The 144,179-nt window shown below is 43.9% G+C and overlaps 2 protein-coding genes, 1 non-coding gene and 1 pseudogene across 7 annotated transcripts in view; 2 read left to right on the forward strand and 2 right to left on the reverse strand.

Annotated features, from left to right (window-relative positions):
• Positions 1 to 10,737: 10,737 nt before the first annotated feature.
• APLP2 (amyloid beta precursor like protein 2) lies at positions 10,738 to 83,015 on the reverse strand. Of its 4 annotated transcripts, none has more exons than XM_029207399.1 (18): positions 82,815 to 83,015; positions 46,612 to 46,785; positions 45,654 to 45,777; positions 33,883 to 33,995; positions 32,649 to 32,860; positions 32,081 to 32,271; positions 30,798 to 30,965; positions 27,374 to 27,504; positions 26,445 to 26,519; positions 24,948 to 25,106; positions 24,124 to 24,252; positions 20,842 to 20,941; positions 19,188 to 19,340; positions 14,468 to 14,553; positions 13,658 to 13,732; positions 13,191 to 13,346; positions 12,084 to 12,189; positions 10,738 to 11,500 (listed from the first exon to the last, which is right to left on the reverse strand). In XM_029207399.1, exons 1-17 carry the CDS (start codon positions 82,917 to 82,919, stop codon positions 12,088 to 12,090), a joined length of 2,253 nt encoding a protein of 750 aa, XP_029063232.1. In that variant the 5' UTR covers positions 82,920 to 83,015; the 3' UTR covers positions 10,738 to 11,500; positions 12,084 to 12,087. The 4 variants fall into 4 exon arrangements, with proteins under 4 accessions (XP_029063232.1, XP_029063234.1, XP_029063231.1 ...); XM_029207401.1 differs by adding an exon at positions 17,305 to 17,340 and having other exon boundaries at positions 10,738 to 12,189; XM_029207398.1 differs by having other exon boundaries at positions 10,738 to 12,189.
• On the forward strand, positions 66,554 to 67,370 carry LOC114886643 (annotated as a pseudogene).
• LOC114887861 lies at positions 71,672 to 71,778 on the reverse strand. The gene has a single exon (XR_003791622.1). It is a non-coding gene; the product is annotated as a U6 spliceosomal RNA (small nuclear RNA).
• A 46,181-nt stretch (positions 83,016 to 129,196) lies between the features above and the next one.
• PRDM10 (PR/SET domain 10) overlaps positions 129,197 to 144,179 on the forward strand; it is an 86,335-nt gene continuing 71,352 nt past the window's right edge. For both annotated transcript variants that reach the window (XM_029208999.1, XM_029208998.1), the window contains exon 1: positions 129,197 to 129,300. The gene's annotated coding sequence lies outside the window, so the exon portion shown is untranslated. The remainder of the gene's footprint in view (positions 129,301 to 144,179) is intronic.

Genomic DNA, 144,179 nt, shown 5'->3' on the forward strand with positions numbered 1-144,179 from the left:
CCCTCGAGTGCAAGCTCTGATGGAGGAGAGTACCAGATTCTGGAAGAACTGAGGAAGGAGAGATTAACTATGCCTGTGAAAGCTCCACAGAAGTGGCATTTCAGCTGAATTTGGATTTCACCGAGAGAAGGAGAAAAGGGGTGTGTGGGGGGGTGTGAGACGTGGGAAAGATTCCAGGCAGATGCAGTATTGCTCTCAAGGCCAGGGACGTGGGTGGGCGTCATGCAGGGGGAAGGCAGAATTTCCTTGTGACCACTAAACAGCTGGTATTTAGAAAGTGCATGTTTACCTTCCACTGGGGAGTAGGTGTCAGGTATACAAATCTTGTTCTAGAAGATTAAGCTACATTCACGGATGACGGCTCCCTCACTGGTTCACCCTGCTCTCCGCCCATTCCAAACCTCTCCCACACCACTTGTCTGCGGACGGGTCCTCTCGGGAGTGGGATTTGCCTGCAGGCCTGGAGTGATCTGCTTCGCCTGGGTTTGCTCCGCTTCTCACCAACTTGAGCAGCAGCAGAGCTGCTGGGTCTGCCTGACGCGGCCACAATCCCTCCCATGTCGTCACCAGTCGAAGCCAGTGTCTTTCAGCCTGTGGTCAGTCCACTAAGTGGCTCTGGCCCCAAGGACATTGGGGCAGTCGGAGTGGCCTTCTGAGGGGCCCCCAGGGGACAGAGTCCTGGGGTCAAGAAGAGAAGGACTTACCCGGGGGATGGTAGCTTGGGAGTGGGAGTGTTTGTGGGGGAAGAGAAAGATGGTGATGGAGGCCCTGTGAGTTGGTCACTGCAGCAAACTACATGGGCCTCAGGCTGACATCGGAGTTTGAGTCTAGATTTACCCCCTAGGAGTGTGAGAACCTGGCTATATCCTTTAGGCTGTCTGCTCTTGGGTTTCTTCACTTACAATTTAGGGATAAAAGCGCTGACCTCACATGTCATGGGTTTAATGTCAGGACATGTGGTTACACTTCTTCCTCTGTCACACGCATGGTGTGCACTCAGTAAGCTGACGTGACACAATGTCAGGGTGAGGGTCTTGGCCTGCATCACCTCCTCCTAGCCTGCAATCGCAGTAAATGCAGGGCATGCGCTTTGCATTCAAATGACAGCACTGAGTGCCTTCTACGTGCAAGGCGTTCACAGCTCCATGAGCTAAAAGAGGATGCTCCAGGAACCTGGGAGATGATATGAGACACTCCTTTTGCAGCAGGGCAGCAAGTTTTAGTGCCATGAGTGCCTCTTCTTTATGTTACTTCGGATCTGGCCATCTTAGTAATAATACCTTCAACGTCCATTTACTGAAACAACTCTAAAGGCATCACCGACTTTCTTTATACCACCCACCCACAAACAACAAATCTGTCAGTTCTACCCCCAAAATATATTTGGAATCTGTCTACCCCTTGTTTTCCTACTGCATCTCACTATTGCAAGCCACCATCTAGTCCTCCCCGGACTACACGTCACCTCCTGAAGCCCTGCCTTCTTCCACTCAGCTCCACCCCAGTCGGCTGTGTTTACAGATACACGGCACTGCATCACTCGTCTTTCAAAACACAAAGTTCCTGAAAGCAAGGATCAGTATCTGCTGGTTCCCAAGCTCACACTCAAGAAATGCTTGTTAAATTATTTTAAAACGAAATGAGTAAGTGAAAATGTTTTCTGGTTTTCCATTATCACTCAAAATTTTTATTGTTAAATGCAACGCAAATATAGAAAACAGCATAAAGTACATACACAGCTTATTGGATTATTCTAAAGCAACACCTTATAATCACCACTGGAACTTTGTCAACACAGCCCAACCCTGACCCCTCCATGTGCCTGTCCCCAGACAACCCCAGTTCCCCGACCAGGGATCGAACCCGGGCCCTGGGGAGGGGATTACTTGCTCATTTTTCTTACATGGTTTTGATCATCCAGGCCTGAATCTCTGCACATCATTGTTTAGCTTTGACCTGCTTTTTGTTTTTCTGTTTTGTTTCCAACATGTCTTTTAGGTCTCTTTTAATCTAGAGGTTCCCTTTTTTCTTCCTTTACAGTTGTCCTTTACAATTTATTTACTGAAGAAATCAGACCATTTGTCCTGTAGACTTCCCACAGTGAGGATTTTGTGGACTGTACCTTCAAACTGTTGCCTCTTCAGTGAGTTCCCTTGTGCTCTGTATTCCCTACAAATTGTTGTATTTAGAGGCTTAATGAGATGAACGTTTGATTGTTTTTTGGAGGGAAGATTCTTCATTGGTGGTGGTGTGTTTTTCAACGTGAGGCCTATGTCTGGCTGTCTCGTTTTGTTTTCCTAGTTCCATGCTTAGATTCTAAATTCAGGAAATGTGAACGGTAACATTTCAATTTATCATCCCTTGTTTATTTACATGCTGGAATACTTCTATAGAGAGTAATTTCTCATCTATGTGGTTACCCGGTAGTAATGTTTGTACAGGAAGGCAAGAGTAAAGGCCTGAGTCTCTCCCTCTGTTGAGTAGTTTTCAAAATAGTCAGCTTTCTAGCATCTTCCAAAGGGAACAATTGGTGTTTGTTTGCTTGTTTTTGTATTATTATGAATTCTTGGATTTAAATGTATTGATATGTTTTGGTTCATTGCCATTTGTAGGCTATTGATGTTCAAACTCTCCCCTCTGTGACCAGCAGGGATGTCTTCAAGTTGGTTCTGACTCTTTTTTTAAAAATATTTATTTATTTATTTATTTTGGCTGCACTGGGTCTTAGTTGCAGCGTGCCGGATCTTTTTAATTGTGGCATGTGGACTCTTAGTTGTGGCATGTGGACTTCTTAGTTGTGACATGTGGACTCTTAGTTGTGGCATGTGGGATCTTGTTCCCTGACAGAGGGCCCCCAGCACTGGGAGCGCAGAGTCTCTTACCCACTGGACCAGCAGGGAAGTCCTGGTTCTGACTCTTTTTTGACCCAATCCTACTCATCTTTGATCATTCTTTGCTTTCTGGTCAGATGTTTCAGGTTCACCTTGTACGTTCCCTGCCCACACATGCAATCAGCCATTTCTTCAACAAGTCCCATTGTCTTTTAGTGAGAAACAGCATTTCAAGACAATCACCTGGCACAAGAAATGTTTATTACTACTGCGTTGGTCATTTTTTCTGGGGCTTTTTTCTTTTTTGGCTGTGCCATGCAGCTTGTGGGATCTCAGTTCCCCGGCCAGGGCCATGGCAGTGAAAGCCTAGAATCCTAATCACTAGGCCACAAGGGAACTCCCGTTTCTGGGGCTTTTGAAGGACAAAGCTAGGAATTTTTTTAAAAGAGATAAAATACCCAACAAATTCACACTGATATTTCTGATTCAAATATAGGACCCCAGGGTAGTACTGACTGTAACATCTTGTATCTGTATTTTCCTTTTCCCACACTGAGAGTCCTTCTCATGTCACTGGGTTTTTTAGTCCCATCTCCTTTATTGAGTGAGGGCAACAGGCACAATTTTCTCATTAGAGTTCAGCGAATCTGCCCTTAATGGAGTTTTTGTCAACTTGCCAGCTCAGAAACAACAGAATGCTCTAGCTGATTTGAGCAAAAAAAAAAAGAGGAAATTATTAAAAGATCCTCAGGAAGCTCACAGAATCTCTGGGAGGGCCAGAGAGGCAAGAAGGGAAGAGACAGAGCCAGGAACAAGGCCAGCCATACCACAGGGCTGCCTGGGAAGCCTCACTGCTCCTGTCTCAGGGAGACGCCACTACAGCTCAGCCCAGTGAGACCGACCCTGGACGCGTCATGCTACCCTACTGCCCGGAAGCTGCATGTTCTGTTGTCGCTATAACCAGAGAGTGGCCTGTGGGGTCTCTTTGTTCCCTCTTTTTTTTTTTTTTTTAGAAGATGTTGGGGGTAGGAGTTTATTAATTTATTTATTTTTGCTGTGGTGGGTCTTCGTTTCTGTGTGAGGGCTTTCTCTAGTTGCGGCGAGTGGGGGCCGCTCTTCATCGCGGTGCGCGGGCCTCTCACTGTCGCGGCCTCTCTTGTTGTGGAGCACAGGCTCCAGACGCGCAGGCTCAGCAGTTGTGGCTCATGGGCCCAGTTGCTCCTCGGCATGTGGGATCTTCCCAGACCAGGGCTCGCACCTGTGTCCCCTGCATTAGCAGGCAGACTCTCAACCACTGTGCCACCAGGGAAGCCCTCTTTGTTCCCTCCTGAGTGAGTCTCTTGTGAGTCATCTCACTGGTGACTCTAAGTGACGCCTGTGCCCTCCCCACAAGCCAGCTGAGAAGTCCAATTCTGTTCCTGCCTTGGGTAGACAGGACACATAATACGGAAATCCTGCCAACATAACAGGGCTGCCCCCAAAACACCCTGGTGTCCACGGACGGTGCAAATGCAGATGCTCTGAGCTGGTAGTCTCGGAGCCTGTCTGGATATGTATTTTATTACCTGGGCCTACTTACCTGCTTCTCTGCTGAGCATCTTTGAGAATTTCTGCCTGTCCACATCATCACACATCCAAGCTCATCCTTTCTTTCATCTGATATTTGTAGCCACCCCCTGACCCATGGTGCTGCATGGGGCCTATTTATTATTTCTTTTATTTATTTAAATTAATTTATTTATTATTTATTTTTTAAATTAATTTTTATTGGAGTATAGTTGCTTTACAATGTTGTGTTTGCTTCTACTACACAGCAAAATGAATCAGCCATACATGTACATATATCCCCTTCCCTTTTGGACTTCCCTCCCATTTAGGCCACCACAGTGCATTAAGTAGGGATCCCTTGCTATACAGTACATTCCCATCAGTTTTATACACAGTATCAATAGTGTATGTGTCATATTTTATTTTATACAGAGTATCAATAGTGTGTATGTGTCAATCCCAATCTCCCAATTCCTCCCACCCCACCCCTTTCCCCCTTGGTATCCATACATTTGTTCTCTACGTCTGTGTCTCTATTTCTGCTTTGCAACATGGGCTTTTGAAAAATCGAAGTACCTGATACATTTGCTTACATTCTGAGTCCAGTGTTCATTCACCAAGTGAAAGGAAGTTTTAATCAAATAATGTAAATAAATATGTGGTTTACAAGATTCTTGCAGCGTATGCTCTTCACTCCACAGAACAAGAAAATGACAAGATGGACGTTTCTACTCCTAGTACAAACTCTTCAATGGCCACATTATCGGATAAAAAATATTATCTTCTGATATGAAGTTGGTAAAAAAGTTTCATTTTTATTTGGCCGTGTGGCTTGCAGGATCCTAGTTCCCCCACCGGGGATTGAACTCAGGCCCTCGGCAGTGAAAGTGAGGAGTCCCAACCACCGAACCACTAGGGAACTCCCCAAGACCATGGACTTACATCACACACTAATAATGTCCATTTACAACGTACATTAATAATGACGTTCCTCACTCGTGTATGCTGGGTCTGGCAGCGCTGACAAATATTATGAGGCCAACATGTTTAATGACACTTAAAAACTAAATGACCAGCACGTGAAGACAAGCCACTACAATTTTTTCAGCACTTGAAATCATGCAATACTCAATTTTGTAATTTACAGAATTTCATTTAGGAATGATAAACATACAGCTTGAGGTTCTTAATGCCAAAGACAAAAAGCCATAAACCATCGTAGAATCACCTTGTCCTGCCACAGTAAAAAGGGCTGAAATAATACACAAAAGCAACAAGGAAGCAGTATAATCCATGCTTCTGTCAGCAAGTGCTGTCCGAAGATGACAGCTTTGAAGAAACAAGCAAAAAGCCACATCAGGCTATGGAAGGTGTGGATGAAAGTACAGCTCAGTTTATGGTATAATATTTACCAATTGCTTTAATCACAAAGTACACAAAAACTGTTGTTTTATTGAGCCCTGTGTACTGGGAGAAGATGTTTTCAACAAATAATACTAGCTCACATTCATTGAGCACTTGTCTACACTGGGCACTGGTGTAGCTTTAGCATCTTTCCCTGTGGCCACTCACTCCTAACCCAACAACCTAAGTGCTATCACCACCCCCATTTCTTCAGATGGAGAAACTAAGGCACAGAGCAGTTAGACAACCGCCTCAAGGTCACCCAGCCAGTAAGTAGGTGGCCAAATCAGGAAAAGAATCAGGTAGTTTGCCTTCAGAATTCCCACTTGTAACATGATAGCTGCCTTTTCAATTTTATTTGTATTTTATGGGAAAGAATGTAGTATGAAAAATCTCGGAAAATGTAATGCTGATGGATTGGCTGCTTTGGTTGGAATAATGAAATATTTCCAAATAAAGTTTGATGCTGGAAATGATAAGTGCACGAAATGCTACCAAATGTCTCCAACCAATGCAGTTATTCTGATTAGAATAAGAATATGAATCTTCTCAGTATTTTTAAATAAGATTGGAAGTGACCAACGAAACATTTTGTACCTCACAGAGAGATTCATCTTGCGACAAAGTAACCAGTTGTTGAACTTAATGATGTTATGCTGTTCCCTGTTTGTTTTTTAAGTTAAAAACACCTTTTCAACTTGCTTTCTCTAAAGAAACCTATGCTATGGAGAAATTTGAAAACCAGCGTCTGGAAAGGTTTTCATTAGTAGTTAATTCTGCTGTCAAAAGTGATGCCTCATCTGAAAGACCTATCTGTATACTTAGGCTCAGAAATAGAACTGGTAGATAGAATTGGAAATTTAGTATCGTGCTGTTAACAGGCACAGTCAAGGATGACTTATCCCATTCCAGCCTGTTTTTGCAATTTCTCTTCCGGCTTAAAAGAAAAAAAAAACTTTATTGAGGTATAATTGACATACAATAAACTGCACATATTAGAAAGGTACAATCTGATAAGTTTGTCAGACGTCAGACTTACACACCCCTGAAACCATCACCACAGTCAAGAACTCTTTCAGCTTTGATAGCCATGAAATACAAGGAGACCTTAGAACCTGACTTTCTAATTGCTGTGTTGCAAAGTGTTAGAACACAATTTAAAAATAAGAAGGTGTTGGGGCTTCCCTGGTGGCACAGTGGTTGAGAGTCCGCCTGCCGATGCACGGGACACGGGTTCATGCCCTGGTCCGGGAAGATCCCACACGCCGCGGAGCGGCTGGGCCCGTGAGCCACGGCCGCTGAGACTGCGCGTCCGGAGCCTGTGCTCCTCAACGGGAGAGGCCACAGCAGTGAGAGCCCCGTGTACCACAAAAAATAAATAAATAAGAAGGTGTGAGGGTACATAACTCTCCACTCCTTAAGCACACAGCAATGCCCTGCCAGCGAGGGGAGAGGAGAAAAAACTTCACAGGGGAGAAACTGACAAACACACCACAGGCAGGTTATCAAGGACGACATGGATAGTGCCAATCATGGGGACAGCTCGTCCCCTTGATATGCTGTGATGAGCACGGCACTTGGCTGTGGTCTTCCTCCCCAGTAACACACAATCCCAGGGTCTTATCATGAGAAGAACACCCCACCAATCCTGGTAGAGGAGCATATCCTACAATATGCCTGACCAGTATGCCTCAAAACTTTCAAAGTCATCAAAAACAGGGAAAGTCTGAGGAAGCTCCAGTCGGGAGGAGTTTAAAGAGACACACGTAAGTATGTGATATCCTGGGACAGAAAAAGGACACTGGGTAAAAACTAAGGAAATCTGAAAGAACTATGGACTTTAGTTAGAGAGAGAATGAAAGCAATCACTTTGCTTGCACTAAAACTTCTAATATTTCACTGGACCCAACAGGCTTTGTACCTTTAGTGAATAAAATTTGGAAAAAAAATTTCATCTTTCTTATGCTTCCCAAATTTCCGTTTATGATAGTACATGCATACAGTTTTTAAATGACTCTCTATAGAGGGCGCAAATTTAAAAGGTTTTACTCTTGGAGGTCGCTGCTCTAATCAGAAAGAGCCACCGACTCCAGCATTTTAAGTTCAATCAGACATGGGTTAAGTTGGCCTGAGAACTCCTCGAGATTCCTCAAGAAGTCATGCCGCATCCATTTCAAGGACTCTAGAAAAACGTTTTTTATTTGGGTAGGTCCTGTCCCCTTCCCTGGAGACCTGGGCCACTCCCTGAGGAAAAGCACAGCAGCCTGCGATTGTGAAGGCCTGCTAGACCCAGTGCCCACAGAGGGCAGGACAGACACCCTTTCCCCTTATTCATTCTACGTAACAAGGCAAGGCACCGACTCTGTTTTACAAGGACCACTTCACCCTTTGTCCCAGAAAAGTACTGCATGTCCCAGACTTTGGCTCTGTGCTGAGGAACATGTGAGCTGGTGGCTGTTTCAGCTGTGAAATGGGGGGGCAGGGGGCAGGTGCCATAGGGCCTTCTGGTTCCTTCCATCAATCTCGCCCGTGTCCACTTCTAACAAGTCACGTCAGACCGTGCGTTCCTTTGGAGGGGACCCTGGGGCCTGTCCAAATTAACTTAGAGACTCATCACGTCCCAGTGTGTCTCCTAAATCAGAGAATCAGCGTCATGGCAACTGAAACCAGAGATTACTAGGACACCTGGGCTGGCTCAGACCTCGACTGCCAGGTTCCGATTTGTAACTGAGAGCAGACGAGGAGGTCGGATGACCTCACGCCAAAGTCCGCGGGGAGCTGCCGGCACCGCAGCCTGCCAGCAAGGTGGGCAGGGCCACATTCCCCAGAGGGCAAGGCTGAGTCACCAGCAGAAACTAGGGGATGAGCAAGTTTCTCTCAGGACCCTGTGCGGGGAAGGTGCCGCCAGGGAGCAGAGTGGAGCTGGTCTAGGTGAGGTCTGCCCTGCAGTCCCTGCCTTACATACATTTCCTTTCAAAATTAAAAAACTAACATCTGCCTATAGCATCTATAGATCTACAGATACAGAGATAGAGCTCTCCATCAATCCAGGGTGAGGGCGACAGGTGAACCTCAGCGCCAGGATGTTCGGATCTACCCTCAGCTCCCTTTGTACTGACCCCATTGGGGTAAAGGAACCCACTGCTATTTCACCAGTCCCGGGCATTTCCGAGGCCCACCACTGACAGCGGTGTGGGTGATGGACACCAGTCCTAAGAGTTGGCCAGTTGGATGAGTCCTGGTTGACAGGCGCCACTTAGGAGGTGACTCCTGGGCCCACTGTCTCCCAGGGCCGACACACACGGAGCAAGGGGATGGACAGTGACAGCTGGGCTTGGGTCTCTGCTTCATCCCTCACCAGGCGGAGGACCTCAGCTTTCTGTAAGATAACAGCCATGCTCTGAAGTTCAGACAATGAAATGAGGTGCTGTATACAAAGCAGCTAGCAGATGGCAGGCACTAACATACAGAAAGCTGGTCTGTTAGGTTTGGAACTGAATCATAATGAATGTAGACCCACATTTTCCAGCTGGTATTGCAGAGGGTCAAGTGAAAACACTCTTTAGAACACTGGCGGGAACTGGCTTCAAAAAAATGAAATTTCGTCTTTTTCGCGACCTTTCTGGCAACAAGTTGTGAGGCCAGTGCAGGAGGGAGGGGCAGACGGGGATGTGCTGATCGCTACAGACAACCAGCCTGTTCAACTGGTTTGTCCCAAGGTGCTTCCTCGCCAGAGGCTCATAAAATGCACACTCCCTGTATGTACACACATGTGCACTTATACACAGGTACGCATGTATATGCAAGGGACTCTTAACTGCATCATATACTGTAAATCAGCATCAGAGTAAACTAGAGTGAGGACTCTTGAGATCAGCCCCTGCATTTACTCGTACAAGTAGCCGGATGTTAGATGACCAGCGAAAACCACCCCCAGGCACAAAGTGCTGAAAGCAGGCGTGGGGTAAACAAGCCTCCTTCAATGAGAAAAACAGTGCCTACCAGTGGCAGGTTATTTAAGAAACTCAGAAATGGAGGCTGCAAACCTTTCTCTAAAAATTCAGCCACAAGCTCCACTCACTGTTTCCAGAATCAGGAAGAAAAGTCTCATATTAATAAACATTAATTCTATTTTGCTGCACCAAATTCTTAACTTTCGGACTGGTTTTATTTCTTTTAGCTAATCATGTAATTCATTCTCAAATTTGATCAAATGAATGATCACTACATGTTTATAGGAATTTATAGGATGTCGATAGCTCAAAAGGAAACAGTTAATTTAGAGAAGAAAACTTTAAAAATTCCTGATGTACAAACTCAGATGGATTTGTCATCATAAAAAGAAGAAATGTTATATGAAATATTAAGGTAAAGCAAGCAGGGACTTCCCCGGTGGTCCAGTGGTTAGGACTCCACACTTCCACTGCAGGGGGGGAACAGGTTCGACCCCTGGTCAGGGAACTAAGATCCCGCGTGCCATTCGGTGGAGCCACAAAAAAAAAAAAAAGAAGAAGAAGAGAAAGATAAAGCAAGCAGCTCTTATGGAATTTAAAAATATAATTACAAAATTCACTAGAAAGGCTGAAGGTAAACAGAGCAATCACCTAGATTATAGACTAAAACTAAAGAAAAAGGAGCAATCAGGGAGGTCCGAGGTTTAGCCAATTACAATTTTAGAAAACAGAAAACACAGTGGAGGAAATCATTAAAGAAATAATGAAAGACCAGTTCTCTGAGATCAATAAAAACCACCAGCTTTGAGGCTGAAGCACTTTCCCTCTTATTTTTTAAATGAAAAATGGAATTCAAGCCCAAGAGTCCAGCTTCCTGTACCAATTCCTGCCTCTGCCATGCAGTGAGAGACCCTCCAGGGAAAGAAGCACCACTGTCCAGGGCAGAAGGGTTAAAGCCATCACCGCGAGTAATGCCAGGCCAATAAATCAAGGAGTCCTGGTGGAAGTTAAAGTATTTATTGATGTGTTTAAACTCTGTACATTCTCCACAGAGCAGATTAAGGAGTTTGTAGGTGAAGTTTATCTGTGCATAGTGGGAAGAGACACGGATGGGGTAAAGGGGAGGAAGAAGAAAAAAAAACAGTCACAGGGAAATAGAAAAAAAATACACCACAGGTTACCAGAACCTTTAGAATTAAAAAAAAAAAAAAAAAAAAGGAAAAGAAGCAGCTGTGAGCGTCAACATCAACTATACAAGCATCACAAAGACTCATGTGAAGGAAACAAAATCTTCAAAGCTTTCCATGGGGTCTACAGATCATTCTGTGTACAGCCTGGAGCATCCACCTTCCAGACAAAAGCAAACCTCCCGCATCCTCCCCAGGATGCCGGCCACCTCCTCCTGCTGTCTTCTCTCAGTGAACGGTGGGGACGGTGGAGACCAGTGCCTTCGGAGGGGGTGGGAAATGGCCAAAAAGGAAAACAGCACATCTGGACATTATTCGGGAGAGAAGTGAGCGGTCAAAAGCTACGGTGACCCAGCGGCGGACAGTGGAAGAACGTCAGGTACAAACTACAGGCTACTTTCTGTGGAAGAACTGGATTCAGAAGGAACGCAGTAGTGGCCCTAATCTGTACACACGAGGCTCGCTGAAAGAAGCTGGAACTCAAATGCTTGCTTTGAGCGCCTCCTTGGTGACAGGACTTGTGTGGAGACACCCAGGTACCCAGTGGTGGGCGCACCAGACTTCCAAGAAACTGGTCCTTCAAAGGAATTTTGAGAGGGGGATCATGATGTATTTTAAGGATCAGTTACGGCTCCTTATTTCAGTTAGTTTCTCAGCAACTTTCTGAAAGCTCATTTAAAGCTTTAAATGAGGAATACTGCCTCCTCTTCTTTTAAAATAAAACCCAGGACAGTGAGCCGTAAAGAGCTGATTGACACAATGCGGCCGGAACAAACGGCCTGCATGTAGCACGTACAGTCTATCATTGAAAATCAACATCTTCCATTTCTACAGAGAGCATGTGTGAGACAATACGATAGAAGCGGGACTCCTGATTAATTTAAAAAAGAAAACTACATCAGTCAAATATCTGTAATAGATAATTTTTTCACTTCGTTTAAGGTTTATATATCATATATTGTTATATTAACATTTTTTCACCCATTTAAAAAGAATGGAAATTGTGATTCTACAGTAGTACTTTACAGTCTTAATGATCCAGGAGGTCCGAGTGTAAGATGAAATCCTCTGGAAGTAGCTGTCGGTCAGTCGTAGGTCCAAACCTCTGGACATCTGCTGCCCGCCTCACCCCCCCACTCCAGCCGGGTGTCGTGCTTCACCTGCTTAAATCTGCATCTGCTCCAGGTATTTGTAGGTTGGGTTTTCGTAACCATGATTCTGCATTTTGTTCAGGTGACGCTCTTCTGGGGTGAGCATTGGGTCGACCTGCAGGAAGAAAGACGGGGGTTATCGCGTGAGCCCAAGAGAACTTCCCAGGGCATCAGCAGACCTGAGCTGTACGATCCCTGGGGACCACGGGGTGGACCAAACAAGAGCAGGCGGTGAGGACCCAGGAGGAGGAAAGAGAAAAGAAGAGGGTCAGAGAGGGTGGGCTGCTGAAAGCTGGAGTCCACGCTGGAGAAAACAGTGAGCTGAATCTCCCAGCACCACAGTGACAAGTCTCAGCTCTGCCGCTTCTCTGTGGGGCAGCCTCGGCGAGGGCCAAGGAGAAGGACCAGATGACTTCGGGTCCCCTCCAGCCCTGGAACCCCACAACTAGGCCAGTGTGCAGCAGGAGGTGAAGCCGGATAACTAAGACACACGCATGTGCATTCATTTCCCCCAACAGATTCTATTCTTTATTGTATTCATTTTCTAGAATAAAGACACTGTGGACATTCCCACCACTCACCAAAAACAAGTGGTAAGTAAGCAGTTCTAATCACAAATGAGCAGAAGATGGAAGAGAAACAGCCTTGTCTGGCTCTTTCCGAACTTCCTGTTGCTTTTCTCCCCATTGAAAAAGAAGAGTCCTATTCCTATTTCATATTTTTAAGAATCAATTCACACACATTGCCATTGTTGCCTGAACTGCCATATACCTGGTTTTCTCCTTATAAAACACGTCAAAAAAAAGCAAACTAATAACAAAGAAAGAAAGAAACAGTATCAGCAGTCCTTCATTCTCAAACATCTGTAACGCACCTGAAAACAATCTGAGAAAACAGTTTTCACCCTGTGCAGCATAAAATGCTCCTGTGCTTTCCTCGCATTCACGGTCGAAGCCCAAATTAATGTTAAGAGTTGGCAACAGCTCTTGTGACGGGATCAACTTGACTCAGCCGAGGCTGACTTCCGAGACGTGACCTAATAATCCAGGGAGTCGTCTAACTGACGCGCAGCCCCTGACAAGACGCTCGAATTCCGCAAGCCCCCCGACGGCTCACCTCCACGATCCCATGGCTGATGGTGCCGTACTGCCTCTTCCTCAGCATCACCAGGCTGATGACGATGACCGTGGCGATGGCCACCGCAATGACCAGCAGACCGATGAGGGCGCTGCTGCTCAGACTGAAGTCCTCCCGCAGGGGCCCCACGGATTCCTAACGTAACGAAGCAGACGTGCGACAAGGTGTGAGAGACGACAAGCAGCGGGGGAGGCGGTGAGCCTCCGGTCGCGCCTCCAAAAACCCAAGGGGGGCACCCGGACCCTGCCGTCCAGGTGGGGGGAGTCCCCACCTTTTGCAATCTCCATGGAGATTCGAACTTGAGCTTTCTTATCCGAAAGCACAGGGGAAATGGGGGACGAGGGACCTTTGATAGCTTAAGATAGCGCAAGGTGCTCCCAGGAGGGAGAGAAAACGGCCGAGGCTGGTGTGGGACCTGCCATCAGGTTTTGGAGCGGGACACATACCGGCCCCTCCTCGAGGCCTCCGACTCTCTCGGCGTTGAGAATCATTTCCTTCACATCCAGGGTCTCGTCAATGACCTGAAACGGGGGCAGGGGGGTCGGGGGAGAATGTCACCAACTGGGAGGGAGGGCAAATTTAGTGTGTTAAGTGTAACTGCTTCTCGTGCCCTCCATTTACCATTTGGTGGAGGGAAGCAGACGCCTGATGGACACCCACTCACCCATAAGCTCTGCGCCATTCACCTAAGTCCGCTCACCAAACCCCTGAACAAAGGAGCAGGTGTGGGTGCAAAACTACTGTACAGCAGTTGGTCTTTTAAGGGTTGTCACCTGCGTTTTCCTTTAGGTAACCCTTGTGGAGATATTTCAGCACAGATTACCAAGCAGCCACGTTTAAATATCCAATTCAGTTAAAGATAATCCAGAAATGTAAGTGATAAAAATGCTAGATGAATAATTAATAGGTGGTATAAACCTCAGGCAGTGTAAGAACCAAATTCAACTCTATTCCATTTTCAAGTTATTAAATCTCTACTCATTTGAAATGGCCTCTCATATTTTATTCATACCTTTAGTTGCAAATATATTTTCCACTGTATAGCAAGAGATGAGCTACTGCTGAAAAATAATTCTTTATTCACACCTGGACTCTAAACAATACAGCGCATCTGTGGGAGCAGTCAGAGCCTGCCCATCTGCTAGCCTATGGAAACGGACACGTGGAGGTCCATCTGGGAAGCATCTAAAACAATGCGACTCACTCTAATTATTCTCAAAGTTAACACGGGCACAGAGCAGGGAGAAACGGCTCACCATGTTTTCATCCACTTTCTTCTTACTGTTAATCACTTTCTCCTCGGCCCCGATCAGTCCTCCTTCCTGCTCTCCCAGTGCAGATCCTGCATGGAGAGAGCACACCTGAGTTTCCTGGGATAGGCTGACCTCACGCCAACCTCAAAGCAGCAGCAAACTCCCTCCTGAGGGCCAGGGAGCCCTCACCAAATGCCCCCTCCCCTTTCTCGATATGCTACTTGTTCCCACTTGGGAGGATGCGCTGCGCTCCACAGGGGTGAGTGACGCAAGACCAATGGGTGTCATGGAGGAGGAGAGAGTGCTGTGCTCACTTTGCAAGCCTTCAGGAGAGAATACTTTTTGTACTATAAACAGAAGCTGGATCCAAAGGCATTCCAGCATCAAAAAACCCGTGACCCACCCTGTGATATCACCAAGCACCCACTACCCCTCAACTCACTCCTTTGACACTTCCTCTGAGTGGAAGAACTGTCACAGCAGCAGCGAACCTGCATGCCTGCCTCAAGCACCATCTTTTACGCCACAGGCAATTCTTTCTGCCTGAAATACCCTCCCTGACCTTATATCCTTCCTATTTGTTCTTCAAGCTGCTGCTCTTTTTGAGAGACATTCCCAGGTTATAGTACTTAGAGTCACTGTTTGTAATTATTGATTTTCTTCTGTGTCTCTCACTAGGATGTTACCCTCCCGGGGCTTATCAGACCAGAATGAACAGGAAGGAAGCATTCCCTACATGGGGGGAACGCTAACACGGGGGTGGATGGTACCTTTCCATAAACAGGGCAAGAATTGCAACAGTCTCTTGTCAAGGTCAGACATTGCCTGGGCCGGCATCACCTGTGCGCGGCACTCCTGATGACAGCGCTCAAAGGTGCAGCACAAACCCAGGGAGAGGAAAAGTGAGGCGCAATCTTCTCTATTTTTAGCCCCAAAGCATGTGACTTCTAGCTCTCCTACCAGTGTCTCGTTAATAATATTATATACAGTGCTACCTAGACGTCTGTGATTTGAACCTTTTATAAATAGATCAACCTGGCGGATACTCGGCATTCTAAGGTGACCACCCGTAAGTAAGATGCCGACACGAGTATTTGCAAAGCACTGCTGTCCCAGGCTGCCAGAGGCCCAGCCGCAACAAGGCTCTCCGGCTCACGGCCAGACTCCTTCTGGACCCAGAGCCGCTAGTAACCGCACTGCAGCTGCTGCACCCCCAGGCCAGCTAACACTTAACTCATCAGAATGCAGCCAGAAACGAGGCAGCCTTTTTTCCAGAGCTTTCATTTTAAAGAAGAGCTTCACAACCTGATTCTAGGGTGAGTTAAGCCAGGGCCGGTTTTTGTAGTTTCAAAATGCCAATGAAACAGCAACACTGCATTTCCGCTATTTGAGGAAGGGACTCTCTCTCGGCAGGATGCTCACGACCAAGCCGAATAAATTCTAACTCTGCACTCTTTCCATCTCTCTCTCTCCTCCACCTCAGAATTTCAAAGGTCATAGGGCAGGATCCTATTTCAAAAATAATGTGGCACTGAGCCAACGAATTTAAAGTCCTACTACCCGTGCTCAGACTCTCCTAACACTGTTTTTGGTGGTGCAACCCTCATGCTTCTTTAACGCCGACCAAAAGCACTTTGGTTTTATAGAATGAATAAACAAGGGAATTTAACAGACCAAAAGTTAATGTTTAAACTATTCCAACGAATAACAGTTGAAGCATAAGGACAAGTTGAACTTTTAGAAAATTCAACTTCACCTAAACATATCCAAGATGTGCCGCCCAGAGGAACGTTCACACAGCGATGAAGAGGCATATCCAAGTAGAATAAAACAAAGCACGTGCACACGAGTGACTTGTGCGGGCAGCTCACAACCCTGTGTTCTGAGAAGCAGCATACACACCACTGCCAAACCCTCAGCCGGGCACGGCACGAGGCAGCCCGGTCAGTCCGAGAACGTGTGCCCTTGTTCACGATGACCCTGGAGGCTGGACTGGCCCCCGCGCCCCCGCTCCCCCGCCCCCGGAAATGCGGCAGCTATACCACGGTCTGTGAAACAGGAACACCACGGGCTCTGAAGACGGAGGAAGCTGAGTTCAGATTCTGGTTCCTCCACTTCCTAAGCTCATGACTGAACTTTGAGGCTGCTCCAACTGCCTTATCTAGCAAAGAGAGCTAATAACCCTACCTCCAGTGTGTTCAGTGGGTTAAACGAGATCAAGCGTGCAAGCCTTCAGCCTGTGCTCACACGCAGCTAACTTCATCTGAAAAGTGGAGACTCGTTACAGCAAGAGTTCACTTGTCTCAACCTGTTTCATCCATCAGCTTCTACTATGTTCTGAGGGACGCTACATCTCGGGGGACATGAGACAGCTGGAAACAGACACTCGGGCATGGACAAAAGGCAGAGGACAGCTAAGAAGAAAAGGAAAAGATGTATGTGGGAGCAGCAGAGAAAAAGAAGTAAAATAAAATGGCTCTCCACCCGACCATAAGCATGTTTTTATTTGTCCTAGGAATTTGCAACCAACCTGTTTAAGCTGGGTATACTTTTAAGGTCTCCCCAGCTTAAAAGGATTTATGAAGGCTCTACTTTGGTTACTCTGTATGCCTCTGTACTCTCTGGACATCCAGAAGGGCAGCTCAGGACGGCCACCGGGTAAGCAAACCCACGGACACCGGGTTCTGGGTGCCGGAAGTCAGGCTCCTCTGGTCCTCCCACAGCCATGTCTGAAGGCATGAGGCGGAAAGCATCAGGTGGTGGAATGGAACGGAGCGTGAAACTTCCGGGCAAGTGAAAGGAATGAAGGTCTTAGGGGGTACATCTTTGACAAAACCAACCTGTTTTCATTGGGTGATACACTTCCGGCTGAGTGTCTAGCAGAAAGGAAAGCAACAAAAACAAAACAGCACAAGAGGAGATTAAGAAAAAAAATCCCTTCTTTCAAAATTCCTACCTTTGACTTGACTTTCTCTATAACGTGAACAAAAGCGTACTCTTCCTTACAAACTGGGCCTGAGCTGCCCCACAAGCAAACGGCAGTAAGAGCTACAGCACATGACTGCAAGGAAGGGAGAGGAGGCAGGCGGTCTTGGGTCTTTTGGGGGAACTTCTGTGAGATTCCCAAATTATTTAGCTTAGCCCCAAGTTATTTTTCTTAGAAAACAACAAAAACACAAGTCAGCACTGGTTGTGGTTTTCTGAGAAGGAGACAAGGTCCCAGTTCACAAATGTCCAAGCGAGACGCGCCCCCATCCCAACAAGCTGAGGAAGTAGGGCCACCCTGCGGCCCCGTGGGTGGGGTCTGAAAGAGCAGGCTTAGGGAGTGCGCTGGCACCTCGTTATGTATCTGGCTCCTTCCTCGGATTCTCTTTTACTATCAGAGGGTCAACTATACTGAGTCGGTACCTCTGAGAGAGCTGGTTTGGAAGGAAGGCACTTGTGTTAGGGTCTGGAGGCCGAGCCGGACGCCCCCTTCCTCGGGCCTCCGTAGCAGCACCACCGGGATCTGCCTAGGACTCAGGACTGCATCAACTCAGGCTCAAATCCTTACTCTCTACCTACAAGCTACGTGACCTGGGCAGACACTTAACCTCTTTAAACCTTGGATCCCCAAATGGGGAACACACCCAGTCCCTACCTCAGAGGGTTATTGTGAGGATAACAATATAAACGAGAGCATCCACGCACAGTGCTTAGTCGAGGCTGGCGTATTCTACAGCAGTGGCCGCTACTTTTATCAACACCACCATCAGCCACAACAGCAGCCCGCAAATAAATAGAAACTGATTGCACACCCTGATCTCAGGGCCTGGGCTCGGCAGCTTGTCTATTTCTCGTGCAGACTCACAACTTTTTTTAAAATTTATTTTTGGCTGCGTTGGGTCTTTGTTGCTGCGCGCGGGATTTCTCTAGTTGCGGCGAGCGGGGGCTACACTTCTTTGCGGTGCGCGGGCTTCTCATTGCAGTGGCTTCTCTTGTTGCAGAGCACGGGCTCTGGGTGCGCGGGCTTCAGTAGTTGCAGGGCATGGGCTCAGTAGTTGTGGCTCGCGGGCTCTAGAGCGCAGGCTCAGTAGTTGTGGCGCACGGGCTTAGTTGCTCCGCGGCATGTGGGATCTTCCCGGACCAGGGCTCAAACCTGTGTCCCCTGCACTGGCAGGCAGATTCTTAACCACTGTGCCACCAGGGAAGTCCCCAGACCCACAGCTCTGAGAGATCCCTACAGACGTCGAGAACCGGCAGGGAATGGAAGAAAGCACGCCTGCGCAGGAGGAGGCAGAGGGACAGCTTCTCAGCCCGCCTTGCACTCGAGTGGGTCAGGTCACCTCTGCAGCCCCCCGTCACCTACCTCCCAAGACTGTTAGGGAAAGATAATGACAGCCTAGAACACGAAAGCGCTATTTAAGCTGCAAAGGGGCCTCCACGCAGAAGGCCTCACACCCTGCAGGCAGCTGATGGGACCAGGACAAACAGTGGGCTTGAGGCAAGCTGTCCATAAAATGGGAGAAACATCACAAACCTCCCGACGTTACTGAAGGCTGCCCACTCGGTGCCTGCACGCGGCAGGTGCTCGGTGAATCCCGGCCCCTCCCCTGCTCGACCTGCACCAGGAACACAGTCTCCCCAGCACGAGCCCGTCCCAGATCTGACTTCAATTTTCTAACTGCATTCTTCCCCGCCCCCTGGCCCCCGCTGCCAAGCTGGGCTGTTACCGCACACGCACCTTCGTTCTCAGGCAGGGACGGGAAGGGATGGAGGGGGTGGAACGGCAGGACCTCGTCGCTCTCCTCCGAGCTCACCCGCACGTCCACGGGGGTCTCTGAGATGGAGGCGGTGAACTGGTCCATGTCTGCTCGCTGTTCTTGAAGCAGCTCATCTGACAAAGACAGACACGCAGGAGCCAGCTTTTCAGAAGGATCTGGTTTCTAGGCACAGGATAGCCTGCATGGGGCTAATTCGTGTCATTAAGGGTGGGATGTGAGCTCTGCCTAAAGGGGCGTCTCACCAGCTCGCAACACAGGCCACGCACGACCCCCTCCTCTCTCCTGAGGGTGTGCTCCCTGACCCTGCTGACTGCAGAACCTCGGCGCTGGGAACCCCACGGCTGCATCCTGGGCCCCCCTCTCTCCTCGATCAACTCCCTCTGGGTAAGTGGTTTCCTCCTACGGCACAGTTTTAAATACCATCCACGGATCGTGACTCCCAAACCTGTATCTTGCACCTGCATCCCCGACCTCTGGCTCATCCACCTGGTAGCCTACTGCACACCTCTACTTAATGTCTGAGGGCAATTTCTATTTTAACAGGTAAAGAGAATGCAGCACCTGAGCAAAATGTAGCCTCACCACCCACTCAGCTGCTCACAGGGAAAAAGCGCAGAGCCAATGCTTTTCTTTCTCTCAACCCCCTGCCCTGTCCAGCCCATCAGCGCATCCTGCTCACCCTTCCTCTGAAACATATCCTCAGGACCACTCATACCTCCATCTCCTCCATTCCCATCTCTGTGCACTCAGCCATCCCCTCTCTCCTGGATTTTTACAATTGCTTCCTGGGTGGTTTCCAATTTTCATCAACTCTCAACATAGCAGTCTAGTAATTGTTTTTTAAAGTTCACATTTTTAAAAAACATATTCCAGATCTAGTCACCTGCTGGTTTAAAACCCTCGAAGGGCTTTCAATTATCCTAGAATAAAATCCAAACTCCTTGATTTTGCTAAAATCTCTCTATTCAAACGTCAGGCTCTGCAGTGGTCGCTTCCTGTGCTCAGTGCTCCCCCCCCCCCCGGGGTTGCTGTGTGGAGGGTGCCTCCTTATCATTCGGATCTCAGGTTTCCCCCAAGGGAGCCTGACCACCAGGCACCCTCCCCGTCCCACCCCAGTTTCACCTCTGGCACAGCACCCATCCCCACGGACACTCGTTTTCCTGACCGTTCCCTCCTCCTAAAATGTGGGCTCCAGGAGGTCTGTCTACTGGTGCACATTTTACCCTGTGCCACACAGTAGACACAACGAACGTTTGTTGGATAAATGAAGAAGAGAAAGACCAGAAGGGGGAGAAGAAGTAAGAACGTGAATAAGTAGATGCCTTAAAATACGCCAGCAGTTAAGGGGCAAAGGGTAACGGGAGACTCGCTCAGTGCCTTGCAAATTCACACCCTAGATTTTTCTTCCGGTAACAGAGTGAAGGTCAATGAAACTCAAGGCTCTGTGGCTCCCAGCCAGGGCTTGACCCTGCCACGTGAGCCCCAGACTTCTGAGCCCGTGGCACGCTAATGCCCAGCTTTGTGGCCTCGCTTGTCCTGTTTCTCTCATCTGGCACCGCCATCACTCCTGAGCACAAGCCCCGCCTGACCTTGATGCAAACAGTCAGCACCCACCAATTTCCTCTTGGATTTCTTGGGCCACGTAAGGTACTTTGTAGAGCAGAGAAAGGCTCTGGTTCCTTCTTTCTTCGATCACGTGGAGATGTGTCATCACCTGCAAGCACAGGATGGGGGGAGAGGCCTTGTCACCAGAACAGCCGGGCCAGCCTGACACCCACACGCTTCTGCAAAGACCTATGTTCTCTACAGAGTCCAGCAAAGCAGCTGGTCAGGGGGGCAGTATGAATCCTCCCCGTGTTTACTGGCCACCGTAGTGCAAGAATGCGTGTATCACCTCTCGGTGATCTAAGGATTTATCCAGAGAGTGCTCCAAGTTAAGGGAAAATTTTTAAAAATTCCCTTGGCCAAGTATTGATTTGGTTTGCACAGGAGGCACTTGCTAACTGTACTATAAAAAAAGAACCCGAATTTGTACAATGCCAGACACTCAGTAAGGGCCTTCTGAGTGAAAGAGGAAATGAGTTGGTCAATTTTTACCACTGGTCAGACAAGAAGAGGTAACAAGGGAATGAAATCACTGGTTAAAAAGTAGATTTGAGGGGTGAGACCATTCATGGATTTTGCTTCGTGAAGCAGTTGCCTGAAATGATTATCACAGTGAGCATCAGAACTAGTTTATTCCTACTTAACTAAATTAGCTATTCCTTCAAAACTGCACACTGGGGCTTCCCTGGTGGCGCAGTGGTTGAGAGTCCGCCTGCCGATGCAGCGGACGCGGGTTCGTGCCCCGGTGCGGGAGGATGCCACATGCCACGGAGCGGCTGGGCCCGTGAGCCGTGGCCGCTGAGCCTCCGTGTCCGGGGCCTGTGCTCTGCAACGGGAGAGGCCACAGCAGGGAGAGGCCCGCGTACCGCAAAAAAAACACAAAAAAACAAAAAAACTGCACATTGAAGTATAAATAAACCTGATTTTTATGGGGTGATAAGGAAGGCATATCTACCATCTGTCTTACATAGCTCACTGCCTTTTCTGAATGCAGAAGTTCCAAGGTTGTTCATCCAAAAAAAGAAAAAGAAAAAAAGTCATTAAAGTGGTCACTGAATTTAATTAAAAAAAATTTTTTTTGTCACTGAATTTGAGAGGCTTTCAGGGTGGAAATGGAAGGAGATTTGGACTACATCCACCCCAGTGACACTGTGAAACACGTGGCTGTACATCACACAAGCTCCTCAGGAAGGCTAATCCCACTGGGCTACACCTGCAGCCACCGAGCTCTTCCTAAAGAGGGCGCTCTGAGCCAATGGATTAATTATGTGGGCTTGAAGCCATTAACATGAAGGGTCAAAATGAAAAAAAGTTAAATGGAAAGATGCTTTTATTGTAGATTGATGTCTCTCTGACCTATAAAAGCAAAGATGAAAGCAATTTAATTTTATACTTGCCGTTCTTTCAATCAAGTAAATTGATGGGAAAGCACCAGAGTGAGTGCTTTGGAGAAAAAATGCAAGTAGAAACGGAAGGGTGAGCTCCCCAGTCTCAGCAGTGGTGACACTGCCATATGTTAGAGGAATTAAGGAGCCTGGCAGAGGACGGTTCCTACACCCACGAGGACAAGACCACAGGGTGGGATGCTGGGCGCCAGGGTCTTTGGAGGGCCGCCTGGAGCTGCAGTGTGGGGCGGGAGGCAGCAGCACATCACTCACACCTCAAATCGAGTGCACACGTTCTAAGAGGCTCAACATATTTGGGGTTTTCAAGAGTTTACATAACAGGACAGGGAACAGGCCAAAGGCTAGTGTAATCCAGCGGCCGAGCTGCCCCAGAATTAAGGGCTCCGAGCAGACAGTAAACATCACACAGTAAAGATGCTCCGCCTCCCAGGGCACTCAGGTGGTACCCTGATCCTGGCTCACAGGTTAATTGAACACACTGATCAAGGTCTCACCTTTCCTTCTATTCTCACCATACAAGACAGGCTGTTTTTCTATAAAGTACTACATAATAGTCTAGATTTTCTACAAAAAAAAAAAAAAAATTGAAAAAAGACTACATTTTTAAATTTTAACTTTATTAATTTTTTTTTTGGCCATGCCATGCGGCCTGTGGGATCTCAGTTCCTCGACCGGGATTGAACCTGTGCCTCCTGCACTGGAAGCGTGGAGTCTTAATCACTGGACCTCCAGGGAAGACCTACGTTTAAAAAAAAAAAAAAAATCGGGTAGACCTGAAAAATTCTAACCCCTGTCAGGATGTAAGCTTTTCCTACCTGAGCTTCCCGGAAGCTACCCGAGGTCTGCTGGCCTTTCCTCCTTCTCTTCTACTCCATCCAGCTTCAAACAGAGCCTTAGCTCCAGGCCCCCAGCAGAGGCCCCGGGGGTCCCCAGACCCATGCCCTTCCCACTCTTTAGGACACTGAGTTCTTTCATTCCCTGAACACCCAGCTGCTAATGTGGGCTCCGTATGTTTAAGGACAATTCTTCTCCATCTTCACAGTTAACATAATTAATTTCACACAACTGTGAGCTGCTCAAGGGCACACAGGATTCAACTATGTGTGGTGAGATGCTGGAGCAGAACTGGGCAGCAGATGGGGCCGTAGGGGAGCCCCCCAGGGCTTCTGGGAAGTTCCCCTACAATCACACCACAGGAGCAACAGGAGGCAGGAGGGGACAGGTTCCCAGCCTGTGCACGCTGCGTCCCCACAAAGCAGCACAGGGCTGGGTTTAAAATACAGGAGGAAATAGAGTAAGATCAGTTATGGCATCACAAGGCCCTCTAGGAAAACTAACAGGCAGACTGTTTTAAAGGAAGCTAGCGGTCTTGGAGGCAAGTTCATTTCTATGAATACAAGACAGTAAAACTCAAGTTAATACATGGTCAAAACAAAAATTAGAAATGTAGGTCCAGAAACAAACCTCTATAGATGACTGCAAAGACCAGTAGGACGCAGCAGGGGACAAAACCCAGGGATGTAAAGTGTCTAAACGCAAAAACTATACTGTACAAAAGAGACCAATTTTTAAGATGTGCTTGCCTAGAAAGAGATTTCAAATATTAATTCTGGTGGGACCCTCAGCTAGAAATAAACTGATATAAAAATGATCTCTTCAATATAATCATGCATTCCTAAACCTTCAAGAACAGTTTAAGTAGGGCATACTTAATATGAAAAAGTATGGAAAAGATATTTTTTAAATAGTACCTTTGCAAAAACCAACTCTTGTACCTACTGTCTTTGGAAATCCAAAATCATTTCCTGAGGACTAAAAACAATAAGCACGACCATCCGTGCTGCCCGACCACCGGTCAGAGCGGTCTCTCCTCTGTCTGGTGTACCTGGGACTTCATCTGGGCCGCCTTTTCGGGGTCAACAGCCAGCACGTGCTGGTAATGACGGATGGTGTGGAGGCGATCTTTGTTCTCAGCCCGGACGTAGCGTCGCAAGGCTTGGAGAATGCGATGGGGCTACAAGAGAGAACAGTGGTTTTCACGTCCAGAGACTAGGGAACTGAAAACAGGCAGGAAAATGAAGCTTTAAAAACTCACTAAGAAAGTCAGCCTCAGTGAGGCCCAGGAATGAAAGCTGTACCTTTAAGAGCTTTAAGTTGCCAAGTAACAAGAAGCTACCCTTCTAAGTAGCAAAAGCTAAGTTCCACAGTTATAGTGGCTCCTCAACAGACAGCATTTTCCAAAATCGCTAGCCCACCGTCTTCCTCCAATCTGTCTGTCCCCTTTCCTGAGCTCGGCGCCTGCCACCATAATTACAAGCACAGGGTGACCTGTGTCACCCAGAAGACTTTACTTGCTTAAGGAGACTACAAATACCCTCCTTTTCGATCCTCTCCATCCCCCAGAGCAAGGCAAGTTAGAGCTAAGGGATAAAGTTTGACACCACTGGCAGATAAGAGCTGCGATATAAATTAACTTATCATCTTATTTAGAATAGAACTGGTTCAAAAGCCTTTGTCCATGGAAGACGTGTTTTTATTCTTTGAAAGTAAGGCTACTATAAAAATGCAATAACTGGGGAACTACCAACCAACACCCTGAGGTTCTGCTTTTCCAGCGGAAGCCGTGTCCACACCACAGGCGGCCCACGGGCCCTCAAGCGCGATGTGAGCTCACACCGGTTCTACACACGCTACTTCAGCGATTCTCACCCGCGGAGGGTCGGACTGCAGAGCCGCCAGGTAGTTCTCCAGCGCCACCCGGCGGCGGTCGTTGAGCATGGCCTCCACCCGTGCCAGGTGCGTCTCCACCAGCTGCTGCTTCTCGCTGGCCGCTTCCTTCTCCAGGGCCTTCACCATGGCTTGGAAGTGCTAAACCATAAAGCAGGAACCACATCGAGTCAACGCACCTGCGGGCATCTACACTCACGGTGTCAGACCCCACTCTGTGCCTCTCCGCGCCCAGCGCCCCAGCACAGAGTCGTGTGGAGCGGGGTGAGGTCGTAGAACACCTCCTCTGACTTCCATCTGGACACTTACAGGTGACCCTTGAACATCGCAGGGGATAAGGGCACCGATCCTCCCCGTGGTCCAAGATCCCAGTGTAACTTACAGTCGGGCCTCTGTACATGCGGTTCCGCATCCACGGATTCAGCCAACCGCCCATGTGCGGTGCTGTGGCCTTTACCGTTGAAAACAATCTGCGTGTAGGGGGACCCACGCAATTCAAACCCCTGTGGTTCAAGGGCCGACTGTACTTCCCCATCTAACGACAGCATGTATGTCTGGGCATGGGACGGGCTCCTCAGCACCTCCCTAACTGAAATCCCTAGCATGCAAGCCCAGGCCTGGCCTCTCCGTGTGCACCGCGAGGAAAGGCCGTCCTTCCCACACTGCAGCAAGGCACCCCCAGACCACAGTCCTGTCCTGTGGCAGGTGAGGCCGAGCCATTCACACCAAGTCCTGAAGGGCGAGCTCCCTGCGGGGTGCCTGGCCAGGTCTGCAGGCACGTTGAAGGCTGCCGAGCTAAAGCTCCCTGCATGGGGTGCACTGGCTGTGTGGAAATTAACATTCGCAGATTTTCTAGGTTACTGATAAAAAAGCAAAGGTGAGCCGATAAAATATCAACATCATGAGAAGAGAGGTTTCAGCTAAACATAAGCTGACGTAAGATGTAACTAGTTTTAGGAATCCCAAAGCAGTCCTGTAAATTCCTGTCAACAACCTCCTCTAGGCAAAGGGAGGCAGCTGCTCTGAGTCTGATTACATTCTTAAATCCAAAGTTAAGATAAACTGATAGGGAGATTTATTTTCTGCCTTTTGACTTTTCAATAAGTCTGCAAAAAAAAAAAACAAAAAACAAAACAGCATTTGGTACTGCAGTACTGCCAGAAAACAAGGCACAGCCTACGAAGGAAGATGCCCGAGGACTTTTGCCGGGAAAGCAGAGTAAACACAGCCAAGCTAAGGTCACTTCCAGGCATGAGTGAGGTGTGCTCTGCTCCGAGCTTCGGTTTCCCTCCACCGTAGGTGAGCAATTCTAGAGAACGCCAGTTGGTAGGTGAAAAACAAAGCCGGCCAGTGAAAATTTCCTCGTAACATAAGCGCTCAACCAAAAGGGGGTGTCAAACTCTAACTTGTGGGGACTCTGGCTCCGACCATACTCCAAAGGGTCAGCCTGGGAGCCCCTCTCTGGAGGACACGTCTCACCTGAATGAGAGTCTGCCTCTCTGCTTTGGGGAGGTTCTTGGCTTGAAGTTCAGCCTCTTCCCATTCCTTCTTCACCTGGAACAAAGGTCAAAGCCACTATAACCAGAATAATCTCTGAAACAATTCCCCCATTTTCTAAAAATACTGCCAAGCCCTGAATGTAATGTGGAAAAGTGCACAAGGAAATCACATCCCACAAACTCATGAGCTCAGGGTTTGTCCCAGAACTGCCTCAGAAGATGCAGGGCGTCAGCTCTCGTACCGACTTCTCAGAACTGATGTGGTTAAAACAGAGTAACAAGCATTTCCCAGCATACAAGCCCACCACAGGGGATGTGTGGGATTTTAGGTGGTACCCAGACCTAGCAAGAAATTCCCTTTTCAATTTTTTTTTTCAACCTTTCCAAGTAAGTCTAGGAGAAAATTGCACTCTGGTGCTCTGTTGCTCTGGCACTTATAACTCCGTGAAGGAAAAGAAGCATCCCTGAAACTATGCAGGCCACAGTATCTAGCTGGAATGTTTTAACACTGTTTGCTTTGATCCAATATCTTTTTCTAGTTACCTTGTTCTAATGGTAAATGATACTAGCTTTCTACTTACAGTATTGATATAAAGTTTCCTTCAAAATAAAAAAATTTAAAAAGCTAGTTCATGGCAAAGAAAAAGCAGCAGAACATAATGTTTACAGGAAGCGCTCCTCGGCAGAGTCTGGAACAGAGAAGCACTCAGAGGATAATTCCATTATCATGGACAGAGGGAGGGGACTAGCTCCACCCCAAAGGCAGGCCGGCCTACACTCTCACACCTCACCTGTCCTAACTCGGTTATTAGCGCAACAACCTGGGGAGGTGGCGTCCCTCTGCTTCAGCCACGAACCCCAAGTCAGCTGATGCCTGACAGCACGAAGATAAGGGAGCCCGAGGTTTACCCTGTCCATCCGGTTTCGGTGCCGGATTTCCAGCTGCTCCTTGGCCTTCTGGAAGCGCGCGTGCTCGTTGTCATCTGCTGAGGTCTCGAAATACACGTCGACATCATTGGTCGGCAGTGGAGTTGGGGGAACTGAAACAAAGGGACCAGAGGGTTCTCTCCAGGGGCCAGCCCCACGCTGAAGTCGCACGATGCTCAGGGAGCAAAGCCTGGCTGGGCCTGCAGACGGGACCGGCGTGTCCAGCCAGCACCGCGCTCAACGGCAGGGTGCGCCCGTCTGCTGGGACTCCACTCCATCTTCCTTACCCAGTATCCAGCCACCAGGCCTGTCCGCACTCCCCCCGTCCTGCAGGACCAGTGAGGCATCTATTGAGGACTTCAGGGGCAGAAAAGGAAACCACTTCTATACCTTCCCGCAGCTCTTGAAACCTTAAAACCTAAACAAGAACTACCCTATTGAGAGCATCTGACCAGAGACAGGGCTGAAGTCAGACGTGCAAAGGCACTGCAGGGCTCAGGTCTCCTCTTTTTCTCTGGCTATTTTTAGGTCACAACTCACTTTGGGCAACTGATTCAACTGAATGTTCTTTGCACACAGACTGGGCAGAGAAAGTCCAAATGCTTCAGCTCCAGCTGCTTAGTTTTCAGTTCCACTGGAGGTCTTTCAGCCCCAGCCCCACAGCAGGGGCAATGTACTGGACAAGGGCTTACCACGAGTGTGAAGATGCTTTGGGCTTTTCTATCCATGGCACTCACTGGCCCCACCAGGCCACCACCCAGGAACAAACCCGTTAGAACAAACACTCCACACTAGTCTTAGTTCCTGAGTTCCTACCAGCCCCAGGCAGACGTGCATCTGCACAAAGGAGCTTATCCTAACCCAGGAAGGGTTGAGGTGACAGGTCTACCTCTTAAGAAATACCTGCGGAAATTCTCATTACCCCAACGCACTGGGGATTTCCCAGGCCAAGGAGGAATGTCAGGCAACCTGCTTACACAACTTGCTCCATCAGGACACACTTGAGAGCCACTTGGAGAGCAAAGGCCAAGTTCAACGAATTTTAATTCAAAAACAAATTCTCCCAGTTTCCAGAACTGCGTGATTTTAACACAACATGAGACCAGCTGTGTAAACGATGAGTGTGACCACAAGTAAGTCAGCCACTCCGCAGTCCTTAAATCGGGGTGTCTTCATTCACCCTCTTTTACTGAGTTTTAACCCTAGAAGCTATGGCTTAAGTCTTGTCAAGAACATCTGCCTCCTACATTAATTTAAATAGGATCTCAACAGCCAATTTCCAGACTATAACTAAATCAGAATATATACAGCTAGCTTCAGAAACCACATTCCCCACGATACTCAAAAGCTCAGCCAGGAGAATTTCGAAGCACTGAATTCCACTGGTGCCAACAAACACGTCGCCATTGGCGGCGCATGTCCGCAGCTTAGAGGCTTATGTGTTGGAGACAGAGCCTTTGGTTCATATCCCCGGGCCGGGCCGGATGAAGGTAATACAAGCAAGCGCAAGCTGCCTCCGCCCCACCCCACCCCCGCCCCACGCCGGAAAGAGAGGGCAAAGGGGCAGCGGGTCTGGAGGTTTGGTTCTGAAGACACGATGGGATGGGCTCAAACCTAGAACCACATCCCTCTGTCTGTGTGCAAGCGACCAGCTCAGGAAGCCGGAAATGTGCAGGCCTCAGTCCCCTTCAAGGAGGGAAGCAAACTTGCCCACAGGAGCAGTGATGCTTCTAGGCTCCAAAGCCCTCCAGCCGGGCCCCAAGCACATGGCCTGTCGGGAAGCACGACCTTGCAGGCTTCGCAACTGTTCACGCTCCAGCAATCTGCCAGTCCCCAGTGTCTTACGACACCATCCACCTGATCCTCTGGGTAAAGACTGCACCTCCACATTCAGCGAGACCTTTAACGACCCAGATTCCTCAGGCTTTGACCCCAAACAGCATTTTGTTGCCCCTTAGTTTAAGAAGTTTTACAAAGCAGGAAGTATCACAATAATTTCTGTCTCCATCTTTCCTAAATAAAAAAGTTTCTGCCACCAACGTTCCCTAAGGGCTCATTTGTTTTCTCATCTTTTCAACCATTTCAAATAAAAAGTTCACCAAGCAGCAGCTGGAGTGGAAACACTAAAAGTAAACCATATCACATTAAGATTTAAATAATCTTTTGGTTGGGGAAGGAAAGAGGGAACAAGATGGCATATGAACGAAAAACTGTCAGAAGCTACAGCCACAAATCTTTAGGGCAAATACCAGGAATGGCAGCACAGCTCATTATTCTAGAATCAGAATGAAGAAGGGTCTGCCTAGCCAGAGGGTTTTCCTACACACGGGTCAGAAGTGCTCCAGACGAGAAAGAGGGTCTTAAACAGGAAAAGGGGGAACTATGAAGAAAGGCAACCTGCCGACAGCGAAGTAAACCTGACTCAACTGAACGCTGAATTTCTTTGTGACCAAAGAACACATAAACTAAAACTCCTAAAGCTAGGCCTGATCCAGCGCTGCCAGAATACTGGGGAAACGGAGTCACCACCACTTGGCTGCAGAGCACGCTCCCTGGAGTGCGTATAGCAAGATGTTCCAATGTTCTCGGCTCCCTGAAGTGTCCTTATTGTCACTTCTTTGGAGAGCGGGTGACCCCCTTAGCTAGTGTGCATCATGGGGGGTCGGCACAGGGCCGCTCAACACAAGAGTGAGAGAGAAAAGCCTGGACACAAGATGTGCAGAACTCACGACCTGTCCGCTTGTCCTTCGTGCATTTCAGCCTCAGACAGAGGAGGGCAGGGCCGCCTTCCCAACCCAACCAACACGGAGGCTCCGGATGAGAAAGGGCAGGCCCCTGGCTCCCCGCTGTGGCAGGGAGGGAGCGTCATCTCCTCCGCCATCACTGCTCCCATTATCACCGCTGTCACCACCTCCATCACCACCATCACCTCCACCATCACCATCATCACCTCCACTACCATCACCTCCTCCACCACCTCCACCATCACCACCATCACCTCCTCCACCACCATCACCTCCACCTCCACCATCACCATCACCTCCTCCACCACCTCCACCATCACCATCACCTCCACCACCTCCACCATCACCATCACCTCCTCCACCATCATCACCTCCACCACCACCACCACCATCACCTCCACCACCTCCACCATCACCTCCTCCACCACCACCACCACCACCTCCACCTCCACGGGCCCACGGCGAGCACAGGACACGGAAAACTGAGCTGACAACTGCCGACAGGAAAGCAAAGCTAGATCTAGAAAGCACAGAGAGAAGAGCAGACGACCAACAGCGAACACCGAGTGGGCAGGGAGCACCACACAGACGCGGTCACGAGGACACCGGGGGACAGAACGCTGGACGGGATGGAGCTGCACAGCCAGGGCGGCGGGACTTACTCATCACTTTACACACAGCCATACAAAACTCCTCAGACTCAAAATTGTTCCTGTTGCCGCCGCAGCCGCCATATATAAAGCGCACGCACTTCCCCTTGGAGAGGTCGAAGTACCACCGGGGCATCACGGCCCGGCAGGGCCCCGTCAGCGCCTCCTGGGAGCAGACAGCTGTGTGGAAACGGTCAGAATGTCAGCAGGGGCCGGGCAGCAGCTCCAGGGGTTCACAGAGCTACAGACCAGCAAGGGGAGAAGGACCAGGCGACGCTTAACATCAGCGAAGGCCAAGATGGGGCAGCACCGGGCGCCCAGGCCAACGAAGTTGCCAACTCCTGCCAGCCAACACTGAGGATGTGGTCGTTTTCCTTCCTGATGCAAGAGAGACCCTTAGGTCCTGAGAATATGGACTGGTGCTTTCTGCACTGTCTAGAGTCTAGAGCGGGGCAGGGCTGACATGGAGGAGCCTCACGTTTCTGATCTGTGAGGTGGGGACAACTGCCTGGTTTGGCCGTCTCGGGGGTGTCAAGGGCAGAAGGAGACAGTGCAGGTGCAGAGACTGTTTCACTGGCGGTAACCATCGTAAACGCTACTTAGGCCCCTGGAAAGGACGAGTGTACGTTTTATGTTCTCCAGGGTGAATCACAAACTTCTGGACTCATTAAGTCATCTGCTCCTGGTTGAATCCTGAATAATTCTTCAGATCTTAATTGGTTTCGAATATACTATCAGCAAGAGGCTGCACATAAAATGGTCTAGAACTGTCACAACTTTTTTTTTTTTTTTTTTTTTAATGGTGAAATGAAAACACTGCTGGCCCTGATCCCTTACCCGGTAGGTCATCAAATTCCACCCTCCCAGCTGCAAACCTCTTTCTGATGGACAAACAGGGCAGCCTACAGATGGGAACACACTCAGGAAAGGAACCAAGGAAGTGACTTCCACTCCAACAGGTTGGGGCTTCAGCAGTTACTGAGGAAGGGGAGCCCGCTCAGGAGAGAACATTTCCGGCTGGATGTGGAAGAATCCTGCCCGACGGCAGACCACGTGGTCTCTCTGACTCTCTAGTTAAGTCCTTACAATGCGAAGCTTAGTTTCCTGATTAAAATCTGTCAACCGCCAGACCCTGCAGTGCCCAGAGCTGACCTCAAGCCTTCGGGGCATGAAGCCACCCTCCTGACTTACCTGTGAGGAAAGCAGTCTCTAGGCAAATTAGAGAATATTAACAAATTCTAAGTAAATGACCGCCAGGTGGATTTTACAGCCGCGGCGGCTCTCCGTGGGGTTACCTCTGACGCCGTGAGAGATCTCCTTCTCTGCAGCGGTCCCATGGCGGCTGGGCTGGGTCGGGCTCTCCTTGTGGCGGCCGTCTCCCTTGAAGGCATCGTAGTAGTAATCGCGATCTTCCACCACTTCCTCCTCACCCTCATCCACAGCTGCTTCTGTGAAGTCTTCCAAATCTGCTTCGGTAGGAAATTCACTAAAGGTCACAATAAAAAAGGAAGGTTAATACCAGTTGCTATGCACAGAGCGCAACAATGAGTCCCTTCCCTGTTCTGAAACACAAAGACAGAGGCAGGAAATAAGCTCAGCCCATGGTGAGCCGTGCCGCTAAAGCCCTCAGCCCGGCCGCCTCAGCGGAAGGGGACCACCAGGCAGCAGGGGCTGGGCTAACCTGCAGAAAGGCACGTGGCCGGGGTGACACGCAGCTGAAGGCCACTGGCGTGCCTGGGCCCAGCCACGGCCCAAGTGAGATGTGCCAGCCCAGCTCTGGCAGGAACGGGCAATGCCCGCTTTGCCCGGAAGCCAGGGACCAGCAGCCACGGCCACATCCGCAGGCTCCGGGCAGGAGGTTACCTTTTATAAATATCGTAGTCTTCCTCTTCATCGTCCTCTTCATCGTCCTCCTCATCGTCCTCTTCATCGTCCTCCTCCTCTTCTTTTGACACAGCAGATTCAACAACCTTTGTCTGAGGGCAGCACACGTACTCGGTGCCGTGGAACTGGTCCACCCCACAGGGGAGCAGCATGCCATAGCTGTACAAGGTCATTCCCTGAGTCAGGCAGGCCTGAGGGAAACCCACACACCAACATCAGAGCACAGCAAGTGTGGCCAAAGACCCCCGATCCCCAGCTTTACCCAAAAGAAACCCTTACGAAATCACAACGTGAGCCTTTCTCATGGACACATACATTTTTGGCCAAAAAGTTGCGACCGTACTATTTTAAGACTTACAAATCTTGCTTAATTTGCAAGGGGGAAACATCATCTGGGCTAAAACCAATGAAAGCCCAAAGTTGGAATAAAATTAAGGGAAGGAGGTTTCTTTTAGTAATTATCGACGCGGGTGAATGGTGGTCAATGGTAACATACATTCCTAATTGGTGAGGAATTCAGAATTACTTCAGAACTAGACAAAAGAAAGGCAACTGGCTGGAAAACCAACTTAACTCAGAGGACAAGCTAAGAAAGGGTCATTCTCCCCACGGGAAGAATGAAATGATATCTAAACCTGACAGCATGCATGTCCAGACACAGATGTCCTATAATTGGCTATTTCCACACACGCCTTAGGGTTTGGGTGGCCTTGCTGGGGGCCCTGCCGACAGAATCCTTAACGATCTTTTTCATGTCCCTGACTTCAGGGGCTGAACTGTTAATACTGTACTTCCTTACAAAAATATCTTGTTCTTCTCCCAAATAGTTTTAATTTAAAAGATACAAGTAACTGTAAACTTTGATGAGACAAAGGGAAAGAAAATTAATTTAAAATTATGGTAAGGGGCTTCCCTGGTGGCGCAGTGATTGGGAGTCCGCCTGCCGATGCAGGGGACACGGGTTCGTGCCCCGGTCCGGGAAGATCCCACATGCCGCGGAGCGTCTGGGCCCGTGAGCCATGGCTGCCGAGCCTGCGCGTCCGGAGCCTGTGCTCCGCAGCGGGAGAGGCCACAACAGTGAGAGGCCCGCGTACCGCAAAAAAAATAATAAATAAATAAAATAAAATAATAAAATAAAATTATGGTAAGGTGTCGAGAAAAAATACTACTTTCCTAGAAAACAATGCTCGGCTTTTCCCACGCACCCCTTTACCTCTTTGACCACAGTGTGCCAGTGCTGATGATTCTCGCACACCTCCATCCGCTCCTTGTGGAAAAACTGGCACTTTTCTGGAACTAGCAGAACGTCACTTACAAACTCGCCCACTGGAAAAGAGAAGCTTTGTCAGAAGCAAATCTGATCATGATTCAAGGTGAAAACAACCCTGACTGCAGGTTACCGTGACGGTCACACAGTCACGGGCAGACAGGAGCAGTCTCTAATGCATATAAGCTGATGTGCACCTCATCTTCCAAAGCCAACTGGACGTTTCAGCTCCAGGCCAGCAGCCACAAGAGCTCAACACTCTGTTACAACCGCAAAGCCCAGGACTTCCTCACTCCTTCCTGACCTCAATCCCTTAACTTCTGGAGCAGGGCTACGGCACCCTACGGGGGAAACAGGAAGAGAACTCCCGTGCATGACCTCAAACACACACAGCTACTCCCCACCACCTCTGGCTTCACATGGACAACATTCCTAGCCTCTTACTTCTATTTCTGCCCATATCAGTTCTAATAACAAAACGCCCAGGAAACTAAGACTGGGTGTTCTCCTAAAGAACAGGTGAATCTTACTTTAGCCCTTTGTGGACCTACAGACACCTAGCTCTAAGACAAACCACCACTGCGATAACTGATGCAGGTACAAATCATCAGTGGAGTGTTAATTAGGAAGGGGAACGCGTGTCTTTGCAGTGGGAAGGGCTGACAGACACTACTTTAACTGGACAAGCTGACTTAAGTGATGTTCTAAGAACAGATCACCTACACAGTCTTTCTGCCAAAATATGTCATTTGACTCTAATCATACAAAACAATATGACAAATTCAAATTCAGAGATAGTGCTAAACAAGTGACCTAGACTCTTAAAAGATATTATTGTCATAAAATATTCAGGGACCTCCCTGTGGTCCAGTGGTTAAGACTGCACTTCCAGTGCAGGGGGCACGGGTTCAATCCCTAGTCAGGGACCTAAGATCCCGCATGCCGCCAAAAAAATAAAGTAATATAAAATAAATAAAAGATTCAAAAGAAGAAGCTGAGGAAATGCCTAGATTAAATATAATGTATGATCCTTTTTAAAAGGAAGCTGTAAAGGACATTATTTGAACATTTAGGACAATTGTCCCATGTGTGATCGCTGTATCACAGTCATACAGGAGAATGCCCTCGCTTTTAAGAAAAGCAAGCTGAAAACTACTTGGAGGTGAACTATCTTAGCGTCCCAACTCACTTTCAGATGGCCTAACAATGAAAAGTAAGTAAGACACACACAATGCACACAGTGAGATGGATAAGGCAAAACTGGGAAACACAGGTAACAGGTATAGAGTACTGTATAGTACTACTGCATTTTTTATAGGTCTGAAACCTTTCAAAAATAAAAAGCTGGGGGAAAAATACACATAGCTGCTTAGAAAATAGAGTCCTTATCTCTTAGAAATACATGCTGAAGTATTTACAGGAAAATAAAAACGGTATCTGTGACTTATTTCCGAATAACGAGGGGTAGGTCGGATTGGCTACAGACAGGGTGAGTGGTTCATGAACCGTTACACAGCACATGAGGGTTAATGCGATAATCTTCTCTGTGTTTGGATATGTTTGTAACTTCCATAATAAAAAGCTAAAAACGTAATCACTGGCTCATCACCCAGAGAACCTGGTTCAATAGGTCTAATTTGGGACTCAGTGATCTGCACTGAACAAGCATCCCAGGCGCTTCTGATGCATCCCCAACATGCTCTACTGAGGGTCCGAGTGCAAGAAAACCAAGGTGGTACTTAGCTCAGGAGAGACGCAATAGGTAGGGGAGGGAAAAGGAAACAGGCAGGCTAACCTCTGAGGTTTAAAAAAAAAAAAAAAAAAAAAGGAAAAGGAAAGTCTAATAAGAAAGTAATCTGGCCTAAGAAAGGTCTTAGGGGGAATTCCCTGGCAGTCCAGCGGTTAGGACTCGGCGCTCTCACTGCTGGGGCCTGGGTTCAATCCCTGGTCGGGGAACTAAGATCCCCCAAGCCAAGCGGGTAAAAAAAAAAAAAAAAAAAAAAAAAGGTCTTAAGACTTGAACTAGCAGGAAGTCTATATGCAGACCCGCTCCCCACCCTCATTGCAGCTCAGGCCTCGGTCTCTGGGCCTGAGAAGTCTGTCCTTCCACTGCCCATGCGGAGGCAAAGGGCAGCCCCTGATCTGCTGTGAGGGGGAGATGTGCTCCCGCCATCACAGGCAGCCACCGCACATCAAAACAGCTTCCGCGGGGCAGTGAGGTTTCACTCTGCCATTAGCACAGGGACTTCGGGGACCAGATAGCTCAATTTGACACTAATGCAGGAGCACAATGGTTAGTTAGACACGGTGCTGCCCTCGAGGGCCCCAAAGGGAGATAGAAACAAGCTTTACCCATCAACCAGGCTTAAAATCGAAGCTTAAAAAGCAAAGCCCAGGGGTAAACTAGGATTCGCCTCCATCAGGAGAAGCACCCCGATACTCAGTCTAAGTACAAATCACCGAAATTCTGGCATCCAACCACCAGCTCACACTGTGGATGGTGACTGTATGGACTAAGCAATCTTTATATATATATATATTTTTTCTTTTTGTTTTGTCCGCACCTCCTGGCTTAAGGGATCTCAGTTCCCCAACCAGGGATTGAACCCGGGCCTCAGCAGTGAAAGCCCATAATCCTAACCACTAGGCCACCAGGGAACTCCCTATGTTTGTTAATTTATGACAAAAAAGCAACAAAAAGTACACTTAAGAGGCAGTGTGTACAGGGCTAAATGCCAGTGTTTAATCTCAGCACCACTGCTACTAGCACAGAGGTCTTGGGCGAGTTACTCAAACTTTCTGTGCCTCAGTTTCTTTATCTTGCTGCTGTGAGGCCAGATGTAATATGTACAACACGGGAAAAGCTTAGAGCAGAATCTGGTACACAGTAAGCACTAAGAATTATTTAAGTATTAGCTCTAATTACTGATGTTAATGCTGTTAGTTTCAAGTCCCAAGTAACTAGTTTTATACAAATCAAACTATACAACCACAGTTATCAAGAACTCTATAGTTAGGCAACAGTTCATATCCTTTAATTTGTAAAACCTCAATTTTATATGTATAACTGCAACATCAGAGAAAAAGTTTAGACAGCAATTTCACTACTATATATATTCTATAGAAACAATAACCAGACTGGGTTTTAAAAATATAGTGGAGTACGACATACCGTTTCATCTTAGTTAAAAATGCATTAACTAAATCTGCTTATATTACACCTTAGATAAACCCCAAAATGATATAAAGTAAAAAAGCAAGTTATAAAAGGTCAAGTGCAGTATGACACCATTAATGTCAGCTTTAAAACACAAAAACAAATTGTTTATAGACACATTCTTATGTAGCAAAAGTATAAAAACAGGCATGGGAATGATCCACCCTGACAGTGGAGTAGCAGTGACCTCCAAGGGTAGGGAGGGAGGGAGGGAAGGGATGTAAGGATGGGACTCTGGGACATTTGATCCCTTAATTAAAAAATAAGATGGAGATTAAGCAAATATGGCAAGCCCGCACGCAGCAGCAACAAAGACCCAAAGCAGCACCCCCCCCCAAAAAAAAAAAGCAAATATGGCATAACAGGGAAGAACTTAAATCAGGACAGCGAGTACATGACTATCATATTATGTTTTATTTTTTCAGTATGCTTGAAATATCTCAAAATGAAATTAAGTTTAAAATTTTTTAAATTTTAATGCAAGAAATTTAATAATTAACTCCATGCTAAACTGTAAGATTAAACGCCATCAATCTTCTGCTATGGAATCATGATTAAATTGATCTGTCTGACCTCTGAAAACCAGAAAAGAACTAATGCCACTGATTTAAAACAGAATAGCACTCCTTGATTCAACAATTCCAATTCTAAAACCGTACTCTTAGGAAGTAATTAAGAAAGTGAACAAAGATATTCATTACATAATTGTTAATATCAAAAAACCGGAACCAGGGCTTCCCTGGTGGTGCAGTGGTTAAGAATCCGTCTGCCAATGCAGGGGACATGGATTCAAGCCCTGGTCCGGGAAGATCCCACATGCCGCGGAGCAACTAAGCCCGTGCGCTACAACTACTGAGTCTGCGCTCTAGAGCCCGTGAACCACAACTACTGAAGCCTGTGCGTCTAGCGCCCATGCTCTGCAACAAGAGAAGCCACCACAATGAGAAGCCCGCTCGCCACAACTACAGAAAGGATGCTTGCAGCAACGAAGACTCAACACAGCCAAAAATAAAATAAATAAATTTATTAAAAAAAAAAAAAAAAAAAGGAACCAACCTAAATGTTCCTCAATAGGGAATTAGTTAAATAATGGTACTTAATGGAATACCATGGGGTTATAAGAAACATGGTTAAATATCTGTATATAACATGGAAACATTTCCATTTCCACGACGGTTTAACAATTTTAACAATCATTAAACAAATAAGCAAAGGAATAAACACACCCGATATCCCTAACCTCTCCTTAAGCCTGGTTAACTCCTTAAGGCTAAATCTGTTTAAAAAGACAGACTCAAAAGATGTATGCATCCCTAAGAGTGGTACATAATAGATGTTCAATAAATGTCAATTTTTAAAAAAAGCACTAAACAGGAAAGCATATTTAGCATGATTCAACTTAGGGGAAAAAAAAAAAAGCATTTAAAAGCACACACATTTCCATGTGTATCCAAAGAAAAAAAGTCTTGTCTATACACCAAAATGTTAATATGGTTAATGGAGCATAGAAACTGGAAAGGATTGTTTTTGCTTTCCTTTTTCCCAATTTCTTTTATTTAAAACGAAACCAAAACCTTTTTAAACATGTAAATTAAGAGAGGAACACATTTCAATCCCAGCATCAGCTCTGTCATTTCACTGCTACTTTTTGCCTTTGATACAAATAATTATCAGAAACTTCTAGGAAAAAGACTGACCTAAGCAAATCAGTATTACTCTATTTTACAGAAAAACAATGAAGATGGTTTGGTCTCACTTTAAAAGTTTATCTAAGGTTGTAACAATTCTCAATTTAACCCGGTGGAGTACAATAGACAGTGCCCACAATTCCCTAAGTCACTGGAAACCTATATTGTTTTTGCTATTCAAGGCAATAAGTTGGTCAATGAACACGGCAATTTAGCAAAATCTAAACCATAGGCTTTCATTTAAGCTGCATTTATGATTTATCTTCAGTCTCCACTCATTCCCCGTGATACTGTTTTTCTTTCATACCACCTCCCACCAGCAGGGCCATGGCAGCCATCAGGTCTTAGAGCTTTTTCAGAGTTCATAGCATTCCTTTCAAAGTTAACAATGGCTGCTCACCCACTTGGGGAAGCCCCTCGATACCAACACTCATATGTATAAATAAACCTACTGCAAAAGTACCCTGCGGTTGGGACTTCCCTGGCGGTCCAGTGGTTAGGACTCTGTGCTCTCACTGCCGAGGGCCCAGTTTCCATCCATGGTCGGGGAAATAAAATCCCACAAGCTGCACAGTGCAGCCAAAAAAAAAGTACTCTCTGGTTGCAAACAGGAAGACCATGTCATTTACGGGGCCCTTGGAAGCTGTAAGCAGTGGGGCGAAAGCCTGCTGTAATGAGAGAAAACCAAGAAAATTAACCTGACCACCCAACATGAGTTTTTGAGAGGTCTGGTAGCCACCCTTAGCAGATGTCTTGGAGGTAAATAGGGCTCTGAGAAGTTAAAGAGCCTGAACAATCGTCATGAACAGAAACATACACCTTGCACAAGGGCCCACAGTGGGAACAGGGTGAACTGCTGATGGGCTGTCAGGAATTCAAAGGCAGAAGACGACTTGCGGACAGACACCTGCAGTGGACAAGTAAGCTCCAAGCTCACTCCGGGCCCCACCTCAAAGCTTCTGAGAGCAAGACCATTCCTGGCAGTCTTCACCACAGTAATATTCCCATCCAAATCTCCTTCCAGAAATTAGCAACAACAGAAACAGTTATGGGCTCACAAAGCTCTCTTCTTTTGATGCAGGAGCCAGTCTATATACAAATGTCAGAGATGACTAACTCCTTCCCCCCAAATACCAGCAGCTTTGCTTCTTCACAGTTCACCAACTCTATCCCACTCAGATCATCCTAATTATTTAGATAAAATCTTATGGATAAACAGGCAATTCGTAATAACGTAAGATATAAGATTCAGTTTGAGAGGCAAGGTTGAAGTATGACTTCTCACCAAATATACTGAATATCAGTGAAAAGAGTCACACTGGTGGGTGGTCAAGCATGCTCTCAAAATAGGGCAGAACTGAGTGACAGGTGCACAGATGTCTACAGACAGCGAGACACCAGGCCTGATGCCAACACTACCCGTTACCTAAATTCATTCTCAAATAGCCTTCAAGAGTGCTAATCAAGACACGTCCTTCCCCTAAAGCTAGCAAAACAATGGCAAACAAAAACAGTGTCTGAGAACATCCATAACGCCCCTGAACAACCAAATCAATTAATACGGGTACCCAACCAATTAGATAGAGCCTGTTTTCCCATCTCCTTGCCCTTTGGCCTGCCTGTGCTTTGGGTTTGCTGGGCAGTAATATCTTAAAGGGGGTTTCAGGGCTGAAGCTAATCACACTATGGCCATCTCTTTACTGCAACACGTGGTATTCACCTTACCATGTATAAAAGGACTCACTGTGGTTATTTCTGGTGAATAAAATATATAGGATGCTTGCTTTTTACTGGATTAATTTTTAGTAGTTTGTATGTTAAAAGAATTGTGTATGGTTGTGTAACTCAGTGAATATACTATAAACCATTCAACAGTACACTTTAAAATGGATGAATTATATAGTATGTGAAATATATCTCAATAAATCTGTTTTTAAGAAGCAGAGAGACTGATTATTTACAGGGAATACTGAGCTAATAAATAAATATACTGAGGATAATGGGATTGGAGGTATCGATATGAGCTCACTGCTTTTAATATCCACATGTATAGAAATATAGATTTATATGTGCATGAATATGTGTATATAAATGTATTTCACAGGTCTGTCTGCTGAGTGGGCCTAGAAGCAATAACATAATAGCAGTAAACACACCTAATACCTAAATACCATTCCCCACTAAATAAAACCATTTCTTCTTGGAGAAATGGCTGACTCCAAGGGTGGGGCAGGGAACACAGGATGAGCCTGGAGCATCTTTTTGTACCAGAAAGTAAGGAAGCTTTCAGAGAATAATAGGGACATAGCAAAAAGACACTGGAGTCAGCATGAAGGCGGACCCACTGGACAAATCTGGACAGTGAGTCCATAATGAAATGAATAAATGAATGCAGACACCATCTTAGCCAGGTGATAAAAGTTATCACCGGTCATGAAACAAAGTGACATCATGCAATTCCTAAGAGGATTCAGAGAGAAGAACACTTCTATGACAGTGCCCTCAAAAACACACAAATCAAAATGATCCTAAGACAGACCCAAATTGCATTCTACAAAGTCACTGGCCTGTACTCTAAACACCAAAGTTAAGAAAGACAAGGAGGGGGCTTCCCTGGTGGCGCAGTGGTTGAGAGTCCGCCTGCCGATGCAGGGGAGGCGGGTTCGTGCCCCGGTCTGGGAAGATCCCACATGCCGCAGAGCGGCTAGGCCCGTGAGCCATGGCCGCTGAGCCTGCGCGTCCAGAGCCTGTGCTCCGCAACGGGAGAGGCCACAGCAGTGAGAGGCCCGCGTACCACAAAAAAAAAAAAAAAAAAAAAAAAAAATCAAAAAACAAAAAAAGAAAGACAAGGAAAGGCTACAGAGAGAACTAAATGCAACACTGAAACAATGAATTAGATCCTGGTGTTGTTGGAACAACAGGTGAAACTTGAACAGGGTCTGTAGATTAGATAGTATATCAATGATAATTTCCTGATTTTGACGGCTGTACTATAGTTACATAGCAGAATGTCCTTGTTTATAAAAAATATACATGGAAGTATTAAGGGATAAAAGGATACCATGCCTACAACTTAAATGATTTAAAACAAAAACAAAACCTGCGGGGAGATACAAGTGGTAAGATTAATTTTACCGTATTAATCAAATGTTAACAGTTGGAAAATCTGAGGAAAGGATTTAATGGAAGCTCTTTGTACTATTTTTGCAACCATTCTGTAAACTTGAAATTATTTTAAAACTGTTATTATTTTTAATTTTTTTTTTTCCTATTTTTGGCCATGCCGCATGGCATGCGGGATCTTCGTTTCCTGACCAGGGATCGAACCCATGCCCCCTGCAATGGAAGCGCGGCACCTTAGCCACCAGACCGCCAGGGAAGTCCCGTATTATTTTTAAGTTAAAAAGGCAAAAGTAACCCTGAAAGACTAGAACCAAAAGGCTTTCTAAGGAGCCTATGGTAAAAAGAAAGTGATGCTGATAATTAACCAGTGCCTGGGGACTCTAAAGGGGTGGGGACAGGGACGGAGAGACATTACAATCTTCTGCTTCTCAAATGATTACAAGGAATTGGCAGTACTTTCTTCCTAACCTCCCTTAAACTCCAGTCACCTGGTCCCCTACTAGCTTAGGCTCAGGCAACTGTTTTATTTATTTAAAAATACCAACAGGTAGCTCTACTTCCTGGTTAAGAAGTTGTCCAAATGGATGCTGCTGTAAACACAGTAACTGTCTGAATTGTGTAAACACAATAACTTCAGTAACACTGAAGACTGTATTATGCATTATTCAGTGACCACAATGCAAAGAAGGTATTGAATGGTTTATGGTCAAATTGTTTTATGCATCTAGTTAATGACAATATCATGCATCGTCTGGTTCTCTGGCACTGAAAAACTCAAACTAACATTTAGAAAAGAACATTTTCGCTGTGCACCAGCTATGGTAGTGGTCTTGTAATCAACAGACAGCATCCTAGTTCCAGGCACCGTCTTGACTGCGGGGACAGAGAAGACTAAAGCCGTGGCCCTCCTCCCAAGGTGCTCAGAGTGTAGCTGGAGAAAGACACATCAACAGACCGGCATCGTGCAGGGTGATGGGGCACGGGCGGCAACAAAGAGGAGCTGAGAAACCTGGACGTCAAGACAGAAATTAGAGCAGCAGGAAAGGCTTCCTTTAAAGGAGGTGTCCCTGAGATGAGTGTGAAAAGGAGAACTCGCCAAGCAAAGTGAGTACATAAAGTCACTCCAGTGGGAGCTAGACTGCACGTAGCAGGAGCCACGAGGTGGACGTGCTGTGGTGGGAGTATGGAGCAGGGGTGGGGAGGATGAAGCAGGGGTTGGGGGCACGGAGCAGAGCTAAGCAAGGGCCACACCATGCAGTTTCCAAACTGTGCTAAGGGCGCTTACACCTGGTCTTTTAGGTGAAGAAGAGCTAGAGCTACTGAAGGGTTTTATGTGCAGGAGAGACAGTTCAGTCTTCATTTTGGATCAGGGAGGGCAATGGACTGAACAGAACTGAGAAACGCGCAGAAGCGGTTCTCACAGTCCAGGCAGGAAATGATAAAAGACTGAGCTAGAGCAGGGGACTCGGATGGACCAGCTGGAGGTTCCCAAAGTTTCCCCAGTCACGGTACTCTGGGTGACCCAGGAATTTTTTCACAGCACCGCCCAGGCCAAAAGGGTGCCGAAAAGTTAAGTAGTCAGGGCGACAACTTAGTAAAAAGCACCTGTGTCTGACACCTTGTGCCTGCTGGGCACTGCACAGCTTCTCTTGCACGGCAGTAAACTCAGCACCATCACCCCCATTCCTTCAGCAATTCTGGTGCAATGCTGGCTTTTCCTCACAGAAACCACTAAGAAGCAGCCCCACAAAGACATGAGGTCATCGAAAGGAACGGGATGAGCTGATGCTGAAACCGTGAACGCCTCCAGCTAGCTCACAATGTCTGACATGCTTTCCCTGAAAATCAAAAATATCCCTAGTGCCCTGGGGTGCCTTTGTGCACCGTTTGGGAACCATGGTTACAAGCCATTCTTAAGAGGTAAAAATCAGGCTGCCTTGAGAACTGGCTGGGTGTGGGGAGATACAGGTCTCCCAGATCTCCAGCTCAGAGTCCTGGGTGGGTAGTGGAGCCAACAAGTGACAAAGAACATGCAGGATTGGGAAGACCAGGCCACAAAACCTCTGGTAATGACAGTGCAAAAGGAAGAAAATGATTGCTAGGTACTATCTATCGTGTATGAATATTCAAGGGTACTCTCTTAAGTTTGAGAATTTTACACAGAACGAATGAAACCTCATACTCAGAGATTTCTGACAGCCAAAGGGAATGAAAGAACATCTTTAAACCACACCACACAAAACCATTCACAAGCCTCACACTACTGCATGGGGCTCAGTTTTAAGTAAATGGTGTTAAGCACACACCTGTCCTCTTTTCCCCCGTACTCAATACTTTTAAAACAAAGTAACTGCTACGGTAAATACTGTTATTCAGCTGCTGCCTCTTCCTGTTACTTTGTGACCTGTGAGAATGAGAAAGCAATGAGTTCCATGTTAGGAAAGGTTTTTTTTGTTGTTGTTTTTAAATAAATTTATTTATTTTTGGCTGCACTGGGTCTTCGTTGCTGCGCACGGCCTTTCTCTAGTTGTGGTGAGCGGGGGCTACTCTTCGTTGTGGTGCACAGGCTTCTCATTGCAGTGGCTTCTCTTGTTGCAGAGCACGGGCTCTAGGCCCACGGGCTTCAGTAGTTGTGGCTCGCGGGCTCTAGAGCGCAGGCTCAGCAGTTGTGGTGCATGGGCTTAGTTGCTCCGCGGCATGTGGGATCTTCCCAGACCAGGGCTCGAACCCGCGTCCCCTGCATTGGCAGGCGGATTCTTAACCGCTGCACCACCAGGGAAGTCCCAGAAAGATTTTAATGAAGGAGGGAGGGGAACAGGTTAAGTTAGTGGTTAAAATTAAATACATCCGCAGAGCTAGCCAGGTTATGTTAGTGCTCTATCTATGTCAGTCCTATCGCGGATCATCTAAAATTGATCGTTTCGCCCTTTTAAGTTGCTACGACGAAATCTGTTCCTGAGTCAGTCAGGCAACAGACGCATGAAAGTAACTCAGATGTGTCAATGCTCAGTGGTCAGGATGAGCACATTCACTAAAAGGGCATTTGGAGCGGCGACTCTACTTCTGGGTAATAAAATGTTATGGCTGCACTTGAGTTAGGCCTGACTGCTAACAGAAACACACAGAGTCATAAACACCCTTATCAGCTGAGGCTTCAGTCAGGCAGGTGGCACAGGGCCTGGCCGACGCATCCCTGACTGTCTACAGGCAGCTACGACTCACTTCCTCGGCTTCTGAAAACTGCCACAGGTCTGGTCTGGCTAACAATACAGGATTTCGGTGCTTGCAAAATGTGTGTAGGGCAAAGAAAGGGGAACGAAAGACCACCCCTCGGCTGCTTCGGTACTACTGATCCCAGGACTATCAACAGTAATTTCAAACTCTCGGTGTGAACGAAGCTGGACCACTCTGAGCGCAGCACGCTCACTCAAGGGTGTGGAAGAGGTTCATCCTGAAAAAACAGAGGACGCCCACGACGGGAGAGGTGGAGTTAGTGACCATCAAAGACAAGTCACTTATCGACACCAGAAAGCCGTGAGTATTCAAAAGACAGCCCCCCAATACGTTCCTGCAGCCCTTGGCTTCTTGACAGATGGCGACATCTCACTGTGAGCCAGGAAAAGATGAAATGTAAAACCGGGGACCCCGCGTTCCTGAGAAGTAACCCAGAGGTGCTCCAAGACGCTCACCAAGACACTTGAAGGGGATCACGATGTGAGTCTTGCACTGCTTCTCGTCCCTCCGGCACCAGTTGTCCACGCTGACTGGCTGGTTTGCCTCCATCACATTTGTGATCTGTAGTTCTGGATACATCTGCAAGGGAAGAGGAAACACACACAGTAGACTGACTTTGTCCGTAAAAGATGAACGCTCGCTGGTGAGCCAGGACGAGTGTCTGCGTGCTCAGCTTCCCCGTCGTCCTATGTAAAGCTGAAGTCCCCTCTGCTGCCTGGTTCCAACGGAACTAATCAAGCAAAGAGATACTGTAACTGTTAGCTTTCTTTTGACAGGTAGATTTTGGACCACTTCTAACACATTCTCTTTGAAAAAAGACCTACACAAGCAGCAAGCGTTCAGCCCCAAACAAGTCTATTAGGTATCAAGTCCACTTGTAGGGTGTGTGTAAATAGCTGAGTTCAAAAACTAAAACATTTAAGAGGCAAGTCTATGGAAGTGTGTGTTAATGAAATTATAGAATAATATTCCAACCCTGACCCCAAAGGCTAGTTTTGGTAAGAAATTAAAACATCTCATACGCTTTTCTACGTCAAGCGTTGACCCAAAAAGTCTGTTGAATCAGACATGAGATAATCCCTTATGATACTCGTGGCTTCTACCAGCAAGTGCAAAACACAAGCACACACGTGACACTGGGCTTGTTTCACAACTTCCCATAACATGTGGGAAGCCAAGGGAACCAGGCTGCACTTCTAAGGCCCTGCCAAGCTTCTGCAGTATTCCGTCCAAAAAGGACAGAGAGCTCCCAGCACACCCAGGCCAAGCGCACACTCAGAACAGAAGCCTGCTGCCCCCATCACCACCAGCCTGGTCTTAGGTCAAAACAGCAGAATGACAGAGCACCTATTTCTAAAGCAAACAGGTTCAAACATGACCCAGAAACGTTTAAGTTTCTGGCAGCACGCTTACCTCCTGACAGTACTGGAGAACTTCCTCCTTTGTTCCGAAGCAGCTCCGAGTGCCTGTCGGGTCAGGTTCCCATTCCCCAGTCTGAACATTCACGTGCATATTTAGCTTTCCACAGAACATTGCAATCTGAGGCTCAGCAACAGCAAACCCTGTTCCAGCGTTGGCTGCGAGGGCCTGTCGAAGGGAAAAGAAATTCCAGGTTCACTCCCAAGAGGTGGCATGGAGGGAGAGTCACTTAGCGGTTTGTGACAGTAGAATGGACCTTTTAAAAAATCTTCATTACTTACTATTTTTTCTTCATAAACAAATCCTTTTCCCAGGAACTAAGCCAGAATAAAAAATGACCTTTGGACATATATAATCAGAGAGAAATGTGCGTGGGAACTGTAACCACCACTCCCCATCTAGATACTTCTGACTTGGGAACCCATAATCCACCTGCAGTCCCCTCTAATACAAGCAAACCCATTTTCCATTCCTTAGTACACCAAAACACAAAAGTATAGAACGGTGAGAGTTCCAGCAATTTTACTCAATTCACTTACATGACAACATTTTACCGAGCAACTACTATTTTTGCACAGCAACCTGCTAAATGCTCAGGACACAAGGCTGAGCAAAAGGTTACGGCCCCTGCCCTCTTGGGGTTTATGGTCTAGTTCAAGAGTCAATTCTCACACAGAAAGATTCCCAGATGTCTTATGAAGGAAAAGAACATAGAGCTGAAGAAGCATACAAAACAAAAAGGGAATGTGACTTAGGCTTGGGTAGGAGGTGATGGGGAAGCTTCCTGAACTGTGACACTGGAGTGGCTTTGGCCATCCCCATTGGGGGAGAATGTAGACTGTGAGTCTGTGGAGGGTCCAAGGGCTGTGACACTGGAGTGGCTTTGGCCATCCCCATTGGGGGAGAATGTAGACTGTGAGTCTGTGGAGGGTCCAAGGGAAGGGTGGGTGGCACACATGGTCAAGACTGGATGGTCTGTCGACCAAGAAAGGATGGAGTGCTGAGGGTTCTAAGTACAGAGTTAATATTTTTCAAATGCAGCTCTGATGTTCTCTGTAGGCAGGGGGATGGCTCAGGGAGCTGGAGAGATGACAGTACTTGGGTAAGGCAGCACCGGCAGACAGCAATGCAGGCAAGACTGGGTGACGATGGCCGGGGGGTGACCAAGAGGCAGCATGGCTTGCATAACTCAGTGAGCAATGGCGTCGTGCATGGAAAGAGAACACTAAAAGGGATTTCATGAACAATTTTATCTCGTGTTAGGAAAAAAATCAACTATCCGTAGCCATCAATAGCTCACAAATTACAGGTGGGAAAAAACATTTACGTACGATGACAGTGAGGCTCTTACAAAGTCTCGTGCACCAGAAAAAACACAGGCATCCCTGCATCTAAAGATATACCAATATTGATGGTTACATTCACAATAAAGTTCTGTGGTCTCTCCTAATGGGTAAGTTCTTTCAAAACAAAAATTAAACATCTTTTTAAAATGTTAAAACTTGAGGGGTCGGGTTAGACTATCTGGCCTATTATGATCTTTTCAAAAAGAGCAAAGAGCATTGGTAATAAATGGTTTTCCTATTAACAAGAAAAAGTAGATGTGACTTTTTTTTTTTTTTTGCCGTACCCTGCAGCTTGTGGGATCTTAGTTCCCCGACCGGGGATCAAATCCATGCCTTTGGCAGTGAAAGCACAGAGTCCTAACCACTGGACCGCCAGGGAATTCCCTGACTTATAAAATATATGGAAAACTGTGTGCTTTCCAGGCAAGTCTCCTGCATTTGTGCTGATAGACTGGTTACACAGACATGAATGGTCCTTCCAATTAGGAGCCTACGTTTGATTCTGAAATACATCCCGATCTTCTAGGACAAATTTACCACCTACACGTTTTGCTTAGCAGCTTATTAAAATTAGCCTGCTTTCCAGTAGCGCGAGACAAGGAAGCACGAACACTTGCTGGATGCTGGGAGAAAGCTAATCTGGATCTAAAATGTCGCCAAGATCAATCAGGGTTGAAAAACACCTCAGTTAAATACAACGAGGAGAACAGTCAGCAACTTTATTAAGTAGAATAGACTGTCACCCCACTGTGATGAATAATCGTCTATTAAAGTAGAAGACACAGATGCTGTGCGTTCACAATAACTGCACGTGAAGCTATAGACTGGTGTGAAGTCCTGTCTCCCCCAAAGAAAGAAAAAACATTTAAAGGTATCTGTGGAAAGAAGGTATAGGTAGTACCTTAATGGCGTTTAATTCAAACAGATCATTAAAAGGTATAGAGATGCACACGACAAAGGCACTTAATTCTCACACTGAGCTGGAAATGTGCACAAAAATGCCTCTTCTACTGGCCATTCTTCTTCTGGGAGGCATATCTAAGGATTAAGGCTAGAAACTTGGGTTATGATACGGAGGGAAATGGGCACACAGTACATTAAGTGGTACATACAGAAACAAAGGCAAGCAAACCCCAGGGATGCTCTGTGCACCGAAACCAGTGTTCCAGCAAATTCATTCCTTCCTACTCTTCAAAAGCTCAGACAGAAACGAGCAAAGAAAATCCAGGAAGACATGATAAATATGTAAGCAAGAAAGCCAAATCTACAAGTTAGAAGGAAAGTATTTCCTAAACCTGCTATAAATGAACTACCACAGTTAAACGTGAAAGACGCTGAGCAATCCTTTCTAAATTCTCTCTACGGACCGGTATATTTTAACATTAAATAGGATGTCAGGGTGGTATCTAATCTTTCAGAAGTACAGAGGCGGGGGAGGGAGGCATTTGCCTCTTTAGTTCCAAAAATGAATACAGGTAAGAAACAGCATCAGTCAATTACATGAGCTCACCCAGGCCACAGTCAAAACTGTGCAAGCAGTCGCTCATCCCATTGAAGAAGACAGGGCTTCCCTGGTGGCGCAGTGGTTGAGAGTCCGCCTGCCGATGCAGGGGACACGGGTTCGTGCCCCGGTCCGGGAAGATCCCACATGCCGCAGAGCGGCCGGGCCCGTGAGCCATGGCCGCTGAGCCTGCGCGTCCGGAGCCTGTGCTCCGCAACGGGAGAGGCCACAGCAGGGAGAGGCCCGCGTACCGCAAAAAAAAAAAAAACAACATTGAAGAAGACAGTCCACGTGTGGCTCGCTATGGCTGTTGCCTGAAAGGCCACAAGAGTTCCGACTGTACGAATGGTCAGTTTACGGGCCAGCCACTGAGGTCAATACATCGGTGGTAAGTGCATTTGATCTTTCTGCAGAGACGGTCAACAGTGCCTTCCCTAAAGATACCACAGGTTAAAGCAGCAGGAAGAGGCAGCTTGGCAGCCACAGCTCCTCACATCAGTTCCCACCAAGGAAAAGGAGGGTAACTGGAATCAGTCCAGACAGCTCATATGCTGCCGTGATTCATTTCTGAGTTCAGAAAGATTAATCCTTGTGGCCATCAGAGACTCTCAAGAAGGTATCATCTGGAATATAAAAAGCCTCTGCGGACCACGTCTAGGGATCAACTAACCAAACATACCCCAACCTTACCCAGCGTATAACAGGATCGCTTTTTCCTGTAATGTTTGTGCTTCTTTCCTTTGAAAATGCTCTTATTTAATGTGCTCTCCATTTTCGGAGGCACACACTGTGCTTTGACCCATTACATCAACGTATAAATCAATCTGTTTCCTAACCTAACATGTTACAAATGGGATTTCGTTGCCAAGTCAGCACTTCCGATATCCTGTGAACCTGAAATCCTCTAGGAAAGAAAATTAACGCCCCACGCTTGGGCACCGCGGAGAGCCCTTGATCTATGAACACTGCAGCATTTTTAAGGCTTTGAGAACAAATTGCATCAACTGCTTTCCTAGTTCAGCACTTCCATTTAACTTAATAATCCATTCTTATTAAGAAATTCCATTTTATTAGTTTGACTCAGCTACTCAAGGATGGAAATTCAACTTGGTAAAAAGTGCTTCTAGTAACTTGGTTGAAAACCTGAAATGGCTTTAACGCAATAAATAAATAGCAACAAACATAAATCTGAATGTAACTTCAAACAGGGCCTTTAATCACCACCTCAAGAGAAGCAACCCCTGGGCCCACCTCAGCCCCACCTCCCTTCACAAAGCCTCCCAATCCAAAGCAAACAGGTCCCATTACTTCCTTCCTCACTAAAGCTACTGCCCCAGATTCCAATTTGGCTCCAGGCTCTGTGAAAGTGCCTGCCATGGAGGGAGCGTCCTCCAAAGAGGAGGGCTTTATTCTATTCCTGAGGGAGTCTGTTTCCTGCGACAGGAAGTGCTCCTGTGGTCCATGTACCCCCGAGAAGCAGGGCAGCACAGCTCCAGCTCCCATTAGAGCACTGTTCGTGTAGCACCTACTCACCACTGGCACAGGAGTGACATCAAGACAGACTCTTCTCAAAGACCCTCTTTTTATTTATTTATTTATGCATGCATGCATGCATGCATGCGGTACGCAGGCCTCTCACTGCTGTGGCCTCTCCCGTTGCGGAGCATAGGCTCCAGACCCGTAGGCTCAGCGGCCATGGCTCACGGGCCCAGCCGCTCCGCAGCATGCGAGATCTTCCCGGACCGGGGCACGAACCCGTGTTCCCTGCATCGGCAGGCGGACTCTCAACCACTGCACCACCAGGGAAGCCCTGACCCTCCTTTTTTAAATGAATATGTCAGTGAAATGACAACCTATTCATGGATGTGAAGATCCTGTATTCATTTGTTTAAGTTCTGAATGGTACTTCATGATTCCTAAATTAAAATGACTTAGGTCTGTGTCCACAAACCTGCACCCAAGATTTACTTAATCAAGCAAAGTTTAAAAAATCCACAGTTTCCAGGTTATCGCCCCAATATATTAACTACAAAAGGGAAGCCAAACTACTTCACAGTGGAGACACTGCCGTCAACCTCACCAGCCATAATTCGTGTAAGAGGACAGATGAGCAAAGACACACCGAGGGACTGTCTCAGACTGGAGGCTATGGAGAAAAAAGATGCAACGTGGGAGCCCAGACACGATCCTGGAACAGGAAAAGGACACTGGTGGGAAAACTGGAGCAGTATCTGAATAAGGCTGTTGTACCAATGTCAACCTCCCAGTTTTGATAAATGCACAAGGGTTATGTCAGATGTTAATACTAAGAGAAGCACAGTCTAAGGATACAGGGGAACTCCCTCTACTATTTTTGCAACTTTTTAAAAACTCTAAAATTAGTTCAAAATAAAACAGTTTTGATTTTTTAAAATCCTATTCATCGCTTGCCTGAATTTCAACTGTGACTCCATGGTTTCAATCTGCAAGGAGAAGACACGCTCTTTGGTAGGGCAACGAGCAAGTATGATCAGAGCAGGCCCAATACCTGAAAAACGTAACTATTTATTCTGAACGTACCCTAATGTAGTAAAACCCCATGCGTATATATATTACATTTGATTTATCTCCAATGGGAGGACTATTACAATTCTGCCCAGAACCTCACGTATGAGAAACTCCACTTCTGTTACTGTCCAAAGGGTGACTGTAGTTTGAGGTCCCTAGTGCATCTTCCTCAGCAGTACAGCGTGAAGCTTTCAATTTAAAAAAGCTCCAAGGACTTCCCTGGTGGCTCAGTGGTTAAGAATCCACCCGCCGATGCAGGGGACATGGGTTTGAGCCCTGGTCCAGGAAGATCCCACATGCCGCGAAGCAACTAAGCCCACGCACCACAACTCCTGAGCCTGCGCTCTAGAGCCCATGAGCCACAACTATTGAGTCCATGCACCGCAACTACTGAAGCTTGCGTGCTCTAGGGGGCCCGTGAGCTGCAACTACTGAGCCCGCGTGCTGCATCTACTGAAGCCCGCGCGCCTAGAGACCATGCTCCGTAACAAAAGAAGCCACCACAATGAGAAGCCCGCGCACTGCCACGAAGAGTAGCCCCCGCTCACCGCAACTAGAGGAATCCCGTGCGCAGCAACGAAGACCCACTGCAGCCAAAAAAAAAAAACAAAAAACCCTCCAAACTTCAAACATTTCAACACACTATTTAATAAAATATCAGGATTCTTGTTAAGCATTTTCCAGCCTGAACAGCAAACGGAGAAACCTGTTCTTAAAAGCGACAGTTTAGGGCTTCCCTGGTGGCGCAGTGGTTGAGAGTCTGCCTGCCAATGCAGGGGACACGGGTTCGAGCCCTGGTCTGGGATGATCCCACATGCCGCGGAGCAACTAAGCCCCGTGAGCCATAATTACTGAGCCTGTGCGTCCGGAGCCTGTGCTCCGCAACAAGAGAGCCCGCGATAGTGAGAGGCCCGTGCACCGCGATGAAGAGTGGCCCCCGCTTGCCACAACTAGAGAAAGCCCTCGCACAGAAACGAAGACCCAACACAGCCATAAATAAATAAAAAAAAAAAAAAAAAAAAGTGACAGTTTACGTTACGCCAACTGAAAATCCTTGGCTTTTTGTTGTTAACATTTGAACTTAATTCTAATTAGAAGCTTGTGAATTAGGGTTAGGGGGAAAACTCTGAATGTAAAAGGTCATTATTCTTCCACTGATGTATGCCAGCTGTTAGGTATCATTTTCAAAGGCAGTAATTTATACAAATAATCCCTGCTTTTATTAGCGCTGTAAATATTAAAGTATAAATGATGTATCATTTCCAAGACTGGAAATAGTTTAGACTGTCTCCAAGGCTTTTTATAGGAACGTGGTAATCTGTCCATCTGGATTACACTGGTAAGGATCCAAGCACCAAGATTTAAGAGAGGTCCGTCTTTCTGTACGTGTCTCTAAGATGAGAGCTAAGAGCCTTTTATAAAGGAAGTTACTCAAATACATAAACACTTTCAAGTAAAAAAAAAAAAAAAAAAGGCAGAACAGTGTTTATGGATCTAAAATTCTCAAGTGAACAAGTTCTTTACAGGCTCCTGTGTTTCTTTCCAATTGCCTGTAATGGGAATTCCACGAAACTGACCTCCTCGGGAACAGAGGTCCTAGGGACATGGCTCGGCCAGCCATCACCTTCTGCTCTCTCCACTCCTGACCCTGGAGGAAGTACGTGATGTGATGGTGAAGAGCACGGGCTGTACGAGATGGACAAACCGTGACTGTGTTCCAGCCCCACCACTGACAGGCTGTGCCACGTCCGGCAGGTTCCCTAACCTCTCTGGACCTCAGTCTCCTGTCTATAAAATAAGGACAATAGTAACTACACACCATAGTGCTGTTTTGAGGTTTAAGTGAGTTTAACACATGAAAAGTGCTTGAAACAGTGCTTGTTACATAGGAGTTCTTCAAGTGTTGATGGCTATTAGTATCAGGCTTTAAATTTCTTTATCTGTAAAACAGGGCTACTGACATACTATTCCTCTCGGGCCTGTTGTGGGAATAAATTAAGAGAATGCACGTAAGCACTAAGCACAACACCCGACTTGAACGTTAGCATCGTTAGCATCGGCTGGCTCCTGAAGATGTCATTTTCTCTGGCTACAAGAACCAGGGCTTAAGCCATGGGCACACCACGTGACCAGCCATCCTCCCCAAACCCGTGAAATGGGGTGAAGGCTGCACATCCCTCCTCTACCTCTGAAATCTGGACACACCTGAAGAGGGCTGCATTCACACTCCACATTTTATTTTGAGGGAATTCAGTCACCAAATGTTTATATGACAATTTAATACTGCCTTACCATTTAAAAGAAAATCACTGGGGGGTTGCAGGCTTCCTAGCTCTGGTCCAGCTTCCAGCCAAATGCAAGTGAGGTCAAAATGAACCTGTGTTTTCTATAGAGACACTGCTGTGATCAAAAAAGCACTACGTGGGCATCCCCGGTGGCGCAGTGGTTGAGAATCCGCCTGCCAATGCAGGGGACACGGGTTCGATCCCTGGTCCGGGAAGATCCCACATGCCGCGGAGCAACTAAGCTCGTGTGCCACAACTACTGAGCCTGTGCTCTAGAGCCCGTAAGCCACAACTACTGAGCCCGCGCGCCTAGAGCCCGTGCTCTACAATGAGAGAAGCCACTGCAATGAGAAGCCCGCGCATCGCAACAAAGAGTAGACCCTGCTCGCTGCGACTAGAGAAAGCCTGCGCGCAGCAACGAAGACCCAACACAGCCAAAAATAAATAAATAAAAAAATAAATTAAAAAAAAAAAAAAAGCACGACGTTATTTCTCTAAATCTGTTTTCTTGAGGGATATTCCCTTGACTTACAAGCTAAGTAGCCTCATGGAGGTTATTTAGTTTCTCTCCTGACCCCAGTTTTCACTTTTGGGCAACATAAATATGGCGTTACCCAAATGTTAGGTATTACAATAAATGACCCCCACAATATTAGCTTTGGCTCACACTACGGCAGACAGAAGTCTACTTTCCTAAAGCTCCTGATATATAAGAAACGTGGTTTGCAAACAAAGACAGCTTCCTCACTGAATAAAAATCTGCATGATTCCAAACAAAAGCAGTAATATGTCATGCTTTGAAGGCTGCTACCTGCAAAGGTCAGAAAGCCAGGAGGATGGAGTATGAATATTAACATCAGAGGATCTCTATGGTGTGAACCTGGTCTTCCCCTCCGCACTCATTGGCCAGTATTACTCAGGCAGCAACCAAGAGCCTGCCAAACAAACAGCCTAGACAGGGCTGGCGGGGTGTGTGTAGGCATGTTTCCTAAACCTTAAAAGGCTGAAATGATTTCAAGTAACAAGCACCCAGAAGTACAAATGATTAAATATTAGTCATTAAATATGTTCATTCTAAGTCATTCTTATTGATTCACAGATAACAGAAATACTACAAATGACGGGGAGTTTTCTGTTGAATATCCAAGCACAAACCTGGCAATATTCTCAGAAGTTATAAGCTTACTTCTGGCTGATTTGATGCTCTATAATATTTTGTTTATTTTAAAGGCATTAAGTCAGTCATTAAAAATTAGGTAATTTGGGGGCATATTTCATGCACTTGAAACAACAAATCACACCTCCTTTAAAAAAATTCTATTCTTCAGATAGAAATATTTCACTAAAATAAACACTCAACTTAGTGATTTTTACCAAGGTTAAGTTGGGAAACTATCTAACATGTCAGCTTTGGCTGAAATGCTCTGACTTCAAGATGTTACAACCGCAAACATCAACAGCCAATGTCAGACATGTGAACTGATTTCACTGAATCTTTTCTCCTTTAATACACTATCTGGGAAAAGATAAGAAAAATCCATGCAGCTGCAAACATCCATGTTTTAATATTTAGGACAGTTTTTACTGGTGTTTTAAATTTAAAGCAGGGGTTCCCTGACACCTTACTTGCCTGGTAAGGTCTGTAACACAGATCTTAGGCAAGTAAGAAAGGTCTGGAGAGCACGTGCGCACACGAATGCCGAAGGTGCTGAGCTGCAAACTGTCCTTTTTTTTGTTTTGTTTTGCGGTACGTGGGTCTCTCACTGCTGTGGCCTCTCCTGTTGCGGAGCACAGGCTCCGGACGCGCAGGCTCAGTGGCCATGGTTCACGGGCCCAGCCGCTCCGCGGCATGTGGGATCCTCCCAGACCAGGGCACGCACCCGCGTCCCCTGCATCGGCAGGCAGACTCTCAACCACTGCGCCACCAGGGAAGCCCTGTCCTCTCTTGAGAAGTGACTGTCCTGAATTCTAAGGTTCTCTTTTTTACCTCTGCTTTAAAATGTTTTTCATAGGATGGCAGCAGTAATAAATGGGTAGTCTGTTTTTTAAAAATGCTCCTTCCATAATATTAAGAACTGACAACTTTATCTATCTAAAATGTTTTTCTTAGCTTTACTATTCCATGAAAACCAAAGAGTTAGCACTTTATTTCTAAGGTTCTGTGACGCTGAATGGCAAGAAAGGGCAGAAATTCCTCCGTGAATAACCCATATCTTTCTTTCCTTATAAACAGAAAATAAGACAATTTGCCAGGATGACATTCACAGGGCAGGGAGAGGAAATGCACATTTAAAAATACAAAATCGGCAATTTCCATATGCTATTCTGCTAAACATTTCACTGTTTACTAGATCAAGCAATATTCACACATCAATCTTGATGTAACAAATCACTTTAACTTCTAATGTCCATCAAAACGCTATGAAAGTAACACAAATATGAAAGAGCTCCACCCTCTCCAAGTTCAAATCAAGTCAGAAAGGCATCTTTGCCATGATTTACGCAGCATTTAAATGTAAAAGTAAATACTGTATTATCAGCTCGCACCAGATCTGCCTGCAGACAACAATTCTTCCTGTCTGGGACCCATGCCCATGCCCATTATTGTAATTATCAGCAATTAAAAAAAATAAAGTAATAAAGCGAGTATGAGCTGCTAGTCAGCATGCTTACTGCTTGCTGTCTCTGCCATTAATTAGCCTTCCTGGGTACCAGCCACCTAACTACTAAATAAATGCATAAAGGAGAGCAGGAAAAGCTACGCCCAAGTAAAAAGAATAAAAAGGATGTAAACGTGTGCACTGCATAACTCTGGGAGGGGCATTCGGTAGGCTGCAGGGTGCATGATGGACCCAGAAATGCACAGCATGGTGGTCCAGCTCACACACACCAAGATTTCAGCATTTGCTGGTCCCCTTTTCCCAGAGGGGAAAGCCCAGGAGCACTTCTGTCCCACTGGTCAGGTGGGCCCCTGGGGAGCTATGTCCACCCTGCCCTCCGAGACCCACTCCGACCACAGCATTTTGAATCATCTCAAGGCAGAACACATCACTCACTCTCATGTTCCAAGGGATTCCAACTCTTGACGACCCCTGCTTCCTCCCCGCTCCCTCCATCAACCCATCTGGCGATGGACACCACCCTCCTGGGCACAAGCCAGGGTCTCTCCTGCCTCAAGGCTCTGCACCTCGAACTTCTGCCCCTGCTCTTCCCTGAGCTGTCACACCTCACCTTTCAGGACCCAGCTCGAATGTGCATCTCTGGGGGCCCTTCCCAAGGACAGGCCCCACCCTGCCGGTGTTTTGTTTTCCCCTCCAGCAATGGGAATTCACCTGCTCATTCACCTGCCCTGCCCATCTCCCTCCAACAGGATGCAGGTTGGCAGGGGGTGGGGCTGTGCTTGGGGGCGGGGCGGGGGGGGCCCTCCGGGTTTCCTAATCTCGGCACCTGGAAACAGCACCAACTACCTAGTAGGTAATCATTCACACCCAAGGAAGTGACTGTCTGACTGAAGGCTGTGCTCTTGTTTTCTCTCCAACACATTTAGTTAAACTAGTAAGAATTAAGCAGATACCACTCAGCAGCGATTTCCAAATGATTAACGCTGTGCCTTCACATAAGTACATCTGTAATGAATGACAAGTAAAATGAAAACAACTCAGGCAGCATGGCAAGTTTCCATTTTTTATCTTTTGCCACTTGAGTCCACGTGCCCAGCCTGAAAAGCCACCCAACACCAGGCTCCTAGCGGAGTCCTCCACCCCAAGGCGGCCCATCCAGCCTTTTCTCCCACTATTTGTGCCTCACCACTTCCATACCTTTTCAGTCCGGACATCATCGATCGACTTTCTAGTCAAAAGGATTGAACTCTTAAACCACCAGACCCTACGTTCACCCACCTTCTTCTCCTTGCTCCGCTGGTCAAATCAATACTCCTATTTACATGATTATGACATAAAAAGGTACTGTAGTTCCAGCTCCCTCCTTAGGCATCTATTTTCCCCCCTCGGCCTCTGCAAGGCCATCTCTTCCTTTACTTGCCTGTACTGACCGCTGGCACTCAGCCTGCCAGGAAGATCTGCAGAGATGGCTCTGATCCCTTTTCTTGAAGACAAGGCACCGTCTTCCTGCTTCAACTGCGCTGATGACTCTCTAGGCCTGAGCACAGCTGCCACTCCTGGGACTGATCACAACCGTCCTGAAAACTGCTTCCCCCTTTTCTCCTGTTCCCAACTCAGTACTCTGCTCCTTCGTTGCGGAGCACAGGCTCCAGACGCACAGGCTCAGCGGCCATGGCTCACGGGCCCAGCCGCTCCGCGGCATGTGGGATCTTCCCGGACCGGGGCATGAACCCGTGTCCCCTGCATCGGCAGGTGGACTCTCAACCACTGCGCCACCAGGGAAGCCCTCTGCTCCTTCTTGACTTAACCGCCTGTGTCAGTGGCTCACCGCTTCCCACAGCCTCCCGGAAACCTTCACACATGAAACTTTTTATCTTACGCACACACTTTGCTGGCAATTTGGACAAGCACTAAACTGTAACCTGGACACAATTTTCCCTCAGAGGTTAAGATGTGGAGCTAGGGCCACCTAGCTTCCAGCACTGCTGCTGGTACATCTAAAGCCAATTTGATCCCTCGCTCTTTGTGCAGGTCTGGTTTTTTCCTACATGGAAGTAAAATCTTACCCATCTTCGGTATCCTGAGATTCAATTCTAATAGGCCTGGGTCTGAGTTTTTGTCATTCACTTACCTGAGCGCTCAGTGGGCCACATCATCGCGGAAACACTCAGTCCTGGGTTTCCTCTCCTCTTTCTGAAATTCTTATCAGCCGCATCTTACCTCCTACATTGATCTTCTTCCTTTCTTACCTCTTCCTTTCTAGATTCTTTTTGTTCCCTTTCAGAACGATTTCTAACCAGACTTTTAAATGTCTGGTATCACATTTCTAACCACCAAGAACTCTTCCTTATTCTCGGAAAGCCTTTTTTTATTGCAAACTATTATCTCACAGAGGAAACAACCCCTCCTCTCTGAGGTAAATATCAAGAGCCTACTGAAGTTACCTGCCTGCTCCCTGCATGGTCTTTAAGCTGCTGTTCCCCCATCTGTTTTGTTCTTGTTCAAGGTGTTCCTGAAGTGGCCGGTGACCCTAAGTCATCTAACTCAGTGTTTAGGAAAGGGACCCTGCTGTACATGGACAGAACTTGTCCAGAGAGGAATCCTTCAGCTCCCTCCCTGACTGTGGCCCCCGAGCCTGGCTGCTGCAGGTCTGCGGGGCCTAGGAAGGGAGCCTTTCCCCTCTCAGTGCCTCATGTTCTGCTGGGCCTGGCGTCCCGAGGAACCTGAAGTCTTCTCCTGAGGTGCAGCGAGGTGGGGTGAGGTGCGTTATTCAGGGCCTGATTACTCATGTTTAGTTTCAACCCCTCCCTGCCATTAGCCTCACCCTGATGCTTCCATCCCTCATTCAAGGTCTGCTCTGCAAATCAGCTTGCTTTTAGCTGGTGTCCCTGCATTTAGGTTCCAGCTTCTCTGGTCTGCTGGCTCAGTCACTAGGTCCATCATCAAGTCTGCATAGACATCTTTTCTTCTCTCCTGTTCTCTGTCCTTGCTGGTCTATTCGTTCTCTCACCAGGACAGAGTTAGAGCTAGAACCCTGCACCTGCATCTCTCTCTTTTTAAAAAATATTTATTTATTTGGCTGCACCGGGTCTTAGTTGCAGCATGCAAACTCTTCATTGCGGCACGTGGGATCCCCGACCAGGGATGGAACCTGGGCCCCCTGCATTGGGAGCGCGGAGTCCTGGCCACTGAACCGTTATGGAAGTCCCTCCACCTGCATCTCTCGAGGTGCAACAATTCAAAAGCCACTAACTATGAATATATTTGAAAACTTAGAGATGAGAAGTATTAATAAAATTGAGAGCTTCTATCTTGATTATTTAAACATAACGCCTTTAAGAAAATAAAATTCTGATCCTTTCCTCAGATTATTTCATTTGATTTTACAGTTACGTTACAGTCAATATGCTAGTCACTGGGTGTTATGAGCTGAACTGTGCCCCCCTTAAATTCATATGTTGAAGTCCTAACATCTATCACCTCCAAATGTGACCTTATTTAGAAATAAGGTTGTTGCAGATATCAGTAATTAAGATCAGGTCACACTAGAGTGGGGTGCCCCCTAATCCCACCTGAATGGCACCCCTATAAAAGGAGGAAAAATGTGGAGAGACAACACACACACACAGGGAGAATGCCATGTGAAGATGGGAGTTATGCTACCCAAAGCCAAGAACTATCAGAAGCTGAGAGAAGCTTGGGACAGATCCTCCCTCAGACCTTCAGAGGGAGCGTGACCCAGCAGCACGTAGATCTTAAACTTCCAGCCTCCAGGAACAGTGAGACAATAAATTTCAACTGCTTAAGCCATGCAGTCTGTAGTACTTTGCCACGGCCAGCCTAGCAAATGAATACACTGGGTAAGCGAATAAGACTCAGTCTAAGTATCTGGGGAGCTCACTGTCTTAGAGGCAGAATCCAGACCCAGGGAAGCCCAGACCTACAGTGTAACACTTACATTATGCACAAGACGTAAGGAAGTGGTGACGGCGCTGGCATCTGAGAAGCGCTGCGGCAGGGGTAGGCGTGGGGCTGCGGGGAGTGGACAGCTAAGTCTCCAGAACCCCTTCCCCAAGGAAACTGGGCCGGGGCTCTGCTCCAGCGCCAGCACCAGAACGACCCTGCTAGGCATATTTTAGAAGGTGAGAGGGTGTGATGTGGCAAGATTAGGTGGAGACAAGGAGGCCACTTAGGAAGCCTCTGCATTCATCCAGGAGATTATACGTGTTGAAATGATAATTATCTCAGATATACTGAGTTAAAGAGACTATATTGTTAAAGCTCATTTCACCTATTTTTGCTTTTTAAAAATATGTCAACTAGAAAATGTTACATTTCATATGTGGCTCGCCTTTTTCTATTGGACAGCACTGTGTTAAGTGTTCAGCTAACACTGTGCTAGGGGAAGACACGACCGAACGACTTTTTTTCATTTACCTGTAGATTCCGTTTAACTGCAGTTTCCTTTCTTCCGTTATGAAGGCTAGCAAGAGTTTCTGGCATTTGCAGGAATGGGGTCCTTGGATGGCTAAATGGGTAAGCTTCTCTAAAGAGAAAAAAGCTTCTCTAAAGAGGCCAGGCTCGTGCAAAAGAGACAAGTGGTTACAAGTAAAATAATGAACGGGAATTAGACAGGAAAAAGGACCTTGAGACATTTCTTCTTAAAAAGGATTTGGTATGGGTTATGTAAGTGGGTAAAACAGTGCCAAGAGCCCAGGTTCTTATTTTATCCAACTGCTGGAGGGTGGGGGAGGATGACAACCCGCCTCCATCCCCCAACTCTTTAGATCCTACAAATAGTAAAAGAAGCCTGACTGAGACATTAACAAACAGACAAAACAGAAACAAAAACAAAAAGACACTCTCTTAGGCTTCTGACAACCACAGAACAAAACACAAAGGTCTTCCAAAGACCAAAAAAAAAAAAAGGCCAGAACAGATAGAGTATATATGATATGGTACTCACATCACACAGGACCTTGAGTCAATACACATTTGCAAGGGCCTTATTAGAGCAGGCTCCAGAGACAACAAATTGAAGAGTCACAAGTTCTCACCCACATGGAGGCTCGGGCTGGTAAGGGAGACATCACGTGAACAGAATAATCCTAATATAAAAGGAAATATTCCCAAACTCTATAGTAGTAGCAGTCTTACAAAGTCATCAGAACTAGCTCACCTTGAAGCTTTCAAAAACTGGCAGGCCAACCAGCTATTTAAGTATAATACTATCCGGTAACTTAGTACCCAAGCCGAATCTGGGCGATCTGTGCTGGCCTATTAGAATGATTCTCCTTCACCTTCCTTGGGAACAGCTATTAAGCAGCTCAGTGGAAGAATTTTTGCAACTCACTTCTAACGCCTGATGCCAGGATGAAAACAAGTGTTCATATTAGGTTAAAGTGAATTCTTTGGCCCTATGGAAAAAACGGGTTTCAAATATTTCCAAACGTACATAAGACTAATAGTAACCCTCACATAACATCACAAAAGCCACACCTTAGTCTCAGTAATATTTAACATGATAATATTTTACTTGGCCAACAACGAACCCTACCTATGCTGGTATAAAATGATGCAATCGAGATCCTGTATTTGTATAGGACATGTTACCTCTCTGATCACTTCTTTGTCTCTTTGCTTTCTTCCAAACATTTTCTCCCATAAAACTCCAAAATGTTCCAAATACTGATGTGATATCCAAAAGAAATTTATCTTCACAAATTACCAAGTAAAAAGGATGCTAGAAGTGGTACAGCTAAAACATTACCTTCTTAATGTTAACTGAAACAAACATCATTACCTCAAATTGACTCAGAGTCTATGTTCTATTTTATTTTCTATAGCTTTTCAGAGACAGGCATCAATGCTGCTCGCCTAGTATCAGATCACCATGGGGATATTTTAGTGAGGATCCAATCGTCCAGGGACTGGTGCTGGATTTATAATCTGCCTTAACTCCCGCCATCCTGTGACAAGTCTGCTTCTTCACTCATCACACACCCACACAAACGTAATGGCTCAGCTTGGCCGGGAGCTCATCAGCTTTGAGTCTGTGCTTTGTATTTAATCTTTCAAAATCAATACTTAAAACATTTTAATCTGATTTTAATCTGTCCTGACTACTATTTCCATTGTTTAAAAACAACACTAACCAACACTGAGTCTCAATGACTTGTATCAATTCACAAGATTAATCTTTTCAAAACAACAGCCCAGCAGGATATTTTATTAATGTAGATCCTGAGGCAGCTAATCAAGCCTCAAGTAATCATTTTTCTTAAAGAGTTGCTATGAGAGACAGAGAGAGAGAGAGAGAGAGAGACACGGAGGGGGAGGGAGAGAGAGGGGGACAGAGAGGGAAGAAAAAAAGAGTTGTTATAAGGAAAAACATTCATACAGCATTAAGCAGAAATCCTCTTCAAAAGGGGTGAGGGGCATGGCAGAGTCAACCAGCCAATCAGCGAAGGTTCTGCTATGAAATGTAGTTTGCAATTCACTTGAAAATGAGTAATAAATCGTTACTGCAAGAGGTGATTTCAAGCCAACTTTCTCCGCTTTTCAACAAGCATTGAAAACTCTGTGCCTCTAGATGACAGAGAACAGACAGGGGTATAAGACAAAATGACAACCCACACTCAGCCTCCCTTCGGGAGATGAGAACCTCTGACAAATAAAGGGGGCCTGCTGCTGCCATAGCCAAAAAAATAAAAATAAAGGAAACAAGTGTTGGCCAAGATGTGTGGAAATTGGAACCCTTGCCACTGATGGTGGGAATGTAAAATGGTGCAGCCACTGTGGAAAAGAGGTTGGCAGTTCTCAAAAAGTTAAACATAGAATTACCATATGATCCAGCAATTCCACTTTCCAGTACATACCCAAAAGAACTGAAAGCAGGAACTTAATGGTAAATACCTGGAAGTAAACCCTATAAATAGGTTCTTTAAAAAAGATAAGCTACATTAAAATAATCTATTTTCAAAAGACTGGAGAAGTGTTGATTGTCATTTTTCCAACCACCTAAAATGCTTCTTTTGTTGATCATCTTAGGATGATCAACAAAAGAAGCCAAAAAGTTGGCTTGGCCAAAAAGTTCCTTGGGTGTTTAAGTAAAAACAAGACATTTCTCATTTCACCGAGAACTTTACTGAAAAACATATTCACTGGTTTTTTTTTTAATTTATTTTTGTCTGCATTGGGTCTTCGTTGCCGCATGGGCTTTTCTCTAGTTGCGGTGAGCGGGGGCTACTCTTCATTGCAGTGTGTGGGCTTCTCATTGTGGTGGCTTCTCTTGTTGCGGAGCACAGGATCTAGGCACGTGGGCTTCAGTGGTTGCAGCATGTGGGCTCAGTAGTTGTGGCGCACAGGCTTAGTTGCTCCGTGGCATATATTCACCGTTTTATTCCACTACCTTCTGCCATTTTTCAGGCAACTTGCTAATTTCATCTTCCCAAAACTTTTAATCTTTTTTTGATGTATTTTTTTTTACACAGCTGGTTATTAGTTATCTATTTTACACATTAGTGTATATATGTCCATCCCAATCTCCCAATTCATCACACCACCACCAGCAGCACCCCTACCCCGCCAGCTTTCCCCCCTTGGTGTCCATATGCCAAAACATTTTATCTTTTTGAGCAAAGAACTGTCACAGGTGCCTTTTAGTCTTCCAGGGAATTGAAATGTTTTCCATTAAGAGAATTTTGTAAAGCCTGAAATAAATGGAAATCCAAAGGTGTAATGTCCGGTGAATATGGCAGATGAATCAGAACATCCCAGCCAAGCTGTAATAGTTTTTGCCTGGTCATCAAAGAGACATGCAGTCTTGCGTTATCCTGATGAAAGATTATGTGTTTTCTGTTGACTAATTCCAGATGCTTTTGGTCGAGTGCTACTTTCAGTGGGTCTAACTGGGAGCAGTACTGGTTGGAATGAATCGTTTGGTTTTCCGGAAGGAGCTCATAATAGAGGACTCCCTTCCAATCCCACCACATATACATAACATCACCTTCTTTGGATGAAGACTGGACTTTGGTGTGCTTGGTGGTGGCTCATTTCACTTGCCCCACGATCTCTTCCGTTCCACGTTATTGTACAGTACACACTTTTCATCACCCATCACAATTTGTTTTAAAAACCGAACATTTTCATTATGTTTAAGTAGAGAATCGTATGCGGAAATACTGTCAAGAGGCTTTTTTCTCTCAACTTACGTGGAACCCAAACATCAAAGTGATGAACATAACCTAGCTGGTGCAAATGATTTTCAATGCTCGATTTGGATATTTTGAGTATGTCGGCTATCTGCCGAGTGGTATAACACTGATTGTTCTCAATTAATGTCTCTATGTGATCGCTATCAACTTCAACTGGTCTACCCGACGGTGGAGCATCGTCCAGCAAGAAATTTCCAGCACAAAACTTCACAAACCACTTTTGACACGTTCCATCAGTCAAAGCACCTTCTCCATACACTGCACAAATCTTTTTGTGCATTTCAGTTTTTACTTTTCTTGAAATAATAAAGCATAATATGCTGAAAATGTTTTTTCTTCCATCTTCAATATTAAAACGGCTACACAAAAATTCACCAATTTTGATAAATTTTTTAAAAATGCATACTCATGGGCTTCCCTGGTGGCACAGCAGTTGAGAGTCCGCCTGCCGACGCAAGGGACACGGGTTCGTGCCCCGGTCCGGGAGGATCCCACATGCCGCGGAGCGGCTAGGCCCATGAGCCATGGCCGCTGAGCCTGCGCGTCCAGAGCCTATGCTCCACAACGGGAGAGGCCACAACAGTGAGAGGCCTGCGTAGCGCCAAAAAAAAAAAAAAAAAAAAAAAAAAAAAGGCATACTCATATGACAGCTGTCACAATACAATCTAACAAAACTGTTTCAAATGAAGTTAAAGACAACTAAGTGCTACTAGAGCCATCTTACGGAAAAAACCAAATGAACTTTTTGGCCAACCCAATATATGCTGCCCTCAGCTGTGTGCTATGTGTTCTGTGCAGTGCCCTGCATACAGTAACTTAATAAATGTCTGCCAATAATGATGACCATGAAGAACTTCAAATGAACCAGCTACCAGGGAAAGTCTTCAACTCTGGAACAAGTTATACCCAAAGGTTCTTTTAAATGTCAATCTGAGATACAGCTAAAAGGATAAAAAAGAGATATCTACTGCATACTGTTTGCATTAAAGAAAAATTAGAAATGTAAATTATAAACAAATAAATGACAGAATTAGAAGACTCTTATTTTTACATAAAACCCTGAAAAGATGGGCAAGTTCAAAGATATGCACGTTATTTGCGGGGGGGGGGGGGGGGTTCTGTCACTAGAAAGCTAATAATTTATACAAATCTCAACTACTTCCAGTGTTTTAAGAAAAAATTATCCTTAAAAACTTAATTCTAGGCGCACCGCGGGCGGGCCAGTGAAGCCAGCGGCCCTGGCACGTGATCCGGGACCAGCTTCGTCACTTGGTGGTTCCATCTGTCTGTCCGTCCATGGGTGCCATCATGGCGGACGCAACCAGTCAGGTGCTCCCGGGCTCTGGTCTCACCATCCTGTCCCAGCCACTCATGTACATGAAGGTGCTCATCCAGGTGGGATATGAGCCTCTTCCTCCAACAACAGAATGAAATATTTTTTGGGCAGCAATTTTATCAGCTTCCTGGTCCTCTCATTATTTATGCTCAGCAATTGCGAGCATCAGTGGGAAGCATGGATTGTTCACAGGCTTAACTCCAAGACTGTGTTCAGGGGTCCTTGGAACTGTGGTCCATGGTAAAGTTTTACAGCATTACCAGGAGTGTGACAAGGCTGAGGAGTCAGGATCTGGAAATGTACAGAAAGAAGTTTCATCTTCCTTTGACCGAGTTATCAAGGAGACAACTCGAGAGGTGATGGCTCATTCTGCTGCTACTCTCATCATACATCCCTTCCACGTGATCACTCTGAGATCTGTGGTACAACTCATTGGCAGAGAATCCAAGTACTGTGGACTTTGTGACTTCCTAGCAACTATCTATCGGGAAGAAGCCATCCTAGGATTTTTTGCAGGTCTTTTTCCTCGCCTCCTAGGTGACAGCATTTCTTTGTGGCTCTGTAACTCACTGGCCTACCTTGTCAATACTTATGCACTGGAAGGTGGGGTTTCCACCATGAATGAAATGAAGAGTTATTCCCAAGCTGTCACAGGATTTTTTTGCCAGTATGTTGACATATCCCTTTGTGCTTGTCTCTAATCTTACGGCTGTCAACAACCGTGGGCTTGCTGGTGGATGCCCTCCCTACTCCCCAGTATATTCTTCTTGGATAGATTGCTGGTGCATGCTACAAAAAGAGGGAAATATGAGCGGAGATAATAGCTTGCTTTCCCGGAAGGTCCCCTATGAGAAGACTTATTGTTGTGACCTAAGAATGTTAATTTGAAGATGTGGGGCAGGGACAGTGACATATCTATAGTCCCAGATGCACAAAATTATGAGAGAAAATGTTGATTTCTATACAGTGTGGTGCGCTTTTTAAATAATCATTTAATCTTGGGAAAATGGGGGAAAAAAACCCTTAATTCTATCATTTTATAAATATTCCTTAGTTCTTTCTACGTAACTGAGCCCACTGTGTGTTCACCTAAGTTCAAAGACTCCAGATCTAGAAAGCACCCAATAAGCACCAACTCCCTCAAACCATGTGCTACTCAACAATAAAATAAGGGCAAAACGCAATAAAGTATTCAAATTACGGTTCCAATACTGCTGCAAACATCCAACCACCGGCTGGCAGGCAGCATTCTCATTCAATAACTCAAAATATTTGTGCATCAGCTTAAGTACTCCAAATTCAGAGTATGGAAGGCAACTAAAAGCGGTGGAAATTGCATATTTAAAAATGCAGGGAGTTCAAACGCCCCAAACCATGAAGGGTGCTGATTCAATTAAAAGTGATGCTGTAAAATATTTTAACGGCTTGGAAAGTTTTTCAATATGTCAAAAGGCAGGAAAACAGCTTATAAACATATAAGGGGGGAATCCATTCTTTCAAAAAACAAAGATGTCCAGAACACAGACTGGGAAAATTTTAAAGTTACTTACCTGGATGGTAAATCACAGTTAATTTCTTTCTGTTTTTTTGTTTTGTTTTGTTTGTTTTTTAGCTTTACCTGTGTTCTCTAGATTTTTCACGATGACCATATATTTTTTCTTTAACACAGGATACACGCTAAGAGTCACCATAATAATCATGTGTAAAACATCAATTTAGAATCTCAGTCTTTTTTCATGAAAGGCTGTAAGAAGTAGCAAATAGGTTCCTGAGATGATACGCACTCAAGTCATAACGTACAACGACTGTAAATCTAAGTTCCATGACCTGATAGTGGTTTGGTAGTGGAGAAAGATGGAAAAATAACCTCAGAAGAGTTTTCTCTTTACTTTCTGATTACTAAGAATCACGTACTGCAAATTTTTGCCTAAATGTTGACTGTTTGGTAACTTCTCCATAAACCTTTGGTGGCCCCATGCTGACCTGAGATATCCCTTCTCCAGGCCTCTGACCAGGCCATCTGTTCTACCAGTTAGCACAAACTTGAGAGCCAGTTCATCACTTACTGATTGTGACCTAGGTCAAGTTAACTTTATCTGTCCACGCCTTGGTTCCTATGTCTGTAAAACAGGGATAACCATAGTATGTGTCTCAGAAGGTAGTTCAAAGGTTTCAGTGAGTACATGTAAAACACTATACATACTAACTGCACCATAAATATAACTATCACTGTTATTATCACTCCAAACACCACCAGAATCTGCCACTCTATTCCTGCTTGTCTATTCTTCTTCCCCAACTACCTAAAATAACACAGCTTCTCTATAAACTCCCAGTAGATATCTGATTTCAAGGGAATTAATTTCCACTTATGGTCAACTAGGTAATTCAGACCAACCCTCCTGATGAGGACAGTTAGAAAAGCAACATAAAATATTTTTCAAAAGCACTTAGTTAGAGACTTCCCTAGTGGTCCAGTAGTTAAGACTCTGCACTCCCAATGCAGGGGGCCTGGGTTCGATCCCTGGTCAGGGAACTAGATCCCACGTGCCGCAAATAAAGATCTCACGTGTCACAATGAAGATCCCACACTCGGCAACAAAGATCCCACGTGTGGCAACTAAGACTCAGCGCAGCCACATAAGTAAATATTTTTTAAAAAGCACTTAGTTAAAGGCAGTGGGGACCTAAAAAGACATCGAAGATTTCCTAGGCCAGTAACCAGAGGAGGATGAAAGTCCAAGGAGATGAATATAGCTCACAGGGCTTTTTTCCTCTGGGGATGATGAAAGATCCTAAAGGGAGTAGCTGAGCAGTGCTTTTAACAGCCTGTAAGGACCAATGGGAAAGGGACTGGAGTCCAGGGGCAGGAGGGAGAGGAGAAAGGAAACATACTTGAAAATACACTAGTGGTTTGGAGTTGGTACCCCAAGGCAGGCTGAACCTAGAAGGGTAATCCAGAATTGACAGGACTTCACAGAGACTGCAGCTCAACTTCCAATCCTCTCAATCCGTGAAATGAGAGATCCTGGATCTCTAGTTCATCAAACTCCAGGTAGAAGCAAATCAAACATTCTCTGGAGTATAACATTAGCCTAGGCCTTAAATTAATCTATAAGCATTTGTGTAAATAAAACGTATGGCTCACAATCAAAAATAACTTGACAAACAAGGAAACAAAATAACATGAATAAATAACCAGCAGAAACAGACAAGAAAAGATCCACAGGGACCCCAAACACAGGAATTACCAGACAGAGACTCCAAGTATACTTGTCATGTTCAAAGACACAAAAGACAAAAATTGAGAATTTCATCTCTGATCTAGGAACAATTAAAAAAAACTATCTTAAATTATAAAACTGAAAACCACAACAACTAAAATTAAGAACTCAATGGATGGGACTTCATGGTAGACTAGATATAGCTGGAGAAATCATTAGTAAGCCAAAAGATGGGTCAAAAGAAAAGCTATCAAATGAGGCATGGAAAAACACACAGGACAGAGTAACAGTGTCTACGATGTTTGTTTTTGGAGTCCTAGAGAAAAGAGAAATAGGCAGAAGCAATATTTAGATACTTAAATACGTAGATAATGGCTGATAATTGTCTAAAACTGATGAAAGACATCAAACCACAGATTCAAGGAGCTCTACAAGCCGAAGACAGTCAGCCTTCCATATCCTCAGATTGTGTATCCATGGATTGAAACTACTCAGGGGAAAAAAAATTCAGAAAATTCATAATAGCAAAACTTGAATTTGCCACGGGCCAACTATTTACATAGCATTTACATTATATTTACAACTATTTACATAGCATTTACATTATACTTATAACTATTTACATAGCATTTACATTGCATTAGGTATTTTAAGTAATCTAGAGATGACTGCAAGTATACAGGAGGATATTGGATGGTTACATGCAAATACTAGAACCATTTCACATAACAGACTTGAGCATCACAGATTTTGGTATTGGGGGTAGGGGTGTCCTGGAACCAATCCCCCAAGGATGGCAAGGGACTATACATTTTTTAAAAATCCAAACCTAGGTACATAGTAAAATTGCTGAAAATCAGATTCAAAGAGAAAATCTAAGTAGTCAGAGATAAGGGACACACTATCTTCAAAGGAACAACACTCTGACAGTTAATTCCAATAAGCTATTGATAATACTGAACACCAAGATATTGACCAGGAATAGAATTAAGAATAAGATCTTTAAAATGATGAAAGAAATTCTATTCCCGATGAACCTATCTTGAAGAAAGGCACTAAAACAGGTATTTGGTGAAAGAATATATGTCACCAGCCAACCTTAAGAAAATTCTAAAGTGTGTTTTGGAAGACAAAAAATTATCCCAAAACGAAGGTCAGAGATACAAAAGGCAGGAAGAATAACAAAGAGAATATGTAAATCTAAATCAGAGGCTTTCAAACTCACTGCATCTTTGAATCACCGGAGGAGTTTTTTTTTTTTTTTTTTACATATTTATTGGAGTATAATTGCTTTACAATGGTGTGTTAGTTTCTGCTTTATAACAAAGTGAATCAGTTATACATATACATATGTTCCCATATCTCCTCCCTATCCCACCCATCCAGGTAGTCACAAAGCACTGAGCTGATCTCCCTGTGCTATGCGGCTGCTTCTCACTAGCTATCTATTTTACACTTGGTAGTGTATATATGTCCATGCCACTCTCTCACTTTGTCACATATCCTCCCCATATCCCCCTCCCCATATCCTCAAGTCCATTCTCTAGTAGGTCTGTGTCTTTATTCCCGTCTTACCCCTAGGTTCTTCATGACATTTTTTTTTCTTATATTCCATATATATGTGTTAGCATACGGTACTTGTCTTTCTCCTGACTTACTTCACTCTGTATGACAGACTCTAGGTCCATCCACCTCACTACAAATAACTCAATTTCGTTTCTTTTTATGGCTGAGTAATATTCCATTGTGTATATGTGCCACATCTTCTTTATCCATTCATCTGATGATGGACACTTAGGTTGTTTCCATCTCCTGGCTATTGTAAATAGAGCTGCAATGAACATTTTGGTACATGACTCTTTCTGAATTATGGTTTTCTCAGGGTATGTGCCCAGCAGTGAAGGATTGCTGGGTCATATGGTAGTTCTATTTTTAGTTTTTTAAGGAACCTCCATACTGTTCTTCATGGTGGCTGTACAAAAATATGGAACACTTCACGAATTTGCGTGTCATCCTTGCACAGGGGCCATGCTAATCTTCTCTGTATCGTTCCAATTTTAGTATATGTGCTGCCGAAGCGAGCACCGGAGGAGTTTTTAAGAAACACTAATGCTTGACACCCTCCCTCAAGAGACCCTGATGAAATCTGTCTGAATTGGAGTGCAGACAATCTGTGTTCTGTAAATGTTCCCCCAGATGATACCAGTGTGCCTCCAAAGTTCATAATCACTGATCTAAATTCATTTGACTGTATAAAACATGGCTTGTATGAGGTCTTCTGGGGTTTGAATGAAATTAACATACATAACAACAATGGCAAAAATGTTGAGAGAGGTTAAATAGAGTTAAAGTGTTCTAATAACCTTCTGCTGAGCAGGAGGAGGGCAAAAATACCAATTAAGACACTGATTAAGTGAAAGATATTGAAATGTCTAAAGTAACCACTAAAGGGAAAACAAAAGATTATACAAATATGTTCCAAAGTAATAGGAGAGAGAAGTAAAATAATAACCACCTCCAAAGGAGTTAAATAAGGGAATAAACATAGCAACCTAAATGTCCATTGATAAGTGAATGAATAAAAATAATATGGTGTACACACACACACACGAATATTATTTAGCTATGAAAAAGGATATCCTACCATTTGCAACAACAACATAACCCGCTTGAGGGGATTACGCTAAGTGAAATAAGTCAGACGGAGCAAGATAAATACTGTATAATCTCACTTATATGTGGACTCTAAAAACACTGAACTTGTAGATATAGAGAAAAGATCACTCATTGTCAGAGGTGGGAAGTGGGGGTTGAGGAGTGGAGGGCGGGCAAAATATGTGAAGATGGTCAAAAGGTACAAACTTCTAGTTATAATATAATAAGTCCTGGGGATGTAATGTACAGCATGGTGACTATAATTAATAACACTGTATTGTATATTTTAAAGTTGCTAAGAGAGTTAATCTTAAAAGTTCTCGGGCTTCCCTGGTGGCGTAGTGGTTGAGAGTCCGCCTGCTGATGCAGGGGACGCGACTTTGTGCCCCGGTCCGGGAAGATCCCACATGCCGTGGAGCGGCTGGGCCCGTGAGCCATGGCCACTGAGCCTGCGCATCCAGAGCCTGTGCTCCACAACGGGAGAGGCCACAACAGTGAGAGGCCCGCGTACCGCAAAAAAAAAAAAAAAAAAGTTCTCATCACACACACATGAAAATATGTAACTATCAGTGGTGATGGATGTTAACTAGTCTTACTGTGGTGATCATTTCACAACACATACAGATATCAAATCATTATGTTGTGCACCTGAAACTAATATAATGTTGTGTGTCAATTACACTTCAATTTGAAAAAAAAGAAACGTAAGAACCAGCAGAGCAAACAAAAAACACTAAATATGAAGGTAGATGAAAACCCAAATACTTTAGCAATCACATTAAATGTAAATGGACTAAATATTCCAGTAAAAGACAAACACTGTCTCCTAAGTAAACAAAAGAAAAATCAACCATAAACACATCTAAAACACAAAGATGGAAATAGTAGACAAAGTACTGATAAAGGCAAAAACCTTACTGGAGATAACAAGGGAAACTATAACTCTGAGAAGTCCAATTCCTGAGGAATAGATAGCAATTTTAAATCTGTATGCACCTAATGACAGCCTCAAAATAAGCAAAGCAAAACTTGTCAGAATAACAAGGAGAAAAACAACTTTCCCAAAATCACAGTGGGAGATTTGTGTGTGTGTGTGTGTGTGTGTGTGTGTGACAGTGGGAGATTTTTAACATACCTTTCTCAATAAAAGAAAAAAAGAAGATTTAAAAAATCATAAGAATAAAGATCTGAACAACATGAAAACAGCATGATCAGAATACATATAAAACACTGGAAGTAACAACTACAGAATAAACATTTTCTCTATGCACACAACAAAAATTCTATCATAAACTAGGTCATAAAGCAAGTCTCAATAAATTTCAAAAACCTAAAATCATACAGACTAATTCTCTGACCACAATGCAGTTAACTTAGAAATAAACAGCAAAAAGACAACCAGATAATCTCCACATCTTTGGAAATTAAGAAGTGTACTTCTAAATTACCTGAGTAAAAAAATTAAATCACAACGGAAAAATCTATTTTTTTACTTGAATTATAATGCAAACATTATATATCAAAACTTGCCTGTCGTTTAATGGTACAAATTTGTAAACAGCAGATAAACTCTGGAGATCTAACATTCAGCACAGTGATTACAGTCAACATACTGTTTTATAAACTTCAAAGTTGCTAAAAGACTAGATCTTAATAGCTCTCACCACCAAAAAGAAATTATAATTATGTTTGATAGAGGTATTAGCAGCAATGGTACAATGGTAAACATACTGCAATATAAAAATGTATCAAATCAGAACACTGTACACCGTAAACTTACACAATGTTATACTCAATTATATCTCGTTTTTTTAAAATAAAAGGAAAGAAATAAAACTGTCACAATTCACAGAATATACTCAGAAATTTTCAAAATTACAGATAAATTATTAGAATTAGTACACAAGCTTAGCAAGACTGCTGAATACATGATCAATTTGAAAATATCAACTTCATTTCAACAACCACAACAAAATGACAACTTTAAGATGCCATTTACAATAGCATTTAAAAACATCAAATATCTATATAGCTAAATCTAACATAAGATGTACAAGATCTCTATGAAAAAAGCTATAAACACTGAGAGCAATTAGAGAGGACCTAAATAAAGGTATATGCCATGTTTCTGGGTTGGAAGACTCAGTATTGGAAAAATGTCTATTTTTCCCAATTCAACTACAGACTGAATGCAATCGAATCTAAATTCCAACAAGTGTTTTTGGCTAAATGTGGCAAATGTAAATGGAAAGAAAAGGGTTAAAGAATAGTCAAGACATTACTGAAGACAACCAAGGCAGAAGGGCTTGCTCTAGTAGTTATAAAACCTTGTTATAGGGACTTCCCTGATGGCACAGTGGTTAAGAATCTGCCTGCCAATTCCAGGACATGGGTTCAAGCCCTGGTCCGGGAAGATCCCACATGCCACGGAGCAACTAACCCCGTGCGCCACAACTACTGAGCCTGCACTCTAGAGCCTGAGAGCCACAACTACTGAGCCCGTGCTCCTAGAGCCTATGCTCCACAACAAGAGAAGCCACCGCAATGAGAAGCCTGCGCACTGCAACAAAGAGTAGCCCCTGCTCGCCACAACTAGAGAAAGCCCGCACACAACAACGAAGACCCAACGCAGCCAAAAACATAAATAAATAAATAAAATTATTTAAAAAACAAAAAAACCTTATTATAAAGTACAGTCATTAAGACAGAGTGGACTTGGTACAGGGATAGAGAAGAGATCAATGGATTAGGAGAGCCCAGAAATAGACTCACCCATACAGAGATATTAATTAACAACAAAGGTGGCATGGAAGAACAGAAGGGAAAGGAGACCTTTACAATAAATGGTGCAAGTTGGATAGCCATACGGAAAAAAAAAAAATAATACACAACAATAAAATACACAACAATCAGTTCCAGGTAAACTGTAGCTCCAAATGTGACAGGCGAAACAAAAGGCCCCTGGTAGGCAACAGGAGAATAACTATGTCCTCAGGGTGAATTAGACATTAAACTTAAGAACTTCCTCTAAAGACATCATTAAGAATAGCGTAAAAAGGCAAGCAGCAGAGAGGACAGTATTATCTCAATAGCCTCAAACCAGAAACATTCCAAATGTCCATCAACAGTAGAACAAATTGTGGTTTCTTCATACATTGGAATACTATACAGCTGTGAAAACAAGCGAACCACAGCTATGCTCATCAATCCAAATGACCCTCAAAAACATGTTCAGTGAAAGAAGCCAGATACTCAATATATACTGAAAGATTCCATTTCTATAAAGTGAGAAAACAGGAAAAACTAAACTACAGTGTTTAGGGATGAACGCTTGGGTGGTAAAACTATAAAAAAGAAAAGCAAGACATAATCACCATAGAAGTCGGGATAATAGTTGGGGGAGAGGGAGGGGGATGGGGAAGTGGGGGACGGGAATGTTCTATTTCTTGACCTTGGCAGTGGTCACACGAGTATGTTTTATGAAAATACACTGAGCTATAACTTTTTTTCCTTTGTGTATTTAAATTTTTAAAAGCTCAAAAAATTCCAGGCTTGAGATGGGGGTGGAGAGGGCTGCAATGTTGCCTTGAGTGCTTGGCACCTTCATGAGCACAGGGCTACCCTTACTTCCAGTTCAAATATCTTAACATTGTTACCTTCTAAAATCACCCTAATATGCTCAAACAACTAGCACTCTGCACTGATAAATATTTATTACAACTCTAAGAGCCTGGGTAAATTTCTTTGGAATCCAGAGAGATGAAAGGGGTCTCTCTCAACACGAAAACATGAGTGGGAATGCTGAATTCCCAACTCAAGGTAAGAGTTACTTCTGGAAAGGAAGGTTAATGGGATGGGGGATAGTTCAAAGGAGGCCTAACAATGTTTTATTTCTCTACTGATGATGTTTTAGTTCTTTAAAAAAAAAACAAAACAACCAGGCTAAAGCAAATACAGAAAGTGCTAAAATTTAACAAAACTGGGTGGTGGATATGAGTATCTTTTATATATTTACTATACTATGTTGGTCATGTTCAAAATTAAAGGGTCCTATACTCTTCACACTCTTACTGGCTCATTTCTCCAGGTAAAAATTCTGCTTCAGCCTAGGTAAGTCATCTATTTAGCCTTCCAGAGCCAATATATAAAAATCTGACAATGCTTACATTCTTCACCAACACTAAATCCCATGTTTTCTTCTTCTCTAGGCTAATTACCTCCCTTACAAATTTTCACATACTTCTCCATGCCTGCCTTTCTGTTCTGGACGGCAATATCCCTCAAAAGGACGTGCCGAGATCCCGATAAATCACCTGAGAGGTTCCTGTGAGGTCTCAATTTCACCAGCAAACCTTTAACTCACAGATCATTTAGGTAAGAATAAATTCATTCTTTTTCTTTCCAGTCAGCTTAGCTATATAACCTCCCAAACAGATAAATGACCTGGTAGCAGACATTGGGTTGCTATCTACCCAACATTCACAGCCCGCTTCTCCAACAGAACCCAGTGTGCAGTCTAAGCCTATCACAGCACCACCATCCCCTCCCCACCCATGACTGGTGTGGCTGGAAGCACCTGATATAATTCTGTACAGTAAGACTTGAGGGGTCTTGTGCTGATGTGCTCTGAGAAAGCCCCACAATCCCCTGGACGTTATCAAATCAAAGCACGTGCTCTGAAACTGCAACAGCCATTCTGCAGCCACAGGAGGCGTGAGGCTGAGGAAGGCAGAGTAGAAAGGTTGTGCTGAGCTGCTCAATTAACCCACACCACAGGTGCCCCACTCTAAATGCTGATTGACTTTTTTCTGGACCACAATCTTATTCCAGTCATACTGGTTACTGTGTCAGCCTCTGCCTAATAGTTTGTCTACCAACTAGGCCAGTGATCATAAATGTGGTGCCAGTAACCTTTTCTCTTCCAAATAATCCCATACACTGATTTTGGTAAGATTCCCCACAAGTGGTCACCGTTTCTTTCCTTAAAATTTGTTATCAGAATACAAAGATAGGGACTTCCCTCGTGGCGCAGTGGTTAAGAATCCTCCTACCAATGCAGGGGACACGGGTTCCAGCCCTGGTGCGGGAAGATCCCACATGCCGCGGAGCAACTAGGCCCGTGAGCCACAACTACTGAGCCTGCGCTCTAGAGCCCACGTGCCGCAACTACTGAAGCCCACGCGCCTGGAGCCCGTGCTCCGCAACAAGAGAAGCCACCGCAATGAGATGCCCGCGCACCTTAAAGAAGAGTAGCCCCCGCTCGCCGCAACTAGAGGAAGCCCGCGCGCAGCAACAAAGACCCAACGCAGCCAAAAAAAAAGAGAACTTGCATGTTATATTAAAAAGCATTAGACGTTTTTTAAAACCTATGGAAAATGTAAAAAGGCAAAGTCCCCTGTAATTACATCCTTCAAAGATAACCACTGTTAGCAGTTTGGCATATATTGATTCATGATAATATTACAACATCTATGAAATTAGTTTCTTTTAAAGAAAATATTCACATCAGGTTTTTTGATAGTGGAGAAAACAGGTAGACCGGAGTAAAAAGAAATCTGCAACCAAAACACCCTGATATAGAAGAAAGAGCGCACGACAGACTCAGAATACGACAGACCAATTTTCACCCTGGCCCTGCTGCACTGCCTTGAACCCTCCGCCTCGCCCGACTCCCATTTTAGGTATGGATACGAATACCTACTTCACCAGACTTTTGGGGGCTTACATAAGATAATGTCCCCAAATGAGTTCCGTTGGCTTTTTGTTTACTGGAGTTTGTTTTTCTCTACCTGCACATAAAAATCCCCTGGGGAGCCTGTGACAATGAGAATCCCAGATATCCTCAATGAGAATCTCTGGGGATAGGGCCTGGAAATCACATCACGCAAGTGCACTGCAGCGGAAAAGGCCCTACGCACAGTTGCTTTTATTACTGCACTGTTTAGCATCTAACACAGAACCTGGTAGCAGTGTTCAACAAACACTAGTGGGATGAATAACAAATGAAAAGTTGTATTTTAAAAATAGACTATAGTTATGTTTCAAAAAGTTTCATTAAAAAAAGCCTTATGATGCTTATGTAAGAAAATTTCTCTCGGCAATAAAGTAGTTATTAGTTGTACTTGATACAAAGGACTGGAACTTGTTTCTATTTGAATGCGCCTACATGGTTCACTTTCCATCCTAGGACATAAATCAAGGTACACTATACGAAATTTAATTAAGAGTCAAGGTAATCTAGTTTATCTCACTAAAAAAACAACTCATGAAAATTGGATTATGGGCGATTTTGAATTCTCAAATGGCCTCCCTCCACAGACTTTACAGTTACTGTACAAAAATGTATCCCTACTTTTTATCACACAGAAAACTATTCTCTTTCAGTAGTTCATTTTAGAACAATTCAAAATACTAATTGTTAGGTACCAGCTTCAATACGCAATTTATGTATCACTTTGATAAAATGTATGTACCTGAGAGCTCTAGGATACACACCACACCAAAACGTTTACAGTGAGATTTCCCTGGACAACACAATCTCAGATTATTTTTCATTTCTTATTGTTCAAATGCATTTTAAATTTTTACAATGAATATGCACTCCCTATATAATTTTTTTATTTTAAAAAAAAGTGCAAAAGCCCAAGAATTCAGTAGGAGAAATATAATTAAGGAATCCTGAAAGGTTAAGTTTTGATTTTCCAGAGTTGAAACAATTATCAGATAAGTCAAAAATATGATTTTTATATTTGGAAAAAAATTAACCCTTCACATATTATTGCCAAGAATTCTAAAGCTCTTTAACAAACAAACAAAAACATGCTTTCAAATGCTATGAAGGACATTATTGGTTCAACTGGCAAAATGGAATACAGACAGCAGACTTGATCAAAGTATTGTATCAAAGTTAAATTTCTTTAAGCTGATAACTGTACTAAGATTATGTAGGACAACTTCCTTGGTTCTTAGGAAATACTCACTGAAGTTTTCAGGGGTAGAGGGACATGATGTATGCAACCTGCTCTCAAAACGGTTCAGCAAAAAATACGTAATAACAAAATGAATGAAAAAGCAAATGCTGAATAGGAGAAATGTTAAATTGATGAATCTGGGTAAAGGGTATAAGAGCTGTTCGTACAATTTTTATAATTTTTTGTAAGTTTGAAGTTATTTCTAAATAAAAATTCTAATTGAAAAAAGGTAACAGAAAAATATTCAAAATTGTTCTTAAGATCATACTGGACCAACTTCAAGCAAGATTTTATTGGGGGAAAAAACAGCAACGTATTTAAAAATTGTGCTCATAAAAACACTCACGCAGCACCAACCTTAAGCAAGAAATTAAATTAGTATTGTCCAGTAGATATGAGTTACATATGTTGTATTTTCTAGAAGACACATTAAAATTAGAAGAAACAGGTGAAACTAATTTTAATATATTTTACTTAGCCAATGTGTAAAATATTATCATTTCAATACGATCAATATGAAAATTATAAATGAGTTATTTTACTAGTTTTTTCATACTAAGTCTTCAAAATTTGGTGTGCATTTTACACCTACAGTACACCTCAATTCAGATGCTAAATTTTCACAAGAAATACTGGATCTGCATTTAGATTTCATAAAATGTATCAAATAGTTCAAAAAGCAGACTCATACCAAGTTGTTTCAAACACAGATAAATGTTTTCCAATCACCGAATAGAGTATTTGTTTTTAAATATAAATTAGCTAAAATTAAATACAATGGAAAGTTCATTCCTCAATCACAATAGCCACACTGCAAGTGGCTACACTGTGGGACAGCCCAGCTTTAAAGGATGAAACAAAAGCCCGCGAGAGGAGGGCTTGATTTGCCAAAACTCAGCTCATCACATTGATCAAACGATTTTAACATGGTTATGAGGTTAACAGGCTGATGTTCCTATCAGAGGCATTGGTATCTGTCCAGGTCATAATGTGACATCCCCTCCACCACCAATCAAAAATATCAGCACAAAGCTTCTTGATCCTCTGCCTCAGACGTCATACGTTGAGTTTCCTGAAAATTGACTATCAAAGGGCCCATTTTAAAATGTGGTGGAATGAACTGGCTCTCAGAAGCCTCAATGTCCACTGTACAGAGTGCAGAATTTCAGCACAAATACCATCTGAGAATCCCACATGGGAGCAGGCCCACGACTGAACTTGTCTCAGATTTAACAGAGGAAGTGACCCTGAGTACAGAGACTTTTTTTCTTTTAAACAGGTGTAAGAGATTAATTCAGTCAACACCAAGCAACACTCAAGACTGGCCAATCAATAATTCTGTGCCAAGCAATTTGATCAGGGATTTGGCTAGAATCCTTTTGGCTCATCTCAATAAGGACCATCCCAAAGCGAATCCTGATTTAGGCCATTCTCATCTACATCAAGGCTTAGGCAGTCCTTTGCCTGAAAGCAAATAAACTAAATCAAATTATATACATATGAAGGAAATGCTGCCTCTTGCACAAAAGGAAAAACCATTTGAAAGGTAATTTAGCAAGTATGGGCAAAAACACAGTTCCAAAGAAGAGAAGTTTCATAACAAAGCATTCAAAAACCATTTTAGGGAAATGTCTAATGCCTACTTTCTGTCTAGCCAGACTTTCCGATTGAACAATAATGTGGGTAATAATCAAATTTAATCCACAACAGCTAATTCTGATATTGTTCATTTCTCTTTCTCTGTAGGCATCAAGTATTAATATTCCATTTAAACCTGAAAGGAAGATGTACTTTAAAATTGATGGACCCTTTTTTGTGAATTCACTAGTGCCTGACGTTACTCGTACCTCTGGGAAGTGAGGTAAAAGTGTGAACAATGGTTTTTGACATCCTGACCTAAGAGTTAAATTCTATGTTCCATACAAAATCTTCTTCCTTCCCCTCCCATCCCAATGATCTAGCTTGCTTCCCTGCGACACCATACTGGAGACCACAGATATAAATCCAACTAACCACTGTGTGGCAACGAAAATAATCCTAATCTAAAAGCATGCGTATATAAACATTAACTATTTCTACTTAAAACTTCTCCCCCCCCCCGGCCCCCCAAGAATCAAAGCTTTAAGCAGGATGAATACAAACGTTTTAAGCCGTTCCATCGGAGGTTCGTTCTTGATTAGATTTATTCTAATCGTGGAAATATTTACACGTTCTGCAGAAGAACACGTTCTAACTGTGGGTTTTTATTAGAAACTTCTCAGTCAATGCCTAGGTAATCAAATCCAGTTTCACTTCTCTCTGAAATTAGCCAACCACGCAGAAATCCAGTGTAATTTTTAAAATAGCGAAGAGGGGAAATAAACTACACACCCCAAACATTCCAGTCCGACAGTTCAAGCACTATTTCGAGAAGGCAAGTAAAATTAAAGTCCCACGTCTCCCTCAGGAACAGAAAGGTTTCTGGGAAGCGGCCACGTCCAGGCCACCCTGCAGGACCCACGGACCTCAGCAACCCCGCCTGTCCCCGCGGCCCGACCCCAGCGAATCACCCAGGAGGCCCGGGCGCTGGAACATCCTCCCGGCACAGAGATGGCACGGGGTTATCAGGTGCAGAAAAACTACTTACACCAAAAAAGTACGATTAGACAAGAGTTTTTACAACGTATTCACGGGTACCGCGTCCCTGCTCGCTGAAACCCACCACAAAAGGGAGCAACACCAGCAGCAGAGAGGGGTTTCCCCTTGTTTATTGGACTCAGGCAAACGGCTATATTTAACAATTCCTCCCGAAGGCCCGATGCCAGCGCGCAGGATCTGGAGCGAGAGGCACACAGGCAGGAGAGGGCACACCCGCTGCGGGGTTGCGGAGCTTCTCCGGTGCAGCCCAAGAGGCGCTCGCCCCGCACCGCGGCACTCCCCCGGCGCCGAGCCGGGACGCCCGCATCCCCGCGGCTCGGCCCACCTCGCCAACAAAGGCCGCATCCGCCGCTCCCTGGTGGGAAGCTCCGGCCCCCCGCGGGGAGCGCGCTGCCCGCCCCAGCCCGGGGCCAGGGTCTGCACAGCCGCCCCCGGAGCGAGCCCAGCCGCACCGGGTCTCGGGCTGCGGGCCGCCCCAGGGCGCACGGCAGAGGCTCGCGTGGTCCCGGGGGAGGGCGGGGTGGGCGTCTGGGCGGCGCGGGGTCCCCAGAGAATGTGGCGCCGCCGCGGGCGGGATGGGGGCTGGGGCGGCCGAGGCTGCCCGCCGCCCCCCGCAACCCCGATGCCTTTCATTTGGCCTCTGCGGCGTCGGAGGCAGCCCGACCTCCAGCGCTAAACGCTGTGCCAAGCAGGTGCGGGCGGGGGAGGCGCGCCAGACCCGCTGCAGCGCCGGACCACCCCCACCGCCCCCACGCGACGCGCTCCCCGCCCGGCCCGAACCCCACGGCCCGCCCGCCAGCAGGCCGCGCTCCCTCGCGGGCGCAGGAAAAAGGGCTCGGGCGCTCGCCCGGTGCCCACCTCAATGTAGCCAGCCAGAGCCGCGGCGGGCGCCGTGAGCCCGAGCAGCAGCAGGACCAGGAGTTTGCCCGTGGCCGCGGCGGCCGCGGTCCCGGTGGCCGCCATCCCTCGCCGGGTCGCTCTAGCGCTCGGCGCTCAAGCTCACACACTCGGATTCCGGAGCTCTCCCTACCGCGACCCAGAAGCATCTGAAGCCCGTTCGCCGCCGCCCCGGGGGATTTACACCGACCGGAACTGACTTCACAAAACCACGCCCTCCATATCCAGCGTCCAATACTGGCCCGCAGAACCGCCGCAAGACACCGCCCCTTGTTCAGCCCAGATCCAACCAGGGGACGGAAGGGTCCGCACCTCCCGCCGCCGCAGCCGTGCTCCCCCGCCAGGCCCCTCCCCCAGCCGCTGACGCCCCGCCCCCGCCGGGACCCCGAGGCCCAGAGACGCGGGGGTGTACGCGGGGGTGTGCGCAGGGTGGGTGGGGGCCCGCAGCTCGGCCCGGGCGGGGGCGCGCTTCGGCCTCTGGAACGGTGCACTGTTGTCTGCCCGCAATGCGACCGTCTGTTCGCCTGCAGCGGCCTGATACGGACACGCCCCACTCCCCGCCCCTGCGGGGTATTTTCCAGATTCCTCTGGGTACCGCCCTCTTTGGGGTTCTGAAAATGATTTTATTAAAAACAGGATAAAAAAAAACAACAGGATGAATTGTTCCGAGTCCAGGCAGGTTTGCAGAAGGCCCTCCCCCCGGGCAGAGGAAGGGCTGCCATGAGACAGCTTTCCTCTGCTTCGACCCCGCGCAGGGCGCGCCCCTTCCCAGCGCGCTGCCGGCCCGGAGCCGGCTTCGCCCTTTCCTCGCCGCTCCGCCCGGCCGTGTTTCCACGCTTTTGACCTCTGTTTCTTAGGCCTCATCCCTCCTGTTCCTTACCAGTGGCCACTAGAGCCCGGGATAGCTTCCTCCCACTGGAGACCAGTAGTGCAAGGAAAACGTTGACTTCAAAGCCCAGGTCCCCTTCCTCGTGTATTTTAGGAAAAGATCATTTTTCTTTTTTTCTCCAGTTTAAGATCACTAGCAAGAGACCTGCTTCTCTCTGCCTTCTTGCTCTGCTGCGTTTCCACTTTCAGTCGGGAAACATTCTGCTGCCCGGGTTCACAGCTGGCACGGCCTCGCCGCGGCTGGGGCGCCTCCGGCTTTGTTTCCTTTCAATAGCCTTGAGATTTATGGACCACCCTCTCCATAGTCCTTGCTAGTTTCCAGATGAATAAAGAGCAGGGTCTCTACCCCAGGAAACAGACAGTAAAAAGGGAGACACAGCGTCCACGGAGTACACACAGAGTGCGGCAACGAGGAGAACGCTGGATTTTCCAGCCCCACTGCGTGACGTGCCCATTCCTGTGGTTGAACACGCTCTACCCCATTCCCCAGAGACAGCCCACACCTTTCCACTGCAGAGCTCTCCCCATGCCTGCACTGTCCTCGCTCCAATATTTACCTGCTGAAAACCTTTTCATCTTCCTCTGCTCGCTTGGAGGTAAAATCTGCTTCTGGATACCCGGAGCGCTATTCCCCGCTCTGGCACTTGCTGCCCTAGTTATTTCCAAAGCTCTCCTGCCACTGACAAGGCATGGGTATGTAATACTGCAGGGCCCCTCACCCCGGACACCCCAACACATGTTTGTGCAGCGTCACTGAAACCAATTCTGCTGGGTTCTGGTCCTAGTTCAGCGGTTGCTGTGGACTGAAGTGTATCCTCTCCAACATTCACATCTGTTGAAGCCCTGACCCCCAATATGATGGTATTTGGAGGTGGGGCCTTTGGGAGGTAATTAGGATTAGATGAGGTCATGAGGGTGGGGGCCCTCAAGAGGGGATTAGTGCCCTTATAAGAAGAGACCAGAGAGCTTGTTTCCACCATCCACCCACCCCCATCCACACGAGGACGCAGAGAGAAGGCCAGGAAGAGAGCCCTCATCATTGGGAAACGAAGCTGGCCAGCACCGTGCTCCTGGACTTCTCGGCCTCCAGAATTGTCAGAAAGAAAGTCCTGTTGTTTAAACCACCCAGTCTGTGGTATTTCGTTATGGCAGCTGGAGCTGACTGGCGTAGCTGTATAACTATGGGCAAGCCCTTCATCATGTGGACTATCTTTCCTCCCCTGACAAATGTAAATATTAAAAACCTGTCTTACTTTACCAATTTGTGTGATTCAATGAAAAATGAATGTACAATAGAGAAAAGCATGAAGTGCAATTTTCTGTGAAAATATGCACGAAACAGTACCAAGTGACTGTGAAAGTCCTAATTCTGTTGTGGAGCCTTGGATGTGTCCTACAGACCCTCTGGGACCCGTTTCCTTGCCCACAAAATCAGGAACTCAACTCAGGGACGTCTAAATTTCTATGAATCTAAATGCTAAGAGAAAAGCAAGTGAAATTCCCTAGGTTCAGAGCAGTGCCCCAGTATTCATGCTTTTGGGACTGTGTATGCAAGGCTGAACTCTAATATCATGGAATAGGGCAAGGAAATGTAGAAAAATGACCTGGGGGTTTTCTATCTAAAATTATTTATGTCCTGGGGACTTCCCTGGTGGCTCAGTGGTTAAGACTCCATGCTTTCACTGCAGGGAGCATGGGTTTGATCCTGGTCAGGAAACTAAGATCCCACATGAAATAAATAATTAAATTAAATTAAATTAAAACCTTAATATGTTTTAATTAATTAATTAAAATAGGTCCTGAAAGACGTTTATTTGCATTTTCAGGTCACTGAAGGATCATTAATAAAAGTTTGTTGCCCTATTCATCAATGTTCTTGACTTTAAAATGTTACTTTCTTTTTATTAAGTGACACTCACAGGAGCATACTTAGTCTTGCAGTTCTCGGACAATGATTTTTCATCCTAAACATGTTCACGTCAGTGACCAAGTCATTTGAAGAGTACTATGTTTTCACTTCATTACCCTTTGTTCACAAAAGGAAAAGGCCTAAAATAATCTCCTGTTTCTCCTCTCTTCTTAAGAATCAGACTTTCTCGTAAAAGAGTTATCTTTCACGTACACTTAAGATGTGTGCATTTCATTGTTGGGGAAAAAAGGAGTTTATGTCCCTAAATGTATCCTTATATGAGCAGCACCCACGCATCCATTTGACACTTATTCAGGTGAGTTAAATCCAGGTACAGCAGCTGCTCCCAAATCAGGATGCTTTTCAAAATCAACTAAGAAGTTTTATAAAAAGGCAAATTCCTAAGCTCCTACCTTGGAAATTTTGAATCACTAAGACTAAGGTGACATAAGGAATTCAAAATACATTTTTTTTAAAGCTGTCCAGGGAATTCTAATCCACTAATACTTCTGAGAGCTTGATTCTTGAAAATCATGGGTCAGTAAAACAAAATTTTTAAAATTGGAGTAGCATTTAAAGTTACCAGTGTTTCCAGACATAGACAACAGACTTATGGTTGCCAAGGGGGAGGGAGGGTGGGGGAAGGATGGATTAAGAATTTGGGATTAGCAGATGCAAACTATTATATGTAGAATGGATAAACAACAAGGTCCTACTGTACAGCACAGGGTACTATATTCAGTAGCCTATGACAAACCATAAAAAAGAATGTATACATATGTATAACTGAATCACTTTGCTGTACAGCAGAAACTAACACAGCATTGTAAATCAACTATACGTCAATTAAAAAATAAAAAAATTACCAGTGTTTTAGTTTTCTAAATAAAACATTGACACAACTCTGTGTTGTCACCACTGTTTCATTAAAGAAGGAACATTTAACAACAACAAAAAGCAGAATGGTCATCATTTTACAATTTAAAAGACAGATACAATGTAAATTTTTGACAACTCACTACATTGCCTTTTTCTCATCACAAGTCAGAATGGTGAATACTTTATAATGGAATGGTCCTGTTCTAATGCAGGTGTTGGAACAATGTAGTATGGAATATGAACTGGTTATAAGCTTGGCCTTGGCTTATAACTGGTAGCCTTTAAATATACCATACCCAGAATGTATCCTCTCACCGCCAAACCCACCACATCATCCATGACTGACTCAGCACTTAAGACTTGGTTCCAGTATCACCTGCTCATGGAAGTTTTCTGCTCTCCCTCTTCTCCAAGGCTGAGCTGATACACCTCCTTTGTGTTCCCCCAGAACATTCTGTACATACCTCTGACACACTGTTTGTAAACTAAACATTAGTGATTTATTTTCTTTCTTTTTTTTGGCGGTACGCGGGCCTCTCACTGTTGTGGCCTCTCCCGTTGTGCGGAGCACAGGCTCCGGACGCACAGGCTCAGCGGCCATGGCTCACGGGCCCAGCTGCTCCGCGGGACGTGGACCGGGGGCATGAACCCGTGTCCCCTGCATCGGCAGGCGGACTCTCAACCACTGCGCCACCAGGGAAGCCCAGTGATTTATTTTCTTTATTGTCTCCTTAATTACATCATGAGTCCCTTGATGGGGAGGAGTCGTGTTTGGTTCACTTCTGTACCTTTACAGAGTGGTTGCACTTAATAGACATTCAAAAAAATATTTGCTGAAGGAACACATAACTAAATGAGCTTTACACTCTGGCAGAGAGGGTAAAACTTGTGCATGCATAAGTATACTACTAAGTGGAAAGTCATAAATGGCCCAAGAGAGCTATCTGTGCTTTTTCAGGAATAAATTGAGGGAAGAAGTTGGTTACATCTGGCTGAGGACAGCAGGCAAGGATCATAGAAGAGATTATATCTGAGAGTTCCTGTGAATATACAAAGGATGTCCAGGAGAGGACAAAAAGCATGGAAGGAACAATGCAAGCAAAGGCATGGCGTTGGAAAAACACAAGGCATGTAAGAGAACATGTGAGTATTTCATTTTTTGGAGGACAGGGTTTGTAATAAATAGCAAAGGTAAGATGGTTGGTCAGTTTACCTAAAAGATACTGGGGAGCCATAGAAATCTTTGGAAAAAAGATATAATTAGAGTTGGCTTTAGGCAAATTGAGTGTGACAGCCATACAAGGTATGAACCAGAGTCTAGAGGCAAGGAGGCCAAGTAGGAGCCTATTGTGATATGAGGGGAAGAGTGATTGTGGGCAGAACGAAGAGAGATGCAGTGGGACTGGAAAGGAGGAGGAATAAAAGGAACTTCATGTGTCCAAACACGGTGCCTGGGAGAATAGGGTAAGGACAATGCCATTGGCAGAAATAGGGAAAAGATAATGGGGACAGGGGAGTGGAGTTGATGAAATGCCAACAACATCTCCAGCATGAGATACACAGTCATTACTTGGGAAAGAGCTCAGAGAGAGTTTGGAACTAGAATTAGAATTCAGGAATTTACCTACCCCAAAGTGGTTAAAACCATAAGACAGCCAATGGGGACAGCAACAAGAGAGGTAGAAAGAAACCCAGAATGATATATTATTTTTCTGTTTAACCTATGTTTATCATCACAGCATAGAGTCAAAAGCTAGAAAAGACCAAGTAGGATGAAGACTAAGAAAGCATCACTGAACTTGGAGGTCATAGAGCCTGGTCACTGGTCATTTCTTTGTAAGTTGTAAAACTACATGTAGGAAGTAAAGGTTTTAGTGGCTGGTGAGGCAGAGCTAACAAGCACAGTCATATCCTCCAAGATGTTTCCTGCTGAAAGAGCGAGCTAGTGGAGCAGCTCTTGTGGGGTACGGGTAGAGAGTTTTGTTGTTGTTTTTATTGCTGTTTGCCATTGATAAGAAGCCACTGTGCGGGGGAAGAGGAGTTGCCTGGTGGTCTAGTAGTTAAGATTCCGCACTTTCACTGCCGTGGCCCGGGTTCAATCCCTGGATGGGGAACTGGGATCTCACAAGCCAGGCAGTGCAGTCAAAATAAAAAACAAACAAACAAAAAAACCAAGAACCCACTGGGGAAGGGGAGAAATTGACAGTGCAAGAGAGACCATTCAGATCTGTAAGATGAGTATCATCCTTATTTTGCAGATGAGGAAACCAAGGCTCAGAGAGGTGAAATAACTTGCCCACAACCAAAACCAGTAACCAGCAGAGAAGGAAATTGAATCTTGGTTTGTGTGACTCAGAAACTTAAGGTCATCTGCTCACATCATGCTAACCAACTCCCTAGCAGGTATCAGAAAACATTCGTCTCATAAGTCCCTCCATGGATACATGGAAAATGTATCAATGGCTGGCCATTCTTTCTGCTTGCATTTTAAGGTAGCTTTGTGATCTTCTCTAAAATCACACTTCTATTCATAAACAGAGAAGCCACTCTACAGAATGTAACTCAAGAGGAACTAGAAAGTTCCCTAGCTGTCTCCTATTTCTCTCCTGCTTAGAAGGCTTCCATGTTCCCTCTGCCACTGATGTTGAACAGGTGGCATCACTTCTCAGAGGGACGCTCTATAAGAAGCAGAACAGGTTTAACCTTGAGTGATTTTCACCTTCACCACATGAGTAGGTAATTAAGATTTAAATATTTTAACTTGTAAAGACTTTCTTATACCTCCTACTGGTCTAAATTAAAACAGGATCTGGTTTTCAAACAAGTCAAATAGACAAAAATATCAAGTACTTAAAATCAGTCCAGGGCACCCAAATTCGATAATGCCAGAGCAGGGTCTAGACATAAGAAAGAATCTGGCACTGGAGTCTTCATGTAAATATCTTTTGTTTTCAAAGATAATATTGGTGTAACTGATTACAATCTGGGTATGTAGGTGTGGCTGAAATACAATGCTTGAAAAATAACTTTAAACACACTACACATAGGCTACGCTTTGTTTTGCTGGTCAACTGGTTGACAGGCTTGAAGCAAACAAGTTCTGTAAGGTCTAAAACTTATACAGTCTTGGGTGTCCTCGTTAAGACAAACGTTAAGATTTTCAGAGTACCTGCAGAGGCCTCAGGGGAGCCCAGGGCAAAGGAGTGGTCGCAGAGCTTAATTAACTCTGCAGAAAAGCTACCTCTGGCTGCAAATCACTTTTGGAGGAGTTGTTATTGCATGTGGCCCTGCCTATTTACCTTCCTTTATTTCTTGTTGTCCGTGAGTCTTCATTTGAAAGGAGCCATCCCATTCCTTGTATTTGGGCTGTTCTGCCCGTATGCTATGGCTAATTTCTCAGCTGCCCATAACGTTGCCACATTTTTTACTGTTCTTGTTTGGTGCTTCTTTGAATGATTTCCTCTGCCTTCAGTGTGGAAAATATAAAATGATGATAAAAAACTCAGCGCTGGAAACTGCTTGCACTAAAAGTTCTTACTGTTGGTGATTTCTACATGGTACTTGCTTTTCAGACAAGCTGATGTGAAATTACTCAGCTTGAGAAGCCCCGAATCGGAGTTTGAACATATTTGGGGCATTTTTCTACCCTGTACAGAAGTCCTTTCATAATGGCTATAACAGAAGGATGGAGAAACTCATAGTTCTATGATTAGAAATTTTGTCTTGTGGATGGACCTGAGACTTTCATACAGAGTAAGTCAGAAAGAGAAAAACAAATATATAATATCGCTTACATGCGGAATCTAGAAAAATGGTACAGATGAACTTACTTGCAAAGCAGAAATAGAGACACATGTAGAGAACAAACGTATGGATACCAAGGGGGGAAGGGAGGGTGGGATAAACTGGTAGATTGGGATTGACATATATACACCACTATGTATAAAATAGATAACTAATGAGAACCTTCTGTATAGCACAGGGATCTCTACTCAGTGCTCTGTGATGACCTAAATGGGAAGGAAATCCAAAAAAGAGGGGATATATGTATACGTATAGCTGATTCACTTTGCTGTACAGCAGAAATTAACACAACACTGTAAAGCAACTATACTCCAATAAAAATTAATTTTTAAAAAAAGGAGGGCTTCCCTGGTGGCGCAGTGGTTGAGAGTCTGCCTGCTGATGCAGGGGACATGGGTTCGTGCCCCGGTCCAGGAAGATACCACATGCCACGGAGCGGCTGGGCCCGTGAGCCATGGCCGCTGAGCCTGCGCGTCCGGAGCCTGTGCTCCGCAACGGGAGAGGCCGCAACAGTGAGAGGCCCGCGTACCGCAAAAAAAAAAAAAAGGAAAAGAAGAAAAAGAAATTTTGTCTTTATTCGGCTAATCTTCATCATGTATGTGAAGATGGCTGTCATCCCCCATCTGCCCCCCACTCCAAAGTCTTTTCTTTAATGTAAACAGACTCATTTCTGTAACCATTTTACATGCAACATTGTTACCAGAACTTCTTACCTTCTTTTTACCTCTCTATAAATTCCAATTTACTAATCAGCCTCTAAAAATGTAGACTCCAAAACTGAGCACCATATTTCACATCCTACAGAGAGCATAATGTTGTTTTTCTGGACAACTTGCATTTCATTAATACACCCTAACATTTCCTGATGAGATATCAATACCAAAGTCACATAAAAATTCATTTGGTGGATATTTATTCAGCACCTACAGCATACCATGTGTCAATCAATACTTTACTTGAGATATAAGGTGAAACAAGATAGGCTTCTTGTTCTCAAGTTGCTTAATAAATAAAGGCTGTCTGTTCAATGTCAAAGAGTGTGATGATAACGGGAAAACTTCCCAAAGAAGATGCTTTAACTGAGTTTGAAAAGATAGGAGTCATCTCGACAAAGAAGGCAGCTATGGCTAGCCAAGGCATTGGTCTGGGTGTGGACAGGGAAGCATAAAGAGGCATGACCCCACAGGGGAGCAACAAGAGAAGAGGGATCACAAGAAATAAGGGTACTCACTAAAGATTTTGAACTCTCTCTTGACAGGTCTGGGGAACCACTAACTGATGGTGAGATTTGCATTTTAGGAAGATCACTTTGTCAGATTCATCACATCAGGAGACTACTGAAATCATGCAGCGAAGACACAATGAGAGCCCAAACTAGGGCAGAAGAAGTAGAAATGCAGAGGAGAGGGACGCAGGGATCAGAAAGTGCCCCACTCAATGACTTGTGGGATACAGAAGAAATGCACACTGGGGAAAAGGGCCTAATAGCAGATAGCAAGTGGTTAAAGCAGGGACTTTAGACAGATGAATTTCAGGGTTCGAATCCCTGCTCTACAATTCCTGGTTGTGTGACCTTGAATTATTTAATTCCATCAGAGCTCGGAATTCTCTTTGCAAAATAGGATACTATCACCTTTTTAGCAGGGATCCGACAAAGACTAAATGGAATAATGGATAAAGTACTTACCTGTTTAGCTCAATGCACAGCACATGATAAGTTCTTGATACAAGACAGCAGGTAACTGTGGCTGGCTGTTTATGGTGGTGGTGATCATGCCACTGCCATTCAGCAAGATAGAGAATTCAGGGGGAGGAGCAAGTTTAGGGGAAGAGCTAATGATATTACAAGAGCAGCTCATACTTGTACAGTGCTTTCAATTTTCAAATGTCTCTTGTATCCATTATCTCATTTCATGTTCAAAAGAACCCTGCAAGTCTCACTTTCATTTCTAGGACAATTCATTTCTAGGACTCCATCCTAGGAAAATAATCCAAAATGAGAATAAATGACGGAAAAATGCTTATGAGATATGGTCAATTTTTTAAAGAAGAGAATGCGAAGTTGTATATGTAGAATAATTTCAATTACATGTTTAAAATAGACTGGGAGGAAATGAACCAAAATATTACTTTTTTCTAGAGAGTGGGATTATAAATGATTTTTAAATTCTTCTTAATATATTTCTGTGTTTTTCAAATGTTCTATAATGGATAGGTATTACTTTTACAATGGAGGGAGGAATGATGCCCTTTTCTTTTGTTTTCCATTGTCTTATTAACAATGTTTTGTTAAGTAGATAGGTTAGTCATTATTATTTTCTTTGTTTTATAATACTAAGACTTCTGTCAATAATAATAACTATAACTAACACTTACATAGCACTTACTACATGCCAGGAATTGTTCCAAGCATCTTAATAAATATTAAGTCTAGGCATGAGTTTAGAATTTATTAGAATTATCCCATTTTTATGTTTTTGGCTGTAAATAATAGAAATGTCTACTTAATACAGCTTAAACAAAAATAGTATTTATTGGCTTATGTAACTGGAAAAATCTAGAGGTGAAAACATAGAGATGGGGCATGGTTCCAATCAGGACTGCAGCTCACGTCTCTGTGATTCTCCCGGTCCTCCTAGTCTGTCAGCTTCATCCACAGGCTAACGGTGAGGCGTCTGTGATAGTTTTTGATCCTGTCCTACATTTGCTCAGGAAATTGTCCAGGAGAAAAGACAGCTTCTGCCTCAGGCTTCCAAATGAGAGTCCTGAGATTCTCTGGTTGGACAACTTAGGTCACATACCCACTCCCGACTCAATAACTGGGGGGTGGGGTGGGAAGAGGGGTAAAAATAAAATGTGCTGAGTGTCTTAAGTCAACCAGGACGGCCAAGGAATTGGAAGTGGGGGTGAATGAAAATCCAATAGGAAGGGAAAATGGGGGAAAGGATACTGAGTAGGAAATAGACAATATCGATTACTTTATTTCTCAACATTCAGTTTAGGTTGGATCTTACTGCCAAGTTAGCTACAAATTTCATCTTTCCTCCTTCCCAGCTGTCCTTCCTGGGATCCTTATTTTGGTTCTCTATTTGTTATTCTGTGCATCATTGAATAGATGTTGATAAAGTAGTCTATGAAACCTCTCAGCTTTAGATCACCTGAAAACCCTCTGAATTGAAGGTAAGATGAAGAACAAGCTATATGCCATGTTTTTTTCTTTGTCTTATATTGACAATATTTGCTTGTTGTTTCAATTAAGAAATGTCAGAGAGCGAGCCCAGTCAGCTTCTTCGGCGGAGCCTCACAGGGTAAGAGGGGCTTGGTGGAACCCCAAGGTCTATTTCTGGTTTTATGTTTGTTGTTGTTTTGTTCTGTTTTTTATATAAAAGCTTTGAGTTGCAGTTCACATACCATTCAATGTGCCCATTTAAAGTGTACAATTCAATAGTTTTTAGGAAATTCACAGAATTGTGCACTTATCACCATAATCAATTTTAGAGCGTTTTCATTATACCCAGAGGGATCACTGTACCTATTAGTAGTCACTCCCTGTTTCCTGCCCGCCCTTCCTCCTCCCAGCCTTAGGCAACCATTGGTTTACTTTCTGTATCTATAGATTTGCCTTTTCTAGACACTTCATGTAATCATAAAATATGTGGTCTTTTACAAATATCATGTGATATCACTTATATATGGAATCTAAAATACGACACAAATGAACATATCTATGAAACAGAAACAGACTCACAGACATAGAGATCAGACTTGTGGTTGCCAAGCGGGAGGGGGGAGGGGAGGGATGGACTGGGAGTTTGGGATTAGCAGATGCAAACTATTATTTATAGGATGGATAAACAACAAGGTCCTACCGTATAGCACAGGGAACTATATTCAATATCCTGTGATAAACTATAATGGAAAAGAATATGGAAAAGAATGTGTGTGTGTGTATATATATATATATATATATATATATATCTGAATCACTTTGCTGTACAGCAGAAATTAACACAACATTGTAAATCAACTATATTTCAATAAAATTTTTAAAAATAAAATAAAATATGTGGTCTTTTGTGACCGGCTTCTTTCTCTAAGCATTGTGTTTTCAAGCTTAAGCTAACCATGTTGCAGCACGTATCAGTGCTTCATTTCTTCCTAGATAATGTTCCATTATATTATCCATATATATTATACTATCCAGATAATATTCCATTATATGGATAGACCACATTTCAATTATTCATTCCTCAGTTGATAGATAGTTAAGTTGTTTCCACTTTTGAACTATTATGAATAATACTTTTATGGATATTTGTGCACAAGTTTTTGTGTGGACCTATGTTTTTATTTCTCTTGGGTATATACTTAAAAGTAGAATTTCTGGGTTTCCCTGGTGGCGTAGTTGTTAAGAATCCGCCTGCCAATACAGGGGAAACAGGTTCATGCCCTGGTCCGGGAAGATCCCACATGCCACGGAGCAACTAAACCCGTGCGCCTCAACTACTGAGCCTGCGCTCTAGAGCCCGTGAGCCATAACTACTGAGCCCGCGTGCCACAACTACTGAAGCCTGCGCACCTAGAGCCTGTGCTCTGCATCAAGAGAAGCCACCGCAATGAGAAGCCCAGGCACCGCAACAAAGAGTAGCCCCTGCTCGCAGCAACTAGAGAAAGCCCCTGCACACAGCAAAGAAGACCCAACACAGCCAAAAATAAATAAATAAATTTATTTTTAAAAAAACCTTGTTTATTAAAAAAAAAAGTAGAATTTCTGGCCCATATGGTAGTCCACTGTTTTGCAGGTCAGAAATTTTATCAGAGCCCTTCAAGTACTATCTTTAGGTAACCAAACTCAAAAGAGATTGCCAGGGACTCCCCTGGTGGTCCAGTGGTTAAGACTCCACACTTTCACTGTGGGGGGCATGGATTGGATCCTTGGGTGGGAGGGAACTAGGATCCCACATGCCATGCGGTGTGGCCAAAATTTAAAAAAAGAGAGAGAGAGAGAGAGAGACTGCCATGATAATACATCAATTGACATTACTGTTTGCCATCAAATGGCATTACTGTTTTCAGGGGACCAGATCACTCATGCTAACTGCTTGGAGAACCTCCTTTCCACTATCAAGGTATATGAGAAACTGAAAATTACTGCATTTAATTTTTAGTTTAGTACTCACAGCAACTCTCTGAGGCTTAGAGAGACTAGATAATCTGTTCCGGGTTACATAGAAAACAGGTGGAAACAACAGGATTGCAACTCATGTCTGCCTCCTTCCAGAACTGTCTGTCTTAAATACTAGACTAGACTCATACCGCTCAAATGCCACCAAATATTTAACTGTCCACTTGTTGGAAATGAGTTGCTTCCAATGTTTTCACCCACAGCACTAGTACTTCTGCAAATGGCTACTTGAAATAAGTATGTGCTCTCAGTAGTTTTATTCTCAAAAGGTGACCTGGTATCCAAATTCTGGACATGTCTTTATGTGGCTCTGCCTCTACTGACTTTTTATGAGTTGTTCCTCATCACATTTGCTGGCACACTTCCTTAAAAGCACAGTCAGCAGCATTCAAATCAGCTCCTGGATGCCTGCCCTACAGGGACTTTTGATGATCTCTGTACTATTTTGAGATAAAAAGGGTTCAGCATCCAGCCGTCCAAAAACATAGTCTAAATCAGCTTTTAAATCCCTCGTTACATTTTACAAGGTGGAGGCCGCTGAAGACTTGAGTTGTTTCCAGGTATACTCCAGTAGATCTCTCTAGGTCTCGCTCCTTTTTTGGGAATGGGTTGCAGACCAGACGAGGCGCCGTGTGGTGACTAACCCACCGTCATGGCCTCAGCTGTTGCTCTTCTTGGAACAACCAGCTTTACAGCTCTTTTGAGAAAACCAGGGTTGTATCACCTGTACTTGGCTGGTATTCACACACTAAATTACATAGCCACGGTAAAATATTATGAAATCAAGACTCACTTTGAGAAGTTTTGTTAAATTTGTTAGATGTGACAGTGGTATTGTGGTTAGGTGAGGAAAAAAAGATTTTCCTTTGAGATGCATACGAAAAAGATATATCTAAGGGTGCAACTGAAGAATAAGAGGTTGCCCCTAAATGAAGAGACTGTGAGAGGCAGACGGAATTGAATACTTGATATAAATAATTTAAAATGCATAACTGTTATTCAAATCATTGAGATTTGACTATGGATGCAACCTTTCAGATCTGATAGAAATTATTTACACTGAAGTGCTCAGAGAACAGTCAAGATAAACGATAAGGCAAACGTATCAACTGACATATTTGGTGAGGATAAGTGATACTTGAACATCACAAGACTGAGTTAACATCCTCAAAGAGAAAGTTTGTAACAGTTTCAAGTTGTAAAGACTGATGTATGGGGCAATAACCTATCCTTGAAAGAGAAGTTATTCTTGTAATGGTTGTTTATTTTACCTTTTACTCTTGGTTGCTGCCCTAGATAGATTAATGTTGAAGCTTTCAGTATCTATGAGGTTGAATTTACAGTGACAAAGGGTGCAAATCAGCCTCAGGATTCTTACCTTTGAGAAAAAGTAAAGAATGGCTTTCTCATTCTTCATCATGCCATTTTGCTTAGTTCTTTTTTTTTTTTAAATTATTTTATTTATTTATTTTTGGCTGCATTGGGTCTTTGTTGCTGCACACAGGCTTTCTCTAGTTGCCGCGAGCAGGGGCTACTCTTTGTTGGGGTGCGCGGGCTTCTCATTGCTGTGGCTTCTCTTGTTGCAGAGCACGGGCTCTAGGCGTGCAGGCTTCAGTAGTTGTAGCACGCAGGCTCAGCAGTTGTGGCTCACGGGCTTAGTTGCTCCACGGCATGTGGGATCTTCCCCTACCAGGGCTTGAAACCATGTCTCCTGCATTGGCAGGCGGATGCTTTTAACACTGTGCCACCAGGGAAGCCCTGCTTAGTTCTTTAAAAAGAAATGTGGGGTGTTCAATCCTGCGTTCGGCTGTTTTCTATCACTCAGCTATAAGTCAATTCTAATTTGAGTTCAGAGGTGACTGACGAAAACCAAAGTCAACTCTCAACCATCATCTACGTTTTGTGTTATCTGTGACCTCTTAGCTCCTCAACCTGCTAACCCCCTTTTGTGCCATTCCTTTGAGGAAATGCAAGGACATTTTTTTAAAGTCAATTTTACCGCTCTTGAGAAATTCTGGCAAAAGGAGATTAGGGAGTGAGGAAAGAAAAGAAAAAAAAGTGAGACAGAAAATCGTGGTGAGGCAATTAATTAAAGTGAACTTTGGGGATTGTTTGTGGCTTTCCATTATTTAAGTTCCACTTCTTATCAAAAATGAATACAGTGGGCTTCCCTTGTGGCGCAGTGGTTGAGAATCTGCCTGCTACTGCAGGGGACACGGGTTCGAGCCCTGGTCTGGGAGGATCCCACATGCCGCGGAGCAACTAGGCCCGTGAGCCACAACTACTGAGCCTGCGTGTCTGGAGCCTGTGCTCCGCAACAAGAGAGGCCGCGACAGTGACAGGCCCGCGCACCGCGATGAAGGGTGGCCCCCGCTTGCCACGACTAGAGAAAGCCCTCGCACAGAAACGAAGACCCAACACAGAAAAAATTAATTAATTAATTAATAAACTCCTACCCCCAACATCTTCTTTAAAAAAAAAAAAAAAAAAGAATACAGTGCCATTTGGCTCCTGTATGCTTAGTAAATACCTCAAAACTTCCTTAGTTAGTGGCTATTTCTTTTTCTTTTTTTTTTTTTTTGAGGGTTTTTTTTTAACATCTTTATTGGGGTATAATTGCTTTACAATGGTGTGTTAGTTTCTGCTTTATAACAAAGTGAATCAGTTATACATATACATATGTTCCCATATCTCTTCCCTCTTGCGTCTCCCTCCCTCCCACCCTCCCTATCCCACCCCTCCAGGCTTAGTGGCTATTTCTGCCTGCTACTAAGCCACTCTGAACCATTGAGCATTAAGCAACAATAAAGAAAACTGGAAATTCTTAAGCCATTGCTGACACCTGAAACATTAACAGGCTATAGTTACCAAATTCCTGGTCCAAAGGTGTTCTATATTTGTGTGGTGATTATATATTCTAAAGCTAAGGCATATGATCAGATGAGATGAAACATTTGAAATCAGAGCAGTTAACCACGATACATACTTGACAGTTAAAATATTATTTTCCCATCCTACACCTTGATCTTAATTGCTCTCATTGCTGTGTATTGAGCAGGCTTGACCTTAACAAACCCTTCCATTAAGATAGAAACCAAAACAAAGAACATGTGTTAGAGAGGAAGAAAACGTGTACAGACAAATAGCCAAATAACTGGAAATCACGGTGCTTAGATATTTAATATTCTTCAGCAATGTTAGTCATTATTTTAATAAACTTGATTTTTTCGAACAGTTGTTAGGCCATTTTTAAAAACTGGCTTGCAATTGTGGCAGATCTGATTTGCAAGAACAAAAGAGAGAAAAGCAGTCTTGCTATATTCAGCACTAGGAAGATTATTCTCAGAGTATTGTGTTCAGGTTTGGTTTTCCTAATTGAAGAAGACTGTGCACAACTTGGGAAGAGTCCCAAAAAGTCAACCAAAACATTCAGAGGCTAGAAAAGAAGGCATATGGAATTCAGCTTCCAGAAATACACAAATGGAAAATAATGAATGTTCAAGTGTATTCACTATAGCATTATTTATGACAAAAGATTGGAATCTACCTAAAAGTTCATCATTATGAGACTGGGTAGATGAATTATAGCTCAGCTATACGATGAAATTTACTGTAGATGTAAAAAAGATTGAGGAGGGCTTCCCTTGTGGCGCAGTGGTTGAGAGTCCGCCTGCCAATGCAGGGGACACGGGTTCGATCCCTGGTCCGGGAGGATCCCACGCCGTGGAGCAACTGAGCCTGTGCACCGCAGCTACTGAGCCTGTGTTCTAGAGCCCGTAAGCCACAACTGCTGAGTCCGCGAGCCGCAACTACTGAAGCCCGTGCGCCTAGAGCCTGTGCTCCACAACGAGAGAAGCCACCGCAATGAGAAACCCGCGCACCGCAACAAAGAGCAGCCCCCGCTCACCACAACTAGAGAAAGCCTGTGTGCAGCAATGAAGACCCAACACAGCCAAAAACAAATAAATAAATTTAGTAAAAAAAAGATTGAGGAAACTATTGTGTGTTAGGGAAGGATCTCCAAGATGTATTGTTAAGTGAAGCAAGCAAAGTACAGAACAGTGTGTGGGGTATGCTGTCATCATGTTGAAAAGTAAAAGGAGAGATGATACATATTTATATCTATTTGTGTGTGCATAAAAATAATCTCTGGAAGTGTATACAAGAAATCAGTGACAGGGAGTTTGGGATTAGCACATGCAAACTACTATATACAGGATGGATAAACAACAAGGTCCTACTGTATAGCACAGGGAACTATATTCAATATGCTGTGAGAAACCCTAATGGAAAAGAACATGAAAAAGAAGAAATATATATGTATAACTGAGTTGCTTTGCTGTACAGCAGAAATTAACACGTTATAAATCAACTATACTTCAATAAAATTAAAAAGAAACGAAAACAATGACAGTAATTGCTTTCCAAGGGTAAGCAAAAATTAGATGGATGTGAGATGTACGTGTAAAGAGACTTTTATACCTTTTGAATTTTGATTTTTACATATGTATTACTTACTTTAAAACTAAATAGATAACTTTAAATGAACGGCAAAGAAGAAAAGATACAAAATGAAGAATGGTGAGAGAGATGAGGATTTAAATTTTGTCTACATTTACGAAGAGCCCTAAGTAACGCACCTTATCTGAGTATCTCCATAATCAGTGTAAATTACCACATGTTAACTTAATTGCAAAGACAAACAATGAATGAATTGATTGTGCCATAACACAGTTCACTCATGATGCAAAGACATGACCCTAATTCACAGAAGAGAAGATTGAACTAGTAACTGATTTTTTTCCAAAATGACGAACAATTAGTCAATGAAAGAATAATACAGTTCTCTATTCCCTGGACCTCATAATGTTTGTAAGGCACTCTGTAGTTTGCAAACTGCTTTCACATGTGTTACCTCATTGGATCCATTGTTACAAAAACATGGTGTGGTGTACAAGACAGGAATTGCTATTTCTCATTTTACAAATGAGAAATGGAAATAAAGAGAAGTGACCACTTGCTGGTGGTCTCAACCAACATGACAGGATATCTGAAACTGGAACTGGCTTGAGAAATGAGGGAAAGACGATGGCCAAGGGCTTGCCAAGTCCCTGGACTCCTTGGAAGTACTTACAGCTTTAAAATTCTTCTGCTTTTTGCCCAGAGTTATTTCTCAATTATTAATTTTTCTTTGTTCTGGTTCAGAGATTTAGCTGAATTTCTGACTCATCTTGTTTCTTTATAGAAAAAGGCATAGGAACCCTTCTTATCTTCCATCCATTCAATCTTTCCTTTTAGTGAAAGAATCATGGAAGAGAGCTGACTAGAATGCGCATTCCTGAGACCTCTCCCAAGATTCTGAGCAATTGGGTCTTGGGTGGAGCCTGGGAATATGTGTTTTCCGTAAGCATGTGACTATACTTAGACTGGGGGTCTGAGCATTGCCCTGAAAAATATGCACAACGTGAAGTGAGATTGTTTGTAATGAGTTACTCTGTGGCTGATTAAAATCAAGGAGGCCGGGTAGGATAGGGAGGGTGGGAGGGAGGGAGATGCAAGAGGGAAGAGATATGGGGATATATATATGTATAGCTGGTTCACTTTGTTATAAAGCAGAAACTAACACACCATTGTAAAGCAATTATACCCCAATAAAGATGTTAAAAAATTTAAAAATGAAATAAATAAATAAAATCAAGGAGGCCTCTCAGAGTCTCTTTCCAAGCTCATTATTGCTGCAGAAAAGGCAAAGGCAGGGAGCTGGGAGTGATGACTAGCCTCTAGTGAGCTGAAGGGAAGACAGTGGCGACAGCGCACAGGGCTAATATTTGCCTAGCAATTCAGGAAAAGATTCACAGACTTAAAACTCATCAGACGTATTCCTTTCCCTCTGAAACTCTCCAAGTATGAGACTGAACTCACCTTGGAGAGTCTGAACAAGTTGCCTATTTGCTTCTAAGGAGAATTGTAAGTGTTGACCATGTCTGTAAAGACCTAAGTGGTTTGAGATTTGGTTTCCTAGTGACCGCCTCTTTCCCTCTGCAGTGCTGGAGCAATTTGTGATCTGGTGGGGTACACCTACTCACAGGTCCCAAATTCCATCTAGAGAAGAGGGACCTGGAAACCACAGAGGCCTCATGGTGGAGGACACTTGTTTACCTAAGCTCTTCCCCACTCCAGCCCTGGTGAAGCCCCTAGTTTGGCTTCCTTCAGAGTTTCTGTACCAACATTTATCTTTTTTCAGCTGGCTTCTCCATAAGAGAGTATTTTGTGAAAGCTGCTTTGGAATTATTTTAAATGGCGTAATGCCTAAAGAGTACATTTGTCATTGGCTGAAGGCTTTTATAGTTCTGCATAATTTTCTGAGTGTTTTTCACTTGGTACTCATGCCCCAAGACAATTATCGAAAAAGATATACATTTATTAATTGAAATAATAAATACTCTGTAGGTGTTCTAATAAAATGTGGTGATTTAAGGGTTAAGTGGTATATAGACTCATTCTAGAATAGCAGTAGAGCACAATTCTGTAAAAGCCAAATGGAAAAGTACAGAGGGAGAAAAAAAACAAAGAAAAGTTAAATCATGGTGCACTAGGTACACAGAAACAATGGAGAGAATTTGAAGAAAAAATCGCCTCATAAGTTTAGGAAAGGTGTATTCACGAGAAATTTCATTTGCTAACTATTTTTCCTCGGTTCAAAGATTTACAGGTGCTACTTTATCTTGTCACCTTATTTGTCCGTAGAGCATGTCCTCTACAAAAATAAGAGCCGTTCTGAGCTGTGACCACTTATTGACCTTATGGAGTCACTGGATGCAAATTAGCCAATTTCCTGCTCTCCACACTTTATTAGTTGACTGTTAGTCTACCTTCCAAGAAGGAAGCAGTGACTAGAAGTTTGTCTAAGGACAAAACTGGATTACCGATTACATTTGCCTCAAATCCTCAAACTTTCTTTCATAAATAAACATAATAAGGAGCCTTGGGTGCATGAATCTACCTCTGTTGTCTTGGTAAGATCTTTATCTGAAAATCTTATAACAACTCAAAGATGGAGGCCAGGACAGAAGCCCGAGTAGCTTACGAGAAATAGTGGTCCCTAGGGAAGAGTGAAGAGCACTCTAATTAGCTAGTTTTGACTTCAACATTCATGTCTTACCCACAGTTTCCTCATCCACAGTTGCACCTGCAAAAGCTTTTCAAAGTTAAGATGATGAAGATGGGGAATTTGGAAAATGCAGGAAATGACATAATTGCTGGCACATGATCTAGACCAGAACCGTCCAATAGTTCTTTCTGAGGTACGGACATGTTCTAGACCTGGGCTGTCCAGCATGGAAGCCACCAGCCACATGTGAATACTGAGCACTTGGACATGTGCCTCCTGTAATGGAGGAACTGAATTTTAAATTTTATTTAGTTTTAATAAATTTAAACTTAAAGAGCCACATATGCCTAGTGGCTACTTATACTGGACAGTGCAGTTTTAGACTTTCAGGTGACTTTTTTAGCTGTTAGAGACCAAATCCAGATTTCCTGACTGGTTGAGTATTCAAACCTTAACCAACTCCTGAGTTTGGTTCAAACTCAAAGAAGTAGGTGGTTGAAAAGTGAAAGGGTGAAGAGAAAAAAACATACCCTCATCTACTGATATTACTAGTGTAGAAGGAAGACACATAAACAATTCTAAACCAAGTAGATAATAAAGAACTTTAGCTGATCACCTGAACATTTGGTATCTATACAACACCAAAAAACTATTTTACTTTTTAAAAAAAACTGAATGGAGTGAACTGGCAGATGAATTTGGCATCATGTAACACAGTAAAATATAAATGAAAAACAAACACCAGGCCGGTGTTTGAAGCTTCAATAATAAAAGGGTGGAGGGAATGTTTCATTTTTGTAAGGCCTGCTCTTTGACACCTAGGCCATCCAACCCAGCTGCCAGCAGGCAACTTAGGTACCACAAAACAGAACGATCCAATTGTGTTTAAGTGCATTTGTATGCATAAATGAATAAAAACGATGGGAGGTACATATACCCATGAACGTTGGGTTTTTATTATTGTTATTGGGTTTACCCTTTTCTGTTTTCTCCAGATTTTCAACACTGAGCAGAAACATTTTTTAAGAAAATATTTTTTCAAAAGACAAAAGCACAGAGATTAATACAGTATAGTAAACATTCATGTGCCTACCACCCAGATTGAACAGTTGTTCCTAATTTGTTATTTGCCTTGACTATTTCTTTCAGCCCCTGGGTACCCTTCCCCAGTCTCATGGCCCCTTTCTTCCCATTAGCATGAGTTTAATGTGTTTTCCCGCACATTTGAAGTTCTTTCCCTTCATATGTATATATTCATGAACAACACATAGCACTACTTTACTTTTTTAAAAAACTCACAGTGTTTTCCAAAGAAGACATACAAATGGCCAACAGGTACATGAAAAGATGCTCAATACCACTTAACAGGGAAATGCAAATAAAAAACACAATGAGATACAGCTTCACACCTGTCAGAATGGCAGTCATCAAAAACACAAGAAATAACAAGTGTTAGTGAGGATGTGGGGAAAAGAAAACCCTTGTGCACTGATGCTCAGAATGTGAACTAATATAGACAATACGGCAGAACCTGAACTCAAACCCTGCCCACTGCAGGCAGGAGTTTTTGTTCCCCAACATTTTGCCTCCCATGGTGTCCTGGTTCTCATTTGACCATAAGACCCACCAGTGGAGAGTAATTCTCCCTTGCTGACCAAGGAAACTCAAGAACTGGAAGTCAGTAAGAGGGAAGGAAAATAGAACAAGTGAGAGAAATAGAAAGAGGGGGAGGAAATTGAGAGAAAAACAGTCACTTTGGTCAAGGATGTAATGTTACTAAATTTTATGGACTCCATAGCTTGGAAAAGACAGACCAAGATTGATAAAGATTGGGTGGAGAAGCTGTTCAGGTATCATTCTATCACGTTTTCAGCATCCCATCGCAGGTGGGGCTGAAGGCATCTCTTCACCTTCCCTGGAGCAGTGTTTTCTAAACTGTAGGAGGAACCAGAGATGATTTTAGATGTCACAGTCTAGGCAGCAGTTGGATGGCAGAGTGTGGAAGTGAGATCTTTTTAAGTTGTTTTAATCCTCCTCTACCCAGTTTATTGAACAATCTGAATCAAGTGAGGTACAAACCTGAAATGTTTTCTTTTTTCCCTTCTGCCATGCTCAGTGGAATCGCTTTCTCCTATGATTTTGGGAAAGAAGGAAGAGGGGAAAATGTCTCCTCCCTAAACGATGTCGGATCCTCTTTGGCTCAGTTGCCTCTCTGGCTGACATTCTTGGCTGTTGAGGTCCCCTTGTTCTGGGCGTCTTAAATTCTGATTCTCCCACTAGTGTGAGGACGCATTCTTCAGTAGGCCCTGCGTAGCTCCCTGGCATCGCGGGGTCACTCTGGCTCGACCGCCTCAACTGTCCCTCAGCTCCCATTCCATGTCCTTTCCACTCTGTGGGCGTGGGGCTTGGGAGGCGAGCACCAAGTCTCCTCCAAAGCCTCTGTCTCCACACTCCTTGCTGGGGTCGCAGCTCCAGGTCAAGACCGGTTCCAACCTCCAGTGGATGGACGCCACCTCCTTCCTTACTATTCTGTGGTCCCTGAGAGTGATTCTCTCAGGCCCCTTCCTGCCTCAGGGGAGGCAGAATTCCTGACCAAGTCAGGAGTCAGGACTGAAGGTCCTCAACCTCTCCCCGCCCCTCTATCCAGGCATCTGCTCTTTCTGAGGCTCAGCCACCTCCGCCTCTGATAACCTAAGAAGGTATCTGGCCTCAATTGTTTTCAACTCTATTGACAGTGGGGACACAAGAAAACCTTCTTTGTTCTCAGCCTGGGATCCCAGTCTCGGGTTCTGATTACATCAGAGCGAAATTCTCCGTTTGTGCTGGTGTAAATCACCTGGCTAACTTTTTCAGTCTCCTTTTTCAAGCAGAGAGAGCAAGCCTTCCTTAGGTAACAACATGTGTCTACAAACTAAGATCATTTGGCTTTCCTTGTGTTTATTTTCACAGTATCTTTTATTTATGACAAATGATACTGATTTTGCATTTACCATAGGGATATAGTGTTTTATTTTTCAATGAATTTCTCTAAGTTTTATGTAAGTAATTTTGTTTAAAGAACAATATTTGGTTGATAATTGGTGTTGATGGTAAGTGAATATGGAAAAAATAATGAAAGTGGTATTTGAAAGACTGAAACTAAGAAATACGCCTTAGAAACAAATGAGTTAAATTGAGCTATGGCACATAATGTGTTTAAAGTTGCTTACCAGTAAATGCTTATTAAATGTTAGTGATTTGCTATAGTATTGAGTATCTACTACATGTCTGGTGGGTTTCTAAAAACAGCTTTATTGAGGTCTGATTTAGATATTAGATATTTATCATAAAATTCCACCATTTTTTAGTGTGTGTTCAGTGACTTTTAGTAAATTTACAGAGTTGTGCATCCATCACCACAATCCAATTTCAGAGCATTTCCATCAGCCCAGAAAGATCCCTCCTTCCCATTTGCAGTCTCTTCCCCTCCCCGCTCCCTCAGCCCTAGGCAACTCTAACCTGCTGGAAGTCGCTGTAGATTTGTCTTTTCTGGGTTTGCCTTTCCTCATGTAAACGGACTCATAATATATGTGATCTGTTTCATCTGGCTTCTTTCACTTAGCATAATGTTTTTGTGGTTCGCTCATGAATAACGCTGCTATGAACATTCACACATCAGTCTTTGTGTGGACATATGTTTTCATTTCTCTTGGGTAGATGCTTAGGAGTAGAATCGCTGGGCTGTGTGGTAAATTGATGTTTAACTTTTTTTTTTTTTTGCGGTACGCGGGCCTCTCACTGCTGTGGCCTCTCCCGCCGCGGAGCACAGGCTCCGGACGCGCAGGCTCAGCGGCCATGGCTCGCGGGCCCAGCCGCTCCGCGGCACGTGGGATCTTCCCGGACCGGGGCACGAACCCGTGTCCCCTGCATCGGCAGGCGGACTCTCAACCACAGCGCCACCAGGGAAGCCCGATGTTTAACTTTTTAAGAAACTGCCGCACTGTTTTCCAAAGAGGCGGCACCATTTTACATTCCTCCCAACACAGTAGGAGAGTGCCAGGTGTTGTGAATATGTTATTTTGCAGGGATACGTGTGGTCATATCGTAAGCACTCTTTTATAGGTGGGAAATCTGAGGCTGAAAGAGCTCAACTGACTTGCAGGAAGTCACACAGCCTTGACAAAGCCAGCATTCAGCCATATCTGATTCCACATCCCATCCTTTTTCTACTGTGGGACTAGGATCTGTGCTGGGTGTCTGTTTTCTCCAACAGAGATGGGGGAGGTGCTGCAGTAGCTTTGCTCTTGGCTCCCTCTATGGAGCCACTGGAGACGTCAGGTGAGTAATGGGGCCTCGGGGCAGGAAAGGTGTCTGGTTTTTTTGCCACCTGGTCCTGGACACCTAGCCCTGAAAATGATTTACGTGACTCATGTAGTTCTTTCCATTTAGAATGGAACTTCGGTCCTGCTTAACGGATGACACAGCAAATGAGCAAGCTGGGTGTCCATCCCTGTGAACTTTGACAGTCTTGTAATCACTTGGCTGTCCACAGAACTGGGAGAGATTTTTGCTTTCCTCTTGTCTCTGAGTCAGCAAGTAGTTCGTTACTGAAATCACATCCGATAACAAGTCCAGGCAGCTGTTGACTGCATTGTTCCCGGGTACCTTGTTCTGTATGGTCGGTCAAAACACAAACAGCAGGGTGTAGAAATTGATTACCTAAAGACAAGGGAGACAACATAGTCCAGTTGAACAGATCAAGCAAGAATTATTGCTTTCTATAATCTCTACCTTCAGCAGGATTTTAATAAAAGTCCATCTTCTCTCATTCATAGCTTTCTACATCACTGGCTCCAGGAGCCTCATGTTGGGGTAAATGAGCGTGGAGTTCGGCATTCTTCTTCATTCATCCTTCGAGGCAGGGGCCGTGTCTTGCTCAGCTTCTGTTCCCTGCAGTGCTTAGCAGGATGTCTTGTAACATCAGACTTTCATCTTATCTCACCTGGACTATTGCAATCTGTCTCCCAATGGTCACCCCCCATCCATATCTCCTCTGTGCAGCCCATTTTCCATGCTGTCTCCTGTATTATCTTTTAAAACACATCTTTTTATTCAAAGAGAAATAGTGACTTTTTTCATTTGATTAGATTCATGGTGTTGCAGATATGGCAAAGGTAGCACCATGCATGGCAGTGCATTTAAAGATGCCCACTGGTATGGCCAAAAGAAAAGAAAAAAATATATTTTAAGGTTGTCAACTGCTGTGGGAAAAAATCCATATTCTTTAGGAGGTTATAAAAGACCATTTGTATCCTGGCTCCTGTACCTGCAGGTGGACTTCTCACTATTCTCTTTCCTTCTCTACCTTACCTGAAAGGACCTCTTAGTCACTCTCCTTATATCTCCCAGCACCTGCAGTAGGCCTGGACGTAAAGCACTGCTCAATAAATATTGCGCAGTAGATGATAGCTGTTTTGGCCTGTTAAGAGCTCTATTAATTCTATAAGGCTTCAAAGGAGACTTCTACTAATTCCTAGGAATTCTTTCTTCATAACAGAGGAGGTATAAGAATGGTAAATAAATGTCACTATTTCTTCTTCCCTTCAGAGTGAAACCACTGATTCTTTCAACCTGTGTCTTAAATTTTTTTTTTTTTTTTTGCGGTACGCGGGCCTCTCAATGTTGTGGCCTCTCCCGTTGCAGAGCACAGGCTCTGGACGCTTAGGCTCAGCGGCCATGGCTCTGGACACTCAGGCTCAGCGGCCATGGCTCACGGGCTTAGCCGCTCCGCGGCATGTGGGATCTTCCCGGACCGGGGCACGAACCCATGTCCCCTGCATCAGCAGGCGGACCCTCAACTACTGCGCCACCAGGGAAGCCCTTAAATTTTTTTTAATTGAAGTTTAGTTGATTTACAATATTGTGTTAGTTTCAGGTGTACAGAAAAGTGATTCAGTGATATATATATATATTTTTTCTAGTTCTTTTCCATTATAGGTTATTACAAGATATTGAATTTATGTTCCCTGTACTATACAACAGTAAACCCTTGTTGTTTGTTTATATATAGTCGTGTGTATCTGTTAATCCCAAACTCCTAATTTATCCCTCCCTTTGGTAACCTTGAGTTTGTTTTCTATGTTTGTGAGTCTGTTTCTGTTTTGTATTATTTTTTAGATTCCACATATAAGTGATATTATATAATATTAGTCTTTCTCTGTGTCTTAAAATTTTTTAAGGCCCAATTTTTATTTTAAAATCGCAGAAGTGCCCACCTCTCAAAGTGGAAGAAATTCGTAAAGAAATAGCAAGGGTGTTAAGTTTCCTAACATTAGACGGTTTAGTGAAATGTAATTTGAAAGGATTTAATGGTCATTTAAACTTGAACTGCTAATTATTTTCCTAGGAAAACAAAAATAAGTAAATAAAGGAAAGAAAACATACATGAAAGTTCTCCATAACATACTAAAGATGGTACATGCTTTACAAACCACATTGGGGTCAGCAGTACCCTAAATGCTGTTCTAGGAAATGGATGATTTAAGACCACCAAGAGAATCTTAAAAGTTAGCCAATTTCAGATTAGTATATACATTTGTAAATTTAATGATATATTAATGATTTTACCATCCAAATATCCTATCTATTATGTGTGACCACCCACATAAGCAAATTGACATTATAATAGAATCAAGTATTAAACCCTTTAATTCTATACTGATAGGCATTATTTAAAAACTAAACCACGGACCCCAAAAAACCTAGGAAAAATGTGTAGCAAATTTGACAACAGCTTTATTGGAATATAATTCACAGATCATAGAATTCCACTTTTCTTTTTTTTTTTTTTTTTTTTTTTTGGCTGTGCATAGCAGCTCTGTGGGATCTTAGTTCCCCAACCAGGGATCGAATCCGTGCTCCCTGCAGTGGAAACGTGAAGTCCTAACCACTGGACTGCCAGGGAGTCCCCTCCACTTTTAATTTTCCTTTCTTTAAACACTTTGCATTTACTTACATTTGAGAAAATTCCTGGAGGAGTGTATACATGGCACTGTGTAACAAGGGAGCTTCCTTTTTCCAGAGCAGCAGGTCGTAGTCATTCTAAAACTAAAAAACTTTTGTACATTATTCCAATAGCGTATACTTATCGAGTTTAATCAAATGCAAATGAATAATAAAAATCATTGAAGATATTTTTCACAAATGGGTTTCTAAGCAACAAAGTTTATATTAACACTGGTAAGGCTTAAGTAAAATTCTGTCACATTTATAAACACACATAAACATTTATTGACTGTTTACTATGTGTCATATACTGTCCTAAGCAATTTAGTACTGTGCTACCTCATTTGATCTTTACAAGAACTATATCAGATAGGTACTATTATTTTTCCCATTTTCTGGATGAGGAAATTGAAGCATTTATCCAAGTGTGCATAGCTAATAAGTGACAGAACCATGATTCGAAGTGATTTAGGCCAACTCAAAACTGTGCTATCAAGTATTATGCTAAGCTGCTTCTCTGGGAAAATAGTACAGGGAATTAAATTGTGGCTTTTAAATATGAAATCATAAGTGTTTTCTGAGTCTGTCAAGCACCCTGTAAACGGAAGTCATTGTGAAAATTAAATACAGATTGAGCTTTTTCCTCCTAAATTCTGGACCACCTCTCACTGTCATGAAGCTTGACCTGGTTTTTAGCCATATTTTACCCCCTCTGTTTTGTGGACTCAACTTATCTGTGGGGTGCTTCTTTTCACTACTTCTAGATTTAACAAGATATATTTTAATTTGGGGTCATTTCATTAGGAATGAAAAAGCAAATTCGTAAGGAACATAGTTTTTATATAACAGTTTTATATAACAGATGGAAGCACTCCTTATTCTGAAGCTCAGTCTTGTTTTTTCTTGTATTGGTTTTTTCTCCTCAGTTTTACTGACTTCATTGACTTCTCTTTTGGGTACTCATGTTCATTTCTTCTTGATTTACGAATGTATATTTTTATAACTCTTGACCATAGCGTTAGGCATGAAATAGCAAATTAAAAGGGACATAGATTTTTTTTGTTGTTTTTGTTTGTTTGTTTGTTTTTCGGTACGCGGGCCCCTCACTGTTGTGGTCTCTCCCGTTGTGGAGCACAAGCTCCGGATGCGCAGGCTCAGCGGCCATGGCTCACGGGCCCAGCCGCTCCGCAACATGTGGGATCTTCCCGGACCGGGGCACGAACCCGCGTTCCCCGTATCGGCAGGCGGACTCTCAACCACTGCACCACCAGGGAAGCCCGGGACATAGGTTTTATAACCGATAGAAGAGGTAATTTTTTTTTACTATTTAGGCTTTAAAAACATTTAGTGTTTTTTTTTTTTGTGGTACGCGGGCCTCTCACTGTTGTGGCTTCTCCCGTTGCGGAGCACAGGCTCCGGACGCACAGGCTCAGCGGCCGTGGCTCACGGGCCCAGCCGCTCCGCGGCATGTGGGATCTTTCCGGACCGGGGCACAGAACCCGTGTCTCCTGTATCGACAGGCGGACTCTCAACCAGTGCGCCACCAGGGAAGCCCTATTTAGTGTTTTTGAATAGCTGACTGTTATTCAGAAGTCAGTATGAAAGACACAGAAGGGCCTTCAGTGAAAAATGTCCCCTGTTGTTTTTTATTCTGCCTTTGATAGAAGTGACTGTTGTTACCGTGTTATTATCATGTTGTGGGAGAGATTTTATCCTCAAGAAAGTATCTTGAGGGGCTTCCCTGGTGGCGCTAGTGCTTGAGAGTCCGCCTGCCGATACCGGGGACGCGGGTTCGTGCCCCGGTCCGGGAGGATCCCACGCGCCGCGGAGCGGTTAGGCCTGTGAGTCATGGCCGCTGAGCCTGCGCGTCCGGAGCCTGTGCTCTGCAACGGGAGAGGCCACAACAGAGAGGACCCCGCGTACTGCAAAAAAAAAAAAAGCATCTTGTCCTCAGTTTCTTAGACTTACTTTTAAATGACTGCCTCCTACTTGTTTTGTTTCAGCATTTTAATGGTAATAGTCCATTGCCTTATGTTGTCCTTTCTTTCCAATAACAGGTCATCAGATATTGTATTGTTGTTCAATGGTTTGTTTCTATTTATTTATTTATTTATTGAAGTACAGTTGATTTATTTAATGTTGTGTTAATTACTGCTGTACAGCAAATTGACTCAGTTATACATATATATACATTCTTTTTCATACTCTTTTCCAGTATGGTTTATCACAGGATATTGACTGTAGTTCCCTGTGCTATACAGTAGGACCTTGCTGTTTATCCATTCTATATATACCAGTTTGCATCTGCTAATCCCAAACTCCCAATCCATCCTTCCCCCAACCTCCTCCCCTTGATAAACACGAGTCTATTCTCTGTGTCCCTGATTCTGTTTCTGTTTTGCAGATAGGTTCATTTTTGTCATATTTTAGATTCCACATATAAGTGATATCATATGGTATTTGTCTTTCTCTTTCTGACTTACTTCACTTTTTTTTTTTTAATTAACACACCAGTTTTGTTATTTTTTAAAATTTTTGGCTGCGGTGGGTCTTTGTTGCTGTGCACAGGCCCTCTCTAATTGTGACGAGCGGGGGCTACCCTTCATTGCGGTGCGCATGCTTCTCATTGAGGTGGCTTCTCTTGTTGTGGAGCATGGGCTGTAGGTGTGTGGGCTTCAGCAGTTGTGGCGTGTGGGCTCAGTAGTTGTGGCTCGCAGACTCTAAAGCGCAGGCTCAGTAGTTGTGGTGCACGGGCTTAGTTGCTCTGCAGCATGTGAGATCTTCCCGGACCAGGGCTTGAACCCATGTCCCCTGCATTGGCAGGTGGTTTCTTAACCACTGCACCACCAGGGAAGCCCCTGACTTACTTCACTCAGTATGATAATCTCTAGTTGCCTCCATGTTGCTGCAAAGGGCATTATTTCATTCTTTTTCATGACTGAGTAGTATTCCATTGTATATGTATATACCACATCTTCTTTATCCTCAATGGTTTATTTCTTAAGCTCTGTGAGGTTACATGGATTTTCATTCTATTATTCCTTATATCTTTTGGTATGAAATATTTCATGATCAATTTAAAATATTATGTAACTATCAAAAAGTTACATATAAAGCCAATATAATAACATGGAAAACATTGCTATAAAATCACAATGTATAAATTAAAAATAATGACAATTATGTAAAAGCCACAAAAAATCTGGCAAAGCAAGACACCCCCCCCAAAGTTAACACCTTTTCCTTTGGATGGTGGTATTATTACTTCCTTTTAAAAAATATTTCATCTATTTTCTTTTATGATTGGCATTGTACTATAACTTAAAAATAGTAAACTTATTTTTAAGAACAAGCACAATATATTTATTAGGTAGTAAACCATTTGCACTATTATATTGCATTTGATTTATAAGTTAATATTCCACTTACCTTGGGATCTAGAATCACATGTGAGCTGTAAAAGGATGGGGAGGGCAGAGATGGAGTTCACTGGTACTGAAGCTAGTTGACAGAGGGGTGTGAAAGCTGGGTGGACCAAGGATTGCTGCTAGAGATTCTTGAAATTTATGAAGAAGATTTTTCTGATGGTTATGGATAATTGAAGTTGGCTTCCAGTGAGATTTGAGGTAGCAGCAAATGTCCTCAGACTCAATGTGCAACATAAATCAACTTCGTTGCAAGAAAGAATAAATGAGTAAGTCAGGGCTAATATTGAAATGGAGGCTCTGAACTCAAGCTTAGATATTAGAATATTCTCGAAGTTTCCAATGAACCTTAGACTTCTAGAATATGCACAGGTCTTTGAGAGCATCTGTTTTAACTTCCTCATGTGATAATTGAGCAAACTAAATGCCAGCCAAGTAAGCAAAAGAATGAACTCTTCTCATTTCTTTAATTGTATTAGTTCCTGTGTCAAAACCAAACCAAAGAGTGCCCTAAAATTTTCGCAGGAAAATATACTACAAATTCCTTGGTCTGCTCTTTGCCAGTCATAGAAAACCCTTGACAATCTGGCTCCAACCTCTCTTTCTACCTGATCCCACATTAATCCTCCAGAAATGCATGGAGTTTCTGCTATCCTCTGCTTCCCAACCTCACCACCTGTGTTGACACCATTGTCTCCCTCACCAATAAGGCCCTCATCCCTTCTCTCTGCCTATTGAAAATAATTTATCTTTCAAGATACAACTAAAACACTTGGTGGGTTGGTTATTATCCAGATGCAACATAATGAGTGTATTGATTTGGCTGACGGTGTGGAAATAAAGTAGAATGGAAAAAAATTTGTGCTAGAGATGGGGAAGAATGAAGAAGCCATGGGGGATAATAATAATATTGATAATAATAATAATAAATATAATGCCAAAAATAGCTACTAACATTTATTGTATGCTTACTATGTGCAACACCCTGTGTGAACCATTTTTATATTCATTATCACACTTAATAATATTCTCAATAACTCTGTGAAATAGTGTATCAGTTAGGATTGTGTTACATATAATAGAGAACACTTTTACAAGAGTTTAAGAAGTCAAGTTGGTTATTTTTCTTCTTCCATTTAAAAAAATTTGTTTTATTTTTTATTTTTAAAAAATTTTATTGGCGTATAGTTGATTTACAATGTTGTGTTAGTTTCAGGTGTACGGCAAAGTGAATCATATACATATACCCACTCTTTTTTTTCTTCCATTTAATAAAGAGCCCAGTCCAGTTTTATGTGTTACTCAATGACATCACTAAGAATCCTATCTTCTTTCTTCACTCTTCTCAGCATATGTCTTTCATTTTCATGGTCATAGTATCACTGACACTTCTCCAGACATTGCATCTGCCTCCCAGAGAGAAAGGACAATGAAAATCTCTTCTCAAGGCCCTCCATCAACATCTTTTTGGTCAGAACTATGTCTTATCGTTACCTCTAGCTGCAAAGGAGGCTGTGAGATCACTAAATAAAATTTTGTTAATAAGGAAGAAGGAGGATGGATAATTTGGAAAACAACCCTCAAGGTTATCCTCATATTATAGATGAGGAAAGTGAGGTGTAAGAATGCTTAGAAACGGTGTTGGAAGTAGGTCTGACAGCAGAGCCCAAGTTATTAACCATTTACATTACACAGCACTATTTTTAAAATGGCTTTTGTCCTGCTCTCCACTTAAGATGGTATGTAAAAGATTGGAACACACTTTTTGCCCCCTTTTCCTTCTCTGGCACCTTCTCTTCCTCTTTGCTGCTGGTCTTTCCCCCTCAGAACTCAGAGAGGAGGCTGCAGTTTTTAGTTAGGGCTGGAGGGAAAAAAACTGGTATGTTTCTTCATTTTCTTTCCCATTTGAAATCCTCGATATTGTTTTAGGAAACAAGAGAGAGGATGATTTTAATAGGATTTGGTGAGTGATTAAGTATGGAGCTTGACATAGAGTCAAACAAAATCTTTTGGTTTTGATCACAAGTTGTTTGGGTCATGGAAGATACATATGAATAAGATAGAGGAATTGTTAAATTTCTAGTGTTAAGTTTCAGGCATTGGTAAAACTTCCAGATAGGTAATTGGATAATCGTGGGTGAGTCAATCATAAGACGCAGAGGAGAAGAAAAGTAAGGTGAATGTATGAGAAAGCGTTAATCCTGTCCCCACTGGAATAATAAAATGTATTTGTTTTGCTTATTTCTAAACTTGTTTGTAACAAGGCTTTATATGCCTGAGGATGAAAAAAAGAGAGGGTAATATTTCAGTCTTGAAGATAACAAAACAATGACTTTTTTTTTAAAAGGAGCATCATCAATTTACATCTATGTCTGCACTGGGAGAGCTGACAGCATCTTATGAAACTCTGTGAACCAATTCTATGGACTGGGGTGATGGAAGAAACACAAAAATAGGGAATTCAGTCAGAGAGCTCCCATGATGTATGACACCACGAAATCAGATTCAGACCTCTCAATAGTGGGGAGGGTGTTACTTTTCATCATCTCGTGAATATATTCTTTATTCCAAGCATGGCAAAAGTCAATGCTGTAAGTGTTTACTCTCCTGTCTTCGTCAGGCATTAGGGTATATTGATAAACACAGTATTAGAATCATCTTAATGGGTGAAACTTTCTGAGCTTTACATAGGGTACTCTTCGGGTGTGTCGTATTTTTTGCTGTTACTTATAGTGTGGTCCATGGACCAGCGATAACAGCATCTGTTAGAAATGCAGATTCTCAGAGCCTACCCCAGAACTTCTGAATTACAATCTGCATTTTATACAGGATCCCTACATGATCTGTATGTGAATTAAAATTTGGAAAGCACTGATGTAACCAATTAAGAAAGTGTACGGAATGCATTATAAAAGCCCCTTGGTTTTCAGTAACTGTTATAAAGGAGTGTTTATTGGTATTTGTGGGATCCTGGACTCCCTGGAATGTGCTGGAGACTATGAAATCTCCTCTCAGAAGAAATGCACATAAGAAGTTGAACATGGTACTTTGCCTAAAAGTTTTTAGAGGGATTCATAGTCTCAAGGCTAAAAGCCAGGGTCTTAGTTTCCTTTTCTAACCTGGAGGAACACTTTCCAACAACTGACATGTGAGTGGGCTGATTAACTAGGGCATGAACACAATCTGAATAGTTGAGACGCTTCCATGTGTGTCACTTTTGTGTGAACAAACAAACAAAACTAAAAAGTATTTTTTCTAGAAACCTAGTCACCAGCAGTGACTGCATTTGTAGGTATTAGTGATTCATGTTTCTTCCTGGTGAGGAAATAAAAAATTTTAAATGTAAAAAACAATTTGATTTTGTCTGGACCGAAATGAAAAGAAATTTGATGCCAGCCTAGAATTTGAAAGCAGCCTTGAGGGGAAAGAATCCTGCTTAATTCTCAAGCTCTCGGGTGGTTATTTTAATACGATAAGAAAGAGAAGTTAAGAGAATATTTACATTCCATGACCACAGGAGTAGAGTAAATAAAAAACACTGGGAAGGAGCAGGAAAGGTCTTACTTAAATTTAAATCTATGCAGGACCTGTCTCTTGTTAATATTTACTGAGAAGGAGCAAAAAGCTTAAACAACTTAAAATCCACACATCATGGTTGGCATTAAAAACAATGGAGTTTTTCCCTCATTTCTTACAGTCTCCTATTTTTAATAGGGAAACGTTGTCCTCACTTACAGAGGATTATTTCTCTAACCAATGGGACTCACTTTGCTTCCTCTCAGTCTTTAAAATTATGCATTCATGGCCCTGGTAACAGTAACGCTGCTCTACTCTTCTTTGTCGCCATATGTGCTGGAAAAAATCCACCCCAATGTTTTTCATCTGATTTACATCAGCAATATCTATTTCTGAGGATTATTCATGGATTACCCATCAATATTCAGAACAATGTTTCTGTGGATCTTAATCTTTGCTATATTTGGCTTAGGATTTTGTTTTCTAAAAAATTTTCCATTTCCTTTCTCCCACTCAGCAGAAGACTAACCCCAGTTAACTGTTTGGTTGGCCAATATATTTGCAATCTCACTTAGGTCAAAAGGTGCCATCCACATGAAAGGCACAGCAGCTGAAGCGGTACAGAAAGAAGGGCTTAACTCAAAATAGAAATTGCCCAGCATTTATTTTTTTAAATTAAGCTTTAAGTAAACCAAAAAGGTTGCTCTGAATGTTTCATTGTGAAAATTCTTAGAAAGTATTTTCTTCAGTGTTTTCTGGGAGCTTTTCGAAAACTGGTCATTCACATTTTCTTAGCTTACTCTAGTGAACTTGTTGTTGGCAGTGGGTTTTTTGTTTGTTTCTTTTTTCATTTTGCGAACCAATACTACTTTTCCCATCAGAATCTGCAGTTGTCTTTCTCTTCTATCCGCGGTCATGTCCTGTCATTTTCTCCCATGATCGTTCAGCTAGAGGGGAAGCCAAATCATGAACAGGGGGAAAAAGTTGGCAAAAGACCACAGCTTTGTTTAAAACGGTCTACATTTAATACAGCTCTTTGGCTTCTGCCTAGAAAGTAACCTTCTCTCATAAACAACCAGCAAGGCAGCAACTCCAGTGGTTTAGCCACAAGTGAAAGCACAGAGGGGGCTTCAGGGCTGCTACCTACAAATCACTTGGGAACCAAACAGGAGGGATCAGAGAAAGGAGAATTGTAGATCTCCCAGCCGTATTTCCTGTCGTGAGGGAAGAGTGCAGAGAGGATCAAAAGTAACCTTGGCAGGGCTTCCCTGGTGGCGCAGTGGTTGGGGGTCCGCCTGCCGGTGTAGGGGACACGGGTTCGTGCCCCGGTCCAGGAGGATCCCACATGCCGCGGAGCGGCTGGGCCCGTGAGCCATGGCCGCTCGGCCTGCGCGTCCGGAGCCTGTGCTCTGCGGCGGGAGAGGCCACAGCGGTGAGAGGCCCGCGTACCGCCAAAAAAAAAAAAAAAGTAACCTTGGCAAGGGGGCAGAGCACAGGCAACATGGTAAAGCAGGTCAGGCATGCCTGGAGCAGAAACCTCGCCCCGGGATCCAGAAAATCCTGCTGAATAACTGAGCCATCTCGCACTTCTCACTTCTTAAAGGACAAAGCTAAGCGCGTAGCAGGCTTTCCATACCTACCTATTTTTCTATGGTGCTTCCTATGATTCTTTTTAGTGTTAAGGAAAACTATTAATTTGTATTTAATTATTGTGTGTGTGGTCACCATTTCAAACTCTCTTATAGACCCAATTGTATATCAACACATATGCTCTGGATTTCTGCCCATAATGCTGACTTTTTTCCTCCTTTCAAATAATTATCTCGTTTTTGTTTTCTGTGTTATTGCAGTGGTTTGAGCTCCCAGGGCAGTGTTAAATACTTGCAATAAATGTGGCATTGTTGTTCTCTCCTTTTAATAGAAATGTTTTAGTTGATTATCATAAGTTGTATACTATAGTGGGTTGAATTGTGTCCCCCGAAAAGATATGTTAAAGTCCTAACTTTTGGTACCTGTGAATATTGACCTTATTTGCTGATGTAATCAAGTTAAGGTGAGCCCTAAATCCAGTGATCCTCTCAGGCGAAGGAGATTTGGAGACACACACATGCAGGCAGAGGGAAGACAGCCGTGTGATGGCAGAGGCAGAAACTGGAGTGATGACACTACAGGCCAAGGAATGCCAAGGATTGCCAGCCACCAGCAGAAGCTGGGATAGAGCAAGAAAGGATTCTTCCCCAGGCCCTTCAGAATGAACATGACCTTGCCAGTACCTTGTCTTTGAACCTGTAGCCTCCAGAACTGTGAGAGAATAGATGTCTATTGTTTCAAGCCATCCAGTTTATGGTAATTTGCTCCTAGAAAACTAATACAGATACTGTTTGTGGGTTTTTTTTTTTTTTTTTTGCAGTACACGGGCCTCTCACCGTTGTGGCCTCTCCCGTTGCGGAGCACAGGCTCCAGACGCGCAGGCTCAGTGGCCATGGCTCACGGGCCCAGCCGCTCCAGGCATGTGGGATCCTCCCGGACCGGGGCACGAACCCGTGTCCCCTGCATCGGCAGGCGGACTCTCAACCACTGCGCCACCAGGGAAGCCCATGTTTGTGTTTTAAAACAGATATTTAAGAAGAGCAGTTCTCTTTGATTATATTTTAAAAAACTAACAATGAGTACTCTTTTATCTATTGAATACTTGCTAAATTTGTATTTTGGTTTTTATGTCTTTATATATTTTTATACACATAGATTATTTTATATAAATCCACAAATCTGATGCTATGATATCCTGGATTTTATGTTTTTAATGTTGTAGAGTTTTTTTTGTTTGTTTTTTGGTATTTTTCCTTTTTTTTGCTTGGCATTCTCCTCCCCTTCTCCCCTCCATGCCCTCCCCACATTACCCTAACCCAGGGAACTAGATCCTGCATACATGCCGCAATGAAGATCCCGCACATCACAACTAAGACACAGCGCAGCCAAATAAATAAATATTTTAGAAAATAAAGTAATATCTAATAATTAATTTCCATTTGCCTGATGCTTAAAGTTTGAGTATGTTTTATATAGTTTTGGACATTTGGATTTGCTCGTCTGCCTTGAAATTTTAATACACCTTGTCTATTTTACTTTTGGGTTGTTTGCCTTTTCTTACAAATTTATAAGATATTTCTTTTTGTGCTCTGTATAGCAAAAATTTTAATATATTGTTTATTGACTTGTTTGTGGTATATATAGCCAAAGTTTTTATTTACATGCAACTAAAATATGCCTATTGTCTCTATTATAGATGTTTTCCCCCATTACAGCTCCTTGGTTTCCGGTCTTGGTGAAGAAGGTTGCCAATGTTCCTAGAAGAGGTGGCACATATAATGAATTAGATTGTCTTAGAAGATTTTTATTGTTTCATTGTTATATTTAAGTCTTTTAGTATTTTTTGTTTATATTATGTTTACCCAAAAAACCTAAGAGACTTTGGTAAATCCTAATCATATTATAAACAAATGGAGATTGAATTCTCCTTGTCAAATTCATAACCAATTAAAAAAAATTTCTTGCCTTACTATAATTGTCAGAAATCCCCAAAACAATCCGAACAGCCTTACTGAGGTATAAGTGACATTAAACTGCACATGTTTAAAGTGAGCACCTTAATCAGCTTTGAAAAATGTACACATCCATGAAGCCATCACCATAGTCAAGAAAGTGAACATACTCACCTTCAAAAGTTTCCTTCTGAACCTTTGTGATCCCTCTCCCTCCTCCCAACCCCACAGGCAATCAGATCTGCTTCCTATCACTACACGTTAGTTTGACTTTGTCTAGAATTTTATATAAATGGAATCATGAAGTATGTACTCTCTTTTTTTTTTGGTCTGGCTTATTTTACTCAGCATAATTATTTTGAGATGAATTTACATGATGGTATGTATCAATAGTTTATTTCTTTTTTTATATAAATTTATTTATTTTTGGTTGCGTTGGGTCTTGGTCACTCTGCGCGGGCTTTCTCTAGTTGAGGCGAGTGGGGGCTATTCTTCGTTGCCATGGGCGGGCTTCTCATTGCGGTGGCTTCTCTTGTTGTGGAGCACGGGCTCTAGAAGCACGGGCTTCAGTAGTTGTAGCATGTGGGCTCAGTAGTTGTGGCTAGTTGTGGCGCACGGGTTTAGTTGCTCTGTGGCATGTGAGATCTTCCTGGACCAGGGCTCGAACCCGCGTCCCCTGCATTGGCAGATGGATTCTTAACCACTGCGCCACCAGGGAAGCCCAATAGTTTATTTCTTTTTATTGCTGGGTAGCACTCCATCGTGCAGATATACCACAATACATTTACCCATTCACCTGTTAATGGACATTCCATTCAGCATTGGTTCTCGTGCGTAGAGTAGGCTTCTCCACACATTTTACGTTCATGTTTATTACCTGGATGGGTTCTTCACATACAATAAGCAGTGGGATTCCAGAGGCTTTTCCACCCTTAATACATTCATAGTGTGTCTCATCTATACGAATGTTGTAATATTTAATGAAGCATGGTTTCTGCGTGAAGGGTTTTGCACATTTACTGTATTTATAGGGCATCTCTCAAATGAGAATTTTCACTTGCCATTGAATACTTTCTCACCTTCCTCCCATGCATAGGCTTTATCTCCAGTAAGACCCCGCTAGCATCTAATAAGGCTTGACTTCTAAATATGACTTTTCTCATACTTACTACATTGATAAGATTTCTCTCTTGCATGGATTTGATGAATACTGAGGTTTTCCCTTTTGTCTGCAGATTTCCCACATTCATTACATTCAGGGAGTTTCTTTCTAGTATGAATGTTTTGATCCGTAATGAGGCATTGCCTCTAGGTAAAGACATTTCCACATTGATTATACTCAAGAGGCTCTTTCCAGTATGGATATTCTCATGCTCTGTGAGGTGTGATTTGCTATTGGAGTGGGGGGTGCCCTCTTTCTTTAGACGCACGGTGTCCCTCCAGCATGCCTTCTTTGATTTCTAATGAGAAATGACATGTGAGTACAAGCTTTCCTTCTCCTTATAATGATGGTGTGAGCTTTTTCTATGACAGCTGAAGTCTTTTCCACCTTTATCACTTTTATATGATTTCTCCTTGTATGGATTCTGAAATGTAGAGTGAGGGATGAGATTCAAGAGAACACTTGAGGGACTCTCCTGGTGGCGCACTGGTTAAGCATCCGCCTGCCAATGCAGGGGACACGGGTTCCAGCCCTGGTCCGGGAAGATCCCACATGCTACGGAGCAACTAAGCCCGTGTGCCACAACTACTGAAGCCCGAGTGCCACAACTACTGAAGCCTGCGTGCCTGGAGCCTGTGCTCCGCAACAAGAGAAGCCACTGCAATGAGAAGCCCTCGGCAACTAGAGAAAGCCCGCGAACAGCTATAGAAGACGCTACGCAGCCAATAATTAAATAAACAAAATAAATCTATTTAAAAAAAAAGAGAGGACACTTGAAAGAGAAAGAAAGAACACTTGAGTTCAGTCAGCACATGCTTGAATGCACAGTCTCCAGGACGCATATTCTCATGATCTCTGAGGTATTGCTTCAGGCTAAAGGCTTTTCTACACTAAATATGTTCATGAGTCTTTCCTCCAGTATGAATTTTTTTACGCTTAAGGAGATTTGCTTTGGCTAGAGGCTTTCCAGCATTCCTTAAATGCTACAGTTTCTCTTTAGTATTAATTCTCAGGTATCTGCTGACATCATATTTCTGAGAGAAGACTCTTCTCACAATGATTACCCCAGATGAGATCGCTACACATAGGAGGAACCATAGCAAACTCATTATATTCATAATCATTCTTGCTTACACAGATTCCCTCATACTGAAATCTAAGTTATGGCCCACATTTTTCAGACTGAGCCATATTCATAAAAATGTTATCTTGAAGGAAAAATGTTTGATGGGAAGTACTTTTCTTTTCCTTTTTTTTTCTTTTAGGAAGTACTTTTCAATTTCATACATTTTCTTTTTCCTTGACTGTATTTCAGGGAGAAAGATGCAGTTTGACTCAGGGTCTTCCTGCTGCTTTTCTCGCTGCTTATTAACTTCCGCTGGACATCACCTCCTTTGCAGTTCTTTCTCCAACATCTGTGGCTCTAGCTGTTTGAACTGAAGATGTTATATCCACTCTTGTGACTTAAGGTCTCTGGGAGTCTGGGACACAAACAAAAGCAGATACCCCATAACAGCTTGTCCTTCTGCAGCCATCTTATCTATTTTTCTTAAAAAGCTGATTTTTTTTTGTTTTTTTGACCGCACCGCGCGGCTTGAGAGATCTTAGTTCCCCGACCAGGGATAGAACCTGGGCCCCCTGCAGTAGAAACGCGGAGTTCTAACCACTGGAATGCCAGGGATAAAAACCTGCTTGTATTTTCCACTCCATAATTAAGTGTGTCCGATTTTATGTAAAAATCATATTTTAATATAATTATCTGCTCAATTCCTTGGCTTTTTCCTTTCACATCTTAAAAAACATACAACCAACAAGGAACTACTGTATAGCACAGGGAACTATACTCTATATATTTTTGGTTGCGTTGGGTCTTCTTTGCTGCCCATGGGCTTTCTCTAGTAGCAGTAAGGGGCGGCTGCTCTTCGTTGTGGTGCGCGGGCTTCTCATTGCGGTGGCTTCTCTTGTTGCAGAGCACGGGCTCTAGGCGCGCAGGCTTCAGTAGTTGTGGCGCACGGGCTTAGTTGCTCCACAGCATGTGCGATCTTCCCCGACCAGGGCTCGAACCCGTGTCCCCTGCACTGGCAGGCGGACTCAACCACTGTGCCACCAGGGAAGTCCCTCAATATTTTGTAATAACCTATAAGGGAAAAGAATCTGAAAAGGACTATACATATATATCTATATCTATATATATATCTGAATCACTGTGCTGTACACCTGAAACTAACACAATATTATAAATCAACTATACTTCAATTAAGAAGATAAAAAAATTTTTTTAAAGAATGTATATATACGTCTAACTGAATCACTTTGCTGTACAACACGACATTATAAATCAACTACAGCTCCGTAAGATAAATTTTAAAGAGCCAACCTTCTCAGCAAAAACAAACAAAAACACCCTTAAACTGTTCCTATCTCATAAATGCTCATAACCTCAGCCATCCACATGGAGATGCCCTACACATACACAATCTTGCGCCCTTATACTTTCTTCCTTACTTTATAATGTTGTCTTAGTTTCCTGTGGCTGTCATAACAAAGTACCACAAACTAGCTGGCTTAAAATAATAGAAATTCATTCTCTTACAGTTCTGGAGGCTAGATGTCTGAGATGAAGGTGTTGGTGGGGCAATGGTCCCTCTGAAGGTTCTAGGGAAGAATCCTTCTCTTCAAGCCCTTGGTGGTTGCTGGCAATCTTTGGTTTTCCTTGGCTTGTAGATGCACCATCTCTGCCCCGTCTTCATATATCTTCCCCTGTGTGTCTGTATCTCTATTTTCTCTTCTTTTTTTTTTTTTCTGGCCGCGCACCACGCGGCTTTCGGGATCTTAGCTCCCCGATGAGGGACTGAACCCACACCCTCAGCAGTGAAAGCACAGAGTCCTAACCACTGGACCACCAGGGAATTCCATATTTTCTCTTCTTTTAAGGATACCAGTCATTGGGTTAGGGCTCAACATATCCATCTAGTGTGGCCTCATCTTAACTCATCATATCTGCAAAGGCCTTATTTCTAAATAAGGTCACAGTCACAGCTGCCAGATATGGCACCAGGAAAGCCCATGGCATTAACATTTTAAAGGTGAGTATAGGCCAGTTATTTTGTAGAATATCCCTCAGTTTGGGTTTGCCCATAGAGTTAAGAGCTTCTGGTAGCCATATTGCAGAAGTCGTGTCCTTCCCAGGGCATCACATGCAGAGGCACTCGGTCTCGGGGTCCTATCCCTGAGTACAGTAACTTTGATCACAATGATGGTATCTGCCAACTTTCTCCACTGTAAAGTTATTATTTTTTCCATTGTAGTTAATAAGTATCTTTTGTAGAGCTATTTCAAGACCACGTTGATATCAAACCATCAAATTTTCATCCATTAAGGTTTATCCTTCATTGATCATTCTTGCTCGAAAAAATTTAATAGTTGTTACGGTTCCTGCCAAATGATCTCTCTTCTTTTCCCAGCATTCCTTTTTCTCTTTTTAGTTTGTTTTCTTCTGTAATGATGAGCTTTTCCCTTTTTACTCACGGACTTTGGTTTTAACCTTTGTAGAGTCCTCACTCTGTTGCCAGCTCTGTGATGCATTAAAAAAAAAAGTGTTTTATGGAAAGCATGTACAACATTTTAGTTGTTTTTATTGGCCTATCTTATCTGCTATACTATTGGCAACAGATATCACTCTTCACCTCCCACTCTTTCTTCAGACAATTCTTAAGTTTCCTAACCCTCCCCTGAAGCTGCTATTGACAAATAACCAGGTACTTCCCCCTCCATCTTTCCAGGCCCACACGTTATCTGTCTTTATCTTTCTTTACCTCTCAGCATCATTAGCTACAGCTGATGACTGCAGCCTCCTTCAAGAACTCTCTTCCCTGGGCTTCTCAGACACCACCCTCCTCTGTTCTCCTGTTTTACCGGCCTTCATGGTCTCTTTGGTTGGTTCCTCTCCTGTCTCTCATCTCTAAACTCAGCAGCTCCCAAGAGCTTAATCCTGGACCCTCTTGTCTTCTCTATAAACACTCTCTCCTTCATCTCATCCTCATTAGATGATCTCATCTAATTAGACTTCATGTAATCCTATGTATTGAAATACAATTCAGGGACTTCCCTTGTGGTGCAGTGGTTAAGAATCTGCCTGCCAATGCAGGGGACACAGGTTCGAGCCCTGGTCCGGGAAGATCCCACATGCCACGGAGCAACTAAGCCCGTGCGTCACAACTACTGAGGCTGCACTCTAGAGCCCACGAGCCACAACTACTGAACCCATGTGCCACAACTAATGCAGCTGCGTGCCTAGAGCCTGTGCTCTGCAACAAAGAGAAGCCACTGCAATAAGAAGCCCACGCACCGCAACAAAGAGTAGCCCCCGCTCGCTGCAAATAGAGAAAACCCATGCACAGCAACGAAGACCCAACACAGTCAAAAAAAAATTAATTAAAAAAAAAAGAAATATAGTTTATAGTGGGGAGGGATACATTGGGAGATTGGGGGATTTATATATACACTACTATATATAAAATAGATAACTAATAGGAACCTACTATACAGCACAGGGAACTCTACTCAATACTCTGTAATGACATATATGGGAATCGAATCTAAAAGAGTGGATATATGTATATGTATAACTGAGTCACTTTGCTGTACACCTGAAACTAACACAACATTGTAAATCAACTATGCTCCAATAAAAAGAAAAAGAAGAAATACAATGTATAATCTGATGAATTCTAAAATTGTATTGCAGCCCAGATCTCTCCTTGAATTCCAACTGCTTCTGCAGTATGTCCAAGTGTATTTCTAAAAGATATTTCAAAATTGACATGACTATAATAGAACTCTTAATTTTCTAACCAGGTCTCTCCTCAGTTAAGCCATCCACATTTACTAGGTCACTTGAGTCTCAACTTTATGCATCGGTCTTGATCACTCTCTTGTCATCACTAGAAATGCCAACTCTCACCCATTCTCTTATTCATTTGCAAGTTCTTTGGCTTTACCTCAAAAATATATTTGGTATCCATACATTTCCCCCATTTACACTTCTCCTGTTTTAGTCAAGATCACCATCATTTCTTGCTTAGACCATATTGCAGCGGACCCTTACTATCCTCCTTGTCTCCCGTTTCTCATCCTCTCAGCCAACATGATAAGCTTCCTAGGGCAGCCTGAGTTATCTTTAAAAACAAAACAAAACACTGTATCATACCTTCGCTTAAAACCTCTACTTTAAGTTGTACTTAAAATACAATAACAACTCCCATACTCTAGCCCTCAAAGCAATATATGATCTGACCCTTGCCTGTTTCCCCAAATTTTCTTGAACCACTGTATTTCTTGCCCTGTGTCCTAGCAACTCAGGCTTTCTTAGGTTTTTCAGTGTTAGAGTGAAAGCTCTCCATAAAGGCAGGGATTTTTATGTGTTGTGCTTTTCCTTTTGTCTATAATGTTAATTGACCAATCTCAAAGCACCTAGGACAGTGCCTGGCATATCATAAGCTTTCAATGAATATTTATTCTGTGGAAGAATGAATGAACAGGTGCATGCTTTTTTTTTTTCTCCCCTCATGCCTTCACATCTGCTGGTCTCAGACTGGAATGTTCTCCAAGATCTTAGCACGGTGGGCTTTTTTCATCAATCAAGTCTCAGCTCAAATGTTAGCATCTCAGAAAGGATTTCTTTGACACCTTTATTTAAATTGCCAGCATTCTCCTCCCCTTTGCATTTTTCTGCTTTATTTTCTTCATAGCACTTATCATTACCTGAAATCATCTCATTTATTTATCAATTTTCTTCTGTTGCCTCCACTAGAACTTAAGCTCCATGAGAGCAGGGGCTTTTTTTGTTTTGGTTCCCCATTCCATCCTCATTGTTTAGAACAGTGACTGGTAGACAGTACATATTCAGTACTTGTATACTGAAGGGAGAGAATTCTACTGTGTGCAAATTTAATAATTAACTGAAACATTTATATAAAAGGCAGATTACTGAGGCTCATTCCAAACCTTCTGAATAACAAAAATCTCTGAGGTGGTGTCTACCTGTAATATTTGTGCACTCTAAAGTTTTAGGTCTAGGGAATTCCCTGGCGGTCCAGTGGTTAGGACTCTGCGCTTTCAGCCCTTCCACTGCAGGGGACACACGGGTTCAGTCCCTGGTGGGGGAACTAAGATCCTGCATAGCTGCGTGGCCAGTTAAGTTTTAGACAATTTCTCCAAGTCCGTGAGGCCAACTTGGGCCCTCCAGTCCAGACAGCCCCATTCCTCATGACAATTTCCCCTTTTGTGTTCCTTGCAGTCATTTCTGGTCAGACTTCAGTTGTGATGATCCCAATCCTTCAGAGAGGATGTAATAATGTTAAATCTCAAAACGGGAGAAACTCTCTCTAGGGGCCGTGGACCTGTCCACTTCTGGCATTGTTTGTCTACTCACAGCACCAAAAGAGAACATTCCAGTGACTCTCTTAACCAATATCATCTTTCCTAAGGCAACTGACTTTCATGTGTCTTTATATCCAGCTAAGAGTTAATAGCATCTCTCACTATAAATGTTAAGGTCTGCCTCATCAGACCCCAAATGTGCTTTCTTTTCAATTAAATTCAGCAAGTGTTTACTGACAGCCTGCACAGGAGTCTGTGGAGGAACAAGACATGGGTTAGTCATCAAGTTGCTTTTAAGGTACTCAACAGTCCTGAAATTCTAAAAACAATGTTTTCCCAAAATTTCCCAGATTTTGTTTCCAGTTTTAAAAATAAACAGTAAATAGGATATTGTTGAATGAATTTTACATCCTCCGCTCGCCCACCGCCCCGTGTTTTCTATTCTTAGGTCTTTTGCTTAGTGGTACTTTCTTGGTTAGCCAATAGTTCAGCAATTTTGTATATTTTATCGTCATTGATACTTTTATCCGTTTAAGATCTAGTGTGCTAAGTATTTTACACGTAAATCCCACTTTATCTTCAAAATAACGTAGCAAGTTAGATGTCATGGACAGGATTACGGCTCCCTGAAGGTCCAAAGGCTCAAGGTCTCTTCAAGATCTAGTTGCCATTCATATTAGGGCGGGAAACTACAGGTGGCATCTTGCTGCAAAGCCCGAGCTCACCTCTCTGCGCTGGGCTGCTTTGCGAAGGCAATTTTAAGGGATGGTACGATGTGGAAGGCTGAGGTTAAGAAAAGAGTGAGTTAAGCCCTTGGTTAACCAGGGTTGAAAAACATCTTCACGTCTGTGAAAATCACTTCCTTTCAGCATGGTAAAGGGGAGAGGAGAGACGCAGCGCCGCACTCCGGGCTTCTGCCGGGCTGAGGTCAGACGCCGGGGCCGGCTCCGAGGCGCAGGGCTTCCGCGCGTGGCGTGGGCTCGGCTGGGCGCTCCGCAAGCCGGCCCGCTGCCGGGGCCCGAGCCGCCTCCAATCCCGCGCGCCCTCGGCCCGCCGCGTCCTGGGGAGCAGCTCTCAGGACGCGGGCCCTCGGGGGGCGTGCAGCACCCGACGAGCAGCTCCTCCTCCCGACCTCGGGCACCGAAGCCGGAAGGCTCCCGACCTGGGCCGCTGCCGCCGGTCCCTCCAAGCGGTCTTGACCCTGAAACCGAAGAGTCGGCTTCTCTGATTGGCTTAGAGACAAACGCAGGCGAGCGGTGCCTGAGACCCGCTCTTTGATTGGACTTGAAACGAACAGCAGAGCACGAAATAAAGAGGCCTTCCGTCATTGGGCCACTGTGTAAATCTCCTTTTAGCTTCTCCGCTGACTGAATAAGCGTCTCAGGATCTTCGTCATGAGTCTTAAATCTGGGCCTGTCAGTTCGCCCCAGCGTTACTCCTCTTTAGGCGAGGCATGGAGTTTACAGAGTTCAACCAATCGCATAACGCCGAGATCAGGTTGCCAGGCAGGTTATGCTAATGAGGCCCCGCCTTTTATGCAGCTCCCACTCTGCGGCGGGAAGAACCACCTGGAGGTGGCGGGGGGGGTTTGATTTCCATCACCCCTAGGGAGAGAGGATCGGGGACCCGCTGATCTTCCAGCTCCCCTCACCCAACATCGTGTAAGTACCTAAAGGATTAAGGTAACCGGATAAGCCAGCGTCCAGAGTACCCCATCGACTGGGAGGGTGTTTCGTCTTTGCTTAGTCCCACCCAAAATGGCGCCAAGCTCTTTCCGCGTCTCAGAGCCCGGCCGGGGCCAACCGACCGCGGACCCGGGTGGGGGGGAGGACTTGATGGTGGTGGTGGGGGAGAAATCCCGGCGGCACCGCCCGATGGTACAGTCCAGTCGGGGCTGGGACGAGGCACCTCACTCGGGGTGGGGGGTCAAACCATCTGCACCTTCCAAGGGGAAAGGGGCAAAATCCCTAAAGGAGCCCCTCCTGGTGCTGCGTTCAGCCATGGCTCCGGCGCCTCTTCGCCCTGCCTTCCCTGCGCGCAGCCTCCCCCCTGCGACCCCCGAGCGGCTCGCACGCTCCGCCGGCCGCGCGCACCTCTCCTCCCCTGCCCGCGTTGGTTGGGCCGGGACGGCAGTTGGGCGCCCTGCGCGCTCCTGCGGCGGCTGTTGGGCGGGCGCTCGGGGTGCGGCGGGCCGTGTTGGCCGGCGGGCGCGGGGGCGGCGGTTGGGCCCGGAGCTCGGGGACGGCGGGCTCCGTGGACTAGGCGCCCTGCTTTGTTTTGGGAGGCCGCGCCACCGTCCTGCCATTGATTGCTGGTTCCCTGTCCCTTACGCACAAGTTGGCGTCCCGGGACCCGGCGAGGCCCCGCTCGGAGGGCGTGGGGGTGGCCCGTTTGGGTCAGTCGTGGTGCATGGTGTCCTCCGTGGGCAGGGCGCAGGCCGAGGTTCACTTGCGCTCTGGGTCGAGTGCAGAGGCGCGAGCCCGAGGCCTTTGGGGAGCGGGTTGATGGTGCACGGTTGCCAGCCGAGGGTCAGCTTTCCTTAAGCACTTTAGCCCGTGACCACGTATTAGGTCCTCCACTAAGTAAAGTGTACGCAGCGCTTTGGAATAGTGCGTGCACGTGCTTAGCCTTGCTTGGCGGATTGGTTGGGTTTCGATCCATTTTCAATCTATGTTTGTGTAGGTCTAAGCACAAAGCGGGCTGGTTTGGGGTCTGCAATCGAGGTTTGGCGTGTGAGGAGTCCCGCCCAGCGCGGCCCTGTGCCATCTGCGCCGAAGCCCGTTCAAATCTTGCCTGGCTAATCGTCCCCAAAAGTTCTTTAAACTCAAAAGCACTTAACGTTCATTAAAAACAAAATCACTCGTGACGCTCTGCGGCCTCTGCTTCAGACCCGCTCCTTTGTTTCTCTCTCCACCTTTTGCTGGAAGCTCTTTGAGGGCAGGAAGGTACATTGCGTGTTTTTGGTATCCTTCCATCCACTCCACGCCCCAGCACTGCAGCAGCTTGAGGAACCGTACTTATATGATGCTCTAGAATTGAAAAAGCAAAATTAAAAAAAAAAAAAGAAAAATTGGTTGGGGCAAAGCCATGCTTCAAGCAGTGCTGATGCAATCTGATATGTTTACAAAGTGACTTCTGGGTTTACTTTTGCGGTACGCGGGCCTCTCACTGTTGTGGCCTCTCCTGTTGCGGAGCACAGGCTCTGGACGCGCAGGCCCATCGGCCATGGATCAGCGGCCCACCCGCTCCGCGGCATGTGGGATCCTCCCGCACCGGGGCACGAACCCGTGTCCCCTGCATCAGCAGGCGGACTCTCAACCACTGCGCCACCAGGGAAGCCCCCTGGGTTTACTTTTTAAATGAAGTGAAATTGACAAAGTGAACCGTTTTAAAGAGAACAATTTAGTGATAGATGCGTATCTAAAAATTTTGGAGCAAGACTTTCCCACCTGTGGCTCTTCCTCACTTTATTCCTTGAGCACCCACTCTTGGCTCTGCTCTTTTGTTTTGCGAGGGCGCTAAACCGCTGTCTTTTTCTAAATAAGCCATTTTTAGTTTTCTAGTGTTTTGCGGCATGCTCCACCACGCGTTAGTGTACTGTATATGTGAATATAATACTGTATAGTGTACTGTATATGTGAATATAATCGAGCATGTATTATAGATAAGGCACAGCCCACGTCTTCAAGGGCCCTCAGTGCTTTTTAATAGGAGATTATGATGGTATAAGGGATAGTGTATCAATCCAGTGTAATCCTAAATTGGTTGGCACTGCCTCAATTGCCACTTGTCTGAATTTATTTTTTTCTTCTAGTTTTAACAGTAGTACATGATCATTGTAGAAGACATAGAAAATATAGAACAGTATAAAAAGTAAAAATGAGCTGAAGTACAATTACCAGAGATAATTTCTACTGATATTTTGGTATGCTTCAAATCTTTTGTGTGTGTGCCTATAAACATTTTTACAAACTTGGCACATGATATGTGGTTTTCACATCTAGGTTTTTTGTTTTTCTGTTTTTTTAATGTAAATAGGTACCTAATGACGTCACTGATGATTTTCCATTTTCAGTAGTTTTCCCCATTACTTGAAGGGGGCATGATGAAATCCTCTGAACTAAAGGAATTATGAAATTTGATTCATTCTGTTTTTCACAAGCAGAATTTATTGATTACTGTTTAAATTTATCATAGGTAACCTAATGGGATAGGTTTCTGAGTAACAAGCAGAACTGTTCCAAGAGTTGAGAAATACTGAACTGTAATTTTGGTTTCCTTAATAATTTTAAGCACTGGTGAACACATGGTAACTGCATAATTTCGTCTGGTGCAAATGATAAACTGTTAAACACCCTGTCATTGCAATGTTGGAATTGTTTAGCCAGAGTTTGTTTTAAAATAGAATGCTGATGTACTTTGACCTATTGCCACTAAAATACACAGTCTTCCCCCACCCACCTCTGTCCCAGAGAGTGTAGACACACCCTGCCCAGCCTTTTGTGTGGTTTTCACAAGCAGAATTTATTGGTTAAACAATAAATGTATTGTTTAACTTTATCATAGGTGCTTTAATAGATTAGCAAATGAGCATTTGGTCTCGTGTCTAGAAGGGGCCGGCGAGTTAAGTAAAAGGAAGTGTTTTACTATAACCAAATCTTTGCAGAATGGTCCCACTGGATTCTCCAGGGGTACTGGGTAGGGGCAGGAAGGTGAGGGGGGAGCTTTTTCTGACTTTATTATATTGGTCATTCTCTGTTGAAGCCTTCCTCTCCCTCTCTGGCCTTATGCTGTTTACATGAATTACTGCTAAAGGGTATCTGGCCTCCTTCCTTTTTTTATTCTCAAAGTTATAAGCCTAGTTCAGGACTTATGTGGACCTGGTTCCTTTCCAGTTTATTTCCTTGCAGCCCTACTGTGACACTGATTATAAAATTATAAAATCAGTAATGTGCAACGCTTTAAGAACTCCAGACATACAGATTGCTATTGGGAAAATAGTCTATTATTGTTTGTTATCCATTTCTTAGTTGAACTCATTTATTTCAGCATCAGAACATTGGAGCTAAATGCTCGCTTTTTTTACCCACATCCTTCACTCTCACGGTCTGGCTCTCATGGTCTGGCCTGTTTCCTCCTGTCCCTCAGATCTGTGCTGTCCGGTATGGTTACCAGTAGCCACATATGGCAGTGAAGCACTTGAAAAATGGCTAATGCTGTGAGTGTGAAATGCATGCCAGATTTTGAGATTTGGTATGAAAAAAAATGAAATATTTCAATATGTAAAATATTGATTACATGTTGAAATGATATGTCGCATATCCCATGTTAAATAAAATTCATTACTGCAATTAATTTTGCCTGTTTCTACTTTTAACAAATGTGGCTGCTAGAAGATTTAAAATTATGTATATGGGTTGCATGCATGGCTTGCCTGATTTGTTCACTGAACAGCTGCCTTAGGCTTAGTCTCATGGGGGGGAGTGCTCCCAAGTGGCAGTAAGTCATCATGCAATGTATTATCTTCTTGTTTCTATAGTTTCAGCCAATAGATACTGCTTATATGTAGATGTGTCTGATTTCTTTTAGTGCTTATGATAGCTCTCACAGAAGCATTATTATTCTTTTGAAGAATACCTTAATCTAAAAACCATTTCCAGGTAATTGAGTTAACTGTTACTGAATAAATATATTCAATTAATCATTTGAACTTAAAATAATGAAATGACATCTGTTAAGCACATAATCCATTAAAAAAAAAAGCTGAGGATTTCCCTGGTGGCGCAGTGGTTGAGAGTCCGCCTGCCGATGCAGGGGACACGGGTTCGTGCCCCGGTCCGGGAAGATCCCACATGCCGAGGAGCGGCTGGGCCCGTGAGCCACGGCCGCTGAGCCTGCGCGTCCGGAGCCTGTGCTCCGCAATGGGAGAGGCCGCAACAGTGAGAGGCCCGCGTACCACAAAAAACAAAATAAAACAAAACAAAACAAACAGACAAAAAACAAAACAAAACAAAGAAGTTGAGCTAAGTATAATCAGCTGAGTTTTCCCCAGCTTGGTCTGCCACTTACTCACTGATTTTTACAATATACTGTTTTTTCAGAGATTTAAGAAGTATTTCTGGGAGAAACTTGAAATTGAAAAAATCAAGCTCATAATTTTTTTTTCTCCTGTGATTAAAAAAAAGGCCACAATAGTTTGCTTCTAAGTGTGGAACACTTTGGACAAGCTCATGGGACAGCTATCCTTTTAAGCACAAAGAATCATAACCTACAGATAAAATCATATTCTTTTTATACCTATATTTGAAAACATTGACCGTTTTGCCCTTACGTACCTTTGTGGATGTGTTTCTTTTTCCTACCCTGTATGGGGGTTTGATACGGTGTCAACTTTAACAGCATGGGCTCTGGGGGCAAAGGAACCTAGATTTAGAGCCCAGCTTTATTGGCTGGCTGTGATCTTGGGCCCATTAGTTAACTTCTGTAAGCCTTAGTTTCTTTATCAAATTATTAATCTAGTTCCTTAATTATTAATGGGGATAATAATAGTACCAACCTCAAAGACTCCGTGTGAGAATGCCTGTTATCACTGTCCACAGCGGTATAAATGGCTCAATAAGTGTATACTGATTTTGGATATTCTGCTTCAGCCAAACTAGGCTTCTCACTGTCCCTGCAACTCTGGGGTTTTCCTTCATGTTTTCACACCTTCATTTCTCAAATGGAATGTTTGTTCCTTTCTGCCCACTTCTCCCTCCTTCCCCAGCTCTGCCCACGAAAATCCCATCCATCCTTCTAGAGCAGTGGTCAGTAAACTTTTTTTGGTAAAGAGCCAGATAATAGGGACTCCCCTGACGGTCCAGTGGTTAAGACTCAGCACTCCCAATGCAGGGGGCACGGGTTTGATCCCTGGTCAGGGAACTAAGATCCTGCATGCTGCACTTCAAGGCCCGCCCCCCCCAAAAATAAAACCCCAAACAAAAAACCAGATAGTAAACATTTTCAGCTTTGTGGGCCAGACGGTCCCTGAAGCAGCCACTCTCCGCCCCTGGTGTGAAAGCATGGCCACGTTCCAATTAAACTTTATTTAAGGACCCTGAAATTTGAAGTAATATAATTTCCATGTGTCACAAAATATTCTTCTTTTGTCTTTTCAACCATTTAAAAATGTAAAACCATTCTTAGTTCACAGGCCATACAGACAAACAGGTGTCGGTCTGCCCTGCCCTGGAGCCAGGTGAAAGCCGAGGTGGGGAGGGAGGCAGAACATCTTACCTGAAAGGAATCCCTCTTGTCTCTGAATGCCCTACAGGATTTTTGTACTGCTTTGTAATAATTGTAACATTTATTGAGTGCTTAATTAGTATCGCATAGCAACTATCTGTGCTTATTTCTTGCTTCCTAAACATATTGTAAATTCCTAGAAGCTTTGGATATTTTATAGTTCCCTCATATAGAATGCAGTACAAAAGTGCCTTTTACTTACTGGGCTCTAAAATGTTTGGAGGAATAAAGGAGTGAATACAATTAACATAAGTCATTAAAGTGAGCTCTGGAATTTTCCTCCCTTTTCTTCAAAATTCTTATTTTTGGATGCAAATCTCACCATTTTGTTGGCACTGCTTGAAGATTTTGAGGCCAATCCGCTAGGGGTTATTTTCAGTCTTGCCACAAACCATGATTATAGGCAACCTTATCGTCATGTTCTTCTGACAGAGGAAAACTATAATCCTTTGACTAATTATTGTTTTGTGTTTGACTGACTTTGAAGTGTCCTTTCTAAGACACCTGTTTACATTTAATCCTTACTGTGCGACAGTGACAGACGGTGTTTTAACTACTTTACAAATGAGAAAAAGGAGGCAGTTTAATGAATGATGTGGGTGGCGGGAGCAGGGTGTCTGGGTCCTCAGTCCCAGGCGGTGGTATGTATATTTATGAGATTTCAGCCTCTTACTCATCATTTATTCATCTTCTCTTTTATTCTTTTTCTCTTGAAGTTGATGAATTGAAAATATTCTGGGATTCTGGGGAATTCCCTGGCGGTCCAGTGGTTAGGACTCGGTGCTCTCACTATCGAGGGCCTGGGTTCAATCCCTGATCGGGGCGCTAAGATCCCACAAGCCGTGCAGCACGGCCAAAAAAAAAAAAAAAAGTATTCTGGATTTCCAGTACTTCATAATTTGATAAATATAAGGACTAATCGATGTCTAGGACTTGTTTATGTGACACACAAGTTTTCTCAAGTATGTTAAACCCGCTGAAGTGAGATATGACATAACCACAAAACAATAATTCTAGAATTAAAACTAAATTATGGAGCAGTAATTGTGCTTTTTAAAAAAATTAATTAATTTATTTATGGCTGCGTCGGGTCTTCGTTGCTGTGCACGGGCTTCTCATTGCGGTGGCTTCTATTGTTGCGGATCACGGGCTCTAGGCGCGTGGGCTTCAGTAGCTGTGGCTCGAAGGCTCTAGGGCACAGGCTCAGTAGTTGTGGCGTACGGGCTTAGTTGCTCCGCGGCATGTGGGATCTTCCCGGACCAGGACTCAAACCCGTGTCTCCCGCGTTGGCAGGGGATTCTTAACCACTGCGCCACCAGGGAAGCCCAGTAATTGTGCTTTGATGAACTTTGTTTCATTTAAAAATTTTAAGAAAGTTGATATTCATATTTATATATACTTTTCCCAAACCTTAGGAATCTCATCAAAAAATTATATCTTTTGGGCTTCCCTGGTGGCGCAGTGGTTGAGAGTCCGCCTACCGGTGCAGGGGACGCGGGTTCGTGCCGCGGTCCGGGGGGATCCCACATGCCGCGGAGCGGCTGGGCCCGTGAGCCATGGCCGCTGAGCCTGCGCGTCCGGAGCCTGTGCTCTGCAACGGGAGAGGCCACGGCGGTGAGAGGCCCGCATAGCTTTTTATACATCATTTAAAAATCATATATTTTTTTCTGATTTGTGGTTTTTCAACAGTTATAAACTGTAGGAGAAATATTTTAATTCTAACAAAATATGTATAAGACCTTTACAGAAAAAATTCTGAAACTTTATTGAGTGACTCCAAATAAACTCTAAATAAATGGAGTGACACTGGTTTGAGGATTGGAAGATTCAATATTGTAAGGCATTGATTCTTTGGAAACTGACTTATGGATTTAATGTAATCCCAGCAAATTGAAAAAAACTAGACAAGCTGATGAAATTTTTGCCAAGGCCCAAGAAAAGGCAAGACACTCTTGAAAAAGAAAAAGAAGTTGGAAACCCTTCTGTTCCAGAGATCAAGAGCTAAATAATTAAGACAGTGTGATCCTGGCACCGGGTTAGAGCAGTAGACCAACTGAACACCCCAAGGAGTCCGGAAACAGTCTCACACACATTCAGACACTTGATTTATGACTCAGGAAGCATGACAAATAAAAGGCCAAATTTGTACAACTTTTAGAAGTTGACATAGGAGAATATGTTCATGACCTCAGTCTCGAAAAGGGTTGTTTTTTTTTTTAAGATGTTTTTTATTTAAGATGTTACCTGCACTAACGGAAAAATGGGCAAAAGTCTAGAACAGGCACTTCAGAAAAGGAGAAATCCAGATGTCTAATAAACATACGAGAAGGTGTTCAACCTTGTTAATAATCAAGGAAATGCAAATTACAGCCACAGTGCCATGTTACTTTGAGCCTAAATTCAAGTTGGCAAACGTGTACCTGACTTAAAGTCGGCAATACCAAGTCCCAAAGCTTTTGAGCAATAGAACAGTCATACGTGGCTGGTAGGAATAGAAACTGGTATGACTACTTAGGAAAACCGTTTGACATTACCTAGAAAGTCAAAGACAAGCAGACACCAAAGCCCAGCGACTCCACTGTTAGAGAAGTTGATACACATGAGAGAACCAGGAAGAATATTTGGGGTAATTAATTTTCCTGATATGAGTTGATTCAGTTCATATTTGAGGGCTGTTATGTTCTATACACAGGTAGCTTTATTTTGGCACAAGGGTAAATAAATTATATTTTTTTCCCTCTCTGCTGGGGAAAAAAATAATAATATCTAGTGTGTTCCTCATTTCCTAAAACAATGCTGGGCACAGAATAGGCATATAATAAATACTGTTGTGTTTTAAAAAATTATCATTTCAATTCTTATAGTGGGTACCCTTCACTATAGCTTTGTAGTTACCTTAACTCTGGCTGTTGACTAATTTGCTCAATTAAATCTGTTTGCGGGTTTGGTAAATTACAACCTCCCCTGGTTCCTTTGAGATCCAGCCTAGCCTACTGATTGCATCATCTGGTGGGAGTCCGAGGACACAGCACAGTGGAGCCATGCTTGGGTTCTGGCAGCTTTGCTGGGAGGAAAGCTGTGCAGCAGAGAAGGGAAAAGATGTCTAAGCTCTGTAGTGAAAGGGATCTGGGTTCAAATCCCACTTATCAGCGCTATGGCCTTGGACAAGTGATAATTTTTCTTTTTTTTTGTGGTACACGGGCCTCTCACCGCCGTGGCCTCTCCCGTTGCGGAGCACAGGCTCCGGACGTGCAGGCTCAGCGGCCATGGCTCACGGGCCCACCCGCTCTGCGGCATGTGGGATCTTCCCAGACTGGGGCACAAACCCGCGTCCCCTGCATCGGCAGGCGGACTCTCAACCACTGCGCCAACAGGGAAGCCCGAGTAATAATTTTTGGTTGTTGTGAGGATTAAGTGAAATTGAGTATTTAATAAGCCACAATGCCTGGCTTATGATGGGAACTCAGTAAATGGCAATAACCATAATTATTACTATGCCAGTAGTTGTTTGCTTAAGTAACATTGAATTTCCACAGTATGTGTTTTCAATCAGTTGAACTATGAATATGCTGATTTTTAAAATAAAGAGCTGCATCTGTTAGGGGATTCTAATTGTGTGGTCTTGGACTTCCCTGGTGGCACAGTGGTTAAGAATCCGCCTGCCAATGCAGGGGACATGGGTTTGATCCCTGGTCCGGGAAGATCCCACATGCCGTGGAGCAGCTAAGCCCATGTGCCACAACTACTGAGCCTGCGCTTTAGAACCCGCGAGCCACAACTACTGAGCCCGTGTGCCACAACTGTTGAAGCCCACACGCCTAGAGCCTGTGCTCCGCAACAAGAGAAGCCACTGCAATGAGAAGCCCGCTCACCGCAAGGAAGAGCAGCCCCCGCTCGCCGCAACTAGAGAAAGCCCGCACAGCAGCGAAGCCCCAACGCTGCCAAAAATAAATAAATAAACAAAAAACCCCTGATTTTGTGGTCTTAACTCATTTGACGTGTAGCCTATATCTGAAGGAAGTGGTCTGGTAAGTGTTTGCAAAGCGTAGATACGGCTGAGCTTTCTAAACAGGAATGGGATGTCTCTCTTTATGGGAGAAAGTGCTAATCACATAGTTTTAAAATTCTATCCGTTTAAAGTTGAAATACACATGTTATCTAGTGAAATACATTAGTTGTGAGAACCCTTGCCTACAGTTAAGACATATTTATTCCCCAATGAATTGTTTAACAATGAAAATATATTAAATTGTCTTTTACTTGGAAATAAGACTTTTCTTGATAAGATACCTTCATGATCTAATACTTAGCGTCATGAGTTAAATAGTTACTAACATTTGGAATACACTCTATACCATTGTAGTATACTGTAACAAACATCCCACTCTATCTTAACAGTGAGCCTGAGTTAGGTAAATCAGGTGTTATTATTTCCAGTTGTCAAGATAAAGAACTTTTACTTGTCTCACATCCAGAATTTTCCCACTACTCTGTACTGAGAAAACACTGTAAGAAACATCCTGGCTTGTAGAAGACACCTCTGAATACCAGGCCAGTGGTGGGTGCTGGCCTTTTATAGTAGTTTTATTAAGATGGAGGAGGTTGAAATTAGATTATAATGTTAATTATATGCCATTAATGTAGAGTTTTTATGAAGGCAGTAACTGCCTCACTATGTCATCTGTCTGGGCTCACCATCTTGTTAATTAAATGTTTATTTTTGACCATTCTGTGTTTCATATTTAACTTTGCAAACAAGGGGCTGAGGTTGAGGAATGAGAATTTGAAAATGAACAGAAGATGAGGCCCATATTACCTGTTCACAGGGGGACTGAATTGGATACAAAGGGAATTGCTTCAAACCAGTGTCACTTTGCTTCGTAGTCCTGGGGCAGAGCAATGGTCCAGTCTGTCTGAACAAAAGGCTGTGCCTAGTTCAGGAGTTGAGGTAGAGTGAACGAGTAGTTACGCTGTCTTCTCTTGTATTATATCCAAAATGTTAAACTATGAAAATTGTGCCCTAGAATTATTTCTTCTAAGCAATTTTAATATTCTTTTTTTTTCCAGTTAAAACATTTTAAAGCGCTTGAATTTGTTGAGGAAACAGCTTAGTACTTGAGATTATGCCTCTTAACATTATCTAGTATTTTATCCTAACCTGGATTTGTGATTGTCGAGTCATAGTTACCACCCAGAACCCTCTGTAAGAAAGGCTTTCAGGGCCCCAGAAGACCCACCTGCAAGTCTCCTATTTAGTTACTGCAATTGCTAATTCAACAAAGAGCTTGTGATATGTGGACCAGATAGCTTTCTGTGTACAGGTGCGCCCGGGCCAGAGATTGTATTTGTACCCTTGCCAGTTCTCTTGTGAATAAATGCTACTGTTGAGAAAGGGAGCTGGAAGGGTTGTGCTCAGAGCTATGTCATCCATTATCCGTAGTCAGAAAACATGGATGCTCAATATTATTCGATGAGTCATTTGTATTAATCTTTCAGTCTTCAGATGTTCCCCATTAATCCGTATTTGCATACAAAGCTTATTTCCAATAATCCTGGTAAGTGCACGGAATGGATTTGCTTGTTATCATGTGGTGAAGGGAAGCTGGAAAATCAAATGTGCATGAGAGTAATCTGGTTGGTGAGGAGGACCACCTGAACTAACAACCACACAGCCTTTTCCGAATTCTAAGACATTCACACCACAAATATATTAGAGAAGCTGGTAAGTTGCATATTTTGAAGAAAGGTGTAAGGATTCTTGCTAAATTTTTGCTTAGTAACAAAAAAGAATCTCTTTTTTAGAAGGTGACTTTGAGCAATAAAGGTCTATGAATAACTTTTTTTTTTTTTTTTTGCGGTACGCGGGCCTCTCACTGTTGTGGCCTCTCCCGCTGCGGAGCACAGGCTCCGGACGCGCAGGCTCAGCGGCCGTGGCTCACGGGCCCAGCCGCTCCGTGGCATGTGGGATCCTCCCGGACCGGGACACGAACCCGTGTCCCCTGCATCGGCAGGCGGACTGTCAACCACTGCGCCACCAGGGAAGCCCCTATGAATAACTGTTAATATCATGAAGTTGGAATAAGAATTCAGAGCTCTAATCTTTGCCCAGTGCTTCCTGAAGGCAGTTCTTGGCCTCAGTATAATCAGTCCTTCATGTTACTTCTAGAATGATTTTCCAAAAGGTGTTACTGCCATGATAAAATATTTTTCTTCCCTTGCTGTGCAAGATTTAGCCAGATCTGGTTGACTTCAGAATCATCTGGAGAGGTTTATAAACAAAGCTTCCTGCTCTTCCCCTCGAACTTTGCAATTGAGAGAATCCAGAATTTCAGGGGTGAGGCTCTGGAATTTGTCTTTTTGCCTAGGTCCTTAGGTGAATCTGATAAAACCAGTTTATAAACTTTGGAAATTGTAATTCTTCAACTTGAAGTCTTTTGTAGATCCACCCTAACTATGGTTTGAGGCTTTTCTCTCTTATAGTCCCTGAGCATATCCTCAACTTCTCTTGCCTCTGGAACTTCCTCAAGCTTTTCTCATCAGAAATGCCCTTAAGTTTGCTCCAGTAGCAAGTATTATTCTCTCTCTTTCTCTCTGTATCTATCTCCCTATATAGAAAGGTTCTTGATGTTTATTGCCAAATTGCTTCCTAGAAGGTTTGCATTGATTTAAATGCCCATCTTTTTATCTTAAAAAAAACCCAACAGCTTAATTGAGATATAATTCACGTACCATACAATTCACTCCAGTAAAGCGTACAATTCAGTGGCTTTAGCCTATTCACAGTTATACAACTATCACCACAATCAATTTTAAAATATTTTCATAACTCCAAAAGGAACTGCACCTCTTAGCCATAACCCCTTAATTCCTCATTTCATCCCAATCCCTGGGCAACCACTTATCCACTTTCTATCTCTGTTAATTTGTCTTTTCTGCATATTTCATATAAATGGATTCATTCAATGTATGGTCCTTCGTGACCAGCTTCTTTCACTTAACAAAGTTTTAAAGGTTCACTCTTATTGTAGCATGTATCCATATTTCATTTCTTTTTTTTTTTTTTTTTGCTGAGTAATATTCCATTATATGAATGCACCATATTTTATCTCTCTGTTCATCAGTTGTTGAATGTTTAGGTTGTTTCCACTTTATGGCTATTATGAATAATGCTGCTATGAATGTTCGTGTCCAAGTTTTTATGTGGACATATGTTTTTGTTTCCCTTGGGTTTACTATATCTTGGCGACAAATCTCTGGGTCATTTGGTAACTCTACGTTTAGCCTTTAGAAATTGCCAGACTGTTTTCCATAGTGGCTGCAGCATTTTACATTCTTACCCAGCAGTATATGAGGGTTCCAGTTTTTCTGCCTACTCACCAACACTTGCTATTATCTGTTGCTATCTCAGAATTTTGAATGAAATTGAGAAGATTTAAGTATACTACAGAACTGAGCATAATAGAAACTAGGATATCCTTAAAAAAGGCAACTTTGTGTAGTTAGTGGGCATAAAAGATCTTGCCAGTGTTAAAGATATAGATTAATATTTTGCTGAAGTTGAGGGTGCATAAGCTATGTTCAACTATAATTCTGAACCTCCGTATACTATAGATTTTCTTAGTCGGGAAAACCTTTCCTGTTAGTGGAGAGTTTACAGTCTGTATGATTTGAATTTCAAGAATGTTCCACTTACACAATAGCAGGTGAAGAGCCAGAGGTGCTTAACCCTAGGAATGAACATGCATTGTTAAGGTGTATTAATAATTAATATCAGTAACTGGGGCAACCACAACCATGAACGTCTGCTACTGTTTCCCAAGTGCCAGGTATGGTGTTTTGTTTCATTGATTTCATGGTTTCACATTATTTCATAGTTCTACCTTAGCAAGTGGATCTCTCGTTGTTGTTCCTGTTCTATAGATGAGGGAGTTAAGGCTTGGGAAGTGAGGTGACTTGTCTCTGGTCATGTAGTGAGTGGATGGTGGCTGAAGAGCGTGAACCCAGGCCGTCTGACTCTGGAGCTCTGTTCACGCCACCGTGCTAGAGATGGGGGAAGGGGACGTGGGGTGGTAGTAGGCTAGCGGAAGGTCCTGGTAAGGCACCAGGAATTGTGTAAGGACTGACCATGGCTCTACAGGAGGGAGGACTGTCCAGCTGTGATTTCCGACGGTTCTGACGGTCACCCCTGAACCTCTGTCCATCCTGTTAACTAAAGCAGGTTGGAGGCCCCAGGGGAGGGGAGGGATGTACATCCTAGTTCCCAAACTGCCCTACCACCAGCCTTGGCTGTGCCACCTTGAGCCTGGGTTTATCCACTGTGAGGTTGGCTCCTCTTAATACCTGACCTACTGTGACAGTGCTGTCATGGGCATGACACAGGTCATGCCTACAGAAACTTCAGAAATTCTACAGTCAGACGTCAAGATCTATTCCTTGGGTTGTAATACGTGGACTTCTCAGAGAATTTCTTTTAATACCATATTTGACCCAGTGTACTCTGTGTTTATAAGGACTGATTTTGATTTGGGAAGCAGCTGAGTTCCATGTACCTTTGCAGTTTTATAGTTGGCGTGAGTTCAAGTTCCCTCAGAATATTCGGATTTGCTAGTTTATGGTACTAGATAATGTCTTGAGGAATTTGCTTTCTCCCTCTCCATGTTTTTTTCTTTCCAGCTCATTAGAGTTCAGTTATAAACATTGATATTATACATATACTTAATTTCTTAACTGTGGAAGTAGTTGTGCACCATCATTTTAATGCTGACACTTTTTTATTTATGGGAATTCATCCTAAGAGTGTTTTTGTTAAGAAAGCGGTTCCCTCCTAAGGCAGGAGACTGGACCATGCGTTCATTCCAGAAGCATTTGTGGACCCTCTGCTGTCGGCCGGGTTCCAGGTGCTGAGGGCCCTGCGTTGTCCCATTGGGTGAGGGCACTCTCGTGCAGCTGCATTCCCCCGTGGCGGGTGGCAGGGGACACAGACTCTGCACAAAATGTGTGCATCACTTAGTTGATGGTACATGCTTTGCAGAGTGTGAAAGGAGAGCAATGTGGAGACAGGGAACAGAAAAGGCCTGCTGAGGAGGTAAGACTGACCCTGAAATCTGAATAGGGAGGAGGAGGTGGCCATCTGAAATGTTGGCCAGAGCATCCAGGTGGAGCCACTGCAAAAGCCCTGAAGGCTGGCCTGAGCCCTGGGAGTGTGTAAAGCTAGAAGGAGGAGAGGTCTGCCAGCGCAGCCTTTAGAGGTCGGCCA

Source organism: Monodon monoceros, unplaced genomic scaffold (assembly GCF_005190385.1).
Source record: "Monodon monoceros isolate NGI ecotype Baffin Bay Population unplaced genomic scaffold, NGI_Narwhal_1 Super_Scaffold_7, whole genome shotgun sequence".
Lineage (NCBI taxonomy): Eukaryota > Metazoa > Chordata > Mammalia > Artiodactyla > Monodontidae > Monodon > Monodon monoceros.

Excerpts from the sequence above, each read along its gene's own strand:
- APLP2 (XM_029207401.1), bottom strand. The coding sequence starts at position 82,919 with ATGGCGGCCACCGGGACCGCGGCCGCCGCGGCCACGGGCAAACTCCTG. Across the intron at positions 45,778-46,611 it reads TTCTCCAGTACTGTCAGGAG|ATGTATCCAGAACTACAGAT; the intron begins GTAAGCGTGCTG and ends CTTCCCTTGCAG. Across the intron at positions 32,272-32,648 it reads GACTACGATATTTATAAAAG|TGAATTTCCTACCGAAGCAG; the intron begins GTAACCTCCTGC and ends TGTGACCTTTAG.